The sequence below is a fragment of the Bos indicus x Bos taurus genome, chromosome 8, assembly GCF_003369695.1.
Source record: "Bos indicus x Bos taurus breed Angus x Brahman F1 hybrid chromosome 8, Bos_hybrid_MaternalHap_v2.0, whole genome shotgun sequence".
NCBI classification, from domain to species: Eukaryota; Metazoa; Chordata; class Mammalia; order Artiodactyla; family Bovidae; genus Bos; species Bos indicus x Bos taurus.
The window spans coordinates 74,214,425-74,358,603 of record NC_040083.1 but is presented as its reverse complement, the minus strand read 5'-3'; the positions used below and the strand labels follow the sequence as shown (position 1 = coordinate 74,358,603).

Here is a 144,179-nt window from a genome sequence, read left to right as displayed (position 1 = left end):
TGCTCAGTCGTGTCCGACTCTTTGTGACATAAGGATGACCAGAACGAATTGAAAAGAAAACTAAACCTGCAGTAAAGGAAATCACTGTTTATTTTCTGTAGAAGTGTGGTTAAAAGAATAGACTGTGGAGTCGGACACATGGGCTAGTTATCTACTGCTGTGTGACAAACTCCCCCAAACATAGTGGCCTCAGACAAAAGTGTCTACTATCTCATGGTATCTGTGGGTCAGGAATCTGGCATGACTGGATGGGTGTTTCTGCCTCAGGGTCTCAATGGTGCGGCAGTGTGAACCGGGGCTGCAGTCTCATCGGAAAGCCTGAGGAGGCCAGGATCCCTGCTCAGGCTCACTTGTGTGGTTGGCAGCAGGATTCAGGTCTTCATGGGCTGTTGGTCGGACACCCTTACTTCCTAGCCCCCTGGGCTGCTCTGTTGGTTGGGTCACTTCCATCTAGAGTGAGGGAGCAAAAGAGGGTGAGAAAGGGTCAGTGTAGGCTTTTTGTCACCTCAGCTCATCTCCCGTCACTTTTGCCACATTCTCTTGATTAGAAGCATGTCTTTTGTAGATCCAGCCCTCAGGGAGGGGCTTTCAGCAGTGCAGTACTGGGAAGTGGGGATCCATAGGGCCATTTCCAAGGCTGTTTCCTCCAGTCTGGCCTCAGTGATTGATGTCCCTCCCACCTGCAGAGCATGCTCACTCCCTCCTAGGATCCCCAGTCATCTTGTCCCATTACGACGTTAGCTCAAAGTCCAGAATCTTGTCATCTAAACCAGGCCCAGGTGGGGATGAGGCTTTAGGGACTAAAAACACAGCTTAAATTTACCACTCTGTTAACTATCTACACAGCATTTACATTGTACTTACAACTACTTACACAGACTTTTATACTAGTACTGAAGCATTTTTACATAAGGGACTTGAGCATCCTGGGATTTCAGTATCTGTGGGGATCCTAGAACCAACCCAGGATGACTATGGTTTAGACAAGGTCCTGTGGGAAGAACTGGGTTAACCTCGTAATCAGACCTGTTCTTTCATGACTGTAAACCAGTCCAGTTCACGAAGTTGTGAAGGGGGCCTGTGAGCACATTGTTGACCCCCCAGCTCGGGTTCACTCCTCCGCCTGCACCGGCTTTAGGCTTAGCAGGATGTCCTTCTGTTCTGTCCTGTGACCAGCATGGAAACTAGTCCCTTTACCTCCTCAGCTGTTTCCTATCTGTTTCGGGTATAAACAAAGGTGCTGGGTTAGAGGGTATCGGTGGCCCTTTGTGCTGTACACCATCAGGTGCAGGGTCAGAGCTATGCTTTCCCCACTGTGTCCCTCAGCATGTGGCTGGACTGGGTTCAGTAAATAATGGTCGAGTGGTACCCACAGTGAAGTGCACCTCCAGCTGTGATGTGGCATGCTGCGTCCCTGCCCGGCCTCTGCCCCTAACCCACCTCCTTCTGGTCCCTCTTGGCAGGCCAAGTGCAGGAACATGGAGCATGCGCTGCGGGAGAAAGCCAAGGCCTTCTGGGCAATGCAGCGCTCCTACGAGGCCATCGCCAAGCACAATCAGGTGAGTGAGCACTGGGGCTGAGGGTGCAGATGGGCACACTTGGACTACCGTGGGGCAGAGGTGTGGGTGGGCTGGCCCTGGCCATGGCTGCTGCTACAGGGTCAGCCTTCACCAGCCTTGCTGGCGAGCACAGCCTTGCCCTTGGATGCTGATTGTGACTTCATGGCATCTTTAAACACCTGGGCGTGGCCATGCCAGCAACCACCAAGCAGCTTCTGCAGCCCCGTGTGCCTGTGAACTCAGACTGATAACAGGTGCCATGCTGCACCACCTGCTGGGGTGCTCAAACCAGCAACACCCCCATTCTCACACCTCACATCCACTGTCTCCAGAATGCACCTGTCCATTGATGTTCCCTCTCCACTCCCAGCATCTGTTCCAGGTCCCCATCGCCTCTGCCTGCCCTCCTACCTGGGCCCCATGCTTTTGCTCTTGTATGCAGTCCACACTCCTTGCAGTGGACTGATCTTGTAAATAAAATAGATTGGTTGCGTCACTCCTCTGCTTCAAACTGTCTAGTTCAAGCTCCTCACCATGGCCTCAAGGGCCCTCATCCAACCCCCATGCCCCCCCGCTTCATCTACCCCAAGGCTTGGCCAGTGCCATCTGGCCTGATGTGGGATGCATTGGGGATACCTGGGTTGTGTCCATATGTCCAAGTGACAGCCCTTGTCTGTCCATCCCAGCTGCTGTAGAATTCTCATGTAGTCAGTCAGTTGTGGAGAGTCCAGGATACTGGTTTGACTAATGCTTTTCCTCTCAATTCAGTCCATCCTGGTGAATGAGAGTTGAAAATGTGTCTTCTCCTTTATTGAGAGGCTCCATGGCCAGTGTGAGGCTGGCTGGAGCTGACTTTGCACTGGCTGGCTTTTCCTGTCCACTCTGTTTTTTATCCCCCTGTGTGATAAGAAGCTTCCCAAATTTCACTCTCTTCCACTGTACCTTGTCAGTCTTTTTACCTGATATTTCAACAATGCCGTCTCTCCTCCTACGCTTTTCTTTGGTTATTAAAGTAAGTCAAACAAAGTGTGTGCTTCTTTCATAAGAATAACAGCTATCTGTATTTTTCCTGTGAATGTTCACATTCTTTTTCTTGGGATGTTTGTCTTGTCTTCTTGTAGAGACTTAAGAGCACTTTGTATATGAAGAATAACAATCTCATATATATTGGAAATATTTTTCCTGGTTTGCCCTTTTTCAATAAATTGTGCATGCGTGCTCAGTCATGTCCAACTCTTTGTGACCCCATGACTGTAGCCCTCCAAGCTCCCCTGTCAGTGGGATTTTCCAGGCAAGAATACTGGTGTAGGGTTCCATTTCCTCCTTCAGGGGATATTCCTGACCTAGGGATCAGATTCCTTACCACTGTGTCATCTGGGAAGCCCTTTCAATAAATCATTTCCCTCCCTTTCTGGTCATTTCCTCCTGTTCAGTGAATCATTTTGTCATATTAGCATGTTACTGATTCAGTTTTAAAATAAATACTTTCTACTATTTTTTAAGCATCTATCAAATCTATCAAATTTGAAGTCCTAGTATTGGAAGGTGAGTGATTTTTAAAAATCGTTGCTATTTGCAACAGTTCACTTGTGTGATTCAGAGTTTCCCTCACTATCGTACAACCTATGCAAGTACAAAATATTATTGAGGAATTTATAGAATTACAGTTGTCCTCTATAAGCACTGATTTTGTTTTATTCATTGATCTAAACAATCTCATTATGCTGTTTGACTTTTTAATTTAAAACATGTCTTTTTTACAAAAATTTTTGGCCGCGCTCCGGGGTTTTCCTTTTGGAGGACCACTTAGTTGCCCCGAGCCATATGGGATCTACGTCCCACGCACTGAAAGGGGGATTCTCAACCACTGGACCACCAGGGAAGTCCCTATGCTGTTTGACTTATTTAAACTTACAAATATGTGCTAAGAAAGCTGCATCCATATTTTATCTTTGGAGGTTCTGCACGTGATTTCTTTTTTTTAAAAATGGAGTTCCTTTGCTAAACATCTGGGGGCCACCCGCTGGGTGACGGCTGAGGTTCCGCCCCTCCTCTGCCCCACCCGGCCCCACCCTGTGCTGCAGGTGGAGGCAGCCTGGCTGGAAGCACGGATCCAGCAGGAATTTGACAAGCTCCGCGAGTTCCTGCGCGTGGAGGAGCAGGCCATCCTGGATGCCATGGCCAATGAGGCAAGGCAGAAGCAGCACCTGGCGGAGGAGAAGATGAAGCGGCTGACGGAGGACACGGAGGCCTTGGCCCATGAGATTGAGCGGCTGCAGATGGAGATGAAGGAGGATGACGTTTCCTTTCTCATGGTGAGGAGTGCAGCGTCCAGATCTAGTGACAGGGGCCAGATTTCAGGGGCCAGCGGGGACCCTGAGATCAGCAGCCCTGGCTATATTGTTTTTTAAAATATTTATTTATTTATTATTTTAAAGTATTTATTTTTGAGGTGGTATTGCCATCTTAACAATATTATTAATAATTTAATTATAGCAATATTAACCTTAATATTATTATTAATTTAATAATATTAAATGTCTGATCCATGAACATGGGATGTATGACTCCTTTTGAGGTCAGAGATTTATGTTTTCTCTGTGTCTGTGTTTGTGTATCTGTTTGTTTTTTTTTTTCCAGAAACACAAGAGCCGAAAACGCCGGTAAGTTGCCAAGTCTGGTAGGGGGAGGGGAAGCATAGGCAGAAATACCAGGGGTGCAACCTCAGGTGGCTCCCGGGCCAGGCAGGTGGTGAGGCCAGCTGGTGCAGTATAGAGGCAGCAGTGGGATCGGCCAAGTGGAGAGCCCTCTTTCAATACACGGACTTCCAGTTTGCACTGGTGCGGTGTTGTCTTCCTGAGGGTGGAGCGTGACCATCTACTATGTGGGGAGAGATTGTCATCCTTCATGGGGCTCGTAGTTCTCTGACGGTCAGCCCAACGTTTAACCTTCTCCTTTGGTCAGCCCCCTCCCTCTGAGAGTCTCAGGACATATTAGTTTGTGTTGATGGTTGTTGGGGTCACAGAGATGAATAGGGAATAATTGTGTCCCAGTCAGAGCTGTACAAAGATGGAAGAGAATGCTTTGGGTGGTAGTGAGTTCCCTGTCACTGGAGGTGTTCAAGCAAAGGCCACTGCCACTTTCAAAACGTGGGACTAGAGGGCCCCTAAGGTGCCTTCCAACTCAGACATCCTATGAACTGATGTGTATGTATCATTTCTGCTCACATGAAATTAAACCATGTCTGAGAACCTCCTGTTTATATTTATCCCGGCAAGGGCAGGAAGGGCTCTAGTACTGAGTCCTGAAGAATATGAGCCGCCCAGTTGATTCCTGGCTCATCTCCCATCAGAGCCCAGTGTAGGTTTGTCTTGAATAAGGCAGCCAGGGAATGCAGGCCTGAGGCAAGGGATCCTGTTTCCAGCTGACTCAGTTAGGCCCAGAACGCCTGCCCCTGGCCCTGCCCCGCAAAGCCCACTTCTCCTTTCCTAGCCTCTTCTGCACGATGGAGCCGGAGCCCATCCAGCCCGGCATGCTCATCGACGTCTGCAAATACCTGGACTCCCTAAAGTACCGCGTCTGGAGGAAGATGGTTATGTGTGTTGAATCTGGTGAGTGGGGGCCCCAGGCAGGTGTAAGAGGCTGGGGGAGGTCATGCTGGGCAGAGGGCCAGCTGAACGAACTCCTTCCCGCTTCCCACCCCATAAGACCTGCACCACCTCCCTGCACTAGTCACCTTTCCAGCCTCTTTCACGCAGGTCCCTGTGCCCTGCTCCGCTGCCATGTCCTGCTGCTCAAACCATTTCTGACAGAGCGCTTTCCTATTTTGGGTCCTGACACTTGGCCACCTCTCCGGAAAGAGCAGCTGACTTCCCTTTTTCTTCAGAACCATATTATATATATAATGAAAGAGAAGAGCTCCTCAGTTTAGGGCTGCCTCTCCCAAGGTGATTGTAGCCCATGCAAGTCGCTGTGGACTGAATGTGTCCCTGACCAAATTCATATGTTGAAGGCTGAACCTCCATGTGATGGAATTTGAAAGCAAGGCCTTTGGGAGGTGATCATAGTTAGAAGAGGTCATGTGGATGGGGCCCTCTGATGATCAGATTAGTGCCCTTTTAAGAAGAGACACCAGAGAGCTGGCTTCTTTTCTGTCTCTCCCTCTGCCTTATGAGGACACAGTAAGAAGGCAGCCATCTGTAAACCAAAAAGAGGGCCCTCAGCAGAATGTAAGCATGCTGGATCCCTGGTCTCAGAATTCCAGAAGCTGAACCATGAGAAATATTGTCCTGTTGTTTAAGCCACCCCATCTCTGATACTTTTGAAGTAGCATCCCAAACTGAGACGTGATTTTATGGGGAGAAATGTCAGTGACCAGGGGCATGTCACATGCTTTTCTAAGGTGGTACAGGCATCTTGTGAGGTTCACTGGCTTCCTTTGGCTATCCTCACAAAAGACTGAAGTCTGGATGCTTTAAAATGACAGAATTTTCTTCTCATGGTTCCAGAGGCTAGGAGTTTAAAGCCAAGGTGTCTGCAGGGCCACACTGCCTCTGAAACCTGTAGGGGAGGATCCTTCTTCGCTTCTTCCTAAATTTTGGTATTTTCTGGTGAGCTCTGCGCAGGCAGTTGCAGCACTGCGACCTATGCCTCCATCATCAGAGGGCTTTTCCCCTCAGGTGACTGGTTTTCTCCTTTTTCATAAGGACAGCAGTTATAATGGATCAAGGGCCCCTTCTCTTCCCATCTGATCTCATCTTAAATTGTTAACATCTGCAAGAACTTCATTCTCAAATAAGGTCACCTCCTGAGGTGCTGGGGTTAAGACTTCAACATACCTTTTTATGGGCACGTTTTATGGGGTTTTTTGAACTTTCTTTTGTATTGGGGTGTAGCCGAGTAACAATGTTGTGATAGTTTCAGGTGAACAGTGAAGGGACTCAGCCATACATATGCATGTATCCATTCTCCCCCCAACTCCCCTCCCATCCAGGCTGTGCAGGGCACATTTCAACCCATAGCGAGACCCCCAGCCCAGGGCAGCCCCCTTTGTTCACTGGGCCAGGTGGAACACAGTGGGTCAGTTTAGGGGGACCCGAGGCCACAGGCTGGTCTGATTTCCCCACTGTCTTCTCTCCGCACCCAGTGCCTTTCAGCCTTGATCCCAACACCGCGGCTGGCTGGCTCTCTGTGTCCGACGACCTCACCAGCGTCACCAACCACGGCTACCGGGTGCAGGTGGAGAACCCGGAGCGCTTCTCGTCGGCGCCCTGCCTGCTGGGCTCCTGCATCCTGTCCCAGGGCTCACACGCCTGGGAGGTGGACCTGGGGGCACTGGCCAGCTGGCGCGTAGGGGTGGTGCGGACGCGACAGGATGCGGGCACCGAGGGCCACGCGCACAGCTGCTACCATGACACGCGCTCGGGCTTCTGGTATGTGGGCCGCACGCAGGGCGTGGACGGCGACCACTGCGTGACCTCGGATCCCGCCGCGTCGCCCCTGGTCCCCGCCATCCCGCGCCGCCTGCGCGTGGAGCTGGAGTGCGAGGAGGGCGAGCTGTCCTTCTATGACGCTGAGCGCCGCTGCCACCTGTACACCTTCCACGCCCGCTTCGGGGAGGTGCGGCCTTACTTCTACCTGGGCGGCTCGCGGGGTGACGGGTCCCCAGAACCACTGCGCATTTGCCCGCTGCGCATCACCATCAAGGAGGAGCTGGACAGCTGAGGACCCTTCGGCCCGCTGGACTCCGCTTGCATCCAGCAATCGGTCCCATTTCCTTCCTGTCGCTTCCCAAAGCCACGCTTGCCTTGGTACCTCTCTACCGCCTGCCTTCTTACCAGGATCTTCCCACTGACCTCCCCTGTCATTTTCTGTGGCTCCAGGCCACGGGCCTTTCCCCCCTTTTTTTTGGTCCCTTTTCTCCCCCACTTTGAAAGTCAGCCAGGAGACACCTCCTGGGTCAGGCTTTTTCCAAAGTTGTGGCATCCTCTGGATGTGAATTTCCTGATCCAGATTCTAAGATTTCTGGGGATAATGTTTGTTTCTAGAGTGGGTCTGTTTAAAAAATGTAGGTTTTTGTTTTAAAATCATTTTTCAAGTGTTGTGAGGCCAGCAGATGGGAGGGGACTGCTGTTGAAAAGAGTTTGTTACTTACAGTTCCTAGGAGAAGGGGTGCTGCGCTGGGGGTGGCGTGGGGAGGGGGGCACCAGGGGAAGCACCAGAGTCCTTAGGAGGCAAGGGGCGTGCTTTTCATGGAAAGGAACAGAGGAGGCAGGGTACCGGGTGAGTGGGTTTATGATCGGCAAGTCTGAGTACTTTTCACAGGTTCTGGGGCATAGTGGCTGCCCCTAGTTGTCCTGAAACCTGGATGTGGGTTGATTGTGCATGTGTGCATGCTCAGTCATGTCTTACTCTTTGTGACTCTATGGGCTGTACCCACCAGACTCCTCTGTCCGTGCAATTTTTCATTCAAGAATCCTGGAGTGGGTTACCATTTTCTATTCCATGAAATCTTCCTGATACAGGGATTGAACCCTCATCTCCTGCATTGACAGGCGGCTTCTTTACCGCTGAGCCACCTGGGAAGCCTGTGGATTGATTAGCACAGGGGATTATTGGCTTGGAGTGGATCCCGGTGAGAGCCTGGCACAGGAGGTGGTTGGGGTACTGTTTTGCATGTAAAAGATTGACTGCATTCAAAAGGCACACTCACAGGGGGGTTGTTTGCTGTCTGCAGGAACTTGCTGGCCAGGGAGGCTCCAGGAGCCAGAGTGGCCCCAGGAGCCAGAGTGGCAGGAATTCAGAAAAGAAGAAAATATGGTTATTCTAGCACCATTGCCGTGGCTTTGGGCAGGACCCATGCCCTGGCTTGTCTGTCACTTTATACTGGTATTTAAGGCTGCTCTGTGGGCCTTGGTGGAGCCCTTCAGGGTGGGGGTGGGGACAAGGCTGCCCATCCAATCGGCTCTAACTTATAGATTAAGACTTCTTGCACAATTTCCTCTTGAACAGAGTTTCCAGAGCACTTTAAAAAACACAATTTAAATAGCATGAATTTCACTTTCCTCATCTGCAAATGAGATGGTAGATCTGGAAGGTGATGGATGCGCTGCAGTTGTGTGGAGGACCTTTCTCTGGTTCCTCTCACAGAGGTACAGAAGGAGGAGAAGAGGGCCCCTTTGTGTTAGGAGGGAAGGGAGGCGATTCTGTCCAGGGAGGGGGGTGTTGGTATCAGGAATGAGGAGGGGCTCCGGGGCTCTGGTCTCTGCTGACCTCAGCCTGCTCATTCTTGTTCTGCTGCCTTTTACATCTTCATCCTGATTTCTTCTCCCTCTGCCTTGCCTCCAGACTCCTGCCTTACCTTTTCATCTTCATGTGCCTGTGGAGGATTTTTAATTGTCACCTCCTCACTTGTGTCCTGGGACAGGGAATGTCTCCCTGTAGGAGCAATGTTTTAATGGAGGTGTTTTTACCGAAGACTCACAAACTTTCTCCTGCTTGTGTCTCCTGGTTCACCGAAATGGACATTTTAAACAGAAATGATGATTCAAAACTAAAAATTGGTTATAAGTGTGATGTGTCCATCATTGGTGGCCAGGGGAGGGAGTGGTAGGATATACCACTGAGTCAAGGGGACCAGATGCAAGAGAGGGGTGAGGATGTTGGCAAAGGAGTGGATGTGAGCTGAATGGCCCCTCTAAAGATGCTCAGATTCAGCAAAGCTCAAGGCACTTTGGACCCAACACATCTGAGTCCAGTGTGCACTTTGTACCATAAAGTATTTATCTGGCCTGTTAAATGCAAATCACTACCTAATAAATCTTGACCTGAAACTATTTTGTTAGTTGTTGTAAACTTTTAAAAATGTTTTTTCCTTTCCATCTTAGGTGTTGGAAGGGCTTTGTTTTATTTTTACAGGATATTGTGGATTGCCTAGGCCCCTTTTTACCAAAATAAAGTGTTTGAGCCAAAGTATACCTTTTTTTTTTTTTTGACATTTTCCTTTCAGTGTTCTCATAAGCAAAAAGTTTCATTCACCTTGTAGCATGTATTCAATGTTTTTGTTTTTATCATTGGATAACCTATTATATGGATATATACTGCATTTTACTTACCAACTCTTTAGTTGGTGAAAACATTTTGATTGTTTTCACTTTTTGCCATTATGAATAATGCTGCTGTAAATATTTGTGTGCAAGATTTTGTGTGGACATATGTTTTTTGTTCTTGTGGATAGGTAAGTAGGTGCAGACTTGCTGGATCATGTCCTGACTCTCGTTTAACCTTTTGAGGGACTGCCAGGCCATTTTCCAGTGTGGCCGCACTTTGTATAGTCTTATAATGTAGGGAGGTTCCAGTTGGTCCATATCCTCGTTAACACTTGTTACTGTCCGTCTTTTAACTTGGGCATCCTAGTACATGTGAGGTCGTATCTCATTGTAGTTTTGACTTGGATTTCCCTAATGATTCATGGTATGGAGCCTCTTTTCAGGTGCTTATTGACCATTTGTTTACCTTCTTAGGAGAGCTGACTTCAGATCCTTTGCCCATTTTAAAATCTTTTTTGGTTGTTATTGTTTTTACTATCTAGTTGCGAGAGTTCTTCATACATTCTAGACACAAGTCCCTCATCCAGTACATGATTGCCAAACATTTTCTACCACTCTGTATTTTCACTTTCTGGAAGGTGTCCTTTGAAGCACAGAAGTTTTCATTTTGGGGTCTGGTTTATTTTTCTTTTTGTTGTTTGTGTATCCTGGAACTCTTACCTTTGACATTGCCCTTAAGCCTGTTCTAGGTCTTGGCTCAGGCATGGGCAGCTATCTCAGCATGGGTAGCCATTCTATTGACAAGGAGCCCTAGTTCAGGAGCCCATTCCTTCTTCCCTTGAGCCCTCCTACCCACATAATGTGATGATTGAGTGTGTGCATGGGAGCCCAGGTAAGCTGTACCCGCAAATTTTATAAGCTGGAGGCATCTTTGGTAAAGAGATAGCAGCTGGAACCAGAAATCCAGATTCCTACACCCAAGTCCCAACTGTATGATTTATGAGCTACTGAGCCTTCGAGCCTCTGCTCCCTCATCTAAATGAGGATTTAGGGTACCTACCTCAGGTTGTAGAGATTAAATGAGGGGATTTTGGGGGTACAAATGCTTTGTATTATGTCCTAAACATACTATAGGCTCAATGCATGTTGGCTAATTCTTCAGAAAGTGGAAGATTTTGAATGCTGACATTATGATTCATGTTAATGAAAAACCCCAAAGGAAATCGAGAAATGAACTTACATTGGGAATGCTTAAATTTCTTGAGACTGGAAGGTTATAGACATAAAACTTATGTTTATTAAAACAACATGGGAAAATGGTTATGTTGTAATGACTGAGAAGACTAGAATTTATACATATAGACATGCAACACACAATTTGTCTCTAATTTGTGTATGTTGTTTGATGAGATCACCCACTTATGTGGCTGTAAATCCAAAAGGTACAAAAGAACAGCCTCTCCCACTTCTGCCCAGACACTCAGCCCCTTTCTTTGTGGGCAGTCATATTACCATGAAAAAAATCCAGAGGAATTTCATGAACAGCAGTATTCTGTTGTGAGTATATTCTGGTTCCCCCAATACACTATAATTTAAAAGCAGATACTTTTGGGGGCTCCCCTGGGGGCTCAGGGGTACAGAATCCACCTGCCAGTGCAAGGAGACATGGGTTCAATCCCTGGTCCAGGAAGATCCCACATGCCGTGGGGCAGCTCAGCCTGTGTGCCGCAACAACTGAATATACACCCCTAGAGCCTGTGCTCTGTAATGAGAAGCCACCACAATGAGAAACCTGGGCACCGCAACTGGACAGTAGCCTGCGCTCGCAGCAGCGAAGACCCAGCACAACCAAAAATAATAAAAGCAGATACTCTAGGTCTGTATCTCTAAGCAACCCAACAAAAGGAGACAACTCAAAGGATGTTATTAACATGATTTCCTCCTCTCTAAGAGGAGGTTTGTCATGGGTGTTCTCATATAGTCAGTTCAACTGGTGCATTCAGCTTCTTATTTATTTCACCCTAAGGTTTTAAAACGGAAAAAAAAAAAGTGGAATTTAGCTGCTCATGACATAGAAGACAAACCTTACACTTGAGACCTCAACATACGTTTTTAAAATCTCAGTCCTTACCAAGGTATCTAGTGACCTACATAGCTAGTGTGTTAGTGGGGGATGAATGATCTGGGTTCAAAGTCTGCCTCAGCCACTGTGTGACCTTGGGAGAGTTAGCTAACTTCTCAGTGCCTTAGTTTCATCATGTGAAAAATGGAGATCTTAAGATGAGTGGAGATAATAACCTACCTCATAAGGTGGTCATGAGATTAAGTGAGCAAAAGTGTAAACCAGGACAAGATCTGACATGTACTTGGCAGTTGAGAGTTCACTGTTTTGCTTGGCTGTGCTACTCTGGTACTTCACATAAAGCCATTCAACTTCTCATCTGTAAACAGGGAAATGACATGTGCATGATGTTTTCAAGGTCTTTTCCAGTTCTAATGTCCTTTGATTCGCAATTTGTGTCACTAGCAAAGGCTGGTACCCTGCACACGGTAGGGGCTGCTGATTCCAGGTGCTGCAGCTGACCAGCATTCAAGAACCTGAGTGTGGCTTGGTACCAGGAGCCTTGTTTCCTCATGTGTTGAGTCTGGAGACAAAACTAAATAGTCATCATGTTTGAAGGATGGCAAGGTTGTTCCAGAGAGGAGCAAGTCTTGGGAAATTGTTCCTAAGATTAGTAATCAATCATGCACAATAAAATTGGACAGTCATGTTTCACAGATGGTTCATGTGCTTGTATGTACAAGATTAAAGAATGTCAAATATTGACTTGAGTGCACCGTGAATATGATCTTTGTGGCCTCAGAGCTGCTGGATTGGGCAAAAGATGACTGATCGTTCGTGGTGGGGACTATAGTAGGTCCCTTCAATTTTCAAAAAGAAAATGCATCTTACAAGGTTCTATGCCTCCTATTCCTTCCCCAGCCATGCCTGGAGGACCCAGCAAGACAGATCACTGGCTATTAAAGCCTGATTCCCTAGCACATGGGAAGTGCTCCTGTGGGTGCCATCAGTCCCTGTTTGTGGGTGTTGCTTGGGTGGGTTTCTTTCTCTAGGGAACAGGCTGAGGATGGGAAATTCAGGTTTCTATGGATACTGGGCTAGCTGGGATTTGCATCATGTATTTCAGAGACAGTCTAGGAACAACGTGGGCTCAGGAGGAACATAGAGGCACATGGAAACAGTTGGAGGGCCTGGGTAGCCAAGCTCCATTTCAGCCCTTCTCTGGGGACGCAGATCGGAGATCCCCACCCTTTGGAGAGGCTGCAACTTGGAGCCTGAGGATCCATGGAGGTGGTTCAGAAAGGCGCCCCCTACAGGATGTGGCAGGTACCGAGAGCTCTACAAAAGTTAATAACCTTTTGCTTCCCTTTTTATCTCAGCAATTCCCTCTCTAGGGGGTCTTCTCTACCCAGGGATCGAACCCCAGGTCTCCTGCATTGCAGACAGATTCTTTACCAATGAGCCACCAGGGGAGCCCCATTGACTAAAGGGTCCATCAATAAGAAGGTTTAGCATATGAAGTCTCCCTTGTTTATTTATAAAGCATTCCACCATGCCCCACTTCTCCATTATCTTATTTTAAATTTTTATTGTAAAATACACATAAAAATTACCATCTCATGTACTTTTAAGTGTACAGTTTGATAGTGTTAAGTATATTCACATTGTGGTGTTTCCTTATCTTAACCCCAGTGTTAACCACAGTTATATTTTTCCATGTCCTTTCAGAAAATGATATTGTGCTCTCTTGTTTTAATCCCCACTCTCCCTTGACCACCCTGTGAGATAGATTCACCAGGTCAAGAGACTGGTCTATACTCATGTGACTAACTGGCAGCAGATCTAGACCTCAATCCCAGGTCCCCTGGAGTTAACATCTCCAAATCCAAAAACATCTTCTGGGGTCCCCAACATCAAATTTGGCATCATGGAGGTAGTTCTGTTTGTGAGGCCTGAACTGAAGGATGAGGAGTAGGGATAAAGAGGAGAAATAGGCATTAGATATCCTGGAGGAGGTAAGAGGGTCAGGAAAGGTCCTGGAGGAATGTCCTATATGAGGAAAATCAGGAGTCTGATGGCTGCCAGTTTCCTAGCTTGAGTGATGATCTAGTCTCAGCGGTGAACCATAGGAGAGCAGGTAGGTTCAGTGTTGTGTAGGGGACATCGGGTGGAATTACAGAGAAGCTCTATAGCCCAGAATTTGAACAGCATGTGGAATTACAGAGAAGCTCTATAGCCCAGGATTCAAACAGGATGGGAAATAGGAGTCGTTGGCAGAGTTGTCTTGTTGAGACTACTCGAGTCTGAGCTCTTGTGTAGAGAGTATCTGGAATAAAAAGAGCAGAGACAGGGTCCTGGGGGCACTGACACGATGGAGGTGGGCTGAGGATTCCAGGTTAGAGACATTAGGGAATAGAGAAGCAGAAGCAGGGCAAGGTGTTATGGCCAAAGCAAATTGAACATGTAAAAGGTAGAACAGAGGAAGCCACAGCATCAAAAGACCCAGAAAGTCAGGTAAAGGGAAGATGAAAAAGAATTCATTGACTCCAGTTTACCTGCAGCCCCTGGCACAGCTCCCAATATCAGGGAAAGCAGAGAAAAGATGAAAATGTACAGTATCCACAAGAAGCAATGGGTGACCAGTCTGTTGGCAGAAATTAGGAGGGATGATCCCAAATTATAAAGCAGAGGATCTTGAGTTTTAGCTCCCACCCAGACTTTGCTTCTTGAAATGTCCACTCAGGAGACATCAAAAGCTACTTTATCCTCCCCTATCTATCTGTACAATGTGAACCAGATGTGTCAAAGTTTCTGCCAATGGGCTTTGGGGCTCTAATGGGGTGGAAAGGACAAAGTGGAATTTAAAAGAATATTTCATACTGATAAAAGTATCAAAGTATATAAGCTAAGTTGTTAGACATACATTACAAATTTGCTGCTATAATATTTGCCTGTAAACCCAAGAAAATCAACTGAAAGCAGAACTAATAAGAGATTTGGTAAAGTGAATCCAAGTTGACTGACCAGTCATAAATCAAAATAACTAAGGTTTGGCTTCAAAATTGAAGTGATTTAAATTTAATTTGGAGTAAGTAGAAAGGAAGCTTAACCAAAATATTTGTGGCAAAAAGTCTTTAAGATAATCCTATCACTAAGATTGCATCTGGAAGAAAACTAATGATATTGGGTCCAGAAATCATGTACAAAAGACCCCTCGTTCAACACAGATTTAAAATAGGGAACAGTTGGAAATTACCTAAATATGTAAGAATAGGGGTATAGTTAAATTATTCTGTTTGCTGGAAAACTGTGATGCCACTAAAACAAAACAAAACAAAACCACTGAGAATATTTAAAGACATGAGGAAATGCTTACATGAGAAAAGCCAAAGAGGAGAGAGGACAAAGTATTTATAATCAGTGCAATTCCAAATTTGCAAATCTATCATCTTTCTAAAGTGACTGATACTGTTAACCATGGGTATCTCTGGATGGTGTTCACCCTTTTGTTTTCCTTCTCTGTTTTCTAAAAAGAGAAAGCATTACCTTAAAAATCAGAAAAATTTAACGTTATAAAAAGCAGAGCCTGTTACAGGTGGCTGTAAAATGATGCCGGGTTTTATTTTCAGAACTGTGAGGCTAGGAGGGCAATGCCTGAACTGACGAGGGACAGGACTCATCCGACGCTTAACTCGGTCCCCACAGAGAGGATGAATGACAATATGAGGACAAACGGAAGCAGTCACGTGGACTTGTGAACCTTCTATTGTTTTCAGCCGTCTGTTGAAAAAGCAAGCAGCAGAGGTGTCCGGAAAAAAAGTGGTGAAGCTCTGGATAGAGTGGCTGGGGGAGGAAGCCAGAGCCCTTCAAAGAGCTGCCGCACAAGGGCCAGCACCGCAGACTCAGAGGAGACCCTAGCCTGGCGCATGTCTAAGCCCAGCCTGGGTGCGGGGAGGAGGTGGGGCGAAATCCAGATCCCCAGGTCTGGTCCACAGCATTCAGCCGCCCACGTCTCAGGTGGAAATGTCAGTTCACTAGCTGGTCCAGATGCCTCTTTAAAGCATCCGGGTCTTAAGGACACTTAATAGGCAGGGATGCTACTATTGGTTCCTGCTCCCGGCATGATGTCACCATCAGCCAATCTGAAGTCAGCATTTCCTCCTAAGGAAAGGAATTAATTACGAATTAATTAACTCTTCCTAAGCCATGCTGCTGCTGCTAAGTCGCTTCAGTCATGTCTGACTCTGTGCGACCCCATAGACGGCAGCCCACGAGGCTCCCCCGTCCCTGGGATTCTCCAGGCAAGAACACTGGAGTGGGTTGCCATTTCCTTCTCCAGTGTATGAAAGTGAAAAGTGAAAGTGAAGTCGCTCAGTCGTGTCAGACTCTTAGCGACCCCATGGACTACAGCCCACCCGGCTCCTCCATCCATGGGATTTTCCAGGCAAGAGTACTGGAGTCGGGTGCCATTGCCGTCTCCTAAGCCATAGAGGCAAGCAAAAGCAGTGTCCGTCATCTTTTCTGGTTTCTCTTTGCCAGCAGAGTAAGGAGATGGAGTTGGAAATAAACGGAATAAGAGCAGATGCTAGGTTTTGTAGATACGTGCTGTGCTTAGTCTCTCAGTCGTGTCCGACACTTTGCGACCCCATGGACTGTAGCCCGCCAGGCTCCCCTGTCCATGGGGATTCTCCAGGAGAGAATACTGGAGTGGGTTGCCATATCCTTCTCCAGGGGATCTTCCCAACCCAGGGATCAAACCCAGGTCTCCCGCACTGCAGGCGGATTCTTTATCGTCTGAGCCACCAGGGAAACCTTTTGTAGATGTAAGCATAGATACATTTTTTAAGGTATAAAAGTAATGTATATTCACTGAAAAAATTGTGAAAACAATTACTTAAATTCCACCACCTAGAGCTAATAATAAGCATTTCAATGCAGGTTCTTCTTACATTTTAAAACTCAGAAGTGTGGGATTTTTATGGAAATTAACTCCCACTATAATTTTTGTAGCATTTTAAATTTATTTGCTGTGAATAATTAATGATCTTCAAATGAATAGTACTTAATGGCTGCAAAACTTTTCAACTAAATGGACATTCCATAAGTGTCCCATTAAGTATTGTATGGGCATATCATAATTTATTTTAAAAGTGCCCTGATCACAACTGAAAATAATACTGTCACAAACACTACTGTATATACTTTGTATATTTTGTTATTGTTCAGAAGCTAAGTCGTGTTCAACTCCTTGTGACCCCATGGACTGCAGCACACCTGGCTTCCTTGTCCTTCACTATCTCCCAGAGTTTGTTCAAATTCATGTCCATTGATACACATTGTCCAATTAATTCCTTAAGATAAATTCCTAAGAGTGAAATTCCTGTGTCAAAGATTAAATAAAATGCATGTTCCCAGATTGCTCTCCAGAAATGTCGCCAACAATCTACAAGAGTGTTCAATTTTTCACATCCTAAACAAACCAGTCAAAATGATAGATAGCTCATGAAGCTTTTTCGAAATTAATCTTCTTCATTACTAGTGATATTGACCATGTTTTCATGTATTCAGTGCCCTCCTATATTTCTTTTTTGTGTTCTCTGTCTTCTTTGCCCATTTTTATATCAGGATGTTTGCTTTTTTCTCCTGACCCATGTGCAAGACCTTTAATTCAACTTGACAATATTTTTGTGAGTGTTTTTTTCATAGGTACATTAGTGGGTGTACATAGGTACATGGTTTTCTTGTAATATACCGTGTTTCTCAAGCTTTTGTTTCAGGATTCAGCTCTTTTCGTAGTGCAATTGAACAACTTTCTTGTTTTTTTTCTGTGTTGTGAAATAGTTTATGTAGCGTGTTTCTGGAAAGTTTAAAGAATCAGAGTCATTATTGAAAGAAATTCTTTGAACACTGTAAAAATATCTTACATAATTATTAGTCGACTAGGTGGCACTAGTGGTAAGAACCTGCCTGCTAATGCAGGAGGTGTAAGAGATGCAGGTTCAATCTCTGGGTTGGAAAGATCCCCTGGAAGAGGGCATGGCAGCAAACTCCAGTATTCTTGCCTGGAGAATCCCATGGACAGAAGAGTCTGGCTGGCTACAGTCCATGGGGTCACAAAGAGTCAGGCGTGACTGAAGCAACTTAGCACAGCATGGCACATCTTTGGCCAACGACCTGGGTCTTGAAAGGTGGTCCACATGTAGCCTGGGTCTGTGTATGGCAGAAATGGAGGGTAGGAGGGGAGAATGGTTTCCATGGAAGACTCAGGGACCCAAAGAGAGGTTTGGACTCTTTTCTGTAGGTTCTGTGGAGCCACTGGTGATTGATTGTAAAGGAGGGTCAAGGTATGATCAAGAGCAGGTTTCCCCTCTTTCTCTTTCCCCTGGTCCCCAGCCCAGTGAGATTGTTCTCCCTATGAGGAAAGGATGACAATAATGACCTGACTTCCAAAGCTATGGTGCTCATTACTTAGAGAACTGCAGCTACTCAGGGTCCCTGAAGGACCTGCCCCATGAAGTTGCTGGGGGAACTGAGGGCATCACTGGAGTCTCAGAGGTTCAGCAGTCAGGATGATGTCATGCTCACTGTGACCTGAGGCCTCCTTCCCCCACGGACAGCTCTCACTGGGCTTGTTACTAGCAGGCCTCTCCCCAGGTACAGAGAGCATGCCCATTGGCCGAGGAAGGTCACAGATGGTGAATTGAGAGTCAGGCAGAGATAAATGCCCAGAGATGACTTGGGCAGTAATTAGACAGTAATTTTTCAGATTCTTTTTCCATATAGATCGTTATAGAATATTGAGTAGAGTTCCCTGTGCTATACAATAGATCCTTGTTGATTATCTACTTTAAATATAATAGTGTGTATATGTTAATCTCAAGCTCCTAATTTACCCCTCCCCTCTGTGTTTCCCCTTGGTAACCGTAAGTTTCTTTTCTACATCTGTGACTCTGTTTCTGTTTGGTAAATAAATTCATTTGTATATACTTTTTTAGATTCTCATGTAAGTGATATGGTATTTGTTACCCCATAGCGGTTTTTTGAAAAATCAATTTTATTGACATATAAGTTACCAACAATAAAATAAACTTGTACTAAATTTGATGAGCTTTGACAAACATTTAAACTCATGTAATCACTACCACAGTCAAGATAGGGAAGATTTCCACCACCCAAAGTTCTCCTGGGCCCCTCTCCCAGAGAGTCCTCACACCCCAACCCAGCCCCGCATACCCTCTCATCTGCCTTCTATCCCTTCAGATGAGACTAGTCTTTCCTGGAGTTTCATATAACTGAAGTAACATGTGATAGTTCAAGGAAGAAACCTGTGCAGATAAGAAAAAGCCAGTTTCTTTCTGAAAAATAAAATCATTTAAAAATGTGAATCATTTCCTTCTAAGGAGCAAACCAATATTCATTTTTTCTAGAGGGCAAACATAGAAGTGTAACCTCTTGACTGTGGATTCCAATTAGCTCCACATCTCTGTGCCTCCTCCTGCTATGCCCTTCCTTCAATTTATCTGTTGCCATTTTCCTTTGATGTCTTATTTATTTTACTACAGTATGAAAATGCTATTGGCGTTCCGCTTATGGCTATTTCTAATTTCCTTGGATTTGGGGACATAAATAGATTTTTCATGGGCTAATATGTCTTCAAGACTGCTTGAATTTGGCCTGTTCATCAATCTAAAATGGGTTTGAAGCCTTTGGACAGAATGAGGCAGATGCTAAACTACATGGTGAATGAGAGTCTCCAGGGCTTTTTGTCATTGTGGCAGGACTATGTGTATTTCTTCCTATTCAGCTCTTACCCTATTCCCCGTCCCTATCGTACCTTAAGGGTTTCCCAGGTGGTGTAGTGGTAAAGAATCTGCCTGCCAATGCAGGAGATGCAAGAGATATGTGTTTGATCCCTGCGTAGGGAAGACCCACTCCAGTATTCATGCCTGGAGAATCCCATGGACAAAGGGTCACAGGGTCGCAAAGAGTCCGTCACCACTGAAGCAAATTAGCACACACACCACTGTTCTCTTACCCTCCTGAGTGGAGCAAGGAGGGAACATATCAAGATGACCCCAGAGGTAATACTAGCTTCCTGATTCTATTGTACATGCAGAAACATGCAGTAAGCAGACCTGGGCAGCTGGGCTACCTGTGACCTTGACTGAGGGGGCAGGTGGTTCCCTTATCTCCCGGGCCCCAAACCATCTGACACCCTGTGTTTGAAGCATCACTTCTTTTCAGTTATCCTTTTTAAATATTGATTGATTGATTTGACTGCACTGGGTCTTAGTTGGAGCACATGGGATCTTTGATCTTTGTTGCAGGATCTTTAGCTGTGGCATGTGAGCTCTTTGTTGCAGCATGTGGGACCTCATTCCCTGACCAGGGATAGAACCCAGGCTGGATAAAACCTTCATTGGAAGCTTGGAGTCTTAGCTGCTGGACCACCAGGGAAATCCCTGAAGCCTTCCTTCTTAGCTCCCTGCTCTGATACCAGTCAGAGGAGGAATCTTTCTAGGGATTCTACCCTTGCTTCCCCCAGGAATTCTGCACTGGGGATGGAGCTGGCTCTAGTGCGAGAGGCCAAATGATGCAGAAAGGCAAATTCTCTTCTCATCCTTAGCATTTCTCTTTTACACCTGTCCTGATTCAAGCATTTTGCTACTGGCAGTTAGCTATTGTTCAAGGACATTTTTGCAGTAAACACAATATTGCTCTTTTATTATGAGTCACGAACCCTGGAGGGGTACCCGTATGGGATACCCCTCCACTCTCCACAATGCCCCACTCTGAGAACAGAACCCTTACTCCCTGCAGATTCACAGAATGAAACTCAGCCCCTGGCCCAAATCCTTGACCTCAGACACACACACCTCAGTGAAACTGGGCCAGGTGGATTCTTTTCCCTAGACATTTGAGATGGGGATTGAAAGGCAGCTAGTCCGTCTCTCTGTCATCCCAAGAAACATGAGATGGCCAGGGCTCACAAAGCAGAGGGAATCTGTCATGGAGATGGAAGGAAATAGCCATGTAGATGGGGACAGGAGTGACTACATGATGACAGAGGTGGAAGGGCATCAACATCCAGAAAGAAGGAGAGAGGCTGAGAGACAGAGGGAGAGGGGGAGAGACACTGGCTGCCCAGATTCTGTCGCTTTCCTAGTTCCTAGTTCCAGCCCAGCTGTTCTTTTGTGTTAGTTTCTCTGTAATAGCCTGGTAAACTTGAATGAACTTCCTGTTTTTGCCTAAGGTAATTTGGAGTAATTTCCTGTTAATTTGCAGCCAAAAGACTCTAAATAAGATGCAACCTGGTACCAGGAAATGAAGCTGCACATAACCACAGAAATGGCCCATCTCAGATCTTGGGAATAATAAGGATTCTGGTGTCTTGGGATATAGAGGAATGTTGTTGTTCAATTGCTAAGCCATGTCCAACTCTTTGTGACCCCGTGGACTGCAGCATGCTCAGAGGAATGTTGGTGCAACCAAGACTAAAGCAGCCAGGGAGATTAGTGTCGGTGGTTTTGGGGGACTTGGATAATTTTCCTTCTGAGGCTGAAGCTTTAGGAGGCTCCAGGGCCAACTTGAAGTATGCAGGTGATTCCTTGGGACTCCAGTATGGTGTGTGGGAGACATGCACCTGTATGAGGCTTAAAGTGGATGGGGGAAAGCAGGTCAATTATGCAACTCTGCTCCTGGAAGTCCTTTCTGCCTATATATAGTATGGGAGCTGAGACCACTTCCAGTCCATTTTTGAAATTCATCATAGAATTTACTGAACTGCAGCACTTACACTCTGTGTGGCAACAGACATCAAAAAACTAAATTGATGAACCAATTATGAAACAGTGATGGTAGCAGTTAGAAAGAGGACATCTGGGGAATCTTGATCCTTTAACACTTCTTCCAAGTGTCTGCTCTGCCCTCTTGCTGGAGAGAGGTACTGATACCCTGTGAAACCCACCATTGGACAGATTCAGGGTGCTCTATTCAGCTAATGAGGTGAAGCAGGCTCTCCATTGCCCTCTGAACCCAAAGGTGAAACCCATTAAGCACAGAACTGGGCACAGCCTTCTGAGAAACTGAAGTCCCCCCAGGCATGGCCCACCTCTGGCTGCCTAGTTGTGCAAGATGTCTAAGAAAGGTGTCCAGCAAGTTGAATCTCTAACTTAAGTCAATGGGCTGCCAGTTAAGGTCTTACAGGCATTACACTGCCAAGAAACCTCAAGCATGGAGAGCAGGGTCTTTGGAAGGACACAAATCCATGCCACAGGGCTTTTTGGTCCCTCAGGAAGGCCATGCTCAGAGGTGGCCAGTTCCATTCAGAAGGTGTCTCATGCCCCACAGCCAAGTTCTTCTCAATCTCCTTTCAGGGGTGGCCCTGCGGGATCCAGTACGAAGGCCATGTTCCCTGGGGCAGAATCTGGAACGGTTCTACTGGAGAACCAAGGAGCTCCTCCTACTGGAGTCAACATTCGATGGCCACGTGCTTTGTCAGATATCCAGTGACTGCCACAGGGTTACTGCTTGGAGGTTCCTCCGTCTTCATTTCTAAGTGGTGGCTTTGTGGGTATTGTTTGATTTCTCTGCATTCTATATCAGATAGAATGGAGATGGCAGGCTGTTGTCATCTCTTCTATAGGTTGTCCCAGCTGGGGACTGACTTGGAGACTGGGACTTTGTTTAGGAACAGGGCCCCCCATGGGAGAGGTGAAGGTCCTGATATTGGTAGGCACGTCCATGCTATTGTGACCCCCTGCCATAGGATGAGGCAAGACTCCAGGACCAGACAGTCTCTAGTTGACTTTATTTTCCTAGAAATTTTGAATTGACTCAAAGAGAGCTAATGGATTTCTCTGTGCAGCCCAATTACAAAGGATACTAGCTCAGCCGGAAGGCAATAAGGTCCCTCATGGCTGTGAGGCAGCCATAGGCACAGAGCAGCTGAGATGGTAGAGAAGGAGGCAGGTTTACAAAGAGAAGAGAGAGACAGGGATTGAGATAAGGGAGACAGACTGATCCATGTTTGCTTTCCTGGTTTTTGTTTCTTGGGAGAAGGTGTTATACCATGCTCAGGTGCCATGAAAATCCCTGACCCTCCCTCTGCCTTAAAAACAAAGGTCTAGTTTTGGAATAATTATAGATACAGAGGAAGTTGCAAAGACAGGACAGGGGGATGAGTCCATGGGTCCATGTACCCATTAGTGTTTCCCGCATGGTTACAATTTATCCAACTATAGGACAGAATTAGAGTAAGAAATTGATACATAGTATCATGTGCTGATTTATCACCTGTGCAGATTTGTGTAACCACTTCACTACTGTCAAGGTCTAGACCTATGCAACCCATAAAGATCTTCCTGCTACCTCCTCCCACCATTCCTAACCCCCAGCAACTACCAGTCTGTTTTTCATCTCTATCATTTCGTCATTTTGAGAATATTCCGTAAGTGGAATCACAGTTTGTGACTGAGACTGGCTTCTATTCCTCAGCATCATTCCCTTGAGATCTATCCAAACTGGTGTGTGTCTCACTCATCCACTCACGTTATTGATGACTAGTAACCCATGGCAGGGGGACTTCCCAGGTGGCTCAGTGGTAAAGAATTCACCTGCCAATGCAGGAGATGCCAGTCTGAACCAGGGGTCAGGAAGATCCCCTGGAGAAGGAAATAGCAACCCACTTTCAGTATTCTTGCTTGGAGAATCCCATGGACAGAGGAGCCTGGTGGGCTACAATCCATGGGGTCACAAAAGAGACAGGACTGAACAATTAAAGAATGGATAAATGAAGGAACAACCTGTGGCAAGGATGGACCAGTCAGCGTTTGTTTAACCATTCACCAGGGAGGGACATTATGGTTGTTTCTAGTTTGAGGCTACTACAAATAAAGGCCTATGTGAGCATTTGTATACAGGTTTTGTGTGAACATGTATTTTATTTCTCTGGAATAATGCCAGAAGTACAGTTACAGTGAGGGTATGTTTTTTTTTTTTTTTAAGTAATTGACTGTTTTCTGGAGTGATTGTATTATTTTATGTTCACATCAGCTCTGCATGAGACCTCCAGTTTCTCTGCATCCTTGCCAGCACTTGGTACTGTCATTTTTTGGATATTTATTTTTATTTTTTTATTTGATTGCCCCGGGCCTTAGTTGTGGCACGTGGGATCTTTAGCTGTGGCATTGGAGATCTTATTTGTGGCTTGTGGGATCTAGTTCCCTGATTGGGGGTCGAGCCTGGCCCCCTGCTTTGAGAGCGCAGGGTCTCAGCCATCGGACCACCAGGGAAGTTCCAATACTGCCATTTTTTATTTTATTTAATTTTATGTTCTTCTAGGTATAGAGTGATACCTCCTGGGGGTCTCGAGTTTCATTTTCTTTATTGCTAATAATATTGAGCATTTTTTCACATATATATTTGTCTGTATGTCTTCATTGATGAAAGGTCTCTTTGTATCTTTTGCCCATTTTATAATTGGTGTGTGTATGTGTTTACTATCAAGTTTTGATATAAATTATCTTGTTTCATTAACAAGCTTGAAATGGGCTGTTGGTACTTGCAGACTCATGGGGAGTGTACTTTGTATTTAGTGACAGAGCAGTGTACATTGCTCTCGCCTGGAGAATCCCAGGGACGGGGGACCCTGGTGGGCTGCCGTCTATAGGGTCACACAGAGTCGGACACGACTGACTCGACTTAGCAGCGCAGTGTACGTTGTATTTAGTGACAATCGTAGCAACATCAAATGCTTATTGAGCACACATTTTGTCAGGCACTGACCTATGTGACTCACAGGCTTTAGCTCAGTGTATATATGTTATTTTACAAATACCATGTATTCCTGTCCTAAATTGTAATCACCGCGACAATTTATTTACGAATAGCTGTCAGCATAAACAAACAGCTCTGGTAACACAGCATTGCCCAGATTCGAATTGGCTCAGTCTATTTGTGTTTAGTCAATTGAAAAACTTCTAAGCCACTGATGTACAAGTCAGGAGAGCTGCTCTTCAAGTGAAAAACGATTTCCACAGTCAAGACATATCACACAGGACACACCTTTATTATTTGTTTTAAGTAAATATCTGTCAATGTTCAGTTCAACACATTGTGCAAAAAGAAAAATCCCCCCAAGCTTTCATCTCCTCCTAAAACAAGGCAGAAAATAAATGCCTGTTTACATTACATAGTTTTAAAAAACCACATTGGTGTGAATAAAGCAGATACAATACAGTGATCAGATATTCTGAATTCCTGGATGAGTTTAGGAGCGTATTTCCTGAGGTTTTGAGAGAGGTGGGAGGTTTGGAGAGGGTCCTGAAGGCAGCTGCGAGTTGGCCCTACAGTAGAAACACCGCTGTGACAGGCAAGATCCCTTTGGGAATAGGACACACTCCTCTGTGCCTTAGGGCTATACGTATGTGTTGCCGGTGAGTCACTGAGCAGGATGCCTTGGGGCCCCTGGCTTCTGGACAATCAATCATCTGTGCTGCTGCTTCTTTCTACACTTCCAATCAAAAGGAGGATGCAGGAGTTCCCTGGCAGTCTGGGATTCCAGTGCAGGGGGTGTGAATCTGATCCCTGGCTGGGGAACTAAGATCTCACTTGCTGTGCTGTGCAGCCAAAAAGAGAAAAAGAAAAAATAAAAACCCAGGAGGATGCAAAGCCCAGGGGACTTGGGCATCATGCAGAGTGAAGCCACAGATCTGTGCATTGTTAGCCCAAGTCCCCTGGACCAATGTTCAGCAACTGCATTTTGATGGATTGGTCACAGTCATTTATGCCAACCCCAGCAGACCCAGCAGGTCCTGGGATATCCTCTGCCCGCACATCTTTCTCAGCGAAACTCAGGGAAGTGCTGGTGCTGTGAGAAACCTGTAGCCCACTGCCCTCTTTTCCATCTTTTCCCTGGTCACCACCCAGCCCTCTGAACCTCCCAGGTTTGACCTTGCCCCTGTTTCTCCTCACCCTTTATCCTTTGGAATTGAGGCTTGACCCATTTTCTTACAAAACTCCAGACCGTGTTTTTCTCTTTAGTCTACCACCGTGTTGCCCTATGCCACCTCAAGGAAGCAGCCCTGGTGAGACAGGAAAGGGGCAGGGCACAGCCTTTAAAAGAATGATGTAGCTTGAGGACCCTACGTAAATGGATTAGAACCACCTAAGTCCAAGATGGTGGACAAGTCAACTTCACACATTGTAACACATCAGCAAGCTAAACGACACATCCACAGACACCATGAACATGAAGGTCAAAAGTGAGCATGACCCAATTCCTGGAAATCCCCATCCCTTCCCTAAAATAGCTGTTATACCCTTCCCACTCATTAGACTATGAAATTTCCCACTTCTTTAAAAACTGACAACCCCATTCCCTGGTGACTCTCTGGCCTTGCAAGATGGCCCACACTCTGTCTGCGGACTGTGTTTCCCCCCAAATGAAGCTTTCTCTTTACCATGGCTCGCTCTTGAATTCTTCCCTGTACAAAGCCAAGACCCACACTTGGCAGTGGTCCCAGGGACTGAGATGTGGCCTGGGATGTGACCATCCTCTCATGCCCCACACTTTCCTGCAACACTGGGACTCTCCCTTCCAGGAAGGCTCCGGGGACGGGGGGGGCGGTTCTGCCCACCTCCCTCTTCCCAATATTATTTTCCCTCCCCCTTACCAGCTAGGCTGTCTGCAAGTTACCTTTCCTAGCTGGCTCTGCTTCCTTTATGAATGGGGTCCCTTTTTAGTGGGTCTCTTTCTCACAAGGCTGATGTGAGATTGATGGATTCCGTTATATCAGGGGTTGTGATGGTATAACGAAAGGGAAATTCTTGTTTAAATGGGCACAAATTTTCAATTTCTGGAGATGCATGGCAGCACATCATTGTAATTATACTTATATATCCCATCACGTCTTAGTACTCAAACCGTAGTTAGATAATTCTAGAAATGGGCAGCCCTTCCTTTTCCTGTCCCTGTCTTGATCTCTGCTCTCAGATCCTGATAACCTGTCCTCCACCCTCTGGTCCCAGTCCCACCCTCTTATCAGTCACTCAAGGGGACTCACAGAGCGCCCCTCTTACCCAGCAGTGGAGGACCGCTCCCTGACTGCTATCACCATGGCAACTCACTGTGTCCTCCTTCCTCCCCACCCCCCATTTTCCAGTGCTGCTGGCAGATTTATGGAGTTCCAGACTTCTCGGGGCTGGCAGGGAAGAGGAAAGAGGCTGAGGGAAAAGGGAGGCTCCCTTGACTGCAAAGGCAGCTGGCCACACAGCTCAGGTTGGCTTGGGTCCCTGATCCCAGCCTGGTATTCAGTGTTCCCTCTGTTGTCCCCACACATTGTAGAAACCACTTGGGGATCCCTAGGCACCCCCAATTCCCTCTGAGAAAGGGCCAGCATGGGACCCTAGGGTGGGGGGTTAGTGGCACATGGCTGGCATGGTAAGCATGTGGTTCAAACAGAAGATGGGTCTTCTGCTCTTGCAGCATGGTGGGGCAGGGGCTGGGGGATTACCTGATTGAACCAGGGGCAATGAGTTTTGCAAATGCCAAAGGCTGTCAGGGGCATTGGTTATTCAGCCATTCCCAATGTGGTTGGCCAGAGTGGGGCAGCCTAAGGAATACTCACCCCTGCTGACGTGAAGTAGGGAGTTTGGAGATATATTTCCACATGGGACCCCCTGGAGGACAACACAGGGACAGTGGGCATGAGATGCCAACCAGTTGGGGAGTGCAGCCTGGTGGGGGTCAGCACCAGACCCTGAGAACCTACCTTTTCCCCAGCCCACCTGTAGAATGAACACACCCATGTCTTATACATGCAGGACCTGCAACGTGCAGATAAACTCTCACTGGTGCTCTTGTAGTTAGAAGAAATCATTTCAAGGCATGAGCTGAATTTAAGGTAACTTAAAAATTTTTTTTTAATTTATTCATTTTGGCTGTGCTAGGTCTTTGTTGTTGTATGGGCTTTTCTCTAGTTGCAGAGAGCTTGGACTACTCTACTCACTAGTTGCGGTGTGTGGGCTTCTCATTGCGGTGAATTCTCTTGTTGCGGAGCACAGGCTCTAGAGTGCATGGGCTTCAGTACTTGCAGCATGTGGGCTCAGTCGTTGCGGTTCCCAGGCTCTAGAGCATATACGTTCAGTCATTGTGGCACACGAGCTTAGTAGCTCCACAGCATGTGGGATCTTCCAGGATCAAGGATCGAACCCATGTCTCCAGCATTGGGAGGTGGATGCCTTACCACTGAGCCAACAGGGACGCCCTCAAGGTAACCGTCTGTCAGGATGTGTATTCTTAGTCAGCAGGGCTGTGGTAGTGGCAGGTGAGAGCCCATGAACATGATGGTGGTTGAACAAACCCTCCTCTGAAAGGTTTCCCAAATGTGGTGGAATTGAGACCCAGGCTACAACCTGGATGAACCTTGAGGATGTTCTGCTGAGTGAAGTAAGCCAGACACAGAAGGACAAATACTGTATGATTCCACCTACATGAGGTAATAGATGAGGTAATGAATTTACTAGAATAGGTGAATTCATTGAGACAAAAAATAGATTCGAGGGTATGGGAGGTTGTGGGGGGGAGGGGGAGTTAGTGTCTCATGGAGGCAGCGTTTCAGCTCAGGAAGGTTAAAAGGATCTAAAGATAGGGGGTGATGGTAACACAGCCTTGTGAATGTGCTTAATGCCACTGAACGGTACACGTAAAAATGGTCAAAATGGTAAATTTTAGGTTATGTGTATTTTACCACAATAGCAGAAGTCACCTCCCCCGCCCAAAAGGGGGTGGTGAGGTGAGGCTGAGTGGAGAATTGGCCTGTCCCTGCCATGGGGCATGGGGGTGCAGGGCTCATCTGAGGCTTTGATGGGGAGCAGTGTTCTGTGCCCCTAACTGCCTCACTCTGCCACCTCCAGCCGCCTGTGGTGTTGAGAAGGCTGTGTCCCGGCGCCCTGCCCCTGATTGCTGAAGCCACCGTGGATGCCCCGTCACCTCCCTGTGGGGTTCCACCTCATTTGGGAAACCCCAGGGTGGTGACCACCCTCAGCATCAGTCACGTCTCCCTCCCTCTGGAAGGCACAGGTATGTGAGGTGGGCTGTGAGGACCCACCAGTGCTGGCCAAGTGGCTACAGCAAATGTGTGGCCCACGTGCCAGCCAGCTGGCAAGAAGGTGGCTCTGCTCTCCTAGGACCCCCATGTTGCTCCCACACCAGCTCGAGGGCCTGGGGTGCCGGCAGCCCCTCCTTGCCTTCTGACTCACTGTTCAAACCCACCAGCCCTTCTGAAAGAGCCGGAAACAGGCACGAAGCCCTCCAGGGAGCTATTTTTAGGGTTCATCTGTTCTTTTTGATTTCTCCTCTAGATTCTATATTCTCCCACCCCCAGATCAGAAAAAGCTAAAGATTCTGGAAACCAGTCATCAGTCCCTCTGTCCAGGTGCTCTTCCTTTGCTGGGCAGCTCAGTTTGCAAGCTGGGCCCTCATCCCCACCTTCCCATACCACTCCTTCTCTTTCTTCTTCCCCAACCTCACCCTCTGGTTCCCCAGCTCCAGAGGCAGTGCAGAAGGCAAGCTATTTGTCTGACATCATCTTCTACTCCCTGGTCTGCTAAGAGTTACTCACTCAGGCAATCCCTGTTCAGCCAGAGGAGACTGTCCAATTGCCAAGCAACCCACTGTTGGCCAATCACAGAGCTCAGAGGTGATGTCATGGTGAGAGCTGAGCAGTGGTGCTGATGTGGAGAGAAGCCCAGGGTACCACTAATTGAGGGAGTGAAGAAGGCAGCAGCTCGCTTCTAACTGGACTGCAGGTAAGTAGAAATGGAATGCAAATTATTTGAAGCTTTACATACAAAAGAAAAGAAAAACAGCAGCTGTAGAGAGGAGAAGCGAGGAGTCTGGTATCTATTGTGTTGCCTTTTGGTTTCATTCAATTCAACTTTGCCAAATCCTGGGGGCAATGGGGTGAGGCAAAAAGGATGGTGCCTGGCAAAGGGGCAAGGGTGGGCTCTAGGAGTCTCTTCTATTCTGGACCTCAGGGGACAGAGGATGGGTGGGAATTGCCAGAGCTTCTTACAGATCAGCCATCCACAATGAGTTCTTTCTGCATAAAAATGTTTTGTTGCTGAGGGAGAAGGGTTTTATTCAGAGTCTGGCTTTCCCTGGATCATCTCTGGCCCCCCAGAGCCCTTACGAACTGAAAGCAGACCTGTGGTTTACATTTCCTTTCTCAGCCACAGTTATTCTGTCTCCCTTGCCCATTGGCAGCCTCCTTTGCTTTCTCCTCAGTCTGTACTGGGTTGCTTTTTTCTCTTGGTTCTAATAATACAATGAGCTCACCATTTCTTTCGCCCCGCCCCGCCCCTGAGGTCAACCTGGTCCTACCTAGGCAGGGACAGATGGCTGTGAGGCTGCAATCTGTGGGAACCCACACCTGCCACACCCTGTTCTCTGCCTGTAGCCTCAACCAGGGCGCGACACCTCCCCAGCCCCAGTGCTCAGCCCACTGCCTTCACCAGGAGTTTAGGCATTGTCCCCACCTCATCCTCGGGGACACAGGGTTTTGACAGCCAGCGGCCAGCTGTGTCCCTGCGTGGCATGCTGCCTTTGTTTTATTCCTCTTGGAAGGTATGGTCAGTTGTGGAGGAGTCTCATTGTCCTGAAAAGGTCAGGACCCCCTAGGGCAGCACAGAAATATACCAATAGCACCTGTCCAAATGCCTGGAGAAGGGACCCCAGAGGCTAGAACAGTGGTGGTGGGGGAGAGGCAGCCAGCAGTGACCTGTGGGGTGGGTGGGAGGTTGAGGGTGGATGTGGGGGAATCTAGTCTCCACCAAGGCTGAGGCTCCCTCAAGGGGGCGGAAGCCTCTCCTACAGGCAGGAGTCAGGGTGCCAGCGGGGGATGAGATCATCCTTCAGACTAGGGGATAATCCTAGTGCTGGAGCTAGCAGAGAGGACAGGTCTAATCGACAGTTCCACCGCAGGGAGGTGGAGTCGCCCGGAGACCCTGCCCCACCCTTCAGGGCCAGCCAGACCTGCGGTGCCTCGGCTCTCCCACGCCCCTACCTTGCCGCTGGGAAGACCTGTCATTTTCCCTGAAGCCCACTTCTCATCCATAGTGCTGGAGCACCTGTCAGCAAGTCCCAGCCCATCTGGGATCCCTGGCTCCACCCAGGCTGCTCTGGGAACAGGTTTGAAATGGGCAAGAATCCTTAACTGCTGAAGGTTCTGCCACAGAGCAAAGGAGAGAATGAGTCCCCCATCACTGGAGGCATCCAAGCCAAAGTCGGATGACCACCCAGCAGGGTAGCTATAGAGGAGATTTCTGCATTGTCTTGGAGATTGATCTGGATCAGTGTTTTTCAAACTGCAGACTGAGACCTGTTTGTGGATTTTGAAATCAATTTTGTGGGTTGTGACTTGTTATTTTCTTTTTTCAGATAAAATGGGATAAAATAGAGTAGGAAAAAAGTAAAAATTCATCCCATACAGTAGTGTTTTCCTATACCATTTTTAGTTGCATATTCTCAGTTATGTTAAATATAAATATATTATTATGTTTATAAATAATTTAATAAAATTCATAAGCAGATATGAATATATTTATGTTTATATTTCAGTTATATATATGTGTATGTATATACATATACATAGATATATACATATGTGTGTGTATATATATGTAAATACATATATATGTCAGTATCATGGCATATATATATATTGGATCATGATATAAAATGTGGTTCTTTATTGTGGATTCCAGTAAGAAAAAGGATTGAGAAAAACTGGCCTAAATAACCTCTTACCACTTTTTCTAACTATAAGACTGTAAACCTTTGGATAACTCTTACTATACTACGAAGTTCATTTAAAATTTTAAAAAATTCTTGATTGTGGTAAAATACACATAATGTGAAATTTACCATTTTAGCCATTTTTAAGTGTTCAGCCAGTGATATGAAATACTTTCACATTGTTGTGTAACCATCGCCACCATCTCCAGAACTTTTTTCATTTTCCCAAACTGAAACTGTCCTCACTAAACAGTAACTCCCCATTCTTTCCACCCCACCCCTGGCAGCTCCCCTTGTACTTTCATTATTGTGACTCTGAGTACTTTAGGTCCCCCATCAAAGTGGAATCCTACAGTAGTTATCTTTTTATGACTGGTTCATTTCACTTAGCAGAGTGTCTTCAAGGTTCATCGCTATTGTGGACTGTGAGCTTCCTACAAGAAGAACTGTTTTATTCATTAGTGCTCCAGGTACAAAATAAGTGCCCAAACTCCAAGTGTTGCTTTAAGTGGAAAACTATATCTCTTTAGGGAGAGACGATTCTAAATGACCCATCAAAGACAGAGAAGTCTGGTGTAACATGGTCCCCTCTGAGCAGACTATGGAACAGATACTATGCTGATGGGTAGTGGGAGTGTCTTTTATTTCTGGCTTCATATCTAGATTTCACTGTGGCTCAATCATAGACATTCTAGGGACAAGTGAGGTTAGCTGTCTTCTCTTGTCCAACTAGGTCGTTTTAACCACACTTTCCCTGTGGGACAGACGTGAGCTGACTGGCAAGATTTAAAATAGAGCAATAAAGACATAAGCTGAGATCCAGTGAGCGAGGTCCTAGAACAGAAAAGAGAGACAATGGCAAAGAAGGAGCATAAGAGACAGCTAGAGAGAAAGTGCCTACATGAAACCAACCATATAGAATGGGAAAATTCAGATCTTTGGGGTTCTTGGTTTTAAATCATTGAATATTTTTTAAAAAGTCAAGATCAGAAACAAAGAAAGGCTTCATTTTTCCTGAATTCCTAAGATCCTCTCTCCAGATCCCCTTGCTATTTTTATATTATTTCCCACTTACCTGGAAACTATAGTTTGGAGATACAGAGATACAGAATTCCCAGAGATTTTGAAATCCTGAGTAGGTGGACATTTTGGAGGGTGGGGTGGGAGGAGAAGAGAAATTTGGAGGAAAATTCTAAAACATGCCGTGTGTGATGGCCTGTAGGGAACCAGACTCTCTCCCTTCCCATCTCACCTCCCCTCTTTTTTGGCTTGGGAAATAAACATGCATCATATATAACTTAATTTACTTTTAAAATTAGAATTTGCTGTATTTAGAGATGTGGTAGTCTTGGGAAAAGGTTACTTTTTGTCCTTTTCTTTGAGGGAAGAGTGAGAACCAAAAAAAAAAAAAATGTTCCTTGACATTTTAAAAAGCATTTTTGAGATTTGTACATTTTCAGTCCCACGAGGAAGACAAGGATACACACAAATAAAGGTATTGGGTTGGCTAAAAAGTTTGTGCGGATTTTTCCATCACATCTGGCTAAAAATCCGAATAAACGTTTTGGCCAACACAATACACCATGCCTGCATCCCGATACACAACGATTCTGCTTCCCCAGTAGAACTCACTGGTTTTTTCTATCATTGCAGACTGATCATTGTGTGTCCACTCTTTTAGGGTCCTGCTTTTAGCGGTGGGTGGTGGGCAGAAGCCAGACTGAACAGATCAGAAGGGGTAGGAATCTGGGGGTGGTGGCCTAATTTATGACAGGGCACAGGTGACCTGAGAGCTCAGAGAACAAAGTAGTGAGTGTGAATCCTGAGAAAGGAGCTAAGCGCAGACTCTGTGTTGAAAGACCCAGCGGGGTGGGGGTTGGGCAGAGTGCAGTGTTCCAGTGGGTCATTTGGGTATGGGGGCCCAGAAATCCAGACCGGGTAGAGAGCGTGGTTCAGACTGTGTGTGTGTGAACAGGTGGACCGACTATCTACTGATTGCACAAACCAACTGGGCTGTTGATCCCACAGTAGGACTGTCTGTTTCCTACACCTGCCACCAAACCAGATAGCAAGGACTCAACAAGGATTCCATGAACCCCTCCTGGAAAAGAATTACTCCAGCATAGTCTAGATAATCAGAGTTTTATCACATTAAAGGACTCAAGTACAAAAAAGATGGGGTATTGATAATGACCACCAAGAAAGAAAACACTAGAATTTAGAGTCATTGCCTAGTTATAATCAACATGCTCATAAAGGTGAATGCAAATGTTAAACATCTGGAGGCCAGGGAATATATATATATATATATATATATATATATACACATCATCGTATTTCTCCTTAGTACCTCGCCTTGTGCTTATAGTAAATATTTCTCCAAAAGTATTTGTTGAATGAATAATGTAAGAAAGAAATCAATAATGATACTCTAGAACTGAAAATCCAAGTCACTATGACGAAAGTCAGGTTTGTAGGGAAAGGAAGTAAAAGTGTGCTAAAGCTCTTATCTCCTAAAGAAAATCATTAGATACTATTCTATTCGTCTAATGAAATTACATGCATTCCTCATTTTATTGCGCTTCACAGATATTGCAGTTTTTACAGACTGAAGGTTTGTGGCGATCCTATGTTGTCAGATGATGGATAACCATCATTTTTTAACAATAAAGTATCTTTTAGACAAAATGCTACTGCACATTTAGTAGACTCTAGTATAGATAAACATACCTTTTATACCTACCAGGAAACCAAAAAATTCATCTGACTTGTTTTATTGCAACATTTGCTTTATTGTGGTGGTCTTCAGTTGATCCTGCTATGTCTCCAAGGTCTGCCTGTGGACATAAATGATTTTAACTTCAAGATAAAATCAAGATGTAAAACTTACAAAGCATCGGAGAAGAATGAAAGAACAGAGAAACAGGAGTAATATTGCAAAAGAGAAGAGTCTCCGTCTCATGTAGCTAGACGTGGGGCCAGAAACCAGGCTCTGCCCCTCCTACGTAGTCTTGGGAACAACACTGGACCTCTTGGGTCCTCTGTCTTCTTTTTGAACACAGATGTGAACCGGACACACTGTAAGATCTCCATGGCTCCTCCCATTTATGGGCACAGAACTTGACCCCTGGAAGTGTTCACAAATCTATTGCTTGTTCTCTGCTGACAGTGAAAATGATTTAATTGATTGACTTGGTAGGTCATGTGTGTTCATTTTAACAGGGACTTTCTGAAGCAATGCCTAACGCAAAAGAGGGCTCAGTGCTGAGACTAAGGTACTTGTGGTTGGGAGGGAGAGTTGGGACAGGCAAGCTTTTGTGTGCCCTTCAAACACATGCCCCAGGCAATCATTCATCTTCCTTATGTTAACACTTGGCCTCGAGTCTCAGGAAGTACCATGGAACTGTGATGTTGGGCTGACCAAAAGTTCATTCAGCACTATCCATAACATCTTATGGGAAAATCTGAATGAACCTTTTGGCCAACCCAATATAAGAAGACTTTGATAAATCCCATTTTTATGGGATCCCATAAATCCCATCTTTGTGATTTTCAACTTATATGACTTTAGGCAAATCAAGTCACCTTCTTGAATTGATCATCTGTAAAGTGGGTTTAATAGAATAGAATAGAATTTAATTCTCTCTAAATTCTATTGGATAGAATTTAGAGAATGAAAGGATAAAAGTGATGATAATGATGTAAAAATAATAGACATAAATAGAAAACTAGAAGGAAATACCAACAGCAAAGAGTAGCAAAATGCCAGAGATTTGTTTCCTTTTCTCTGTCACACAGATGATCTGAAATGTATTAATATGTTTGTAATTAAAACATTATCAGTAAAAGGAATATATATATATACACATACACACACATATGAAAGTGCCTGGCAAGCTGTAGAGCACTATGAATCATTCCTGTTGTGACTAGGAGTAAGATCACAGGGATTTGCTCTATGTGCTGATGCTTCCAAAGCTTTGACCCCAGGATGTGACACAGAGCTGGGTCCCAGGTCCTTGTTCTCCATCCAGCAGCCCTTCACCGAAGCCCATGCCCCTGACTTGTGTGTGTGTGTGTTTCTAAGCTTAAAAAAATTTTTTTATTGGATTATAGTTGCTTTACAATGTTTTGTTAGTTTCTGCTGTATAGCAAACTGAGTCAGCTATACGTGTATACATATATCCCCTCTTTTTTGGATTTCCTTCCCATTCAGGTCACCATAGAACATTGGGTAGAGTTCCCTAAGTATACAGCAGGTTCTCATTAGTTATCTATTTTATACATAGTACCGTGAGTGTATATGTGTCAGTTCCTCCATGTGCCTGATTCATACTTCTAGTATGTTGATTCTCCTGTATCTATTGAATGGAAAATAAAACTAGCCCCCAAAGCACCATCACAGTGGATTATTTGGGGCTGTCTGTTTTCCAGACTTCATTTTGCTCCTCTGGCTTGCCAGCAACAAGGAGGGGCCCCTCAGCCTTAGGCCATCAGAGCTCTGCATTTGCCAGCAGGTGATGTCTCCTTGTTTCCTAGAAGCACTGTTTCTAGTAAATGAAGCTGCATTTCTCAGCCTGCTAGGGACAGTCTGGAGGTTATTCTTGGCCAGGGCTCCCACCATTTCTTCCCCTTGGAGCCTCAGAAGCAGACCCAAGCAGGTGCTGATGAGACACTCGTCAGTTCCCCAAATCACTTAAATCACAGGTTGCACATACACGGACAGGCAGGGCCCACTGAACCACACCAAGGACTTGAGCATCCAGGGATTTTGGTATCCACAGGTATCCTGGAACAGATTCCCCCATCGATCCGGAGGAATGACTATATTCTGCTTTGTCTAGTGTCTCTCTGCAAGTCTCAACCCACCGTTCTTGGCCCATACCCTAATACCTATTCTTTCTTCCTTTATAACATGGTCCTTATTATTGCCAGAGATTTGCCCAAGGCTAGCAGAAACTTCTGAGACTCTAAATTCACACCCAGGGGACCCATTCATTTTTTTCCTTATTGAAAACCCTTGTGGTTATTTTGGGACCTGGCTGAGGGCTTGGCATGGAATTAAATATTCAACAAATATTGTGGAAAGAATGAAAACCACAATCATGAAAAAATAATTTATCTCTTCTTTTAAAGAAAACCCAAATGAGACACATGACTGCCAATCAGAGCCTTTGGATCAACATGAAATAACCAGGTTTACTGTACGGACATGATATGATTCCATGACATTTAGGCAGCTTGTGCAGTGTATTTCAGGTTAATGTTATAATTTCAACAGGACTTTAAAAAATACTGGTAATTGGCACAAATCAAAAGAGCCAGCTTCCTCTACTGCTTGTGGGTAAAGGAACTGGGTCAGAACTCAGAGCTTCTACAACATGATTCTATGAGTTCTTTTACTGTCTCTGAACACTCTTTCCAGGGACCACTCTATTCAAACCATTTGGATGCACATTAGCTTTTTTTCCTCTGGAAAATAGTCTACAGGGGATTTGACACATCCTGATGGCATTTTCTGGGCAGAGCTTGCAGTGACAAATAAAATGCTTGTTCACTCGGATCATATGGATGGTCAGAGATGCCTCCGGAGGTCAGGCATGCATCCAGTAAATGGCCATATGGCATCTGAGAGCTGGATGCTCTTCTGTATTGGCTCTTGGCTATTGATTGCTTTATAGAAAGCCTGAGGGCATGAGTCACAATTTCTGGTCTTGTAAAAAATGTCCTTCAGCATCCCTATCACCATCAGTGGCTCTGGTGGAACCCCCACGTCTCCCCCCGCCCACCCCGCCACCTTGTGGGATGTTCCTGTTGTGTGGGAGGAGAGAGGGAAAAGCACTGACTCTGGAATTCAGAGGTTTGGTTCCATCTCTGCCACCAACTCAGTGTGGCGTCTAGAAACCCAGTCCCCAGGGAGGAACACACTGGCGTTATGGAAGGGACAGTCGTTGGTTGTGTAGGATTGTTGTGTGCCATGAAGGACGTTTAGGCTACCTGGTACCACAGGGATGCCTGTAGCACCTCCAGTCAAACAGTCCTCCAAAAGTCACATGTATTTCCCAGGAGTGAGGTTGCCCCTAGTTGAGAATCCCTTAGTTAGTGATGGCCAGTTCTTCCTTCCCTGACATTTTCATGGTCTTGGGGGAACTGGAGGCTCTGATCTCTTCATTTTCATTTTTTCCTCCCACCAAGAGATCCCTCCTCTGTCAATAGCCTTGATTCTAGATCTTCATGGTCAGCTGCCCTACCCCCAACCAAGATTTCCTCCTTCTGTGTCTTCTGATGACCTAGACCTCAGCTCGGTGGGATTACCGCTAACTGATTAATTTTATCAATTGTGCTAATGGTTCAATCCATCAACAAAAATGTGTAAATGCTTGCTTTTCCATACACAGACTCTTAGATGCTGGAGCTGGACTAAGAGTAGGGAGCAGTTTGCAAAGGGGAAAACAGTGTCGCATGGGATGCAAACAGTCCAGGGTTTAGCTCATTTAGGCAGGCCCTCATCCCTTTGGGCCTCACCTCAGCTCCTAGTCTTCTTCTCCCAGCAGTATAATCTAAAGAGAGAGATGGGTTTTAGACTGAAAAGTCCAGCCTTGCCCCTTACTACCGGTAGGACTTAGTGTACTTAACCTGACTCTGTTGAGCTCCAATTTCCTCATTATAAAAGGACCTCAGAAAATAAAACTGAGATAATGCCTATGATTTTTCTGGTACCAAGGAGGTGCCCAAGAAGTGGTAGTTATTATTATTGCAATGATCCTCAGCATCACCATTTTTCCTCTTTTTTGTTTGTATTCAAAAGATGCCAGTGGCTTCCTACTGAATAGAAGATAAAGTACCTTTCCCTGGTCTGGAGGTCTGATCTTCCTATTCCTATTCTAGCAACTGGTCCCAATGCATCCTTCATGCAGCCCAGTGGGTCTTCTCTGTTTCACCGGTAAACCCAGTTCACACACCCAGCACACAGGCAAGTTCTAGAGCCACTGCAAGACTAGAAGCCGGCAGAAGCCACACTGCATCATAACCCCATCACCCTCTCACCTTTGCCACCTGAAGCATGAGTCCTCTCGCCACTGGCTGAGCTTGATTGTACCTGACAGCAGAGGGGTTGAGCTGCCCAGGGAGGCCCTGCCTCTCCAAAAACCAGTCTGCACCCATCAGAAATGTGTGGGAGTGAGCACCAGGGGATGGGACAGGGGAGGCAGGGGCGATTGGGAGGCTGTGGTCCTGAACTCTGGCTCTGGTTCTGTGGTTATCAGCTGAGTGATTGAGACATGTTCCCATTCTGTTGCGGCAGGCCCCTTTGAGCTTCTATTGCTAGATATGGTCAGTTTCCTAGTCTTCCTTAGGGGTAACCAAGGAAGGTTAGGGGCAACCCAAGGCCTGGAATTGGCCTCTGCCTTAATAGAAAACATGCAAGGACACTCTGGGAGGGCCAGAGCTGTGCCTCAGCAAGGGTTTTTGCCAGATGATGTTCTGATATCTGGTGTCTTGGATAGAATCTCCCACTGATGGGCCTGACTTCTTAGCTTTACCCCCTACTCTGGCCTCTATGGTCTTTTAAACTTCACCTGCCTCCCTAAATTCCTAGCATTCTGTCCTCCCTGACCTTGGCAATAACACCCCTTATTGCCCCTCTCTGGTAGTCCCTGGTTAGGCCTGGTGGCCCCACTCCATTGCAGGTATTCTGCTGTGACTTGACAACCCAACCCACACTGTCAAGCCATTTGACAGATTCCACAGCACTGAGACAAGCTTGCAGGGCCCAGGTCTCTAAACTAATGCTGGTCTGTGGGCCTTTGGGTTCATGGGATGCACCCAGGAGAACGGCCTGGGCTGTTGGTGTTCAAGATGGGAGAACAGAGGACTGAGAGCTGCTTCGAAGGGCCTGAAGGTCAGGGGTTAGCATAACTAGATCTTTCTAGCTGTGAGTGTCCAATCTGGGTGTCACCCACAAGAAACTTGGACTACTCAGGCAGCAAGGCTGAGTGCTGAGGAGGGGGTGGGACCGGCCCACCACCCACATTGATGCCACAGGTTAGTTAGGGATGCAGTCAGGCTCCCTGTTGTGGCCACCACTACCCAGGGACTCAGGACCACTTTGCATTGTTGGCCCTTGCAGAAGAATCTTCCCTCCCACCTCTCCCGCCTTCCGCCGCCACCCCCCACCCCCCGGCCCCGTTATATCCTTTCTTAGAACATTCTTTTGAGTCTTAAGTGCCATAGAAGTGACGTGACTATTGGCATGAAGATTTATGAGGTTACTATGTACCTCAGGTACACATACACAGGTCATCTTTTTTTTTTGGTTGAGCTCCAGGACATTTGGGATCTTAGTTCCCCAAGCAGGGATCAAACCCATGATGCCTCCATTGGGAACCCAGAGTCTTAACCACTGGATCACCAGGGAAGTCCCAGAGATTATCCTGAGAACCAAATCAGACCATGTGAAAATACTGGTAGCTGAGATACAATGAACGAGTGAATCATGGATTTGAATGAATCCTGGCCCTGTTGCTTATCAAGTATATTAGATTGCTTGGGCTACTGTAAGAAATGATCACAAACTTAGCGGCTGAACACAACAAAAATTCATCCTCGTGCAGTTCTGGCGTCCAGAAGTTCAGAAATGAAGATGTCAACAGGGTCTTACCCCGCCCAGAGACTTGGAGGAGGGTTCCCCCTGCCTCTTCCAGTTTCCAGTGCTCCAGGCCTTGCTTGGCTTGTGGCAGCATCACTCCAGCCTGTCTCCACCTTTCCAAGGTCTTCTCTCTGTGCATCTCTCCATGCATGTTTCTTATAAGGGCACTTGTACCACCTGGACAGACAGAATGATCTCATCTTGAGATCCAACTTACTTAAACGTGCAAAGAAGTCACATCCCCAAACTGCAAGGGTTAGGATGTGGACAGGTTTAGTTCGAGGACACCACTCAACGCACTACACTGAGTGACCTTGGTAATGCCATTTAGCCTCTCTGAGCTGCAATTCACACCTCTTTAAGACAGGGGTAGTAAGTCCTACATCACAAGGTTATGATGAAAATTAAAGTGAAAGCACTTGTCACATAGTAGATGCTCTATAAATACACATGGTTAATGATGCAGATTTCAACCCTGTGAAACTGAGAGCTCGCAACTGCAAATCTCATGGGCATGAATACCTCTGCTCATCTTTTTAAAAAATTTCTTTTGTTTATTCACACTGCATGGCCTGTGGGGTCTTAGTTCCCTTACCAGGGATCGAATGAACCCTTGCCCCCTGCATTGAAAGCACAGAATCTTAACCACTAGACTACTGGGGAAATTCCCTCTGCCCATCTCTAGGAGGTCTCCTCTTCCCTGCCCTGTCTTCTTTCTCTGCCTATCTGACCTGTACTTGATTCCTCCTGCAATTAAAACTCCTCACATAGTATCTTTCATTGATGTATACAGAGTGCCTAGTACGTAGTCTTCATTAAATCATATCCTGAGGTTAGACTGCCTTTCCCTGAGTCCCCAGGACCATGGAGGAAACAGTAGTTAGCATTCAGTCCTTCCACTGGCTATAAGAGATGAGCTTTTAAGTCAGAAGATTTGAACCAGCGCTACACCAACTAGCTGTGTATCCTTAGCTAAGAATCTTAACATCTCTGAGCCCCAAGTTCTTCACCTAAAAGCGAAGCTGACAATGCCTGTCTTATCAGCCCAGCCAGCCTCCTGCAAAGATCGACTGGGATAATGTAGGCAACCAGGACTGTAATTAGTCACATGCTCCATGAGTGTAGGGTCTTAATTATCATTTTCAGCTCAAGCCAAGGGACATAGTCCCTGACTCTAGGTAGCCATGCTCACAGAAAAAGCCCAGCTTGGTATCCTTCCTCAGGGTGTTGTACTTACTCTGCCTCCTCTTTCCTATTTGGACCCCCACTTTTAAAAACAAGTATCTATTTATTTTTCTATTGAATTTTTTGTTTTGGCCTCACCCTGTGGCATGCAGGATCTTAACCAGAGATGGAACCTGCCTGCCCTGCCCCCTGCAGTGGAAGCTCAGAGTCTTAACCAGTGGACCGCTCTCACTTCTGATCCATTACCCAGGTTGAGGTCTGAGCCTGTGCCCTCTCCTGGAAAGGTCTCCCTCCCTCTGCCAGTCGCCCCATCAAGCAGCCTGGTCATGAGTGGGAGATGGTGTGGAATGGAGCTCATGACCAGGGGGGTCGTTTCCGGGCACTCTGCCCGCATCTCTGCTCGGGGACTCACTGGTGCTGCCAGGATCAACTTGACTCCAAGGACAGAGGCCCATTGTATTGTGTTGGGAGGGGCCCTGGCAGGGACCTCTGGCTCCAAAGCACAAGGAGAACACAGAGGCCCTGAGGGGAACAGAGCCCTTCAAGTCTTTTGACCTGGTTTCAAATCTCTGCACTTTCGCTTTCTAGCTGAGTGACCCTGAGCAAGTCACACAAACCCTCTGAGCCTCCATTTCCTTGTGTGCAGATGGGAATGACAGTCCTTACCTGTAGGTGTGTGATACCTGGTAGTGAGCTTGATGTAAAAGGCTGAGGAAAGGAAACTAATATTTATGAAATTCTCCCTTTTGCTGGATGCTTTTCTCATTTCATTTGGACAACTCTGTGCAGAATTAAGATGGGGAGAACAAGGTTAGATGTGTGACGTGACTAGTGATTGCTACAAGAGAGGTGAAGCCTGTGTCTGACCCCACACTGGTCCAGCCTTAAAGCCTTGGTGGAGCCTCTTGTTCCCATACACTCCCCTGCCCATCTCCAGTCAGTACTGCTTCTGATCACAGAAGGAAAACACCCCAGTAAGCAAGGAAAGGGGTTCTAAGTTGGTTCAGAGTCCCTTTCCTTCCTGGGGTGGCAGACAGTGAGCTCATGTCACCTTCTGCTGGCACAGTGACCACTGAGGATGACTGGGTTTGTCAGGGTTCTCCAGAGAGACAGACCAGTAGGCTACATATAGAAAGAGATGTATCATGAAGGACTGACTCATGAAGTTATGGAGGCTGAAAAGTCTCGCTATCAGCAGTCTGCAAGTTGGAGGCCTGGGAAGGCCAGTGGTATAATCCTGTGTGGGTGAGTGCTTAGTCGCTTCAGTCATTTCTGACTCTTTGTGACTCCACGGACTATAGCCCACCAGGCTACTCTGTCCATGGGATTCTTCAGGCAAGAATACTGGAGTGGACTGGTGTGCCCTCCTCCAGGGATCCCCAACCCAGGGATCAAACCCACATCTCTTATGTCTCCTGCATTGGCAGGTGGGTTCTTTACCACTAGTGCCATAGGGGAAACCCTGAGTAATCCTAGTCCAAGTCTAAAGGCCAAAGAACCAGGAGCTCCCATGCCTGAGGGCAGGAGAAGATGGATGTCCTAACTCAAGCAAAGAAAATCCTCCCTTTCTCCACTGTTGTGTTCTACTCTGGCCCTCAACAAATTGGGTGGTGCCCACTCAAACTGGGGACGGCCACCTTGTTTGCTCAGTCTCTCGACTCAAACGCTCACCTCTTCCACAGACACCCTCACAGACACACCCAAGGAGACACACCCAAGGATGTTGTTTACCAGCCATCTGGCCATCTCTCTTAGCCCAGTCAAGCTGACACAAGGATGAACCATCACAGTAACCAAGAATCGAGTGGTGCCCATGATGGTGGCTCACTGCTGGTTGTTCCTCACTCCATCAGATAGAAGGTTGCCTCCTATCTGTCCTCCAGACACGCTCCAGTCTGTTTCCTTCCTGCCTCTTATTTCACCTCCTTCTTCACACTTTCTGGTCCAGCATCAATCAGCTTGGGACCCTCATAGCTTTCTCACCCTGACTCTCTCTTTTACTAAAAAAAAATATGTATTCATTTGTTTGGCTATGCTGGATACCAGCTGCGGCATGCAGGATCTTCATGTGGGATCTAATTCCCTAACCGAGATAGAACCCAGGCCCTCTGCACTGGGATTGCAGAAATCTTAACCACTGGGCCACCAGGAAGTCTCCCTCACCCTGACTCTGGCATGTGCTGTTCCCCCAGAAGAACATCCTGCTTAATTTTGACTCATCATTTAAGACTCAGTACTGGTACTGCTAACACCAGGGGTCCTTTCTGGCTCCCCAGACCTCATGCAGAGTCTAAAGCCCCATCTCTGTAGTCCTGCAGTAATCCCCAATGCTGATTTCCATCTCTGCATGAATCACATGATGATCACATTAATATTCAATATTTGTCTCTTTTCATAGTCTAGGATTGACTTAAAGGGGGTCAAGCAGTGTTTAGGACAGTGGTTCTGGAGATGAGCAAAAGAGAGAGGGCAACTGAAGAGGTATTTTGTTGGATTTTTCTTTACATTTTCTAAAAGAAATTTATTTCATTTTATTATGACATTGTAGAATAACTATACTCTAACTATTCTTTTTTAAAAACTGGAGTATATTTGCTTTACAATGTTGTGTTGATTTCTGCTGTGCAACAAAGTGGATCAACTATATGTATACGTATATCCCCTACCTCTTGGACCTCCCCACCATGCCCACCCCCATCCCACCCCTCTAAGTCATCACAGAGCACCAGGCTGAGCTCCCTGCATTATACAGTAGGTTCCCACTATCTATCTGTTTTACACGTGGTTAGTGTATATATGTCAATTCTAATCTCCCAGTTCATCCCACCCTACCTCTCCCCACCTGTGTCCAAATGTCCATTCCCTACATACATGTCCGTTCCCTCCATCTGCATCTCTATTTCTGCCCTTCATTAGATTCATCTGTACCAGATGAATCTTTCTGACTTACTTCACTCTGTATGACCGGCTCTAGGTCCATCAGTGTCTTTACAAATGACCCAGTTTCATTCGTTTTTACAGTTGATATTCCATTGTACACACGTACCACACTGAAGAGGTATTTGACATCCTCTGTCCACTGTCATATGGTCTGGACAGGAAGGTCCAGGGTGAGTGGACCTTCACAGAGTTATTTTGTGAATATGTCCCAGGTGATTCTGACTTAGGGTTGGTCTCTCACCTCAACCTTTGCCTTGGACCAGGTGACTGAGCCGCACAAGGAAACAGATGAACATCTACTGATACATTCAGTTTGGGGAAACCCGTGTTTGAGGCTTGAGGGGTCTTGAGATTGGGAAGTCAATGATGAAACTCTTATTGTGCTTGGAAACTGAACTTGACTTGGGTGATGTGGAAGAGGTGGCTTGGTGTTTGGGGAAGGGAAATTCAGCCTGGAGGTGGGGGACAGATGATCCTGAAATTTCCTCCCTGGTTGTATAAAGACCTTCCTCATGCGAATAACCTGTCAACTAAAATGCTCTTAATTTTTGGATTTGTGACAGTGTCCTGAGCTGACATCAGACTTACCTTGACTTTCACTAGGACTCAGCTCTCATATTCCAGAAAACATGACCCTTGCTGGTAAGTACAAAAACCCATTTATGTTATGGGCGCCACAACACAGGGTATTTCTGTACACATGTGTTTGTACTTACATGTGCACAGAGAAGATAAAAGGCTGACAGGAAATGCACCTAAGGGTTAAAGAGATTATCTCTAGGTGGGAGGTGGGATCATAGCTGAGCTTTTCTTCCTTGTACTCATCTGAGTGTGTTTTTTGTTTTCTACAATGGCTATGTAATATTTTTGCAATTAATCCTGCTTTCAATTTGTAAAAGGAAATGAGGGGTGAGTTGCAGCAGTGGGGGTGGGGAAGGGACTGACAGGAGCACACACCAGGGCCTGGAGGAGTTGGGTTGGACTGGACTCAACATATGAGCTCCATGGACTTCCCTGGTGGTCCAGTGGTTAGGACTCCATGCTTCCACTTCTGAGGGCCCGGGTTTGAGCCCTTGTTGGGGAACTAAGATCCTCTAAGCCGAGTGGTGTGGGGAAAAAAAAATCAGCTCTAAACGTGACATCCTGGTTTCCAAACCCTCTCCAGACACAGAGTGACCAGATAGGGGTGGGGGTATGTGTCCAGCCTTCACGGAGGGACACCAGCCCTTTTGGCTTTGACCACTGCATTGGGATGATCAGGGAAGGCTCACAGCCTAACCTTGTCACCCAGGGAAGGACACAATCACAGGAATGGTGGCGGCCTTCTTTGCCCTCACAGAAGTACTGCCAAGTACCTTGAGAATGGAGTGTGTGTTGCCTCTATCCTAGAGTGAAAGGAATGGAATATCCTGGGCACGTGGGGGGAAATAGAGAGAGGTCCAGGGTGCATGCTGGGGTGAGGGCACTGGTGCTTGGGGTCCATGTTGTTGCTGTTTAGTCGCTCAGTCGTGTCTGACTCTTTACGACCCCCAGGGACTGTAGCCCACCAGGGTCCTCTGTCCGTGGGATTTCCCAGGCAAGAATACTGAAGCAGGTTGCCATTTTCTTCTCCAGGGGATTTTCCCTGACCCAGGGGTCAAACCTGCATCTCCTGCAAGTCTCCCGCATTCTTTATCACTGAGACCTGGGAAGCCATTGGGGTCCATACCTGAGGGCATTTTTTGCGTTCAGTATCACAAAGGGAGATGATGCACTGGAGAGAGGATAGGGTCCTCTGGGAGCTCTGGCAGGCTCAGGTTCTCATAGGTGGGCAGAAGTGGGTCCAAATCATACATAGGGGTTCTAAAGAGAGCTGCTCAGGGCAGAAAGGGCTGTGTCACCGTGCAAGGGTCTGGGTGGTTTGGGTGCCTCTGTGGAGCCTGGTGACACCCGGGGTCTGGTTTCTGAGTCTAGGAAGGGGGTCGCCCTCTTCACCTGTCCGTGTTTCCACAGCCTACAAGGAGAAGATGAAGGAGCTCCCGCTGGTGTCCTTGTTCTGCTCCTGCTTCCTGGCCGACCCCCTGAATAAGTCATCCTATAAATATGAAGGTACATGAGGGCCACCGCTGGGGGACTAAGGACCGAGGCTTCCTGTAGCTTGTCTCCAGGAGCCTAGTATACCCACCCTTGTTTCCCGAGATTCTGCCCTATGTCACATTTTATTTCACAGAGCCAGTAAAGTCACTGCAGCTGATTCTGGGGGGTCTACATGCAACACGATGGTGGGAGTGGGGCTGCAACCCGGGGGACCAGACAGCAGCTGAGGGTCTGAGTCAGACCCTCTCAGAGTGCCCTTGATCTCAGCTTTTGTTCACTTGTGTGACAAACAAATGTGGTGGAAGATGCAGAGGCCAAGTAGACAGAGAGTCTGCCCTCAGGGACACCTAGCCTAGAAGAGGGACAGTCATGTGTCAATCACCAGACACCCTGGCCCATTGTCTCTTTAGTGAAGGGTCAAGAATGCTCTGAGCGAGTCCAGAGGTGGGAAGGGACTTCTGTGCTTTGGCCACCCAAGGAGTTTCTGGGATGGCCGTGTTGCCCGAGCCCTGTGACAGGTCCCAGGATACAGACAAGGAACATTGATTGGCCATGTCCTGATTGAGGGGGGTTGGTGGCTGGGGAAGCCAGGTCACCTCTTAATTTCCTGGGGCTTAAAAGGACGGTACGGGTTTGGTCTGGAAATGAGAGATGGGAATGCTCGGGTCACCTGAGATTGTTTTTTCTGTTTAGGCTGGTGTGGGAGACAGTGTAGGAGAAAAGATGAGAGCCAGCGGAGAGACAGTGCTGACTGGAGAGAAAGAAGAGAGCAGGGTAGGAGGGGGCGGGGGGAGAGGTCTGCAGGCCGAGCGTCAGATCTGTAGTGGAGTGAGGAGTGGACGGGCGGTGGGTGGTGAATGTCTCCGTGTGTACCAATTTGAAAGTGAAAGTGTTAGTTGTGTTCAACTCTTTGAGACCCCACAGCTGTAGTCCATCAGGCTCCTCTGTCCATGGAATTTCCCAGGCAAGCCAGTTTGAGCAAGAGCCCAGCTAAAGGGGGACCCTTGTGGCAGAAGCAAAACAAAGGCAGTTGCTACAGCCATGATTAGAAATCCCCTGTCCTGGGGCTCCTGCTCTTAGAGCCAGAGACTCTCCAGTGGCTGCCCACTCCAGATGCAGCAGAACCCAGCAAGCTTGCGTGCTATGTTCAGGACAGACCCAGAACCCTGGCCTTTGGTCAGCCTTGGGGACCCTGGCCCTCCCTCATATGTGTGCATGCTATAGGGGGGCCCATATGGTCTTCAAGGAGGGGTGAGCAGCCCCTTTTCTGTTCTCTGCAGCAGACACAGTGGACCTGAACTGGTGTGTCATTTCCGACATGGAAGTCATTGAGCTGAATAAATGCACTTCTGGTCAGTCCTTTGAAGTCATCCTGAAGCCACCCTCCTTTGATGGGGTGCCTGAGTTCAATGCCTCCCTCCCCAGACGGCGAGACCCATCACTGGAAGAAATCCAGAAGAAACTGGAAGCAGCTGAGGAGCGGAGGAAGGTAAGTGGCTCTCCTTTTCTTCCCCGGTAGGGCGTGATGGGGAGGAAGTTGAAGAAGACAGGTTCTGAGCTGAAGTCGGGTCACCACCAACCTGTAGATATGAAGGCAGCACCTCCAGATACCAGGAAGGGAATGAGACACTATGGAGAGAAACAAAGATATAAAAACCCCAGGTGTTTAGGAGCTTGCTTAGGGGAAGAAGATGCTATATTACATGCCTCCAAGGGGTGACCTTATAGTGACCTGGGCCAACACTAAGGATTGAAGGAAAGGCTGGACAATTAAGGAAAGGGGTCCTTAACTGGGAGAGGGGGAAGAAGGTCATGGCATGGTATATTGGGTTGGTCAAAAAGCTTGTTTGGGTTTTTGGTTAGTGCTTACGACAAGCCCAAAAGAATTTTTTGGCCAACCTGATACTTTCACCCCTTGGTGTGCCTTCCTTACTTTCTATGGATTCTTATGGTTCAACTCCGATGCTGTTTCTGTGTAAGCTTTCCTTCATCTTTGAAGCTGAAAATGATGATCACCCTTGAATTCCTATAGCACTTCATTTCTGCCTCTCAAGGCATACGTCACATGCTAGCCTGGGTTAGAGTTATTTATATATGATTTGTCTCTACTAGACTTTTTTTTTCTTTCCCAAGCTGCTAGAATAGTGTCTGCTACACTGTATCTGATCACTTTTTTGTGAATGAACGAATGGATGGATAGATGGATGAATGATGGCAATGAGAAAAAGAGGACTGAGAGCCCAGTGGGAGAACCCAAGAAGCATCCTTGCTTCCTGCCAACAGGCCAGGGGCCCAGGTTCAGGGAGGTGTGCGCTCTGGGTGTGCAGCTCTTAAGTTATGATGGTAAAATCACACCCTGGCTTGCTCACCTGCAAGGGCCTCCTTTTCACTTCATGCTCCCATAGTACCAGGAAGCAGAGCTCCTGAAGCACCTGGCAGAGAAGCGAGAACACGAGCGGGAGGTGATCCAAAAAGCCATCGAGGAAAACAACAACTTCATCAAGATGGCAAAGGAAAAACTGGCCCAGAAGATGGAATCCAATAAGGAGAACCGGGAGGCCCACCTTGCTGCCATGTTGGAACGGCTGCAAGAGAAGGTAAGAGGTCTCGGATTGGAGAGGAGACTCCTAGGACTTGCTCTTCCTTCCACGGCAAGTACGATGGACATGCCTATCATTTCAGGGAGCAAGTAGCAAGGCAGGAGTGGCCACATTTCTCTTAGGTTAGATCCTTAGAGAGTTCCAAGGGATTACTTGGGAGGTGGCAGGCAAGAACTATAAACTGAGCCAAGAACCATGAACCAATGAACCAAAAACCATGAACTCCTTGGGGGGATGAATTGCCCAGCTACACAATTGAAATTTCTCATTGTCTGAGGGAGATTAGACCACTTATCTTCCAGAGAAGCCTGCTGAATGCTTTTGTACATTCCTGGCTTCATTCTTAAATGCCCTGATTTGATTTAATGAAAGATGCTGACTTGAGCTCTTGGCTTGAGGCCAAGGGCATGACCAGCTGAGCTGCCCACTGAGCAGGAAACACGATCCTCTCCAAACCTCTTGATGTGGGCTGAGTGGGTCACCGGTGTCTCCAATATTCTGCCTTTTGTCAATAAACCTAACGATGTCACCCGAATATGAGAAACGTGAGAGACTGGGGTTGGTCCCGCGTGTCAGCAGAAGCACAGCCCATTCTGCTGAGAACACGCTGGCCTCGTTTCCTGAGTCCCAAGGCTGCCCCAGTTTCTCCTGCGGCTCCTGGGAGAGCTCCAGCTCTGTGTTTTATTTCCAGGCGCCGCCTGCCGCGCGGTGACTCCCGGGACCCGATCGGTGGCCTCATCCCATGGTGAGCAGCGTGGTCTCCGCTCCTTCCTGCCCATCCACCTAGAGTCTCAGGCCCTTGGCACAACTACTAGAAAGATCTGGTTTCTTCACAGGGGATCTGGATGTTGTGTAGGCCCTGCAGCTGGCCAGCATGTGGCAACCCCCATCCACTCTCTTTCTCCATCCTTTGGGGGGCAACGAGCCCTCCATAAGTATCAGATGGGAGGGAAGTGTTCTGGGTCTGATTTCAGGCTTCCTCAGTTATTGAGAAATGGGTAGGAACAAACTCTTGCAGGAAAAAGAAATCAGAGACTGGGACAGGATGTGGCCTGGGCATTCAGGCTAAACCTGAGACAAATACTGAGGATAAAGCCATGATATGCGATTTGAAAGACTGCAAAACACTTTTATTTCATCATACCCCTATCCTCACAATGCGATGAGCAGGATGGGCATTATCCTTATTTTACCAGTAAGAATCCATGTCAGAGGAAGGTCCAGTGACTTGCCCAGCGTCACATAGCCACTAAGCAATGGAGCTGGGAACAGAACTGAGTTCTTTGACTATGAGTCTAGGTGGCTCTTTCTATGCTTGTTTCAGGAAGACCAGACCACAAGCATCCTGCCAGCTTTTTGTCAGACAGGGAGCCACTTGGAGGCCAAGGAAAGGGAGTCCAGAAACTAGGGATCCATCCAGTAAGCAGATATAGGGAATAGAGAGAGGTTCTGAGCTAGAGAGGCTGGGAAAGTCCAAGATCTGGAGGAAGAGCTATGGGGGTGAGATAAGCCTCAAATGAGCACGATGTTAGAGCAGACGTGTGGGTGGGCCTCACTCCTCTGGGTTCCTGACCCCTCTTCACCTTTGCCCCTCGATGAGGACAGGAGGTAGGATGAGATAGGTGTGTGGTGTCTGCTCTGCTAGGCACCTATAACAATGCCTCTGCATCAGTACTTGCATGAGTCACCAAGAGTCAGCACCAGACTTACCTGGTGTAAAGTTGAAAACTATAGGTACTTGGACCCTAACCCCAGACCCACCAATCCTGGCTCTCTAGGGATGGTGCCTGAGGACCTCAGTGGTTTTTTTTCATATTAAATTTTTTTTATTAGAGTATAATTGCTTTACAATGTTGTATTAATTTCTGCTGTATAGCAAAATGAGTCAGCTATACGAACACATACAACCTGTCCCTCTTGAGTCTTCCTCCCACCGCCCGCCCATCTCACTCCTCTGGGTCATCACAGGGCACTGAGCTGAGCTCCCTGTGTCATACAGCAGCTTCTCACTAGCTATTTTACACATGGTGGTGCACATATGTCAGTGCTACTCTCCCAGTTCATCCCGCCCTCCACTCCACCCTCCCCTGTGTCCATGTAGGGCCTCAGTTTAATAAGCTTCTAAGATCATGCTGACATGTGGCAAGGTTGAGAACCACTGCCCTAGATGTACCATTCCCCATGCTTTCTTCAGGGCCATGGAAAGTTTTAGGGTCTCTCCAGGGACAGATCTGTAGTCTAAGGTACCTCCTGGGACCTTGGGCTGCCTCAGTGGGTCTTCCCCAGGCTGATTCATACCTGGATGTGAATGGATAGAAGGCTCTGGCAGAGACACACTTTACTGAGCATCTATTATGTGCATGGTGCTAGATGAGGAACTGGAGATACTAATACAAAGAGGAAAAGGCATGCTCCCTGCCCACAAGGAGGACCCAGATGTCTTCATCATGATCAGGGATGGAAAGTAGACCATGAAAAGCCCTAGAGGTGAACCCCAAAATTACAGAATTCTAGAGGTAAAAGAGCCTCCTTTCCATTTGTTGTTTAGTGGCTAAGTCACATCTGATTCTTTGTGACCCCACAGACAGTAGCCTGCCAGGCTCCTCTGTCCGTAGAATTTTCCAGGCAAGAATATTGGTAGCCGTTTCTTCCTCCAGGGGATCTTCCCAACCCAGGGATTGAAACCAGGTCTCCTGTATTGCAGGTGGATTCTTTACCACTGAGCCACAGTGATGTCTGTGGCCCTCCCTGAGCCTGATCAGTGAAGTGAGTTGGTCAAGGTCACACAGCTGATGGGCCTTTGAAGTCAGAGCCCATTGTTTGGTTTGATGATGCTCAGAAACAAAGGGAGCTTCCCTGGTGGTTCAGACAGTAAAGAACCTGCCTGCAATGCAGGAGACCAGGGTTCAGTCCCTGGGTTGGGAAGGTCCCCTGGAGAAGAGAATGGCAACCTACTCCAGTATTCCTGCCTGAGAATTCATGGACAGAGGAGCCTGGCAGGGAAACAAAGAGTTGGACACCACTGAGTGACCAACAGTCACTTTCAAGAAACAAAAGAAGATTCTTTATCACACTTTGTGGAACTGGACATTTTCCAAAATCCTTTATTTGATTTATGCTTTACAAGCCCTTGTCTTTCATCCAGGGGCTTAAAACAACCTTCACTAAAGAGGTGGACCAGAAACACAAGGGCAGTCCAGTTGCCTGTGTGTAGGGGCCACCTGCGGTGAGTTCTCCTGAGCTACTCCTGGCATCAGGTCAAGCAGTGTAATCAGCCCCAAGATGGCCAGGTGAGGGTGGCAGAGGCTGATGGTCCCTGCCAGGTGGGTCCCCCAGGGAAGTTGTTCCCAGGTAACAAGCATCCTGGGGCCAGAGGCACCAGCAAGCTCCCTCACCTGTCTCCTGCCAGGCTCACCTGCCTCCTCTGGTCCCTTCTCAAGATGCCTTTGCAGACCCTGCGAGTCTCTTCCTGTGGTGGCCAGTGGTGACCACACTGTTTGCTTCGGCCCTCCAGCCCCTCGGTCTCCCTTTATCCCGGGGTAGTCGGTATGACCCGATCTTTTCTCTCCCTTCCCTCCCAGGACAAGCACGCGGAGGAGGTGCGGAAAAACAAGGAGCTGAAGGAAGAGGCCTCGAGGTAAAGCCCAGAGGCAAAGAAGTTTCCAGAACGGCCAGACAGCTCCAGCAGCTCCGCAGTTCCGGAGGCAGCCTGGCCCATCGCTGGCTGCTCTCCCAGCACTGGGGTTTGGGGGGAGGGGGGTGGCCAGGGGCGTTTCCTCTGCTTTTGGTGTTTGTACATGTAAAGAATTGACCAGTGAAGCCATCCTATTTGTTTCAGGGGAACAATGATGGGGTGGGAGAGGGGAGTGAAGGAGAGAGGTGGGGAAAGAGAGATGGAGAAGGACTCGTGGACATTGTAATCCAGCCCAGGTCAAATTCTAGGCTTTTCTTCACAGTGAGCATCCGGGCACCGCCTTGAAGGAAGTTAACAACAGGCGGTAGAATTCCCAGCAAAGGGCAGAGTCCTGGGTGGAAGGGGGGCTGCAGGGCGTGGCCGGAGACGCCAGCAGCGAGTGGGGGGCCCTGTGACGGGGGGATGAGGTGTGAATGTGTGTGTGTGTGTTAACCATTATCTTTTGATCATCATGACCAACAATGAAACATTTCCTCCAAGTCTCCAGTTCTTTATTTCCTGAATTTGTCCTTTGTGTAATTTATAGAATGTTCTTGAATTTGGTTTCCCCCCATCAGGGGCCAGATGCCCCCTTATTTGTTATTTTGACCATCAGGGCATCTGAGGTGCTGGGTAAGGATAGTTGAGACATGCCATTCTTTGGCATTGTTTGATTTTTCTTCATTTTTACCCGCCACTCCCCTCGCCTTTCCTGGGCTGTCCCATGTTGTATTGAGTGCACTGAATTGATAAAATTAATATTCCTTTGAGTGGATTGACATTCCAATGTGGTCTCCAAGAAGAAAGAGGGCTCCCCTGGTGGCTCAAATGATAAAGAATCCTCCTGCAATGCAGGAGACCTGGGTTCGATCCCTGGATCGGGAAGATCCCCTGGAGAAGGGAATGGCTACCCACTTCAGTATTCTTGCCTGGAGAATTCCACAGACAGAGGAGTCTGGTGGGCTACAGTGCATGGGATCGCAAGGGTTGGACACGACTGAGTGAAAGAAGGAAGGAGGAAGTCTGCCTCACGTGAAGGATATGAGATGCTAGGTGGTCACAGATAGTGAGTAACTGAGGAAATAAAGTTTGTTAGTGGAAAGCAGAGAGGATCATTTCATGATCCAGAACATGGAACCACAGCTGGGAAAGGAGCCTCCCTACTTCTCTCCCTGCAAACAGAGGGGGTGGGGATAGCCTGTATGTGAACAGGGTCCCAGGGCACCTTGCCACCTTGTCCTTCCCACTGTCTTATACAGCTCTGTAAATAAAATTTTTTTTCTTCCCATTAGTGGCACTGCAATTTAGATTCATTTAGAGTAGGATAACAGGAGGGATCAGAGATGTCATTTTTTAATTGTGTGGCAGGAATTTTGATTAGTACATGGGGTGGACACAACTCTTCCTTTGAGCGGGTGGAGACAAGGATGATAGATATACACCAAGAGTATGTCCACACCACACTCACCTTCTGAGTGTAAGTGACAAACCTGCTTATGGTTATCTAAGCCCAGAACTCAGTTTTACATATAAGCACAAACTCCCTCCCCCCCACCGTGGTGGCTTTTGCAGGAATGCAGTCCCTCTGCTGTGCTGGTCTTAGGTCTTTAGCCATTGATCTATCTCATTCCTCTGTGCTCTCTCCTTGGCTCTTGAGTCCTATTCTTCTCCATTTACCTGTCCTTGGAATTAATTCTTTTCTCCTGCTCAGCACCTTCTCACAGACAAGAGGTTAACTTGAATCCACTCTGACAAAACCTAAAAGCAATCTTTGAAAAAAATTACACTGCTTTCAAGCAAATTATTGGCATGCCAGAACAAAGTCCAAACTGAGCCCAACAATGTAAAATTAAAAATATCTGGTATCTAGTAAAAATCTACAAGACATACAAAGAAGAAGGAAAATATTGCAGATAATCAGGAGAAAAATCTATGGAGGCAAATATAGAAAGGAAAACTTTGATGGAATTAATAGATAAAGATTTTAAAATAGCCACTAAAATCTGCTTCATATGTATAAGGAAGTAATAGAAAACAAGAAAGAAATGGAAGATATATAGAAAAAGACCCAATGGAAGTTCTAGAATAAAAAAACATAATATTTGAAAAAATTACACATATACACTGGATGAGATTAGTGGCTGGTTAGTCAAAAGAAAGCTTGAAGACAAAACCACAGAGATTATTAAAGCTAATTACAGAGTGAAAAGTACTAAAGAAATGAGGAGGGTAGCAGTGATCTGAGGAATAAGAAAGAAAATATTTCAGCACATGTAAAATTTGAAGAGAGGAGAGTACAAGGGAGATGAGGGAGCAAAAAATTATTTTAAGAAATAATGGCTAGCATATTTGAGATTTCATAAAATGTATAAATTGGAGAAGGAAATGGCAACCCACTCCAGTATTCTTGCCTGAAGAATCCCATGAACAGAAGAGCCTGGTGGGCTACAGTCTGTAGGGTCACAAAGAGTCAGATATGGCTGAAGATACTTAGCAGCAAAATGTATAAATATCAGTTTTAAATCTCAACAAACCTCAAGAAGAATAAACAGAGAAACAACACCAAGATACACCCCAACCAAATCGTTGAAAAACGGTGATAAAGAGAAAATTTTTCTCCGCCTCCCTGCAGTTTTTTGAGGCATATTCAACCTACAGGACTGTATAAATTTAAGATGTTCAGCATCATGACTTGACTTACATATATTGTGAAATGATTATCACAACATGTTTAGTCAACATTTATCATCTCATATAGAAATGCTCACTTTTCACTTTCATGCATTGGAGAAGGAAATGGCAACCCACTCCGGTGTTCTTGCCTGGAGAATCCCAGGGACAGGGGAGCCTGGTGGGCTGCCATCTCTGGGGTTGCACAGAGTCAGACACGACTGAAGCAACTTAGCAGCAGCAGCAGCATTCATAGTGATGAGAGCTCATAAGATTTGCTCTCTAAACAACATTCAAGTATACCATGTTGATAATTACATTACATTACCCTAACCCTAATGGGTTTCCCTAGTAACTCAGTTGGTAAAGAATCTGAGTTCTTTACCTGGTTCAGAAGGAAAAGGCAACCCACTCCAGTACTCTTGCCTGGAGAATTCCATGAAAAGAGAAGCTGGGCAGGCTACAGTCCATGGGATAGCAAAGAATTGGACAGGACAGTGTGACTTTCATTTTTTCTTTTCTTTTCACCATAACCCTGAATTATGTAAACACTCCAATTACAAAGTATAGACTGCTACATCAAATAAAAAAGCAAAGTCCAAGCTATTTGCTACATACAGTGGGTTCATTTTCAATATAAATATGAAGATAGGTTAAAAGTAAAAATAATAAATAAAGATATGTCATGTAAGCACCACTCAAAAGAAAGCTGAGGTGACCACAGTCATATCAGACTAAGTCAGATTTCAGAACAAAGATCATTACTAGGAATAAAAAGGACAATATATAATAAAGGAGGCAATTTATCAAGAGAAAATAATTGTAAATGCTTGTGTATCTAATAACAGAGCTTCAAAATACATTGGGAAAAGCCTGATAAAACTGAAACAGAAATAGTTGACTAGCTTGACCAACTAGAATACTATCTCCAACAACAGTGGAGTATACATTCTTTTTCAAGTACACATGGAATTCACCAAAATGGACTAAATTCTGGGTCATAAAGCAAGTGTCAAAAAGTTCAAGAGAATGGAATCATACAAAATAAATTTTCTGACTCTAGGGAATTAAAGCAGAAATTAGTAACAGGAAGATCTCTGGAAAACCCCCAAATATTTAGGAATTAAACTACACACTGTAAATAACCCATGAGTAGAGCCATAAATCATACAGAAATTTAGCATGGAAAAAAGTGAAAGTCGTTCAGTCATGTCTGACTCTTTGCAACCCCATGGACTATACAGTCCTCCAGGCCAGAATACTGGAGTGGGTAGCCTTTCCCTTCTTCAGAGGATCTTCCCAAACCAGGGATTGAACCCAGGTCTCCTGCTTTGAGGGCAGGTTCTTTACCAGCTGAGCCACAGGGAAGCCCAAGAATACTGGAGTGGGTAGCCTATCCCTTCTCCCGTGGAACTTCCTGACCCAGCGATTGAACCCAGGTCCCCCTCATTGCAGGTGGATTCTTTACCAGCTGAACTACCACGGAAGCTCCAGAAATTAGCATACTTTGAACTAAAAGAAAGTATCACAATACATCATAAATTTTAGGAAACAGCTAAAGAAATGCTTAAAGAGAAATTTATATTTTAAATGCTAATATTAGAAAAGAAGGAAGATTTCAGATCAACAATCTAAGGTTTCACCTTAAGAATTTAGAAAAGCAAGAGCAAATATATCCAAAATAGGCAGAAGGAAAACATAAAGATAAGAGCAGAAACCAATGAAATTAGAAACAGAAAGACATAGAGGGTAAACAGGAACATGAAAAATGCTTAACATTGCTAATTACTAGAGGAATAATTGTGCAAATGAAAGCTACAATGAGGTTTTAATATCACCTCACACCAATCAGAGTGGCCCCATTAAAAAGTCTACAAATAATATTTTGGTTAGCATTCTGTGATTGTGTTATTCCTTCTGGAGGTTGCAGGATTGTATTCTTGCTTCTTCTGTCTGCCCTCTGGTGGATGAGGATAAGAGGCTTTTGCAAGCTTCCTGATGGGAGGGATTGACTGTAGGGAAAACTGGGTCTTGCTCTGGTGGGCAGGGCTGTGCTCAGTAAATCTTTAGTCCAATTGTCTGCTGATGGGTGGGACTCCTTGTTAGTTCTTTGTCCTGAGGCAACCCAGTCCCGGAGACTGCAGGCTCTATGAGACATCCAAGAGGACTTGCCAAGACGTATCTCCCAGCACTGCTGCTTCCAGTGACTATGTCCCCGCCAAGGGCCCCTGCCAACCTATGCATCTGCAGGAGATGCTCCAACACTAGCAGGTAGGTCTGGCTCAGTCTCCTGGGGGGTCTCTGCTTCTTACTCCTGGGTCCTGGTATGCACAAGATTTTGTTTGTGCCCTCCAAGAGTCTCTGTTTCCCCAGTCCTGTGGAAGTTCTGTAAGTCCTGCTGGCCTTTACAGTCAGATTCTCTGAGGAGTCCCTGTCCCTTTGCTGGATACCCAGGCTGGGGAGCCTGATGTGGGGCCTAGAGCCTTCACAATAGTGCAAGAACTTCTTTGGTATTATTGTTCTCCAGTTAGTGAGTTGTCCACCCAGCAGGTATAGAATTTGACTTTATCATGATTGTGCTTAGTCGCTCAGTCATGTCCAGCTCTTTGGGACCCCAGGGACTGCAGCCCGCCAGACTCCTCTGTCCATGGGGATTCTCCAGGAAAGAATACTGGACTGGGTTGCCATATTTCGGCCCTCCTAACATCTCGTTGTGGCTTCTCCATTGTGCTTGGACACGGGGTATCTTTTTCTGGTGGGGTCCAGTATCTTTCTGTCAGTGGTGGTTCAACAGCTAGTTGTGATTTTGGTGCTCTGGAAGGAAAAGATGTGCGCATGTCCTTCTACTCTGCCATCTTGAACCAACCCTCACTTAGGCCTCAAAAAGTCTACGAATAATAAATGTTGGAGAGGGTGTGGAGAAAAGGAACCATTCTACTTTGTCATTGGCAATGTAAATTGGTGTAGCCACTATGGAGAACAGTATGGAGATTCCTTAAAAAGCTAAAAATAGAGTTATCATATGATTCTGCCTTCCTACTCCTGGGCATATATCTGGACAAAACTGTTACAGAAACCACAGAGATGTGAGTTCTATCCCTTGGTCAGGAAGATTCCCTGGAGGAGGGCATGGCAACCCACTCCAGTATTTTTGCCTGGAGAATCCCACAGACAGAGAAGCCTGGCAGGCTACAGTCCATGGGGTCACAAAGAGTATGACAAAACTGAAGTGACTTAACACACGTGCACATTATGTGATGCAGAGTAAGGCTTCTCAAACTGGGCACATGATATCTGGGGATATACAAAGCTACAAGACAAAAATTTCACATCTTCCCAGAAGACCGTCTTTATTGAAAAGCTGAAGGGAGACATTGTTATGATAAATATGAAAAGCAACTACAAAACAAAAATGCACCTCAATGTTTTTATTGTAGTAAAAAAACACAAAATGTAAGACGAACCATCCTAACCATTTTTAAGTGTATAATTCGGTAATATTCATTATATTCACCTTGTTGTGAAACAGATTTACAGAACTTTTCCTCTGACAGAACAAAAAACTCTGTACCTTTTAAACAACAATTTCCCTTTCCCCCCACCCTCCAGCCCCTCCCTGGTAACCACAATCTACTTTATATTTCTATGCATTTGACTACTTCAGATAACATACATAAATGGAATCAGGCAGTATTTGTTTTTTGTAACTGGCTTATTTCCCTTAGCATGATGTCCTTAAGGTTTCTCCATGTTGTAGTTTGTGCCAAGATTTCCTTCCTTTTTTAAGCTGAATAATATTCTATTGTATATATTTTGCTCAGGCTTCCCTGGTGGCTCAGTGGTAAAGAACCCTCCTACCAATACAGGAGACTCGGGTTCGATCCCTGGGTAGGGAAGATCCTTTGAAGGAGGAAATAGCAACCCACTCCAGTATTCTTGCCTGGGAAGTCCCGTTAACAGAGGAGCCTGGTGGGCTACAGTCCATGGGGATCACAAAGTGTCAGATATGACTTAGAGACTGAGCACAAGCATGCTATTTTGTTTATCCATTCATTCATTGATGTATACTTGGGTCTCTTCAACCATTTGGCTAATGAGAATAATGCTGACATGAATATGAGTGTACACATATCTCTTCAAGGCTCTTCCTTCAATTGTTTAGGATGTATATCCAGAAATGGGGTTGTGGCTCATATGGTAATTCTATTTTTAATTTTTGGAGGAACTATCATACTGCATATGCTGAGCTGTGCTTAGTCACTCAGTTGTGTCTGACTTTTGTGACTCCATGAACTGTAGCCCACCAGGCTCCTCTGTCCATGGGGATTCTCCAGGCAAGAATACTGGAGTGGGTTGCCATGCCCTCCTCCAGGGGAATCTTCCCAACCCAGGGATCTAACCCAGGTCTCCCACATTGCAGGCAGATTCTTTACTGACTGAGCCACTAGGGGAGCCCAAGAACACCGGAGTGGGTAACCTATCCTTTCTTCAGAGGATCTTCCCGATCAAGGAATCAAACCGGGGTCTCCTGCATTGCAGGTGGATTATTTACCAGCTGAGCTACCAGGGAATCCCACTGTTTTTCATAGCAGTTGCAAAAGTTTTCATAGATTTTTGAGGAAAAAACAAAAGCTTCTAGGATTTCACTTGCTTCTAAATGGCCAGGTCTGTCTACACTCCACACACCCCAAGGATCAGCTTGCTCACTTCTCTAACATTATGCTCATTTTGGTGGAAAAGTTTGGGAAGTCTTGACGTAGGGGTTGAAAATAACCTCTAGAATCATTGCAATCTGGATTTATGAATATTGGATCTACTGTTACCTCTGTGACTCTTGATAAGTGACTAAACCTTTTGAAGTTTTAGTTATCTATCTCTAAAATAACTAAGACTAGTCACTACTAAAGCTAAAATGCTTAGTACTATGCCTGGCACACACCTAACGCTCAGTGAATAGTAGTTAGTGATATTCTATGGCTGTTCTCCTCTGCAATGAGACTAAGTTTACTTCCTCTTCCTCATGATAATGTTATCATAATCTTCATGATAGATGTTTAAAAATATCTAACATGTTTCGCCCTTATCCTCTGGTAAACTTTCCACATTTATCTCCAATGCTATGCTATGCTAAGTCGCTTCAGTCGTGTCCGACTCTGTGCGACTTCATAGACGGCAGCCCACCAGGCTCTGTCGTCCCTGGGATTCTCCAGGCAAGAACACTGGAGTGGGTTGCCATTTCCTTCTCCAGTGCATGAAAGAGAAAAGTGAAAGTGAAGTCACTCAGTCGTGTCCGACTCTTATCGACCCCATGGACTGCAGCCTACCAGGCTCCTCCGTCCATGGGATTTTCCAGGCAAGAGTACTGGAGTGGGGTGCCATTGCCTTCTCCATTATCTCCAATAGTTACTCGCATATAATCTTTACTTTCTATAGAGACTTTCAAGTTGCCCCGTATCTCTCTTTCTATAGAGACTTTCAAGTTGCCCCATATCTCTCTTAAGTGTGATGTTCAACTTTCCTGAATCCAAATGGGTATGGCCATTTTAGCAAACCATTTGGTGATATATAACATGACCCTAAAAAACGTCTATTGTTGTTGTTCTTGTTTGTTGTTCAGTCGTGTCCAGCTCTTTAGGACCCCATGGGCTGGAGCCCACCATCTCCTTTGTCCATGGGATTTCCCAGGCAAAGAATAGTGGAGTGGGTTGCCAATTCTTTCTCCAGGGGATCTTCCCAGACCAAGGATTGAACCCACATCTCCTAGCGTTGAAGGCAGATTCTTTACCACTGAGCCACAGGGAATCCAAATGTCCATACCCACTGATTTACTTACTTTCTAGAAATCTAAAGAAATCTGAAATACCAAGTTTATGGACAAAATTCTTATGAGAATATTAAATATAATATTAAAATGCTGCTCATGTTACTGTCTGGCAATAGGGAAATAATCTTAAAAGTGTGGGACAATTATACAGGGGATGTTTGTAAAAATTTTTAATGTTATAGGGAGCTTGACTCGGCAGCCCATGTGAAAAAAATGATATAATTTAAGTGGAAAAAGCAGGACATAAAATTATATATAATTTAGTAATTCTTAACCATATAAAATTACACAGGCAGTATATGCTAATTTATGTGTTTAGCTTTTCATTCTGTTGAGATCCTATTGTAATTTAGATAAGGGCAAGGTTCTGAAGATACAAATAGAAACACAATAAAAATTCTTTTTCTGGAATGTCCTGTAATCTAGATGAGTTATATAGATTTTCAAAGTATTGTGATAAGTCATATAATGAAAGTAGATGTTTTATGGGAAAGCCTGACTGTTCAGTGGAGTGGGAGGAGGTGAGGGAGCAGAGATGTTTACACAGGAGAGGGTTATCTGAGCTGACTTTTGGAGAATTACCAGAAGTGGGTCAGGCAGGCAGAGGATGGGAAGAAGAGGGTTTATTGTTGTTCAGTCCCTTCAGTTATATCTGATGATTTGTGACCCCATGGCTGTAACATGCCAGACTTCCCTGTCCATCATCAACTTCCAGAGCTTGCTCAAACTCATGTCCATTGAGTTGGTGATGCCATCCAACCACCTCATCCTCTGTTTCCCCCTTATCCTCCTGCCCTCAGTCTTTCCTAGCATCAGCGTCTTTTCCAATGAGTTGGCTCTCTGCATCAGGTGGCCAGAGTATCGGAGCTTCAGCTTCAGCATCAGTCCTTCTAATGAATATTCAGGACAGATTTCCTTTAGGATTGACTGGTTTGATCTCCTTGCCGTCCAAGGGACTCTCAAGAGTCTTCTCCAACACCATGGTTCGAAAGCATCATTTCTTCAGTGCTCAGCCTTCTTTATGGTCTAGCTCTCACATCCATACATGACTACTGGAAAAACCATAGCTTTGACTACATGGGCCTTTGTTGGCAAAGTGAAGTCTCTGCTTTTTAATACACTGTCTAGGTTTTTCATAGCTTTTCTTCCACGGAGCAAGTGTCTTTTAATTTCAAGGCTGCAGAAGAGAGTAGGGGAAGGAAGCAGAGAGCCTTCCGGACTGAGAGAACAGCCTGTGCAAAGGTAAGAATGCGACATGGCATTCTGGAAGTGACTAGTAGTTCCCTATAGCACGGATTGATAGTAATAAAGGATGTGCCAGGAGTTGGAGGTACAAGAATTGGCTGGACCCAGATTCTTCATGGAGCTAGAGGAGTTTGGGAATGCTGGCTGCATCCTGTGAGATTTCTGGAGGGTTTAAAGCATGAGATCTGTGCTATGCTTAGTCATGTCCATCTCTTTGTTACCCCATGAACTATAGTCTGACCGGCTCCTCTGCTCATGGGGTTCTCCAGGCCAGAATACTGGAGTGGGTTGCCATTTCCTCCTCCAGGGATCTTGCCTGACCAGAGGATCAAATCCATGTCTCTTGTGTCTCCTGCATTGGCAGGCGGATTCTTTATCACTAGCATCACGTGGGAAGCCCAGAGAGGAAAGAACTGTGGCTGAAGCAGGGAGCCTGCAGAGGAATGTTCAGGAGATCAGGCAGGGTGAGAGCCTGAACTAAGTATGTGATGGTGAGGCGTTAGAGGGAAGAGTTGCAACAGGAAGAATCAATGGCATTAGTGACTTAATAAAGAGATTTCCAGGTTTCTAGCTTGAGCAGGTGGGCAGATGGTGTTGCTACCATTAAGACGAGAAAAGAATATGGGAGAACAGGGAAGGTTACAAGGGAAGCATTCAGTTTGGGGGATGGTGAATTTAAGATTTGATTTCTTTAAATAATATAACCAAACTGATTTCTTGATTACAATTAAGTTACATAACTTGCTTATGAGTTGCTTTTCATAAAACAGCATTAGGGAGTAAGTAATGGGGCTCTGTGTTCAACAACCAAGGCTGGGGTCAATAGTCCTGCTAAGTGTAGGAATAGGCAATCTCAGAAGCAGTGACTGCAATAATATCCTAACACCTGATGGAGATAAATTTAAGTTACAGCTATAAATACATACAAAAATTTATGCTTGAATATAGAGTAACTAATTAATGCTAAATGTATTGGACATTAACTTGTCATGAGCATAACTTCAAATTATCATAAGTCATTTCAGTTTCAGGGAATCTGTTTCATGAGTATGTGTTTAGTTTGCATAGTAAAACTTTAAATAAAAAACTCAACCTCTCCTGTTGTTGGTTTATTCATTTTTGACCAGGAAATGGAAACAGTACATACAACTTCTGGGAAGTGTTTTTATTTTATTTAAAAAAATTTTTATTGACATAATTGTTTTACAATGTTGTGTCAGTTTCAGGTATACAGTAAAGTGATTCAGTTATATATATCAGTTCAGTTCAGTTCAGTCACTCAGTCGTGTCCCACTCTTTGTGACCCCATGAATCCCAGCATGCCAGGCCTCCCTGTCCATCACCAACTCCCGGAGTTCACTGAGACTCACGTCCATCGAGTCAGTGGTGCCATCCAGCCATCTCATCCTCTGTCATCCCTTTCTCCTCCTGCCCCCAATCCCTCCCAGCATCAGAGTCTTTTCCAATGAGTCAACTCTTCGCAAGAGGTGGCCAAAGTACTGGACTTTCAGCTTTAGCATCATTCCTTCCAAAGAAATCCCAGGGCTGATCTCTTTTAGAATGGACTGGTTGGATCTTCTTGCAGTCCAAGGGACTCTCAAGAGTCTTCTCCAACACCACAGTTCAAAAGCATCAATTCTTCTGTGAGAGTTCAACTCTCACATCCTTACATGACTACTGGAAAAACCATAGCCTTGAATATATATATGTGTGTATATATTTTCTTTTTTTACATTATCTTCCATTATAAGTTATTGTAAAATATTGAGTATAGTTTCTTGTGCTATACAGTAGGTCCTTGTTGGTTATCTATTTTATATAGAGTAATGTGTATATTTTAAGCCCAAACTCCTAATTTATCCCTCTTCCCTCTCCCCTTTTGTAACCAGAAGTTTGTTTTCTATGTCTGTGAGTACATTTCTCTTTTGTAAATAAGTTCATTTGTACAGGAAATGTTTTCATTTGAAGGAGTGTGTTCTTTTTCCCTTTCCTATCTCTTGCCTTCCCTGTCTCTTGCTGGATTGAATCTGGGTGTGATATCTGGAACTGGAGGAGCCATTTTGGATCCTAAGGTATGCATGGGAACATAACAGGGTCACAGAAGCCTGGATCCCTAACACCAAAACTTACTTCAGATGTATAAAAGAGAAATAGACATCATTTTAAAAAGAGATGCAGACACAGAGAACAGATCTGTGGACACAATAGGGGAAAGTGAAAGTGAAGTCGTTCAGTCATGTCCGACTCTTTGTGACCCCGTGGACTGTAGCCTACCAGGCTCCTCCCTCCATGGGATCCTCCAGGCAAGAGTACTGGAGTGGGTTGCCATTTCCTTCTCCAGAGGATCGTCCCCACCCAGGGATTGAACCCAGGTCTCCCGAAACAATAGGGGAAGGAGAGGGTGAAATGAAATGAGAGAAGAGCATAGACATTTACACACGACCATGTGTGAAATAGATAGCTAGTGGGAACCCGCTGTATAGCACAGGGAGCTGAGCTCGGTGCTGTGATGACCTGGAGTGTGGGATGTAGGGTGGGTGGGAGGGAGGTCCAGAGGGAGGGGATATATGTATACATATAGCTGATTTACTTCATTGCACAGCAGAAACTAACACAACATTGTAAAGCAACTATAATACAATTTAAAAAATAAAAATTTTATTTTTAAATAAAATTTTCAGTTATAATTGGATCTAGTCATATTAGATTTAATTTCTGTATTTATCAGTAAAATTTATATCAATTTTTTGTCCTAGCCACTTCCTGCATTTGTGCTAATACACTGAAAGCACTGAAGTGATAGATATGAATAAAAGGACCCCAGAGCTTGTATTCTATTAAGGAAGAATCATACAGCACCAACCAAAACAACAAGTCATAGGTTCTATTGTTGTTTGCTGGGGGCCCAGAAGAGGAACTCCTTAGCCCAGGCTGAGTAAGCGTGACTTTGAACTGAATCCTCTGCATGAGGAGGCTACCACCAGCTATGGAAGGGGTGTGGAGAGAGGGCATTTCAGGGATTATACAGTATGAGAAAAGGAAACAGCACATACAACTCCTAGGTAGTGTTTTCTGGAAGTATTTTAGGAACAATAAGTTATCCAGGGGCTTCCCAGATGGCTCAGCGGTAAAGAATCTGCTTGTCAAGCAGGAGACATGGGTTCAGTCCCTGGGTCAGGAAGATTCCCTGGGGGAGGAAATAGCAACCCACTCCAGTATTCTTGCCTGGAAAATCCCATGGACAGAGGAGTCTGGCGGGCTGCAGGAGTCCATGGGGCTGCAAAGAGTCGAACATGACTAAGCAACCAAAACAACAAATTATTGTAGTGACCAGAACCCCATATACAGTGGGGTTGCCAGAAGATAACCCTAGCATGATTGTGTCATTGAAAAGGGTTCTGAATTTCAAACAAATCTGGACTTAATCTACAGGCAATTAAGAGCCCTCAAGTGATCTACAATGAAAATAAATCTCTTCACAGACTGCCATGGCAATGATCGTACAGTCCTATATTCAGAACATCAGTTTGTTGTCAACCAAATGGTGAAGGAACTCCCCATGGAAACACAATATAATTATAATTTTCTTCCAAGGGATTCATATAACTGTGGGGGCAAGAGGTGAGAGTTGGAGGAAGGAAAGGAGGAAGTGAGGGAAGGACACATACACACACACACACACACACACACAGAGACAGTGAAAGAGCGAGATAGAGAAAGATAAAATGAGACAAGAGTGTGCGCATGTGTGTGTCTGTACTTTTGCTAGAGGCTACAGATGGTAGACAGGGGAGGGAAAAAAGCCTGAAGACTTGTAACAGAAAAGCCTTCAAAGGAATGGAAAGAAGAATCGAGATGAATTTTGAAAAGTTTAATTAAAACCGTGGAACGTTTCTGCCTCCGGGAAGGAGAAAACAATCTCTAGATTTATTTGTAATGAGATCTTCACACTTTCTTCCTCGGTCTATTTTTGTGGTATCTCTACAGGCTAATGGTAATAGATGTTAAATGTCTTTTTTGATGGAGTTTCCAGAAGTGTTAATATATGTGGTATTTATTTGATTTCAGATTTATTCTTTATAAAACGGAATATTTATATGTAGTCTCATGCTAAGTCATGTCTGAGTCTTTGCAACCCTACGGACTGTAGCCTGCCAGGCTCCTCTGCTCCTGGGATTCTCCTGGCAAGAATACTGAAGTGTGCTGCCATTTCCTCCTCCAGAGGATCTTCCTGACCCAGGGGTTGAACCTGTATTTTTTGTCTCCTGCATTGGCAGGTGGGTTCTTTACCATTAGCACGACCTGGGAAGCCCTATGAAACTGAGGGAAAAGTTAAATCTTTAAAATTATATTTTGTACAGGGGACAAGAGAAAAAAAAAATACATTGCTCCTACAATGTGCCTTTTATCTCGTGGCACTTAGCTTGTGTTATGTCATTTAGTTTAATCATCACTCTAACCCTATCAGAGAGGCATTGCATTCATTTAACAGAAGGAGATGAGCATCTCAGAGACTGAGGATAATGACCAGATTGTTCTTGAAGGAGAGAACCAGGATTTGAATTCTGCTCAGCTTGACAACAGAACCTGTATTCTTTCTAAAACACTGAGAATATTCTGACTTTGCCTTTCCTTGGCTAAGAGAACCTGGGCAAGTGTTACAGCCTCATGAGGCGAACTGAATTCCCAAAGGAGAGGCTTTTGGGAACCTTGAAATGAGGCACACTAGTTACTGTGGGCGAAATTTCTCATGGGAAACAAATACAGCACTTACATATATATATATATATATATATATATATATATATATATATATATATATTTTTTTTTTTTTTTTCCCCTTGTTAGCAGGTTTACTTGAAGCCCTCGAATTTATGCAGAGAAAAGCCTTCTGAAGCCACTTGAAATGCTCTGAACTCAGCAAGGAAGGAGGAGTAACTGAGAAATTCTAGGGAGCTTTAGGTCACCAAATGTCTTTATATATAAATCATATGATTCCTTGCAAGGTCAGGAGGGTCCATATGGGAAGCTTTAAGAACATGGGAATGCCTAATGACTGGGCTATTTCAGTCGTGTTGTGTCAGAAGTCTTGAATATCTCACACAGGATATTAATCTGCTTTCTTTATCTTCTAAAATTCAGTGAAAGTATTTGCACAGTCATGGCAATGTGCATTTAAGTTTTCTTACTTCTTTTTCTCTGTGGTTATTTTATGGAACTGTCATGTATGTAGAGACAAAATGGAGTATTATGAGTATAAGGCTCTGTGGTTGGGTGATGAGACCCTGAAGCAGGAATAGGAAATAGAATTCCAGTGGTTAAGACTGCGCTCCCAGTGCAGGGGGCAAGGATTCGTCCCTGGTCATTGAAACTAAGATCCTGAATGGCATGTGGTGCAGCCCAAAAAAAAAAAGAAAAGAAAAAAAAATGGGGTATCTCATATTGCCCTGTAGTCCAGAATTCAAGAGTTCACAAATTCTGGCATTTATCTCCCACTTCAAACTTCTTATACTCCTTCCAGCAAAGCTCTTTTGTCTACCAGTGTGTTGTCCTTTATGTGCTATATGTTATTCTTTGGGCCTTCTCTTCATCAACTCATCTATGCCCTGCTCTTTTTTCATTGAACAGCTCTAATCTCACCTCTGTCAGGAAGGCTTTGTGGTTCTTAAAGCCTGCCCTGCTCCACTAGGCGGAAATATAGAGGAATCCTTGGGGCTCCCCTGAATAGGGGACAACTGCTCCAGGGGAAAAAAAGGCAAGAACAGCCACTGGGAACCTTGAGGGTGCAGTCAAACCAAAGATTTACTGGAGACAGCTGCTTCTTCAAGCAGCAGCTTCACCAAAACAAGCATAGGAAACTGCACAGGGATCATTTTGCCTCCTGGGTCCCCCACGGATTTTTCTCTTCCATCATCTTAGGCTGCTGAATCACTGAGTAGTAATGTAGACTCTTGTCAAGCTGTGTTTTAGTTTATGATCTGATAAGGACGCTACATAAACTAGTTGTTTAGTTGCTCAGTCATGTTCAACTCTTCGAGATTCCATGGACACGCCAGGCTTCCCTGTCCTTCACCATCTCCCAGAGTTGGCTCAAGTACAAGGCTTTTCTCTGCAATTGATGGCTCAATCATCCATTGAATTGGTGATGCCATCCAACCATCTCATCTTATGTCATCCCCTTGAGCACAAAGAGAATCTACTGACTCTGCCAGATAGAACTGTCCTTGTTCAAGGATATGTAACAGGGAAAAACCAATCAGACTGTGATAAGGGATGAAAGTACAAAATAAACCTTTCACAGCACTCAAGTTATATAGGAATACTTGGTATTTTTTGAGAAATATTTACTATCATGGAACAGAGAAGAATTTTTAAACTTTATATTTTGTATAAGAATATAGCAGAAAAAGCCTTGAATAGCCAAAGCATTCTTGAGAAAGAAGAATGGAACTGGAGGAATCAACCTTCCTGACTTCAGGCTCTACTACAAAGCCACAGTCATCAAGACAGTATGGTACTGGCACAAAGACAGAATTATAGATCAATGGAACAAAATAGAAAGCCCAGAGATAAATCCACACACCTATGGACACCTTATCTTTGACAAAGGAGGCAAAAATATACAATGGATTAAAGACAATCTCTTTAACAAGTGGTGCTGGGAAAACTGGTCAACCACTTGTAAAAGAATGAAACTAGAGCGCTTTCTAACACCATACACAAAAATAAACTCAAAATGGATTAAAGATCTAAATGTAAGACCAGAAACTATAAAACTCCTAGAGGAAAACGTAGGAAAAACACTCTCTGACATATATCACAGCAGGATCCTCTATGACCCACCTTCCAGAACATTGGAAATAAAAGCAAAAATAAACAAATGGGACCTAATTAAATTTAAAAGCTTCTGCACAACAAAGGAAACTCTAAGCAAGGTGAAAAGACAGCCTTCAGAATGGGAGAAAAAAATAGCAAATGAAGCAACTGACAAACAACTAATCTCAAAAATATACAAGCAACTCCTACAGCTCAATTCCAGAAAAATAAATGACCCAATCAAAAAATGGGCCAAAGAACTAAATAGACATTTCTCCAAAGAAGACATACAGATGGCTAACAAACACATGAAAAGATGCTCAACATCACTCATTATCAGAGAAATGCAAATCAAAACCACTATGAGGTACCATTTCATGCCAGTCAGAATGGCTGCGATCCAAAAGTCTACAAGCAATAAATGCTGGAGAGGGTGTGGAGAAAAGGGAACCCTCTTACACTGTTGGTGGGAATGCAAACTAGTACAGCCACTATGGAGAACAGTGTGGAGATTCCTTAAAAAACTGGAAATAGAACTGTCTTATGACCCAGCAATCCCACTGCTGGGCATACACACTGAGGAAACCAGAAGGGAAAGAGACACGTGTACCCCAATGTTCATCGCAGCACTGTTTATAATAGCCAGGACATGGAAGCAACCTAGATGTCCATCAGCAGATGAATGGATAAGAAAGCGGTGGTACATATACACAATGGAGTATTACTCAGCCATTAAAAAGATACATTTGAATCAATTCTAATGAGGTGGATGAAACTGGAGCCTATTATACAGAGTGAAGTAAGCCAGAAAGAAAAACACCAATACAGTATACTAACGCATATATATGGAATTTAGAAAGATGGTAACAATAACCCTGTATACAAGACAGCAAAAGAGACACTGCTGTATAGAACAGTCTTTTGGACTCTGTGGGAGAGGGAGAGAGCGGGATGATTTGGGAGAATGGCATTGAAACATGTATAATATCATATATGAAACGAGTCACCAGTCCAGGTTCGATGCACGATACTGGATGCTTGGGGCTGGTGCACTGGGATGACCCAGAGGGATGGTATGGGGAGGGAGGAGGGAGGAGGGGTCAGGATGGGGAACACATGTATACCTGTGGCGGATTCATTTTGATATATGGCAAAACAAATACAATATTGTAAAGTTAAAAAATATAAAAAAATAAAAAAAAGAGTATAGCAGATTAACTGGAGAGGGAAATGACAACCCACTCCAATGTTCTTGCCTGGAGAACCCCAGGAACGGGGAGCCTCGTGGGCTTCCGTCTATGGGGTCTCACAGAGTCGGACACGACTGAAGCAACTTAGCAGCAGTAGTAGCAGCAGCATAGCAATTAACAATGTTGTAATAGTTTCAGGTGAACAGTGAAGGGATTCAGCCATATATATACATGCATCCATTCTCCCCCAAACTCCCCTCCCATCCAGGCTGCCACATAACATCGAGCAGAGTTCCATGTGCTATACAGTAAGTCCTTGTTGGTTATCCATTCTAAAAATAGCAGAGGATATGGAAAATTTAAATTGCAACTGCTGCGGGGGATGTGGGAGGAATTGGCAGATTAGGATCAATGCATATATACTATATGTAAAATAGATAACTAGTGAGAACATATTCTATAACAGAGGGAACTCTACTTAATGCACTGTAGTGACTTGAATGAGAAGAAAGTTCAAAAGGGAGGGGTTAGGCTTCCTTGCGGAGAAGGCAATGGCACCCCACTCCAGTACTCTTGCCTGGAAAATCCCATGGGTGGAGGAGCCTGGTAGGCTGCAGTCCATGGGGTCGCTAAGAGTCGGACACGGCTGAGCGACTTCACTTTCACTTTTCACTTCCATGCATTGGAGAAGGAAATGGCAACCCACTTCAGTGTTCTTGCCTGGAGAATCCCAGGGACGGGGGAGCCTGTTGGGCTGCCGTCTCTGGGGTCGCACAGAGTCGGACACGACTGAAGTGACTTAGCAGCAGCAGCAGCAGCAGCAGCAGCAGGCTTCCCTGCTAGCTCAGTGGTAAAGAATCTGCCTGCCAATGCAGGAGACGTGGTGGGTTCGAGCCCTGGGTCTGGAAGATCCCTTGGAGAAGGAGGTGGCAACCCACTCCAGTATTCTTGCCTGGGAAATCCCATGGACAGAGAAGCCTGACGAGCTACAGTCCATGGGGTCACAAAAGAGTAGCACGATAGTTAGTGACTAAACAACAGCATATATGTATGGATGGATGATCCATTCTGCTGCACAGTAGAAACTAACACAACACTGTAAAGAAACTGTACTCCAATAAAAATTTATTAAAAAATAAATAGCCCCTGCTATGTGTTAATGAAATTCAAGAAGTTTGGCCCAAATTACAGCTAAAAGATGATAAGAAAACACATTAATATGGAATAGACTGAGAAGAAAGAGGAAGAAATATGGAGATGCATGCAATATTGGGAGCTATTGAAGGAAAATAAAAATGTACGCCAGAATTAAGACACAGAATAGTAAAATAAATTAATAAATCACTCACCATAAACAGATGATTTAAGCCAGGTATAAAATGAGCTTAAAGATTTCTCCTAAAAATGCTGAGGGGAAAAAGAGAGGTAAAAAATTTACAGTGAACAACAAATGAATAGAAAGTACACTGTTAGCATTGGGTTAACCATTCATTTTAAAGGGAATATTTATTTACTTATTTACACATTGTTTATTGACAATGGCGAATGCAGTTACAGTAGATCTCAGGAGAGTCTATGGGGAAACTTATTTTCAAGAAATTAACTTGACTGAACTTGATTCTATTTTCACATTCGAATTCCTACTTTCCTATTATGTTTTGAGAGTGTCCCTGGGTTTGGACCTTCCTTATTCACTGACATAAGAATGGGAGTTTATAAATGTGCAAATTCTGTATAATCACAATTCATTTCTTTCTGGAAATTGGGAGGGTTCACGCAGTGTGCAAATTTTGTCATTCTGATTATCAGGCATGGCACCTCAAAGCGGGCAGGAGTGTGCAGGGAAGAGTGGTAGCCACCAGGTGGTGCTCTTGGTTCTTGCTGATTTCATTCTGGGAGTTTGAGCAGTTGTTCTGCAAAACCACAAGACTCGCCCAAGACAGGTTGCTACACCAGAGCTCACAGAATTGGTAATTAGGAGTAGGGTTGCTATGGAGATGGCAGGGAGCATCTTGGGATGTTTATGGCTTTGTAGGAGCCAGTGCCTATAAGCCATCAGATTGCTTCCTTTGATGATAATGGCTGGTGTAGCAAGGTCATGAAAATCCTTTCAGATTGTGCACATTGCAATGGTCGCTGTTCTTTCAATGATCTTCTTGATTCGTGGGTTATAGCTGGGGTGTTGAGAATGACAGAATGTACTTGTTTTAATATGTTTATCTTCTACTGTATTGTACTTTTGGCATTTTTCCATATTTGGTTTTCCTCATCCCTAGCATTTCTCAATTTTTTTTTCATAAAAATACTCTATGAAGAAAGACTTGATGGTCTAACAGGTTTGAGCAAGACTGCATGTTAATTGCTTTTGAAGATTCAAAATATCCACCGTATATTAAAATCAATGCAAAGTCCTGTTTTATGTTAAAAAGATCGTGTGACAATTGAACCTATTTTAGTGGAATATTCATTAACACTTAGGGATTCTTCCCTCATTTTGTCCCTAAGATGTTAATGAATGTTCCATTAAAATGGGTTCAGTTGTAGTAATTTATTATGTTTACATGGGTCTCCCCAGGCTTATTGTCTAATCGAGGTTCAATAACCTAAGAAATATTTTTTGGTTGAATTATCTCTCTGTGGATACTATCGGTTGCAATTTTTTAAAAAATATTTATTCATTTGACTGTGTCCAGTCTTATTTGCAGCAGACAGGATCTTTGTTGTGGCTCTTGGGATGCACTAGCTGTGCCATTCAGGCTTAGTTGCTCCATGGCATGATGGACCTTAGTTCCCAGACCAGGAATTGAACCTGTGTCCTCTGCACTGCAAGGCAGATTCTTAACTAATAAACCACTGGGAAAGTCCCACAATTAGTGTTTATAAACAATCTTTAGCCATAAGTTTTAGTGGGGTTCCAACAGCAAGATATAGCAACACCATTGGTGATAAGTCATTTGTAACTACGTGGGTTGCCATTTCCTTCTCCAACCAAATTATCACCACGTCCTCATGAAACGACAAAAGAATGAAGCACTTTTGCCTCTACTCAACATTTGTTTTTTGTCTTATTGCATATTCTCAGTGTTTCAAGATCATTATGTTGCTAGCAATTTTTCCGAGAGACACCATTTCCCCTGTGAATAATCTTCTGCGATTGATCATAAAATGTAATCCATAAAAAACTCACAAAAATGCAAAAACACTGAGCATTTGCTCATGCGTCTTTTGTTTCCCCAGGGAGCCATCCTTACTAACATTTTATTGCGTGCATGACCTTATGTCTCTTGCCTTTTTTGGAAGTGTTATGCATGTCTGAACTCCTACTAGCATAAAAAGAACAATAACCGTGGGGGCATAAAGGGGATGCTATTTGTTGAAACCTGTATCAGGACTCCAAGCAGAAGGCTCTCTGACTCCTTTTCTTTGAGTAAGTCTAGGCTGCATCCATTGAGGTGGGTTCTTCTACAAAGAGTATAGCCTCTTCTTGTTTCTGTATTTAAACAGATCAAGGCTCTATAACCTTTTTCTGTTCCTACAAGTTGTGCAAGACTGGGGAGAGGGGTACCTCTGAGTCTTTGTCTTATTATCTCTGAAATGGGTAATAAACCCCAGCAAATGAATTACTTTGAGAATCAAATGTGATAATGTATGTGATGAAACAGCAGAGTCTGTCATATCGGTAGGCACTCTGTTGAGGTCACTTCTCTTGTTACCTTCTTACTTTTTCCCTTTCTTGGCCCTGGAAACAAAAAAAATCATTGAATCTAAGGACATGGGATGGAGCTAGAGTAATGGCAGAGACATAGCTAAACTCTGAATGTTTGTGTCTCACTAAAATTTATGTGTTGAAATCTAATGCCCAAGGTGACAGCATTAGGAGGTGAGAACTTGCAAGGTGGTTAAGTCATAGGGGCAGAGATCTCATAAATGGGATTTGTTGCTATTTAGTTGCTAAGTTGTGTCTGACTCTTTGCAACCCCATGGACTGTATAACTCTACCAGGCTCCTCTGTCCATGGAATTTTCCAGATCAGAATACTGGAGTGGGTTGCCATTTCCTTCTCCAAGGGATCTACCCAACACAGGGATTGAACCCAGGTCTTCCGCATTGGCAGGCAGATTCTTTACCACTGAGCCACCAGGGAAGCCTCTTTATAAGATTACAGTGAACATTAATCATATAACGTATGCAAAGCTCCTAGCACATTTTTGGGAGACAGTATTCCAGGAATGTTAGTTCTCTAACATCCTTCCATTCTTCCTTCCTTCCTTCTTTCTACTTTTTTCCCCTCTCTTCTTCCATCTCTACCTCTCCTTTCCTTCCTTCCTTTTCCTTTCTTCCTTATTTTCCTTCCTCTGAGTATAAATAAGTCTTTTTTGGATATCTCTGAAAACTATACTTTACTTACTCCCTTTCTAATGTCTCAGCAGAAGAGAGAGGGGAGAAGGGAAGAAATCAGAAAAGATTTTCTGTCAGAGAAAGATAAAATGATTGCCCTAAATAGCATTGGAGGAGTACAAGTCTTTCTCTTGTGTTCCATCCTACCTCTTGGTTTGAGAGCCTGGAAAATCGCATGGATGGAGGAGCCTGGTAGGCTGCAGTCCATGGGGTCATGAAGAGTCGGACACGACTGAGTGACTTCACTTTCACTTTTCACTTTCATGCATTGGAGAGGGAAATGGCAACCCACTCCAGTGTTCTTGCCTGAAGAATCCCAGGGACGGGGGAGCCTGGTGGGCTGCCATCTCTGGGGTCGCACAGAGTTGGACACGACTGACGTGACTTAGCAGCAGCAGCAGCAGTGTCCTGGTGGGCAGTATGTGAGTGTGTGTGTGAGACAGGGATACATCTGAGGCTTTGAATTAGGAGTTGATGCTCTCAGAGGGGAAAACCATGACTCTCCCATTTGGTATTGCTCTCTTATTTTTCCTGAGTCCATTCCCCTTTTTGGATTGTTTCTCTTTGTAATTATTCTCTAATTTGACTGATACAAGATGACTTGGTATCTCCTTTCACTTTTAAGAAGGCCATACCCCACGTTCCCCTGCATCTCTCAGAAAACAAGGCAGTAAACAGGGTGGTACCCAGAGGAAATAAGACAGGTCTGTTCAGAATGGAATATTAATTAGGTGAAAATTAATTCTCCCCAGTTTGTGAGGAGTATACTTTCCTGAGCTCATACAGAGCCAGGAATCATTCAAGTTCCCTTGAGATACGGTGGATGGACCCAGCTGAATTCACAGAGCGTTTCAGAGAGACTCCCAGAGGGTTGCAGGTCACATGGGCTTTTTATCTCATCTGAATGTCTCAAGCATACACCACAAGCTTAACCTATTACAAACCAAACACTCGTTTCCCTCCTGATCTTCCAAAAGTCCCAGTTTTTCCCAATCTCCCTCATCTCAGTGAGTAAAAAGAAATATCCTCAATTAGACTCTCAAGTCAGAAAGGTGTGGGTGACCTTCTGAATCCTCTCATGCCCTCAGCACCCACATCAGCAGGTTCTCTAGTTTGTATCTCCCAGATCAGTTCAGTTCAGTTCAGTCAGTCAGTCGTGTCCGACTCTTTGCCACCCCATGAATCGCAGCACGCCAGGCCTCCCTGTCCATCACCAACTCCCAGAGTTCACCCAGACTCACATCCATTGAGTCAGTGGTGCCATCCAGCCATCTCATCCTCTGTCGTCCCCTTCTCCTCCTGCCCCCAATCCCTCCCAGCAGCACAGTCTTTTCCAATGAGTCAACTCTTTGCATGAGGTGGCCAAAGTACTAGAGTTTCAGCTTTAGCATCATTCCTTCCAAAGAAATCCCAGGGCTGATCTCCTTCAGAATGGACTGGTTGGATCTCCTTGCAGTCCAAGGGACTCTCAGAAGTCTTCTCCGACACCACAGTTCAAAAGCATCAATTCTTCGGCGCTCAGCCTTCTTCACAGTCCAACTCTCACATCCACACATGACCACAGGAAAAACCATAGCCTTGACTAGACGGACCTTTGCTGGCAAAGTAATGTCTCTGCTTTTTAGCATGCTATCTAGGTTGGTCATAACTTTCCTTCTAAGGAGTAAGCGGCTTTTAATTTCATGGCTGCAGTCACCATCTGCAGTGATTTGGGAGCCCAAAAAAGTAAAGTCTGACACTGTTTCCACTGTTTCCCCATCTATTTCCCATGAAGTGATGGGACCGGATGCCATGATCTTTATTTTCTGAATGTTGAGCTTTAAGCCAACTTTTTCACTCTCCTCTTTCACTTTCATCAAGAGGCTTTTTAGTTCCTCTTCACTTTCTGCCATAAGGGTGGTGTCATCTGCATATCTGAGGTTATTGATATTTCTCCTGGCAATCTTGATTCCAGCTTGTGCTTCTTCCAGTCCAACGTTTCTCACGATGTACTCTGCATATAAGTTAAATAAGCAGGGTGACAATATACAGCCTTGAGGTACTCCTTTTCCTATTTGGAACCAGTCTGTTGTTCCACATCCAGTTCTAACTGTTGCTTCCTGACCTGCATACAGATTTCTCAAGAGGCAGGTCAGGTGGTCTGGCATTCCCATCTCTTTCAGAATTTTCCACAGTTTATTGTGATCCACACAGTCAAAGGCTTTGGCATAGTCAATAAAGCAGAAATAGATGTTTTTCTGGAACTCTCTTGCTTTTTCCATGATCCAGCGGATGTTGGCAATTTGACCTCTGGTTCCTCTGCCTTTTCTAAAACCAGCTTGAACATCAGGAAGTTCACGGTTCAAGTATTGCTCAAGCCTGGCAGCACATATTGCTGAAGCTCCCAGATGGATATCTTTAATTCCTTCAATTTTCTTTATTTCCACTTTATTTTCTTTATTTCCACTGCCAACCATCTCCTGTCTCACATGTAACCAACTCAGTTATCACTTCCCAGTTAAACCTCTGCAAGCAGTTTTTCTGACCTGCTTCCAATTCATTCTTCATATATTAACTATGTGTGTGTGTTAGTCACTTAGTTGTGTCCGACTCTTTGCAACTCCATGAACTATATAGCCTGCCAGGCTTCTCTGTCCATGGAACTCTCCAGGCAAGGATACTGGAGTGGATTGCAATTCCTTCCTCCAGAGGATCTTCCCGACCCAGGGATTGAACCCTGGTCTTCTGCATCACAGGCAGATTATTTACCACTTGAACTACATGGAAGTCCTATATTAGCTATAGAACCTTTTAAAAACCTTAAATCATATCATGCCATCCTCCTAAGTTTAAACTTTTTAGTAGATTCCTATTGAACATGGAGAGGGCTTCCCAGGTGGCTCAGTGGTAAAGAATCTGCCTGCTAATGCAGGAGATGCAGGGTCCATCCCTGGGCTGGGAAGATCCCCTGGAGAAGGAAATGGCAACCCACTCCAGTATTCTTGCCTGGAGAATCCCATGCACAGAGGAGTCTGGAGGGGCTCCAGTCCATGGGGTCTCAAAAGTCAGTGAGTCAGTTCAATCACTCAGTCATGTCTGACTCTTTGTGACCCCATGGACTGCAGCACGCCAGCCTTCCCTGTCCATCACCAACTCCCGGATTCTACTCAAACTCATGTCCATTCCATCAGTGATGCCATCCAACCATCTCATCCTCTGTCGTCCCCTTCTCCTCCCACCTTCAATCTTTCCAGCATCAGGGTCTTTTCCAATGACTTGCTTTTTTGCATCAGGTGTCCAAAGTATTGGAGTTTCAGCTTCAGCATCAGTCTTTCCAATGAATATTCAGGACTTATTTCCTTTAGGATTGACTAGTTGGATCTCCTTGCAGTCCAAGGGACTCTCAAGAGTCTTCTCCAACACCACAGTTCAAAAGCATCGGTTCTTTGGCTCTCATCTTTCCTTATGGTCTAGCTCTCACATCCATACATGACTACTGGAAAAAGTATAGCTTTGATTAGATGGACCTTTGTCAGCAAAGTAATCTCTCTGCTTTTTAATATGCTGTCTAGGTTGATCATAACTTTTCTTCCAAGGAGTAAGTGTCGTTTAATTTCATGGCTGCAGTCACCATTGGCAGTGGTTTTGGAGCCTCCAAAATAAAGCCTGTCTTTGTTTCCATTGTTTCCCCATCTATTTGCCATGAAGTGATGGGACTGGATGCCATAATCTTAGTTTTCTGAATGTTGAGTTTCAAGCCAGCTTTTTCATTCTCCTCTTTCAACTTCTTCAAGAGCCTTTTTAGTTCCTCTTCACTTTCTGCCATAAGGATGGTGTCATCTGCATATCTGAGGTTATTGATTTTTCTCCTGGCAATCTTGATTCCAGCTTGTGCTTCATCCAGCCTGGCATTTCTCGTGATGTACTCTGTATATAAGTTAAATAAGCAGGGTGACAATATACAGCCTTGAGGTACTCCCTTCCCGATTTGGAACCAGTCTGTTGTTCCATGTCCAGTTCTAACTGTTGCTTCCTGAGCTGCATACAGATTTCTCAAGAGGCAAGTCAGGTGGTCTGGTATTCCCATCTCTTGAAGAATTTTCCACAGTTAGTTGTGATCCAGACAGTCATAGGCTTTGGCGTAGTCAGTAAAGCAGAAGTAGATGTTTCTCTGGAACTCTCTTGCTTTTTTGATGATCCAATGGATATTGGAAATTTGATCTCTGGTTCCTCTGCCTTTTCTAAATCCAGCTTGAACATCCGGAAGTTCAGGTCCCATCGGGTCCCATCACTTCATGGTAAATAGATGGGGAAACAATGGAAACAGATGGGGAAACAATGGAAACAGTGAGAGACTCTATTTTCTTGGGCTTCAAAACCACTGCCGATGGTGACTGCAGCCATGAAATTAAAAGACGCTTACTCCTTGGAAGAAAAGTTATGACCAAGCTAGACAGTATATTAAAAAGCAGATAGATTACTTTGCCAACAAAGGTCCGTCTAGTCAAAGCTATGGTTTTTCCAGTAGTCATGTATGGATGTGAGGTTTGGACCATAACAAAAGCTGAGCGCTGAAGAATTGATGCTTTTAAACTGTGGTGTTGGAGAAGACTCTTGAGAGTCTCTTGGATAACAAGGAGAGCCAATCAGTCCATCCTAAAGGAAATCAGTTCTGAATATTCTTGGAAGGACTGATGCTGACTCTGAAGGTCCATTGCTTTGGCCACCTGATGGGAAGAACTAACTCATTTGAAAAGACCCTGATGCTGGGAAATATTGAAGGCAGGAGGAGAAGGGAATGACAGAAGACAAGATGGTTGGATGGCATCACTGACTCAATGGCCATGAATTTTAGCAAGCTCTGGGAGTAGATGATAGACAGGAAGCCTGGCATACTGCAATCCATGGGGTTTCAAAGAGTCAGACAGGACTGAGCGACTGAACTGAACTGAACTGATCTGAGCTTTTCTTAATTAAGTTACACTTGCTCTTATATTGTGAGACTATTTTATGTTTGAAATCACTATGGAAATACCTTTTCTAATTTGATATGTTTATTTTCATTTTATTGTTTTTATGATGCATGAATATTTTACATTTTTATTTAGTTATATCAGTTATATTTTTCTTCAAGTGCTTTGACTTTGGCTTAAATGTTCAGAAAGTTTTTCCCTACCACAAACTTGTGTTAACATTTATCTGTTTTTTCTTCTGATTTTTTTGGATTTTATTCTGTGCCCTCCATTTAACTACTCCATCTGGAATATATTTGGATATATGAATTGAGGTAAGGTTCTAATTTTAAATCATTTCCAGCCAGTGTTTTAATACTATTTTTGAATAATCCATTCCTTCCATATTGAATGTTCTGAAATGTCTTTAACATATGATGCATTCTTGTTCTTACATATTGCTGTTCTGGGATTTCCTTTTCTGTTCCATCAATCTATATTTTTATCCTTTATTCCAATACTATTTTCATAGGTGTTACTTTTATGCTTTAAAATAAAATAAGCATACTAAAATACTTTTTCTTTTGGTTCAAATTATGGCCAATCCATGAAATTCTTCCTCCAAGGGGAGAAAAAAAAAAACTTTAGAAGCAATTTTCCAGTTCCTAAAAATTATATTGGAGATTTTATTGAAATTTGATAAAATGTATAGTCCCGGAGAAGGCAATGGCACCCCACTCCAGTACTTTTACCTAGAAAATCCCATGGACGGAGGAGCCTGGTAGGCTGCAGTCCATAGGATCGATAGAGTTGGACACGACTGAGCAACAGATTGCCAACATCCGCTGGATCATGGAAAAAGCAAGACAGTTCCAGAAAAACATCTATTTCTGCTTTATTGACTATGCCAAAGCCTTTGACTGTGTGGATCACAATCAACTGTGGAAAATTCTGAAAGAGATGGGAATGCCAGACCACCTGACCTGCCTCTTGAGAAATCTGTATGCAGGTCAGGAAGCAACAGTTAGAACTGGACGTGGAACAACAGACTGGTTCCAAATAGGAAAAGGAGTACCTCAAGGCTGTATATTGTCACCCTGCTTATTTAACTTATATGCAGAGTACATCGTGAGAAACGTTGGACTGGAAGAAGCACAAGCTGGAATCAAGATTGCCAGGGGAAATATCAATAACCTCAGATATGCAGATGACACCACCCTTATGGCAGAAAGTGAAGAGGAACTAAAAAGCCTCTTGATGAAAGTGAAAGAGGAGAGTGAAAAAGTTGGCTTAAAGCTCAACATTCAGAAAATAAAGATCATGGCATCCGGTCCCATCACTTCATGGGAAATAGATGGGGAAACAGTGGAAACAGTGTCAGACTTTACTTTTTTGGGCTCCCAAATCACTGCAGATGGTGACTGCAGCCATGAAATTAAAAGCCGCTTACTCCTTAGAAGGAAAGTTATGACCAACCTAGATAGCATGCTAAAAAGCAGAGACATTACTTTGCCAGCAAAGGTCCGTCTAGTCAAGGCTATGGTTTTTCCTGTGGTCATGTGTGGATGTGAGAGTTGGACTGTGAAGAAGGCTGAGCGCCGAAGAATTGATGCTTTTGAACTGTGGTGTTGGAGAAGACTCTTGAGAGTCCCTTGGACTGCAAGGAGATCCAACCAGTCCATTCTGAAGGAGATCAGCCCTGGGATTTCTTTGGAAGGAATGATGCTAAAGCTGAAAGTCCAGTACTTTGGCCACCTCATGCAAAGAGTTGACTCATTGGAAAAGACTGTGATGCTGGGAGGGATTGGGGGCAGGAGGAGAAGGGGACGACAGAGGATGAGATGGCTGGATGGCACCACTGACTCAATGGATGTGAGTCTGGGTGAACTCTGGGAGTTGGTGATGGACAGGGAGGCCTGGCGTGCTGCGATTCATGGGGTTGCAAAGAGTCGGACACGACTGAGCGACTGAACTGAACTGAACTGAGCGACTTCACTTTCACTTTTCACTTTCATGCATTGGAGAAGGAAATGGCAACCCACTCCAGTGTTCTTGCCTGGAGAATCCCAGGGATGGGGAAGCCTGGTGGGCTGCCATCTATGGGATTGCACAGAGTTGGACACGACTGAAGTGACTTAGCAGCAGCAGCATAGTCCACATTTGGGAGAAGAGAATTGTTTTTCTTTTTAATAATTTATTTATTTATTTACTTCTGGCTCTGCTGGGTCTTCATTGCTGCACTGGCTTTTCTCTAGTTGTGGTGAACAGAGGCTACTGTCTAGATGTGGTACCCCGGCTTCTCATTGCTGTGGTTTCTTACTGTGGAACACAGGGTCTAGGTCACTCGGGCTTCAGTAGTTGCCACATCCAGGCTCTAGAGCACAGGCTCAACAGTTGTGGTACAAGGGCCTAGTTGCTCTGAGGCATGTGAGATCTTCCCATATCAGGGATAGAACCAAGATCTCTTGCACTGACAGGTGGATTCTTTACCACTGAGCCACCAGGGAATCCCGAGAACTGAATTCATTGTTCATTAAATATTTTTGTCTAGGAATAGAATGGCTTTTATTTTCTTCAATTATTCAAGTCACTTTTATATCCCTTGGCAAAGTTTTATAGTGTTCTTCAAATAGGTTTATAAACATACAGTTAATGTAGTGCTTGCATGTATGCATGCTAAGTTGCTTCAGGCGTGTCTGAATCTTTGCAACCCTATAGACTGTAGGCCACCAGGCTTCTCTGTTCATGGGATTCTCCAGGCAAGAATACTGGAGTGGGTTGCCATGCTCTCCTCCAGGGAATCTTCCTGACCCAATGATCGAACCCATGTCTCTTGTGTCTCCTATATTGGCAGGAGGGTTCTTTATCCTACTAGTGCCCCCTGGGAAGCCCAATGTAGTGCTTAGTATTTTATATTTTATGTTAACTATTATTTTCCTAGCTTATTGCTAATGTTTTGGGGGAAAAAATCTTTGTATATTTATTTTGTGATTGAATATATAAACATTCACTAATTCTTAAACATGTTTAGTTAATTTGGTTAGGGAGGTGGATGTTTCCAGTTTACAATCTTTTTATTTGCAAACACAGTGGACCCTTAGTATCCCAGGTTCCATATCTGTGGATTCAACCAACTGTGGATTGAAAGTCCAAACAAATACCAAGTAGAACCCCTAGATATGGAAAACTGGTGACTGTATTCTTCCATTTTATATAAAGGACTTGAGCATCCATGAATTTTATATCCATGTGGGTTCTGGAAGCAACTCCCCACAAGTCACCTAGGGATGATTGTAGTGATTATTTGTTCCCTGCTCTGATGTTTATACATCATATTCTTTTTCCTTGTACATTGCACTAGCTAGAACCTTCAGAAAAATACTTACCAAGAGTAATTATGATGGGCATTCTAGCCTTGATCCAGACTACACTAGGACTTTTTCCAGTTTTTCAACATTAAGTGCAATACTGGTTATATGATTAAGAAATATATAGGTATATTAATCATATTTAAGGAAATACCTACATTCCAGGTCACTGAAAGTTTAACCAAATCAAAACAGATGTTCAGTATTATCAAATGTCTGTAAGAGTTGTATTTCTCAGGCGTGCTGCTTGGAAGCTAAGATGTACAGGTAATTGGCGGATGGATCAGTTGGTATGTTCTGAATCTACTCGTGTTCCACTGAAACCATGCTTCCCACCAGCTGCTCCCAGCCAGTGACTGAGGCAGCTGAGATGCTGAGATGCACGGATCTCCTCTGGTGGGTACCCTTCCTTCCCTTGACATTTTCCCCATCAACCTTGCCCAGAATTTCTTAGAATTCAACTGCAGTTTAAGGCTCATTCTACCCCAACTTCTTTCCTTCCCTCTCTTCCTCAAGGGTCAGCCCTGCCTCCTGGCTTGATGCCTTTCCTTACCTTCTAAAATTTCCTCCCCATTGGCCGCTACAGGTATATTTCCCCGACAAGTCTCTTGTCTCTCCAATCCCATCTGCTATACCATTGGGCCACAGAGAGAATTAAGTGAGATAAGGAAGGAAAATGGCAGTAGAAAGCCTTCAGTAAATGTTAGCATACAAAAACACTAAGTATTACATTTTATCACAGTGCTTAACACTCCTTTATGGATACATCCCCTTTCTTCTTCAGTTATACATTTGTAGATTTTTTTTGTTTGTTTTTTGCTTTTTTCTCTTGAGTGAACTTGCTAGAAATGTGTCCATATTGTTCTCTTTTTCACAGAATCAGCCCTTGGATTTATTTATGTATTTATTGATTCTAACATTAATTTAATAATTTTCATCTTTGTATTTATCAACTTCATCTTGATTGATCCCAAGTTTGTTGTGTATTCCACTTTGTAACTTCCTGAACTGAGTTTTTAGTTCTTTTGTGTTCATTCCTTCTTGTTTAGTAACGACACTGTTGAAAACATTTAGTTTTCCTAAGGAGTATGTCTTCGGTGGGACTGTATTGGTTTTGACGTGTCATCATCTCATTGCTGCATTTTGTAAATAATTGGTAATTGTAGTTTTGATGGACTCTTTGATTACTATCAGTAATCATTTTGTGTGCTAAGTTGCTTCAGTCGTATCCGACTCAGCAACCCCATACACTATAGCCCTCAGGGCTCCTCTATCCATGGGCTTCTCCAGGAAAGCATACTGGAGCAGGTTGCCATTTCCTTCTCCAGGGGAATCTTCTTGACCCAGGGATCGAATCTGGATCTCCTGCATTGCAGGTGGATTCTTTACTATTTGAGTCACCAAGGGAGGCCCCAATTATTTTGAGATGATATTTTTATTTATATGTATTTCTTTTTTATTATATTTCACTAATACCTTCTGTACAAACTTCACTTTTGAATTTATTAAAATTATTTTGTGGCCTAATGTATGACCAGTTAATATAAATATTCATGAATTTTAAACCAATACTAAAGCAGATGACACATGGCAGTGCCTGGTGATAAAAAGCACAGAATTTAGCATGAAACAGAAGTGGGTTTAAGTCCTGGCTGTCCTTTATTAGCTGTGTAATCTTAGATGTGCTATTTAATATTTCTGAGATTTAATTTCCTGTACTGAATATGGAGGTAATTGTAATATTCCCTTCACAAAGATGCTGTGAAGATCAAATGTAATTGAGTGATCATTTTATACTGTTGACAGTTGTACCTTTTGGCTGCAATAGTCCAGTTTTTACAAGATTATCTTTTGTTCTTTGTTGGGCAACATAGTGACAAAGCTTGAGAATGGAAATAGCTTGTAGATGGATTTTTTTTGGCCTAAGGTACAGTATAATTGATGGACTGTGTGTGTGTGTTAAGTCGCTTCAGTTGTATCTGACTCTGTGCCACTCTATGGACTACAGCCCGCCAGGCTCCTCTGCCCATGGGATTCTCCAGGCAAGAATACTGGAGTGGGTTGCCATGCCCCCTCCAGGGGATCTTCCCGACCCAGGGATCAAACCTGTGTCTCCTGCATTGCAGGTGGATTCTTTATAGCTGAGCCACCAGGGAAGCCCTCTCACAGTTGACTCCTTGCTAAAACAGCAGCTTTTAAATGCTCTCACTACACACACACACACACACGCATATAATGGTAATTATGTAAGTTGATGAAGGTGCTCACTAGCTTTTTTTTTCTTTAAAACTATATGTTTATATACGTACACACTGCAGAAATAGTACTTAGTGATCTCAACCTTCATCAATGGAGTGTACCCATTGATTACAGGCTGTCAATTCTCTTAAGCTTTTGCATGGACAAATCTAGACAATATGTAATTTTGAAATAAAAAAATTAAAAAGTTTATACTAATATTTCCTATTTGGATATTAATAAAATTTCACAAAATATGTATGCATCAAATCATCACATTGTGTACAAACTTATACATTGTTATATGTTACTTATATCTCAATAAAGCTAAAGACAAAAAATGACTAGCACATCCAAAATTGGAATACTATGCAAAAGATGACTTCCATACAAGGATATAAAATGACCTCCAGGGTACTATTTCTGCTAAAAAGAAGCAGGAATTCCCTGGTGGCCCAGTGGCTAAGACTCCATGCTCCCATTACAGGGGGCCTGGGTTCAATTCCTGGTGAGGGAACTAGATCCCACATGCTGCAACCAAGACCAGGCACAACCAAATAAATAAATAATAAGTAGAATAAATATATAAAAAAATAAGAAAAAAAGAAACAGGGATTCTGAAATAATAGTTATAGCCAGATACAGAGAAGGAAAGACATTCTTGAGCCTGGAATGTTTCATTATGTTCGAAAGTATGGTAGATGGTTCATTACGCTGGCTAGTAAGAGTGTTTAAATATAAAAGACTACTAAAAATACATGTTCAAAACATACAAGGGCCAAAAAAAAAAAAAGAAGAGGTTCTCGTTGATCAAAGATGGACATCTTGAAATATTAAAAATGATATTGAATGTTATTGGTTGAAAACATTGACTATATAAAAACCTTGGAGTTCATAATTTTTAAAATGTCATTGGATACCACTGGAGTAACTGGAGCAAAACCAACTTACAGCAAAAACTGGAAATTAAAAGGAAAGAATCAGACATTTAGTCTGTCTTTCTTCATAAGCTGTATTTCAAGGTTATCAGAAAGCCTTGACACTCTAAAAAGTTTTTTTATTTAAAGGAAGTATTCTAGTTAAAACTGTGGAAGAAATGATGGAATTGTAATATCTATCTTGCAACTGTTAATGATCCCCAGTAGACTAAATATTAGCCTAGGTGAAAATTTGATGGGGAGATTCATAATGGGGAAAAGGGAAGAATCAGATTGCAGTCTTCTGAATTCATTCATCAGATGCCCACTAACTATGGGGCATCTAGATCCTAACTCATAGTAACAGTGAAGAAGTATTCTTGCCAAAAAAAAAAAAAAAAAAGTTGAAACTAATTCTAATCAAGCTTATAGATTTAACTCTCATTTGCAGGGAAATATACAGAAACAGTGGAGAAGGCAATGGCAAGCCACTCCAGTAATCTTGCCTAGAAAATCCCATGGGTGGAGGAACCTGGTAGGCTTCAGTCCATGGGGTCGCTACCAGTCGGACGCAACTGAGTGACTTCACTTTCACTTTTCACTTTCTCTAAATGGAGAAGGAAATGGCAACCCACTCCAGTGTTCTTGCCTGGAGAATCCCAGGGATGGCAGAGCCTGATGGGCTGCTGTCTATGGGGTCGCACAGAGTCGGAGACGACTGAAGCGACTTAGCAGCAGCAGATACAGAAACAGGCTAAGACCCCAAGGAGGCAAATTCAGAATGTAAGATATTTTTATAGCTGGGTGACTTGGTTTCTGCAACATGTAAATGACTGGCAAGGAAAAAAGCAGGGGAGGAAAATTCCCACTTAACAGAGAATTAAGGCATAACTACCAAATATAATGAGTGGATTATATTTGGATTCTGGTTTGACCCAATCAAATGTAAAATCAACTTTTTGGAGGCAGTTGGAATATTTTTTATGAAAGGGCATTATGTGAAACCCTGAGAGTGAAAAAGCTGGTTTCAAACTGAACATTCAAAAAACAAAGATCATGGCAACTGGTTCCATCATTTCATGGCAAATAGTAGGGGAAACATTGCTAACAATGAAAAACTTTATTTTCTTGGGTTCCAAAATCACCGTGGATAGTGACTACAGCCATGAAATTAAAAGACACTTGCTCCTTGGAAGAAAATCTATGACAAACCTAGACAGTGTTTTAAAAAGCAGAGATGTTACTTTGACGATAAAGTTCTGTCTAATCAAAGCTACGGTTTTTCCAATAGTCATGTATGGATATGAGAGTTGGACCATGAAGAAGGCTGAGTGCCAAAGAACTGATGCTTTTGAACTGTGGTATTGGAGAAGACTCTTGAGTCCCTTGGACAAAAAAGAGATCAAATCAGTCAATCCTAAAGGAAATCAACCCTGAATATTCACTGGAAGGATTGATGCTGATGCTGAAGCTCCAGTCCTTTGGCCACCTGATGGGAAGAACTCATTGGAAGACTCATTGGAAAAGACCCTGATGCTGGAAGAGATTGAACGCAGGAGGAGAAGGGGATGACAGAGTACAAGATGGTTGCATGGCATCACCAACTCAATGGACATGAGTTTGAGCAAGCTCCGGAAGATGATGAAGGACAGGGAAGCCTGATATGCAGCAGTCCATGGGGCCACAAAGAGTTGACATGACTGAGTGATTGAACAACAAATTATGTGAAACAAAAGAATGATTGTTAATTTTTATTAGGTGGGATAATAGCACCATGGTTTCATAATTATATTGTTAGAGATACCTTTTGAATCATGTATGATAAGACCCTGATGCTGGGAAAGATGGACGGCATAGCGATGGAACAACAACAGAACACATGGTAAAATAACATGGTGTGAGGACTTTACCTTAAAAGACTTCAGCAAATGGAAAAAAAGAAAAAGTAATAGATGAACCAAGTGTGGCAAAATCTGAATAATTGTTGAGCCCAGTAAATGATATTTGGAATTTCCTGGTATTGTTTTCTAAACTTCTAAGTATGTTTTAAAAATACATAATATAATTCTAAATCTAAAATTACTTGGAAAATAAAATATTAACATGACTTTTGGGGAAAGCATTGAAGAGACATTTGAAAACTATCTTGAGATATTGGTCTTCAGACAAAGGAAAAACATTGAAAACAGATTCATTTATATGCAGTTTTTCTGAAACTCTGATTACTCATTGAATGGTAAAGGTAGTACCACATTGGTTGACCTTGGACCTTGGTCTTTATATTAATAAGAAATACAGTGAATATAATTTGCATGCTATAGTTCCTGGGGAGGGGGCTCAAGGTTTCTCTCTAGTTCATTCCATTCCCAGGACGGTTTTTGGTTGTGCCAGTCAAGAGTCTGGGGCTGCCATAGCCCTGGGTGTGTTTTCCGCAAGAGAAGTCAAGAGGTTAAAGGTTCTTATTTCATATGGTTAAGTAATAGGATAGTCTGGGACATTTTTCTTCATGGGGGGAAGTATTTCACCTTCTCCACTTAAACCACTTGGGAAACAAAACGGGACAAAAGTGAGGAGAGTCATGGGGAAGGCCTCAGATCTCCTTCAACATGTCAATGATTTTCAAAATGTGCTCCATAGAATTCTGGCCAGCCCCAAATCATTTCAATGGAGTCTGTAAAATCAAAACTATTTTCATTTTAACACCAAGATATATTTTTTTATCTTTTCCAATGTGTTGACATTTGCACAGGTGATGCAAAAATAGAAGGTAAAATTCTGGTGTGTGTGCATGCTCAGTCACTCAGTTGTGTTTGACTCTTTGCGACCCCATGAACTGTAGCCCACCAGGCTCCTCTCTCCATGCAATTTTCCAGGCAAGAATACTGGAGTGGGTTGCCATTTCCTTTTGAAAGGAATCTTCCTGACCCAGGGATTGAACCCAGACCTCCTGCATTGGCAGGTGAATTCTTTAACACTGAGCCATAAGGAAGCCCCAAATTCTGGTGCTTTAGTGCAAATCAAAACAGTGACACAGATATGGAGTCTCTATAACATATACTCTAGGAAAAAGAAGACAGTTTTAATTAAGAATGTCCTTGATGAAGCAGTAAAAATTACTGATTTTATTAAAAATTTACTTTTGATATGTACCTTTTAAATACTCTGTGTGGTAAAATGGCAAATATACATAAAGCACTTCTTCTAAATACTGAGTATGATGATTGTGTTGAGAAAAGATACTTGTGCAAAGCTTTGCATCATGAACTGACTGCTGTATTTCATGGGACATCATTTGTACTTGAACGACTGATTGACAGACAAACTCTAATTACCCAGAGTTGGGTATTTACAGGCATTTTCTTGAAAATGAGTCACCTTGGTCACTTCAAGGAAAAGGACTGAGTGGATTTTGGCCAATGACAAGCCAATAATATTTTTCAAATGCTCAAAAAATATTAGACATTAGGAAATTGGAATTTTGGAAATGTTGCCTTCAATTTGTTAGCTGGACAGTTTTCAAACTGAAAGGTATTTCTCATGAGATAAGCAGTGATTTTTTGATACTATAATATTCATATGTCACCGTTTGAAAGATGTGCATACAATAGTGACCACTTGATGACATTACAAAATCATACATGAGTAAAAGTTCCATGGGAAATGTAAGAGAGATCCATGGGTTTTAAATTGTATCAATGAACAAAAAGTTTATTAACAAACTTTCAAGATCCTACTTTGCTTTAAGAAACTACAACATGTTGAGTTTTTATGTAGTATCAGTAATATTAATAACTATCTGTAAAGATCATTAAAATATTCCTTCTGTTTCCAATTAACATCTGTCTGAGGTAAGATGTGAGTTTTTTTTCATATGATTTAACTAAAACAACATATTGCAACAGATTGAATGCAGAAGTACATATGGGAATTCAGCTGTTTCTAAAGAGATATTAAAGAGATTTCTAAGAATGTGAAACAATGCCACTAGTTGTCCTTGTTTAGAAACTATAAGTGAAAGTGAAGTCGCTCAGTCGTGTCCGACTCTTCACGACCCCATGGACTGCAGCCCACCAGACTCCTCCGTCCATGGGATTTTCCAGGCAAGAGTACTGGAGTGGGGTGCCATTGCCTTCTCCGTTAGAAACTATAGCCGTATTTAATAAAACTGCATTATATATGACAGGTTTATTGTTTTTCTTTTTTAAATGAATTAAGTACTTCAGAATTTTCTCAGTTTCAGTTTCTGGTTTGATTAATATCCATGAATGGAGCTCACACAAACCTAAGCTTTTTGGTGTCATGAGTCATTTTTAAAAATACAAAGTTCTGGAGACCAAAAAGTTAGAGAAACATTGGTCTCTAGGCTACATAAATTGTGTGGGTCCAGTTCGGATCCAAAACTCTAACCAGTAATAAAATATTTCTTCATTTGTAATGTCCCCTGTATGTGTAATAAATAAGGGTGCCAATAAATGCCAATTTGGAGGCACCAAAATATTCAGTTGTCCAAAAAGTTCATTCCTATTTTTCTGTAAGATGTTGAGGGAAAACATGAGGGACCTTTTTGGCCAACCCAGTGTATTGTGACCTTTCAAGACCTCTGTTTAAGAGACATGGGTCTTAAATTCAGAAGCATCTGTTGGCCACAGGCAAATCAGAATCGGCAATGATTATGTGGGAATTTAGCTGGTGCTCGATCACTTGCTCTTTTTATAATTAGAGTTCTTGACAATTCCCTTGTGGGTGCCTGAACCAAAGTACCTGAAATAAGATGTATTTGCAGCCTAAAGATGGTTCCTTCTGATGAAGAGCTGGAATTAGGGCTAAATTCAATATGTAAAATTGGATTGAAACATTTAATTCCTGTATCTAATTGTTTTAACAGAAGGAAAACTTTTGTTACTATAAAAGTGCCTTTAAAAAGTCAGATGGCAAGTTCTGCATTTAAACTTGACCCTCTGTCTTGGCTTGATGATCTGTCAAATGTTCATGAAATCCACTCTAAATCCAGAGAACGCTTCAGAAACTTCCAAAGCACAACATCCCCAGGCACTGACTAACATGCCTTTCTGTAGACTCTCACTTATGGGGTGAAGTTTACAGAGAAGTATTTTCAGATTGTCCTGTCACTTGATAGTCCCCAAAGGAAAGTATAATGTACCTTCAGGGGGCTGGGAAAAGGCAATCGTGCTTTCACTGCTTTGCAGTGGGAACCAAGACAACAGATAGAACTATTTCTCTGGGAAACAGCCAGTAGAGGGGTCTTGACTGTGGAGCTCTTGGAGCTCACTGAGGGCAGTACTGCCTTTTTTTTAGTTTGGCTGCGCTGGGTCTTAGAAGGCAATGGCACCCCACTCCAGTACTCTTGCCTGGAAAATCCCATGGGTGGAGGAGCCTAGTAGGCTGCAGTCCATGGGGTCGCGAAGAGTCGGACACGACTGAGCGACTTCACTTTCACTTTTCACTTTCATGCATTGGAGAAGGAAACGGCAACCCACTCCAGTGTTCTTGCCTGAAGAATCCCAGGGACGGGGGAGCCTGGTGGGCTGCCGTCTATCAGGTCGCACAGAATCGGACACGACTGAAGTGACTTAGCATAGCTGGGTCTTCATGGCTGTGCGAGGGCATTTTCTACTTGCTGTGAGCAGAGGCTTCTCATCGCAATGGTTCCTCTTGTTGTAGAGCATGGGCTCTAGGTACACGGGCTTCAGTAGTTGCAGTGCCTGAGCTCAGAATTTGCAGCTTCCGGGTCCTAGAGCAAGGACTCAGAAGTTGTGGCGTATGGGCCTGGAGGCCCCGAGGCATTTGGGATCTTCCAGGGATCAAACACGTTGCTGGCATTGGCAGGTGGATTCTCAGTCACTAAACCACTAGGGAAGTCCCTGGGCAGCGCTGCTTTGAGTTTACATCTCTTCTTTGCTCAGTAGTTTCCCTTTCTTACTTGGATTAGTGCTTACTTGGAGTTGCTGGAGTTTCCTAAAAACATGGGTGATGGGGTTCATTGGGCTTACCCCATCATCTGGAGATGCACTTGTGTCCCCAGACACCCTGTGTGGAAGCAGGCTATGGAGTCCTCTGGCATCCTTCAGGTACCCAGTGACAGATGGATGAGCCATTCCTGGAGATCTTGAGCTGATGAATGGGGATCCCGCAGGTGAACTGACCAGGCTGTAGAATGATCCTGTATTCCCTTAGATTGCACATCCTGCCCCCGCCCCCTCTTTGTAGCACAAGGCCTCTGTGTTGAAGGCTGAATCATCCAGATCTAGGCTAGATGGTGATGATAGAGTACTAAAGTAATAGGAACATTCTACCCCCATTTCTGCCCTAATAGCTGTGTGTTTTTGGCCAACTCATAGAACCTCTCTGAGTATACTGTCCTCAGCTGCAAATGAGTGACTTGGGCTCATATCACTGACATCCCTTCTGGCTTGGGCATCCATGTGACTGTCTCCCAACTACAACTAGGAATGGTCCTCAGTTGAGTTCAGTTCAGTTGCTCAGTCGTCTCCGACTCTTTGCAACCCCATGATAATCACTCATAAGCAATCACTCTCACGCCTTCCACCAATGACCCTTGTCTTGGTGTATTTTCCTATTAAGAAGGACAAGAGGTCATTCTCTCGGTCCCTGACATGGGTATCTATGTGAACAAAGTGTTGAAGCACACTAGATCAGCCAGCCTCAGGTTGCTGGGTGGAATAATAGTAGTTTGTTGCTGGTGTCTTGTGTGCCCAGAACTCTTCTAAGTACTCCAGGGGAGTAATTCGTTTAAGTTTCACATCAAGCCTTTGAGGTATAACTATGTATCATCCTTATTTTGCAGATGGGAAAAATGTGGCACAGAGAGGTTAAGTAACTTGTCCAAGATTACACAGCAAACAGGAGATGGAGCTAGGAAGCAAAGGAAAACAATCTACTTTACCATCTAGGCTTCAGCCACTACCACCCTAATCTTTTGTTTCCTTCTATCTTCCCAAGTCACCCTAGCTTTGGCTTCACGTTCAGAATCTCCTTCTCTGCCAGCTCTTGTACATGTGTCTTGTTTGAATGTTTTTCGAGATGCTCTCTCTGCCCTCCCCATATCACAGCCGACGAGTGGTGAATATCTTTCTGTCCTCACATGTAATGCACACATCATGAGTTGCACAGGGCTCTTGTCACCTGGGATGGAGAAGCAGCCACTGGCCTCCTTGTACAGAGAGCTCTGACTCTATGTCCCTCCCTGATCACTGCAGCATTCAATTTTAAATGGAGGGGAGCTATCTCTTTACAATATAGAGTTTTTGTCTTTTGTGTGTGATAAAAAAATTTTATAATTTCAAAGACTAACAAAGACGTTGACTGTCATTCTAAGAGGCCAATAAATGGATACATTTACATTTGGTAGCTTCTGACTTTCATTATTTCATCAAATAATTTGTTGCCTTAACTTTTCTTTCTTTTAAAAATTTTTTTAAAATTAATTAATTTCTTTGGCGAGCTGCTGTGCAGCATGTGGGATCTTAGCTCACCAACCAGGGATTGATCCCGAGCCCCCAGCAGTGGAAATATGAAATCTTAACCACTCGACCACCATGGAAGTCCCTTTTGCTTTTCTTAAAAAATTTTTATTTTATACTGGAGCGTAGCTGATTAACAATTTGTGTTAGTTTCAAGTGTACAGCAGAGTGATACAGTTATATGTATACATGTATGTATTCTTTTTCAAATCCTTTTCCCATTTAGGTTATTACATGTTTTAACTTTCCTTATTTAACAACTGTTTTTTTCCTCTTATTATTATTACATAAGCATTGATGTGTTTGTTGCTGTGTTTAGTCACTAAGTCGTGTCCAACTCTTGGCAACCCCATAGACTGTAGCCCACCAGGCTCCTCTGTCCATGGCATTTCCAAGGCAAGAATACTGGAGTGGGTTGCCATTTCCTTTTCCAGGGGATCTTCCTAATCCAGGGATCAAAGCAGCATCCCCTACATCTCCTGCACTGGCAGGTGGATTCTTAACTGTTGAACCATCAGGGAAGCCCACTACCTATTGTCAAGAGTATTGCCAATCTCCAGGGCTCAGTCATGTCTGACTCTATGCTATCCCATGGACTGTAGCCTGCCAGGCTCTTCTTTCTGTCCATGGGATTCTCCAGGCAAGAATACTGGGGTGGGTTGCCATTCCTTTGCAACCCACCAGAGATCGAATCAGCGTCTCTTGTGTCACCTGCATTGGCAGGCAGATTCTTTACCACTAGCGCCACCTGGGAAGCCAGTCTCCAGTGTGGTTGCTCAGTTGTGTCCTCCCGCATTACTCTTTTCCAGTGGTTCTCAATAGGTGGGGCATTATGTTTCCCCTCACCACGGGGCATTTAGACATTTCTGTGGGGATTTTGTGGTTTGTCATTACAACAGAAAATGTGCTAGCAGCATTTGGAGATGAGGTGGTTGATTGTGGAGCCAGTTCTGTAATGCCCAGGAAGTCTTTTATATTTTTTAAAAATTTATTTATACATAATCCACACACTCGACATCAGCAGTCCCCAACCTTTTTGGCACCAGGAACTGGTTTTGTGGAGGCAGTTTTTTCACTGTCTGGAGTGGGGGATGGTTTGGGGATGACTCCAGGACATTGCATTTATTGTGCACTTTATTTCTATTATGATTACATCAGCTCCACTTCAGGTCATCCATCAGGCATTAGATCCCAGAGGTTGGGGACCCCTGACTACATCGTCTATTTAAAGTATATAAATTCACAGACTTGTATGACTCCCGCCACAAGTTTAGAACATTTTTATCACCACAAAAAGATTCCCTGTGCTCATCATCAGTCACTTCCCAACCACCCCATCCTCCAGCTCTGGGCAAACACAAAGCTATTTTCTGTGTCTATCAATTTGCCTTTCGTGTACATTTCATATAAACAGAGTCATATACCATGTGGTCCTTTGTGACTGGGTTATTTCCCTTGGCATAATGTTTTCACAGTTCATCCATGTCAAAGCATGTTCATTTCTCTTTATTGCAGAATAATATTTTATTGTATGTATATATATCACATTTTTCCACTGGAGAAGGGGATGGCAACCCACCCCAGAATTCTTGCCTGGAGAATCCCCATAGACAGAGGACCCTGGTGAGATACAGTCCATGGGGTTGCAAAGAGTTGGACGCTACTGAGCAACTAAGCACAGCACAGCACATATCACATTTTTAATCCATTCTTAGACTAGGGAACTTTTGGGTAGTTTCTACCTTTTGGCTATCGTAAAGATCATGTCTGCTATGAACATTTGTGTACAAGTTTTTGTGTGGATACATGGTTTTACTTCTATTGGGCATATACTTAGGAGTAGAATTGCTGGGTTTTTAAAAAAAATTCTATGTTTTATCTTTTGAGGAACTATTAGGATACTTTTTAAAGTGGGTCCATCATTTTACATGCCCTCCAGCAGTGCACGAGGACTCTAGTTTCCCCACATTCTAGCCAACACTTGTTATTTTCTGCCTTTTTGACTATTGCTATGACTGAGTGACACACATACAAGGTTGGGGGGGCATCCCTGGTGGCTCAGATGATGAAGAATCCATCTGCAATGCAGGAGACCCGGGTTTGTTCCCTGGGTTCGAAAGATCCCCTGGAGAAGGGAACAACAACCCACTCCAGTATTCTTGCCTGGAGAATGCCATGGACAGAGGAGCCTAGTGGGTTACAATCCATGGGGGTACAAAGAGTCGGACAAGACTGAGCAACGAATACTTCCTCTCATATCAGTGGGTGTAAATTAACACCTCATTGTGGGCTCTGGTTTGCATTTACCTGATGACTAGTGTTGTTAAACTTCTTTTTATGTACTTATTGGCCATTTATATGGTACTCGTTGGAGAAATGTCTATTGTGGTCTTTTGGTCATTTAAAAAATTGACTTCTTTGTCTTTTTGTTGTTGAATTATAAGGCACCTTTATATATTCTAGACACAAGTCCCTTTTTGAATCTATGACTTACCAAATAGTTTCTCCCATCCTGTGGGTTGTTTTTTTCACTTTCCAGACAATGTCCTTTAAAGCACAAACGTTTTTAATTTTGATGATGTGAAGGCAGTCTTTGCACAACAAATTCTCCCACCAGCATGCCAATGGTATGAGCACGGCCAAAGGTCAGACTGCAAGGCAGTTGGTTTATATTGGTCTCAAACCAGCAGTCTTAATGCTGACTAAAGTCTTTAAATCCACAGAAGGCTCTTCTGTCCTTTCCTCTCCCAAATCTCACTAATTTCCTACGTAAGACTTTGCCTCTATTCCTTGGCAGTGAATAGCTCAAGTTTAAATGAACTTCTTTTCTCCTCTTCATATTTTATTTCTTACTAAACCTTAGATTTTGGATTGATTGAATTCATGTTTACTTGGTAAGTGTCCCAGTATGATCATATTTTAGCTTTTTCAGGACATGTAGTGTATTTGATCACATCTGCGCAAAAAGCCCATAGACATGCCAAAACGTGGTGTTTTGTGGGAATAATTAATGCAGCCTTGTTCAGCCTCATCTACGTCAGTAGGGGGAGCAGGTAGTAAAACTGAGGTCTGAGCCCGGCAGGAGAGGAAAGCTGATGAGAAGAGACAAAGGAAAATTAAAGAGGTAGATGAAGATGGAGGAGATAAGGAAGAAGTGGGAGGCAGGAATGGTTGACTTGAGAGAAACAGAGAAAGAAAAAAGAGAGAAAATGCTTTCAGGCAAGGTTGGTTCTTCTTTAGTCTCCTCTCTTCTTCAGTCCCCCCTCCCTTCCCACAGCTGGGGAAGGACCAGGACACTGTGCCCATCTGAGTCTGCAATTACCTCCAGCACAGCCCAAAGAGGAGACCTGGGTTTTCCCTTGGATGGGTGTCAGAAGACACACAGAATGTGGCTTTCATTCTTATCATCAGTCCTAATCTAGTGCACAAATAACTTAGACCTGAGACATTCTCCTTATAAGAGTTACCACAGTGTGTGGCGTGTAGCATGACTGTCATCCTACTGAGGTGGGAATAGAGGAGCTTGGCAGGCTACAGTCCATGGGTTTGTAAAGAATCGGACATGACTTAGTGACCGAGCATGTAGGCATGCACACACGAGGTGGAGTTGGCCTGTGAGTGAGCTGAATTGACTTATATCTGAACATGAAGGTTTCTTCCCCTGTTATGTCTGTGCTTCAAGTGGGCAGTGTTAGAGTGAACTTTTGTAAATTGGAATTTAATCAGAAAAAATGATACAGATGAACCTATTGGCAAAGCAGAAATAGAGACACAGACGTAGAGAACAAATATATGGACATCAAGAGTGTAAGGAGAGTAGGAGGAATTGGGAGATTGGGATTGACATATATACACTGCTATGTATGAAATAGATACCTAATGAGGACCTACTGTACAGCATAGGGAACTCTACTCAATGCTCTGTGGTGACAAAGAGGGGATAAAAGTATAGTTGATTCACTTTGCTGTACAGCAGAAACACAATATTGTAAAACAAGTGAAAGTGAAAGTCGCTCACTTGTGTCCAATTCTTTGTGAATTTCTCCAGGCCAGAATACTGGAGCGGGTAGCCTTTCCCTTCTCCAGGGGATCTTCCCAACCTGGGGATTGAACCCAGGTCTCCCACATTGCAGGTGGATTCTTTACCAGCTGAGCCACAAGCAACTAAGTTCCAATTAAACAAAAGTCTATTATATGTGCTTAAATGGAAGGTAGGCGATAAGAAGGTGGGTGGAGTAGAATACCATAGTTCACAGTTTTGTGTGTGTATAAAGCAATCATGACATGATCAAATGCAATCATGCCATAAATTAGCAATCTTCAGTCAACAGAATAAATAAATGAAAAAATTTAAGAGGAGGTAATGAGAGAAGTGTGTTTCTCCTTAACACCTTCACCTCTGTCATGTGCTTTAAGTTCATTAATATAATGATTATTTGACAATATGAAGTGCTCCTGACACAAGCCATCCAACACTCCTGGTGGGTTTGTCGTTACTCTTCTGAGTCTTTCTTTAGACACTTGTTCTTGTGAAATGATGATATGGAAACAGATTCAGCAACCATAATCCCCTAGGAAAAGATTCCTGGCAAAGATGCTGGCATCTCTGTTTGAAAGAAAGTAAGAATGTGGGAAGTCCATCCATGGAAATGTTCCCACAAGAGATTAGTCACTGGATATACATTTTTATATTTGGTTATGTGTAATAATATTTCCCATCAATAAAAATATATATAACTGCTTTTGCTTCTTGTCGCTGCTTTCAAGTTGCATTTCCTGCAATGGAGTCTAATTTAGATGAAGATGTAAACACATCTGTTCAGATCTGTTCAGATAGGCCAGGGTGGAAGGCTGGCGAAGTGACAGTCCGGATGCCTTCCAATGAAGTGCCGTTACTTCCATCTAAGCACTCACTGTATAAACAGCACAGTCACCTTCAGAGATGAACTTGGCAATAATTACATGTCTAAATTCTCCTCCCTGGAGGCAGTGTGAAGCAGTTTTCATCCCTTGAAGGCTGGTCTCTTCCTGGTGGCTCACGTCCTTGCATCATAGCTCTGTTGACTCTACAACCGTTGATTAGTGTTCAGAACCATAGCTCCATTTAACAGAGCCGCTTAGAAATCAATCAAGAGCATATTTCCCATTGAATGACACCTGCCTTTCCCTGGAACGCAATAAAGGTGATGGCTTAGCCTCTCATTTTCTTAAATAGACAACTTTTCATAAAATGTTGTCTGGATCATGGTTTTATAGATAAATACATCTTCACAGCCAGCAAGTAATGCTTCCATTATTATTGCATAGTCCATTGATTAATTTTCTTCTTTAAGTCCAAGTGGAGGGCAGAACTCAATGGAGAGCTCAATAATTAGGATCCCTAAATTGAATACACCAAACAGCTTTTCAGCACATGGGAGATATGGACTTTGGAGCTCAGCAGTCTTAGGGTAAGAGAGTAGGTCCACAAAAAAAAGCAGGACTCCCTCTGAAATCTTCTATTTTCTCATTAGTAAAATCCTTTTAATTGTTAAAAAATACAAGTGTGATTGTGTACTTATGATATGTCATACTAACAGAGGCACAAAATATGTTACTTCACTTTCATCTCTTCATAACATTATTCTGTGACTCTAAGGTTTTCCCCTGGCTCTTGAGCAAATAGTACTGTAGTTAGTAACTCCTGTGCCCTGGAGAACCTAATGTGTGGACCACTATTAGCCCTTATGCGTGCACGCATGCGCTCAGTCATGTCCAACTCTTTGCCACCCCATGGCCAGGCTTCTCTGTCCATGAAATTTTCCAGGCAAGAATACTGGAGTTGATTGCCATTTCCTACTCCAGGGGATCTCCCTGATCCAGGGATCGAGCCCACGTTTCTTGTGTCTCCTGCACTGGCAGCAGATTCTTTACCACTGGCGCCACTTGTATCCCTTACCTTGACCTCAAATACTTATCCTACCTTCTCCCATAACCTGTTGTAGTAAAATCACAGTGGAGAGGGGAGTGCTGCTGGTGATCCGCACATTTATGCCCCTTTATGAGCCGATGTCCATTTACCCCAAAAACGTATGCTGGGAGATGTAATCTAATCTTTCCTAGCAGATCTTGGTTCCCACTTGCTTACTGAAGCATCTATGTGATTTTAGTGTTTAAAGAAACATTAAAAAATATGATATGATCTCTAAATAGAAACCAAATACTTTGGTGGTCAACTGAAGAAATACTTTTAGCGTGGAAGGGAAAACTGACTTTTTTTGGATCTATGGAGGGAGAGTTGGAATGTCAGTCTTCCGTGTGACTTGAGATATGAATATGTTTACTCTGTGGGCTACTTAAGCATTTTTCAAGGTTTTTTTTGTTTTTGTTTTTTTTTAATAACCTACCAATCTACAAGTCACTTTTTGCCTTAGACTTCAGAATCTAATCCTCTATAGTGGGTACATTTGGGTCAACTTCCTCTCATTCTCTACTTTCATTTATGCTCTTAACTGCTGATGCAGTTACTCCGTCATATCCAACTCTTTGTGACCCCGTGGACTGTAGCCCACCAGGCTCCTCTGTCCATGCAATTTTCCAGGCAAGAAGATTGGAGTGGGCTGCTATTTCTCCAAGGGATCTTCCCGACCCAGGGACTGAACACACGTCACCTGCGTCTCCTGTACAGGCAGGCGGATTCTTTACCACTGTACCACCTGGGATGCTGCTCAGATAACAAATATTTAAAGAATTATTTTAAATTTTTAGGAAAAATATTAATCCTTTTGCTAATGTTAACCTTTTTATGCTCTGTCCAATCTTAACTTATCCCACAAAAAAACTGTCCTTTGGTGTGTATTATTAGGATAAGGGAGCTATAAAATGCCTGAGTTAGAGGAAACCTAACCCTTTTTTCAATCCCTTAGTATAGTGATTTACTCAGAATCCCACAGCAAAATAGAAGCAGAAGCGTAGGTCTTTTTTTTTGTTGGAGGATCAAAGATTTCTAGTAAAATAAAGATACGTTAAAAGTAAACTGCATTCAGCTGTTGCTATATTAGTTTTTAAAATCAAACTAACTTCACTATCCCATAAAGAGCATCTCACGAAGGACGGGCTGGAACAAATAGCCCTGACTAGGGCATTAAAGTCTAGAAGTAAGGGCAACGTGGAAACAGATCAGCCCTCTCCAAAACTGAAAATGACCCAAGCAGAAGGCCAGCTCTCCAGTGTGTCTGGATTAATGCAGTTTCTCAGAGGGTGTTTGCCTACAGGGGAGGAGCTTCCAGTGGGCAAGCACATGTCTGGCAGGTGCTGTTATCTTTTGCCCTGGGTGTGTTGGCTCCGACAGCGATGGAATGTTGCTATTTTCTTCTTGCCTTCAGGTGACCCATACAATGGGGATATTCACCTTCACAAAGGCTTAACAAAATCTCCTTCCAGAAGCTCTAAAGGTGTGTGTTGTGTGTGTCGGGGGTGGTGGTGGTGGGGGAAGTCCAGAATAACCTTTAGCCTTCTCAGAGCTCCCTTGTTGGGTGGTTGGAGCAGGGAGAAGAGGATGGATGGCCAAGGAGGAAGGAAAGAACAGTAGAGGGGAGCATTCAGACAGGGCAGGACTGGCTGAAAAGATACCATCAAATACCATCAAAGCCCAACTAGCTCTGATTTCTCTATTCTCTCCTTTCTCTGCCATAGATTCATCATTGCTTTGTTTTCTGAGCTGACAATTTGGCCACAAGGTCAAATCCATAGTCTGACAGTGAAAGGGAATATTTTTGTTTGGGCATCTTTTGGAAATAGGGGGTATATTATTGCCATGTTTCTGCCTCTCCTGTTCATGCTGTTTCTGCTCTCTTTTTATGCAAGATGAAGTGTGTGTAGATTATTTATGTTTTCACTACAGATGTGGACTTGGCATCAGCTAAAATGTTCCCACTAAAGAGGTCATTATAGATAGAGGTTTTTCTGGGACTTCTCTGGTGGTCCAGTGGTTAAGATTCTGGCCTCCAATGCAGGGGGTGTAGGTTCAATCCCTGGTTGGGGAACTAATCCCACATGCTTGTGGCATGGCCCCCCAAAAAAATTTAAATAGGCTGAAATAAGCATCACATTTTTGCATCACAGACCCATCCAGTCACTCTGTATTATAACTTGAAGTATTTCCCTGACAAGAATGCATGCCTGTTAGATTCAAGTGCAGCTCAGTTCAGTCACTTGGTTGTGTCCAACTCTTTGCAACCCCATGGACTGCAGCACCATAGGCTTCCCTGTCCATCACCAACTCCCATAGCTTGCTCAAACTCATGTCCATTGAATCGGTGATGCCATCCAACCATTTCATCCTCTGTCCCCTTCTCCTCCTGCTGTTAAGCTTTCCCAGCATTAAGATATTTCCCAATGAGTCAATTCTTCACACCAGGTGGCCAGAGTATTGGAGCTTCAGCTTCAGCAACAGTCCTTTTAATGAATATTCAGGACTAATTTCCTTTAGGATTGACTGGCTGGATCTCCTTGCTGTCCAAGAGACTCTCAAGAGTCTTCTCCATTTCAAAAGCATCACTTCTTTGGTGCTCAGCTTTCTTTATAGTTCAACTCTCACATTCATACATGACTACTGGAAAAACCATAGCTTTGACTAGATGGACCTTTATTAGTAAAGTAATGTCTCTGCTTTTTAATATGCTGTCTGGGTTGGTCATAGCTTTTCCTTCAAGGAGCAAATGTCTTTTAATTTCACGGCTGCAATCACCATCAGCAGTGGTTTTGGAGCCCAAGAAAATAAAGTCTCTCACTGTTTCCATTGTTTCCCCATCTATTTGCCATGAAGTGATGGGACTGGATGCCATGATCTTCACTTTTTGAATGTTGAGTTTTAAGCCAGCTTTTCCACTCTCCTCTTTCACTTTCATCAAGAGGATTTTTAGTTCCTCTTCGCTTTCTGCCATAAGGATGGTGTCATCTGCATATCTGAGGTTATTGATTTTTCTCCCGGCAATCTTGATTCCAGCTTGTGCTTTATCCTGTCTGGCATTTTGCATGATGTACTCTGCATAGAAGCTAAATAACAGGGTGACAATATACAGCCTTTAGGCTGGAGGTACTCCTTCCCCAAATTGAAACCAGTCTGTTGTTCCATGTCCAGTTCTAACTATTGCTTCTTGACCTGCATACAGATTTCTCAGGAGGCAGGTAAGGTGGTCTGGTATTCCCAACTCTTGAAAAATTTTCCACAGTTTGTTGTGATCCACACAGGCAAGGGCTTCGGCTTAGTCAATGATGTTTTTCTGGATTCTCCCGATTTTTTTGTTGATGTTGTCAATTTGATGTCTGGTTCCTCTGCCTTTTCTAAATCCAGCTTGACATCTGGAAGTTCATGGTTCAAGTATTGCTGAAGCCTGGCTTGGAGAATTTTGAGCATCACTTCGCTAGCGTGTGAGATGAGTGCAACTGTGCAGTAGTTTGAGAATTCTTTGGCATTGTCTTTCTTTGGGATTGGAATGAAAATGGACATTTTCCAGTCCTGTGGCCACTGTTGAGTTTTCCAAATTTGCTGTCATATTGAGTGCAGCACTTTCACAACATCATCTTTTAGGATTTGAAATAGCCCAGCTGTAATTCCATCATCTCCACTAGCTTTGTTCGAGTGGTGCTTCCTGAGGCCCACTTGACTTCGCATTCCAGGATGCAGAGATTAGATTCTAAGTCCCATCTTAAATGATTTAAAGTTATTTAAAAGTTTTTTTAAAGTTATTAAGAACCTTAAAGTTATATTCCAAGTCCCATCTTAAATGATTTTAGGCAACATTCAGCCAATAATTCCTTTTTATTCTATTGGTATTATTTTCTTTTTAAGGAAAGAACAAAAAGCCCTCAAAGAATCATTTTACTCTACAAAAACAATGTGAGGGCACATTGATTTTTACCCTCTGCCATCAAGATAAATTTATCCATATCCGGACTATAAGCCATTTAAAAAGTGTGGTGCAGTCAGCCTGAAGATTAGAAATGCCTGATGTAAGCAAATTGCTTTTTTTTTTTTTTAATACATAGATTTATATTTACCAAAGTGATATTGTAGCCTGCCAGCTTCTCTGTCCATGGAATTCTCCAGGCAAGAATACTGGAGTGGGTTGCCATTCCCTTCTCCAGGGTATCTTCCCAACCTAGGGATCAAACCCAGGTTTTCTGCACTGCAGGCAGATTCTTTACAATCTGAGCCAGCAGGTAAGTCCAATATATGTACATGATGCTGCTGCTAAGTCGCTTCAGTCATGTCTGACTCTGTGTGACACCATAGACAGCCTCCTACCAGGCTCCTCTGTCCCTGGGATTCTCCAGGCAAGAACACTGGAGTGGGTTGCCATTTCCTTCTCCAATGCATGAAAGTGAAAATTGAAAGTGAAGTAGTTCAGTCGTGTCTGACTCTTAGTGACCCCATGGACTTCAGCCTACCAGGCTCCTTCGTCCATGGGATTTTCCAGGCAAGAGTACTGGAGTGGGGTGCCATTGCCTTCTCCATATATGTACATACTCTCAGTCAAATAGTGGTATAATGTTTCTAATGACAAATAGCTTTTTATCACAGATTTTTAATTCCTAGAGGCAACCACTGTACATTCTTTTCTTCTCTTGCTATTTACTTTGATTATTCTACATAGATACTTATACTACTATTTCTTGACTTTTTGGTTTTGTATCTTATCCATAATACTTGGTGACTTCTTACTATGAAATCCAAGGTTTTAACATTCTTATTTGGTCTTACATATGTATCCTAACAGAATTTTCTCTCTTTTTTTGGTTATATTCCTACCACATACATGCAATCTTGGAACTATGCAAACAAATATTGTTCCCTGATGAGCCAAGTAGTTTTTTATGTTTGCATTTCTGTGTCAACATTTTATTTTCCGAAATAAATTTCATCGATGTTTCTTTTCTGGGGCTTCATTAGAATATCTTGTTGTTTGCACATCAAAATAGCCATCAATCCAGTTTGCCATACAATCAAACTAATCCCCCACCATCCCTCCTGGAAGCCCCTATGCTTGTTTCTAATCTGGACCAGGTTGGCACTCTCAGCCAATGCCCAGCTCTCATCTGGGGAACACCATTTACAATTCCCCTGGAGATTCCCTGTGCCCCTCCCCTGCATTGGATCACTTATTTTCTCTATCTCTTGTCTTATTATATAAGGCAATGTTTGCTACTATAACAAATGTACCTCAAAAATTATCGGTTTAAAGTAATAGAATTTATTTTGTCTAAAGCCAAATGTAAGTGTTTCGTGAATCTTTCATTAAAGAGAACTCTTTGTTCTGCAATTCTGTTATCCTTTAAGGTCTTGATAGATTTTGCTTCCAACCTGTAGGCAGAGAAAAGAGGATTGCCTGTAAGAGGTTTTGTTTCTTTGGCTCAAACCCTGTCATGTACCTGCATCTAATGGCAAGCAAGGCTGAGAAATATAGTCTGTGTCCAGGAGAAAGAAGTGGTGGTGAAGAAGCAGTATATGAATAGATATCAGTTGACATATTTGCCAGAATTGAAGAAAGATGTGAATCTTGAAATTGAAAATGTTTGGAATTCTCAATCCTACACAAGATGAAAATAAACCCACACTGAGACTCATTATAGTGAAAATAAAGGTCATTTTTATTAATTTTATGACTCACAGCTTCCTTTTTCTTTTTTCCACGCTGGTATTTAATTTTGGCTCATGACTCAGTTGCCTATAATACATCCTTATGTGATTTTTCTTTTCTTTTAAGAGTGGTATCCTTTATATAACTTGAAGTCTGAAAATGACAGCTGCCATTATATATAAGTGGCCACTTGATTGAGGAAATCTTTTCTGTTCTCAAATCTATAGACCAGTGGTTCTCTACAGGGGGCGAGTACCCTTCCCCTAACCCTGAGGATACCTGATAACGTTTGGAGACGGTTTGGGTTGTTGTAACTAGGGGGCAATGTTACTGACATTACAGCTGATAGAGGCCAGGTGTGATGCTAAACATACCAAGGTGCCCAGGACACCTGTCCCCATTGACTCTAAAAGCCCATAGTGTTGAAGTCAAGAAACCTTTCTCTAAACATTGGCCTCAGTGCTGCCACTGTTTCATGACAATTAACAATGAGATGTCTGAGGCCCATCTGGCTTTAAAAAAGTTGTAGGGGTGTCGATAGAACTTGTGAGACTTTAAAAAGTTCAAATGTAACAGAATTTAATGAGGCTAAGTGTGGGCTTCATGGCAGCTCAGCAGTAAAGAATCTCCCGGCCAATGCAGAAGACATTGGTTTGATTCCTGGGTTGGGAAGATCTCCTGGAGGAGGAAATAGCAACCCACTTGGATATTCTTGCCTGAAAAATTCTATGGACAGAGGAGCCTGAGGGGACTACAGTTCATGTGGTTGCAAAGAGTTGCACACATCTGAGCGGCTAAGCACAGCACAGCACATAGCTGATTCACATTGTTGTACAGCAGGAACTAACACAACGTAGTATAGCAGTTACACTCCAATTAAAAAATATTTTTGCATCTATAAATATAAGCAACATTTGTGTATAATTTACTTTTCTATAATTGTCCATTTTGGGTTTAGAACTACCTTATCAATTATCTCATAAGATTAGTTGAATAGATATTTATCTTTTTCTTGTATCTGAAGCAGTTTAATAGGAGATAGATTATTTATATGTTCTTTGAAGGTTTGGATAAAATAGTTTATGAACCCATCTGAGCCTGATGTCTGGTGGGTGGCTGGGTATGGAGGAGGCTTGAGCAATGATTGAATTCTTTAAATGGTTCTTGATTTACTCATGTTTCCAATCTATCACTGAGTTAATTTAAATTTTTTATATTTCAAAGAAGATCCATTCCATCTAAACTTTAATACTTCATGGTTTCCCTTTATTCTCAGTATTTCTAGCTATGATCTCTTTTTCTTTCCTGGTATATTTTTGTGTCTTTTCTGTGTTTTTCTTGACTAGTCTTGTCTATTTTATTAGTTTGCTTTTTAAAGTATTGATTTATGATTTTGGTGAATGTCCTACAAGGTGAATCCCCTGTAGATTTCATGCTGTCAGACCAGGTGGGTCACTATCTGGGTTTCCACCTGTCATCACCAGGGTGTGGGATGAATTCCACAGCATTGCTAGAAGGCACAGATTCAGGAACAGGATTCACTAGGAAAACTTACAGAGCTTAAGGGGAATCAACAGGAGAAAAGGCAGGGGTTCCCCTCCATCGACCAGAGACACCTGTGGATGAGCAGCTGCTGGCTTGCAGTGAGGGTCTTCCTCTTCAGTGCACAGACCTCCTCCAGCCACTTGGCTTCCCCTGCCATCATCAGCTGAAAGAATGGAAGCAGCATGTTGGTGGGGAAACAAACAGGATAATGGATGTCAGGCTGTCTGGATTTGGGGCCACTCTGTCAGCAGTTCTAGCTGCCTGGCACCTGGAAACCTTGTTATTTACCCCCTCATGGAGGGCCATGAGAAAGCCATTAGTTCCCAAGGAAACTGAGTTCACATGCAGACTCCATCTGGCTATAGCTAGCTCATTTCCAGACAGTTCAGCGTGAGCGCTCAGGTCACTCCATCTGCCTGCTCTCTCTCTCTCTGCTTGAGATGCATTGTAATCACCCCCTTGCGTTTGGATCATGTCAATATCTCCTTGCAATTGGGTGGGATGTTGCTATGTGTATTTCAAGATTATGTGCATGATCACAAAAATGTATATTATCTTTTTGATGGTGTGCTCCTCTTTTGTTACCTAATGTCCTTCTTTATCGCTTTAAATATTTTTCAGGCAATTTTAAAAAGCAAACTTTTTGGAATACCTGCTATTTAGTAGCCGTCAGACTGCAGCCATTCCCTACAATAACCTCTGAGGAAATTTAGGACAAGGAAACACAGGATACTGGCTCCAGGTAGGTGAGATGCATATGAAAGGAAGGATTTCAGTGAGCCCAATCTCTTGTGTCTTCCCATACACAGAGAAGCACTATATTCCTTAACTTGAGATGTCTGGTTTTCCGTCGCAGTGACAGTGTCAGTTTCTCAGTCGTTGTCTGACTCTTTGCGACCCAATGGATGGTAGCTTGACAGGCTCCTCTGTCCATGGGGTTTTCCAGACAAGAATACTGCAGTGGGTAGCCATTCCCTTCTCCAGGGGATCTTCCCAATCCAGGGATTGAACCTGGGTCTCCTGAATTGCAGGCAGATTCTTTACCATCTGAGCCACTGGATTATAATATAACTCTATGTTGCTCAAAATTTTCAACCTTTGGTGATTGGAGCCCTTTCAGCTGGCCCTGTGTCCCTTTGACAAACCACGATCAATGTAGGCTTTTGTTTGTTTTAACACTTATCATTTTCTGCCATTACAAGATGCTCTGGACTTATCATAGATATTTTCTGCTATCGCCACAAAATTAGTCTTTTCGAAGAATCCTGGCTCCTTTTATTGGAGAATCTTAGAAACCAAAATCTGGACGCTATACCAAGTGTCATTCCTTCCAGGTCCTTCTAGACCAAGAAAATATATGTGTGCATTAGCCATAAATGTGTACACTATAATACACACATAAATAAATATTTCTATATGCAGCCATCTGTATATTAAGCTAAATGTGAGTTAAGCTAAACATGAGTTCTTACTGATGTCACCAACTTTGATCCATTATCACATAGGTCATTCTAGCCTTTTTTTAAAATAACAGTTTTTCTTTAACTAGGTTTTTTTTTTTTAGTATTTACTTATTTGGCTGTGCTGGGTCTTAGCTACAGCATGCGAACTCTTAGTTGTGGCATGTGAATTCTTAGTTGTTGCATTTTTGATCTAGTTCCCTGATCAGGGATCAAACCCAGGCCCCTTGCATTGGGAACATGTAGTGGTAGCCACTGGACCACCAGGGAAGTCCCTTTTCTAGCCTTTTATTCTAGCCTGTCTCTAACCTTCTCGTCCAACAGTGAGAAAGCCATCTTTGACCAACTGTCGTTCATTTATTCAATTGTTCGATTCTGGCATACATGCATAACAGTGGTAGAGGTATTAACCCCTACCCCTGTGCGAAATTACTTGGCCAACTAGGCTGCAGTGCTCCTGTGCAGTTTCTTTTACCTCTAGTCTTATGAAATACACTCATTTTCAGTTGCTTAAATCAGTACTTCTTCCCCTGCCCCTTTCAGAGAGGTTGTTTTGTATATTTGTAATGTAGTTAGATTGTTTTGTCATATTCTGTACTCTTTCCTTCCTATGAATGTTTCGGAAATCAACTTCATCGAGCTATGATCTCTGTACAATAAACTATATCAGTTTAAAATGCAATTCAATGAACTCTGACAGACACACACACTCAGGACACCACTGCCACAATTAAGACAGGATATACCTATTACCCTCAAAAGCCACCCTTGACTTTGCCATATGCCCTTTCTTCACATCTGGTCCCAGACATCTGTATATGCTTTTTTGTCTCTATATGTCAGATTACATTTTTTAAAAATCATTTTGAGATTCCTTCATGGTTTTGTGTAATTAATATTTATTTATCCTTTTTTGCCTGTTGAGGAATATTTGGTTAGGTTCAAGTTTTTAGCTATTGTGAATGAACACACCCGTTATGAATATTTATACATAAGCACTTCTATGAAAATATTTGCTTTCTCTTGGGTAAGTAACTTGAAGTAGAATGTCTGGGTCATATGGTAGGTGTGGGTTTAACTTTAAGAAAAGTCCAAACTCTTTTCCAAATTGGCCAGACCATTTTTATTCCCACTGGTGGTGTATGAAGGTTGTCACATTTTCTTCTCTCACGCTGACTTGCATACCTCTTATAAGGACTCCTGTGATTACATTGGACCTACTGGGATAATCCTGAATATTCTCCCCATCTTGAGATCTCAATTATGTTTGAAAAATCCCTTTTGCTGTTGAAGATAACATTCATATATGGACTAGGATGTGAACATCTTTCAGGGGCCATTTCAGAACAGTCTCAAAGAATTTGTGGCCATATTTTATCACTCACGTCATAATTTCTAAGAGCAATTTCTAATTTCACAGGGACTGGTACTGCTAGAACTCAGCATGGAAGTGTGAAGCATAGTCAGAGATGAGTTTTGAAAGGTTAATTGGGTGATTCAATCATGTAGAGAATTCTCTGCCAATGTGATATTCTGGGCTTTTACTTAAAGTAAGTCAGGAGGAAATTGGAGGATTTTTGAGAAGGCTAAAAACATCATCTGACAGAATGTAACAAACTCACTCTGGCTATTGTGTCAAGAGTAGACTATAGACGGACAAAGTTGGATGTAGCAGATGAGTTAGGAATTTTTTTTTTTTTTTCCCAGTCCAAGCAAGTATGAAGGGGGCTTAGGTCAGGGTAGAAGCTGTAGTGATGGTAAGAGGTAGCTAATGTTGGGATATGATTTGAACGTAAGCTCAAAGATCTGTTCCTGAACTGGATATGGTATGTGAGGAAAAGAAAGGAAGTAAGGAAAACTCCAACTTTGTTTTTTAAAAATTAATTAATTAATTTATTTTTGGCTGTGCTGGGTCTTCACTGCTGAGAGTAGGCTTTCTCTACTTGTGGTTAGTGGGCTACTCTTTGCTGCTGTGCACAGGCTCTTGGCATTCAGGCTTTGGTAATTGTGGCACTCGAGCTCAGTAGTTGTGGCTCATGGGCTTAGGTGCCTCATGGGCATGTGGAATCTTTCCAGAGCAGGGATCAAATCTGTGTTCCCTGCATTGGCAGGCAGATTCTTAACCATTGGACCACCAGGGAAGTCCTCCAAGTTGTTTTTGGCTAGGGCCATTAGGAGGATGCAGTTATAATCTATGAGATGGGGGAAGCTACTGGTAGTTTAGAGGGGAAAGATTAGACTTCAGTTTTGTCCATGTTAAGTTCAGATGCCTATTCTATAATTTTATAGTAAGTTTGGGGAAGTAGTTGGGTATAGTGAAGAGTTTGGGGAAGAAGTCTGGACTGAGGATAGAAATTTTGAAGTCGGCAGCATATAGGTCATGCCCACCTCTGCTCAGTCACTCAGTTATGTCCTACTCTTTGCAGCCCCATGGACTGTAGCCCAACAGGCTCCTCTGTCCATGGGATTTTCCCAGAAGGAATACTTGAGTGAGTTGTCATTTCCTCCTCCAGGGATCTTCCTGATCCAGGGATCAAACTCAGGTATCCTGCATCTCCTGCATTGGCAGATGGATTCTTTTACCACTGAGTCACCTGGGAGGCCCCATATAGGTCATGAGAGTAGATGAAATCATCAAAACAATGAGTATACAGAGATGATGACCAAGACTGGTTTCTAGAATTCTGCAACATGGAAAGTTCAGGGAGACTAGAAGGACTCAGAAAAAAAAAAAAAAAAAGGCTCAGAATTCATGACTATTGAAGTAGAAGGAAATCAGGAGAGTGTATTGCCTTGGAAACCAAGAGAAGAAAGTGAAAGGGCTGGAAGTGATGAACTCTGTCAAATAAGGTGCAGATTGAGAATTGATTACTGAATGTAGAAATGTGAAGGTCATCCATGAACTTGATAACAGCATTTTTGATAGAGTTGCATGGAGTGCAATAATATGATGAGAATAGTTACAAGAGAGAAAGGAAAAAGAAGCATTGGAGATAGCAGTCACTTTTAAGGTGTTAAGCTCTAAAAGAAGGTGATAAATAGAATGGTACCCAAAGGGTGAAGGAAAGAGAAAGTAGAGCGATTTTTAAGATAGGAGACCAAATAGAAGTTTGGAGTAGATCCAGAGAAGGATTCATATAGAAGGGAATATCATGGCAAAGAAAGAAGGAATGACTGCTGGAAAGTTCCTTGAGAGGGCCAAAGGGATGGTCCTAGGTTGGTCTTAGCTAGGAGCTAGGGCTCCAAAATCACTGCAGATGGTGACTGCAGCCATGAAATTAAAAGACGCTTACTCCTTGGGAGGAAAGTTATGACCAACCCAGACAGCATATTAAAAAGAAGAGACATTACTTTGCCAACAAAGGTCTGTCTAGTCAAGGCTATGGTTTTTCCAATGGTCATGAATGGATGTGAGAGTTGGACTATAAAGAAAGCTGAGTGCTGAAGAATTGATGCTTTTGAACTGTGGTGTTGGAGAAGACTCTTGAGAGTCCCTTGGACTGCAAGGATATCCAACCAGTCCATCCTAAAGGGAATCAGTCTTGGGTGTTCATTGGAAGGACTGATGTTGAAGCTGAAACTCCCATACTTTGGCCACCTGATATGAAGAGCTGACTCATTTTAAAAGACCCTGAAGCTGGGAAAGATTGAGGGCAGGAGGAGAAGGGGATGACGGAGGATGAGATGGTTGGATGGCATCACCGACTCAACGAACGTGGGTTTGGGTGGACTCCAGGAATTGGTGATGGACAGGGAGGCCTGGCGTGCTGCGGTTCATGGGGTCACAAAGAGTTGGACATGACTGAGTGACTGAACTGAACTGTGGTCCCACCTAATTCCACAGGATTGGTTCCAGAGAGGAGCAGATAGAACTTCCACCATCGATCTATCCATTTTGATCTTGTCAGCTCAGAAAAGCCAGTTATGGATTAAGAAAAGCCATAACATTAAGGCAGCAATCCTTTGCTTGTAGGAAATCCAGCCTCTTATTTTAGAAAATCTCTCTAGAACCTAAAGAAATGAAGTGACTTGTTTATATTTAACCCATGATTTTATGGCTTCATCGTTTCCATTTTATTCTTAAATTTTGAATGAGTTCTGTAAAACATTTTATAAAAGAGCTGATTTGAGAAACAATAATTAGCATAATTAAAAAGGCTAGTTTCTTAAGTAGGAACTTTATTAGGGAAATAAAGCTCCATTTTGTGCTCAGTCTGTCACTGAGAGAATTAAATTCTATCCCCTTCCTCAAACCTGTGAATTGCATTTCACTAAGAACAATCAAAAAAGCTCTTTTTAGTAAAGATATCTAGATACTCGGTCACTCAGGTGTGTCTGACTCTTTGAGACCCTTTGGACTGTAGCCCACTCGGCTCCTCTGTCCATGGAATTCTCCCCATAAGATACTGGAGTGCATTGCCATTTCCTTCTCCAGGGGCTCTTCCTGACTCAGGGGTCAAACCCGCATGTCCCATTGACAGGCAGATTGTTTACCACTGAGCACCTGGAAAGCCCAAAACTATCTAGAAAAAACTCAAATAAATACTAGAAAGCTGTAAAGATGGTTTTACTCTAAAAGCCCAAATTCCTCCAATTTTCTGTTAATAACAAACAATTCTCAGAGACTGCTTGGGTTCAGCTAGGAACAACATACAGTTTCAGCACTTTTTATCTCCCTTAGGATAATCTCTGGAATTAAATGCAGTGGCAGGACAAACATTTCTTGTAGTTACTTAAGCAAGAACTTTGAGGGCTGGCTAGTCCCTCCATAGACATGAAGGTCCATAGCAGAACTATGCACAATAACCAGTAGGTGGAAACAACCAAATGTCATCAAGGGTGAATGGATAAACCAAACACGTTACATACACACAATGGAATCTTATTCATCCATAAAAAGGAATTACTAGATTTTAAAGGATTTACACTATAACTGAGATTAAGTCTGAAAACTTTATGATAAGTAAAAGAAGCCAGACATCAAAGACTTTTATTGATTGCTTCCATTTATATGAAATATCCAGAATAGGTAAATCCATAGAGACAGGAATCAGGCTGGTGGTTGCTCAAGGGCTGGCGTGAGAAGAGAATTCAAAGTGATTGCTAATAGGTACAGAGTTTTTTGTGGGGTGATGAAAATGTTTTAAAATTAGCAAGAGGTGGTGGTTGCATTGTGAAAGTATTAAATGCTACTGAATTGTGGACTTTAAAATGATGAATTTTGTTATGTGACTTTCACCTCAATTAAAAAACTTAATATGGGAAAAAAACTTTCAGTGGCTCCTCATTGTATTTATTTTTTTTTTAAACTTCTTAAAATTTTTACTTGTTTATGACAAGCTGAGACAGCACATTAAAAAGCAGAGGTATTACTTTACCAACAAAAGTCCATATAATCAAAGCTATGATTTTTCCAGTATCATGTATGGATATGAGAGTTGGACCATAAAGAAGGCTGAATGCTAAAGAATTGATGCTTTTGAATAATGGTGTTAGAGAAGACTCTTAAGATTCCCTTGAACTGCAAGGAGATCAAACCAGTCAATTCTAAAGGAAAGCAGTCCTGAATATTCATTGGAAGGAATGATGCTGAAGCTGAAGCTTCAATACTTTGGCCACCTGATGAGAGGAGCCAACTCATTGGAAAAGACCCTGATGCTGGGAAAGATTGAAGGCAGGAGGAGAAGGGGGTGACAGAGGATTAGATGGTTGGGTGGCATCATCGACACAATGTCACATGAGTTTGAGCAAACTCTGGGAAATAGTGAAGGACAGGGAAGCCTGGTATGTTGCAGTCCATGGGGTTGCAAAGAGCCGGGCTTAGCAACTAAGAAACAAAACATTTTTATATATGGCTATGCTGGATCTTTGTTGCTGCGCAGGCTACTCTCTAGTTGTGGTGAGCCGGCTTCTCATTGCAGTGGCTCCTCTTGTTGTGGAACACGGGCTCTAGGAACTAGGGCATGTGGGCTTCAGTAGTTGCAACTCCCGGACTCTAGAGCACAAGTTCAACAGTTGTGGCACACAGGCTTAGTTGTTCCGAGGCATGTGGGATCTTCCTGGATCAGAGATGGAACCTGTGTCTCCGGTATTGGAAGGCTAACTTAACCACTGAACCACCAGGGAAGTCTCTAAATAGGCACTTTAAAATGAGAATGAGGGAGTGGGGAGAAGTGATGGGGGGAGGAGGCTTAGGCAGTCAAGCAACTGAAGTTACACAAAGTGGTTAAGAGGGTTGGCCAGCATGAATTTGATTAGGGAGTGTCAGGCTGCTACTTTCCCTTAGAGACTGGAAAGCAGAGCCCCACTCCTTTTTGAGAACTCCGTTTCAAAGGAAGGGCTTTCAGGTCCTTGAGACTGTCCTGGGTTATAGGAGATGTATGTACATCTCAAAGGGACAGTGGAAGGATATACAGTTGTAAGCCTTTAAAATAAATCCTTTAAGAAAGGCAGGAAGTCAGTACATTGTTTTGGCAGCCTTGAGCTTTTCTGACCTGACGCTAGATCAGCATGGGGGATCTTGGTTCCCTGACCAGGGATTGAACCCACTCTCCCTGCATTGGCAGCACAGAGTTTTAACCACTGGACCACCAGGGAGGTCTACCCTACATAGTTCTTTTTGATCCATATAATATTATATTCTTATCTTGGTTAACATATCTCTTTCCCCTATTGGAGCTTCTAGAGGGTAGAAATGTTGCTTCATTTTTTATTTTGATTCTCGATCTTCATTCAGTTTCTGGCATATATTAGGTAAATAGCTAATGTGAGATGAGGGTTTCCCAGGTGGCTCAGTGTAAAGAATCTGTTTGCAATGCAGGAGATGCAGGTGACTTGGGTTCTGTCCATGGTTTGGGATAGGAAATGATAACCCACTCCAGTATTCTTGCCTGGAAAATCCCACGGACAGAGGAGCCTGGTAGGCTACAGTCCATAGGGTCGCAATGAGTTGGAGTAAATGAGCACGCATGCACACAGTGTTAGATGAATGAATTAAAAAATGAAAAGTAGATAGATAGATAAAGTCATACTGTTCATTTGTGGGGCTAGAAGCCAGATTTCTTATGCAAAGCCCAGATTCCTTGACATAAACAAGCCTAACTGATGGCTCCTCACAAGGCAAGACCCAGGAAAATTTGTAACATACAAGGAAGGTATGTTGGAGTTTAAAAAAAAAAAAACAAGTAAAAGATAACACGTAGACTACCTAGTTAAAAACATCTTTGCCATAGTAAGTATTAGTTTTTCTTAGACAACTCCAATGTAAATGTTTGTGCACCTATATACTAATACATGTTTTTGAATTTTAATTTTTGTGTATATTTAACATACAACTTTCTATTTACCTCTTTCAACTGGAAATTAAAACTTTAATTAAAAAAGCTAGCCACATGTTGTATTTTCTGTACTTAGAAATACAGTCAACACATATCAAACTGAAAAGCTTCTGAACAGCAAAGGAAACCATTAACAAAATGAAAAAGTAAATTATAGAAAGGGAGAAAATATTTGCAAATCATATATATGAGAAAGGATTAATATCCAAAATATATCAAAAACTTATACAACTCAAAAATTATAATGGATAGTATCATTAAAGCCAGGTCAAAAATATATTCTCAAAAAATAATAAGCAAAGATTCTTTATTATTAATAAGATGTCTTTAGTTGAGCTTTTGTTCAGGTGAAACTGTAAATAGCTAAATAAGTTTGATGAAACGGAAACACTTGGTTCTGTGATGGTGTGTGGTGTGAGAGTTTCTACTTGTCAAATGTGTATTAAAAGTAATAAAATTTCAGAAAAAAGAAAATATCCCCAAACAATCCGATTAAAAAATGGTCAGAGGGACAGAATTAAATATTTCGCCAAAGAGAAATACAAATGTCTAACATGTACATGAAAATGTATTCAACACCACTAATCACCAGGGAAATGCAAATCAAAGCCATCCTGAGATAGCGCCTCTGCAGTCTCTTCTTCTTCCCCTCACTGTGCATGCCTGGCTTTCTCTTCTCTGGTTTGATTGACAGGATTACTGTGTGCCCATGCTTAGTTGCTCAGTTGTGTCTGGCTCTTTGCAACCCCAAGGACTGTAGCCCAAAAGGCTCCTCTGTCCATGGGATTCTCCAGGCAAGAATCCTGGAGTGGGTAGCCATTCCCTTCTTCAAGATATCTTCCCGACCCAGAACTGAACTTGGGTCTCCTGCATTGCAAGCAGATTCTTTACCACCTGAACCACCAGGGAAGCTCATTTCCAAGCAAAGACATGAATAAAATAAGAAATGAGCAGTTCAAAGATCTGGGGCAAGGCCTTATGGATAGAGGAAACAAAGAACCCAAAGGAGGGAGTAAGATGGAGCTCACAGTGGCAACACCAAGGCCAAAATGCAGAAGATAGAGAGGCAGGATGGTGGGAAAGGAAGGTGAGGAGGCTGCAGGGGCCAGGTAATTTATAGCTTTGTGGTTTTAACTAAGCTGTAAGGTAACTGACTGACTCACAGGGAGAATCTAGGATTTTTGTCATAAGTGTGAAAACCATTGGAAAGTAATTAGAGAGTCTTGAATAGGGAAGAGGTGTCTGATTAAGGTTTTGAAAAAAAAAGAAGCATCCTGGATAGACCAAAGTAGGACAAGAGTGGACAAAGAAAGATAAATCAGAAGATGATTGGAGAATTCTGGATCAGAGATGATAGTGGTTGGAGTGAGAATCTTGCCAGTTGGGTATGAGAAAGGGTTGTCAAATATGGAATGTATTTTGAAGGAACAGTCTTAAAGATTTGCTGACCTCCATCTGAACAGGGGACAAATACTACAAATCTGCAATAATTAAGCTGGTGTGTTCCTAGCGTACAGTAATTAGTCAGATCGGGGAAGGAGTATACAGTCCCCAAAGAGAGCCACTTGTGAGAGAGTTTTGCAAATCATAACGAGGAACTAATCAGTGAGAAAGGGTAGATTATTTAAAAATGGTGCTGAGAAAACTGACTTAGAGTTTTCAAAACAATATGATACCTCCCATTGTCTTGTGGATGCCAGCACATATACTAGATAGATTAAATAATTCAGTCAACATAAAAACATGAAGTCATAAGGAATTAATGTCAGAACCACATTTGGGTTCTTGATTAGGAAGGAGGAACTTATTCAGCATAAAAGCAAAGGCAGAAACCACCGGGAAGAATTGATAGAAATGGGAAGCTCTTGTGTGTCACAAAAAACTAAGAGCCAAGTGACAGACAAAACCTAGTCACTGCATGTGATGAAGGGTTACCATCAATGATACACAGAAGAATGGTTTTCATTGTAAGGAAGAGACAAACATTCAGTGTAAAAAATGGGCAAGAGACTTTCTGCTGTAAAAATGTAAAATTTGCTGAAGTTCAAACTGGCTTAAACTCTAAGGTAACTGACTGACTCACACAACTGAAAGTCTAGAGGGAGGGTGAACTTTAGGGTTGGTTGATCTAAGACCCAAAACAGAGAATTTAGATTTTGTCCCCCCCTTATTTTCTATTCTGGCAACATGTCAGTTCCCATGTAAGTCTGGTTTCCAGGGGTTCAGAAGGGCTGCTGATTATGATCATAGATACATGTCTCATTCCTAGTCATGTGGCTCTTCCTTCTCTCTCAATGCACTTTTAAATTATGTAACATTTTGAATATATGTTAATAAATAACATGTATAATGTATATGCAGGTCATGCAGGGTTATTAAATAGAAAAACCCAAGGTAAGAACTGCAAATTTACCAATATCTTGAAATCTTACATTATCAGTATGTCCTTCACAAAGCCCTTGTCTTCTTCTTTTTTTTTTTTATTCTGTATTTTTAAAATTTATATTGGTCTTAGTTATGGCAGACAGGATCTTTAGTTGAGGCATGTGGGCTCTAGTTCCCTGACCAGAGATCAAACCTGGGCCCCCTGCATTGAGAAGGCAGCAACTCAGCCACTGGACCACCAAGGAAGTCTCCATGTCTTCTTTTTTCTGAGGAATATACTGCCTTGATATTTAGTTTATCATTTCCTGGCTGTTTACTTATTTTAACTGCTGCTGCTGCTGCTGCTAAGTCGCTTCAGTCGTGTCCGACTCTGTGCGACCCCATAGACGGCAGCTACATACTTATTTTAACTACTACATGAATTCATATATTCATATGCTAAATAAGATATAACTCAGATGTGTTTGTTCTTGAGTGTTATGAAAATTATATTGTACACAGCTGTATCTTTTTCACTTGCCCTCACTTATAAATTCTTTGCTATGATTATGAGAACTTATTTATCTCGTCTCTATTGATGGACATTGGGTTGTTTCTCTTTGTTTTATTGCAACTAAGAACAATGCCATGATCATTCTTGCACATGTCTCCCTTTGGATGTGTGCACGAGTGTCTCAGTATTTAAACAGGATGGAGGTTTGGGTAATACGTTATGCAAATTAAACTTTACAAGACAACGCCCAGTTGTTCTACAAAGTGATGATACCTACTTACAGCCTCATACAAGAGCATAAGTAACTATTGCTCAGTGATACATGTTATCATCAGACTTACCTTTTTGTATTCCTAATGAGCTGTTCTCTATGGTTATCTTAGGCTTATGGTTGCATCTTCTAAACACTTATTCTCTGCTCCATGTGTTGGTGCAATTTCTTATTGGCTTTATCATTGAACCCATGTAGCCCTTTTACTTGCATTTCACACAAAATCACTCAAACAATCCCTTATGCATCAGACTTCGGGAGACTTGAAAGAGCTGCATCACAAAACACAAATGAGTTACAACTGAAAATCAAACATTCCTGCCCTTAAAAGTCTTTGGCTACCGATAGCTTATGGTGAATGACGTCAGATTCGTGATCTCCGAAGAAGACTTAGCTTTGGGACCAGCGACCAGGCTTGATCACTCAAGAGCTTTTATGTAGCAGAGTTTCATTAAAGAAAGAAAAGGGACAGAGAAAACTTCTGACATAGACAACAGCAGGGGGACAAAGAGTGCCCCCCTCACTAGTCTTAGAAAAGGGAATTATATACTTTTTAAATTATTTGTTACAATAAATCAAAAGAATGTCTCAAGGTTGTAAAAATTTTACCAGACCCACTCCCACAATTTACATTTTAAGATAATAGGATTAGAATTTAACAATAGAAAGATTTTACCAAACCCACTCCCATAATATACATCCTAAAATATAAGGATTAATCAGAAGGTCTGAAGGTTTTCAGAAGGAGAATCTGTCCTCAAGCAGGATACATTGTTGTTATATAATCAGATCAGATCAGATCAGTCGCTCAGTCCTGTCCGACTCTTTGCAACGCCATGAATCACAGCACGCCAGGCCTCCCTGTCCATCACCAACTCCTGGAGTTCACTCAGACTCACATCTATCGAGTCAGTGATGCCATCCAGCCATCTCATCCTCTGTCGTCCCCTTCTCCTCCTGCCCCAATCCCTCCCAGCATCAGAGTCTTTTCCAATGAGTCAACTTTTCACATGAGGTAGCCAAAGTACTGGAGTTTCAGCTTTAGCATCATTCCTTCCAAAGAAATCCCAGGGCTGATCTCCTTCAGAATGGACTGGGTGGTCTCCTACAGAGTTTAAACTCAGTTGTTTGTTGTGTAATCACCAGTTCCCGACTTAAAGAAAAAACATTTTATGTGATTAAGACTAAGGAATGTAAAGAAAAAAAAAGACCTTTGTCCTTTCCTCCTCCAGAATTCCAAACCCCTATCTTCTCCTTGAAAACACCATACCCATCTCTCCTCCTCAGGGATCCTGCACTTCTTATCAACCTGCCTAGGAACTGATTCTCTCACTACTTCACCAAGTGGTTTGTTCCTCTTTCGTCTCTTTTTCAGGAAGTCATGGACTTCACTGGTGGCTCAGACAGTAAAATGTCCGCCTACAATGCAGAAGACCCAGGTTCAATCCCTGAATCAGGAAGATCTCCTGGAGAAGGAAATGGCAACCCACTCTAGTATTCTTGCCTGGAAAATCCCATGGACAGAGGAGCTTGGTAGGCTACAGTCCACGGGGTCACAGAGTCAGATGCGACTTCACTTTCTTTTTCTCCTTTTGCTCAGGTAGAAAAAAAAAAAAGCCAAATTTCTCTCTTTTTCTCATACAGAAGAACTCAACTCCCTCCTGTCTTTTCCCGTAAGGTTATTTCCAAACTTCCCTTTGCAAATCCCAAAACTTGGCTAAAGTTTAGAAATTACCACTTGAAAGGTCCTGATTAGTCTCTGAGACAAGGCACTGTTCTTTTTCTACAGTCTCTTGTCTAGAAGCAGATTGTGACTCCATTCTTTTAGTTCTGTCACATGAGTGTATGTTCCTCGGTTCTTTGTCTTGTCACAACAAAGATTTGGAGCGATGGACATTAAAGCCCTCGGTGCGTCACAGCTCTCGGGTCTTGGACAAACCGTGCTACAGCTCTTGGGCAAATCAGTGTTATAAGCTCTATTTGATTTAGAAGGTAGCAGGAGAATCCAAGACTCAAAGAGAAGAGAGTGGAGGAGCGCACGGGGGAGGGAGAGAGAGAGAATGAGAGAGAGAGAGAGTGAGAGAGAGAGAGCGCACGCACGCGGAAGAGAGAGAGTCCATGAGAAAGCGCTTTGGCTCCTCCTTTTATATATTTTTCCTCCACCTAGGCCTGCCCTATGTAAATTGGGCTTAGCCAGGAGTGCTGTTTGTTCTGCCTGAAGTCTTCACTCTGATCTTCGGACCTTCCTTTGATCTTCCTTGTCTTTTAGCCACCGCCATTTTGGACTCCTTTTCCCTAGTCTACCTACCTAACAGTTCAATAGACATTAAAATAGAAAACTGGAAGAATATTAACGAAATGTTAGTAGCTTCTATTCTTAGCTTTCCTAGTGGCTCAGATAATAAAGAATCTGCCTGCAATGCAGGAGACCCAGGTTCAATCCCTGGGTCAGAAAGATCCCCTGGAGAAGGAAATGGCAACCCACTCCACTATTCTTGCCTGGAGAATTCCATGGACAGAGGAGCCTGGCAGGCTACAGTCCATGGAGTCACAGAGTTGAACACAGCTGAGTGACTAACACTTTAAACTTTTCTGAATGATGTTTAATCTAGACTTTTTTCAACTTTTTAAAATTTTATCTTATATACTTTCCAAGTTTTGTAAGAAAACATAACATGTCACATCCTCTTAGAGATCAGCTACTTTCAGGAAACTCATTCCTTCTTTGGGAACAAACTTATCAGTGTAATACATGTACCATAGGAGGTTAAAACCTTAGGAATCAGAAGAGGGTTCAAATTCTGCTTCCATTCCTTACACATTGGGACTCCTTGGGCACATTTCCTTATTTAAATGAAAGATATTGTAAGCATTAAATCAGATATGCATATTAAATGCTTTACATACTGACTGCTGTACATTGAGATAAATCTTAGGACTGGAAAAGGGCAATTTCTATGACTTTGAAGTTGGTGATATGCTGGCAAGTGGTGTTCAACAGGGCGGTGTATGAAAAATAATTTATTACAAATTATAATCAGTGTTAAAGCTTACATGTATACTGACTTCAGTATACATGTAATTTAATTAATTAACTTAAATGTATGTAAAGTAACTTTATGATAACTCCTATAGTCACATCACTTTTCCACATTTGATTTCAGAATATCTTCTTAAGTGGAAGACAAAAACATGGAATGATGCTAAAAATTCCAGGTAAATACATTATCCATGCTGCATTTCATGTAGCCCTTACTTGTGTAGTATTATTCATTAAATGATTATAATTGATTACATTGCTATGACTTGTGATTGTATAATTATTTCATTTTTTCTTGTATTTTTTTGTTTTACTCCCATGAGTAAATTTTAGTAAGAAAGAAAGCAAATATTAAATAAGAAGCTGCAAATGGGATAAGAATGTGATCAATATCTTTGTTAGGAACACAGAAAAACTAGACTGATCAAAAAAGAAATTGAAAATAATGATCAGATGGTATGGATTAACATTTTTACATTAACAATATATTTAAATTGATTTCACTGTGTCCATGAAAGGCAAAGTAGGTGAACCTTATTTACTTTATTTCTGCACAAATTGTCTCGTTTTCTTCAAAGACCAGAAACTGCCATTAGAGTGTCTAAAATATATTTTGAGAAAATATTGTCAAAAAATACTTTAAATTTTTTTATTTTTCAGTTAAAGTATAGTTTATCTACAGTATTATTTTAGTTTCAGGTATACAACACAGTAACTCACTATTTTTATACATTATACTCCATTTAAGTTATTATAAAATATTGGCTACATTTTGTGTGCTGTGCAGTATATTCTTGTGATTTATTTTATACACAACAGTTTATACCTCTTAATCCCATACCCTATTCTTGCCCCTCTCCACATTGCTCTCCCCACTGGCAACCACTAGCTTGTTCTATGTATCTGTGAGTCTCTTTCTGTTCTGTTATACTCATTTGTTTGATATCTGTTAAGCCAAACTGTTATAATGTGTCATTTATGGCCACTGTTTCTTTATGGATATTTTTGTCTGGATGATCTGTCCATTGATGTAAGTGAGGTGTTAGTATTATTGTCAATTTCTCTCTTTATATCTATTAATTTTGCTTTATATATTAATACTGCTACTGCTAAGTCACTTCAGTCATGTCCAGCTCTGTGCAACCGCATAGATGGCAGCCCATCAGGCTCCCCCATCCCTGGGATTCTCCAGTCAAGAACACGGGAGTGGGTTGCCATTTCCTTCTCCAATGCATGAAAGTGAAAAGTGAAAGTGAAGTCGCTCAGTCGTGTGCGACCCTTAGCATGGACTGCAGCCTACCAGGCTCCTCCGTCCATGGGATTTTCCAGGCAGGAGTACTGGAGTGGGGTGCCATTGCCTTCTCCGTTACATATATTAATAGGTGCTCCTACATTATAGTGTGTATATGGTACTGAGTGTTATATCGTCTTCTTTTATGAATTCCTTTATCATTTTGTAATGCCCTTCTTTGGTTTTTGTTATACTTTAAAGTTTACTTTGTCTGATATGAGTATTGCTACCCTCATTTCTTTTTGTTTCCATTTGCATGAAATATCTTTTACCATCCCCTCACTTTCAGTCTGTGTTATCTTTACCTCTGAAGTGAGTGTCTTGTAGATGGGCCTTAGTATTATTATTTTTAATCCAATCAGCCACCTTCTGTCTTTGGATTGGGGCATTTAGTCCACTGATGTTTAAAATGATTATTGATAGGTATGTACTTACTGCCATTTGGTACTTGTTTTCTGGTTGTTTTTGTAATTCCCCTCTGTTCTTTCTTCTTATTTTAGTTCCTTCTTTGGATGTGCACACTTTCCTTGGCAATGGGCACCCAATGTGGGCTGGGTGCGTGCTGGGGCTGTCACAAGAAATTGGCCAGAGCCCCACACAGTTTTCAACTGGTTTCCTTAGCCTCGTTCCTGGGAGTAAACAAGTGTGTGTGTGTGTGTGTGTGTGTGTGTGTGCATGCATGTGTGTCTGTGTGTTCTTCACAAGCAGAGTCTTGGTTTCTTGCAGCTCTCCTCTAAGTCCCACTGGATTTCAAACCAGCTATGAAGACTCGTCTTCCGGGTGCTGGACCCCAGGGCTAAGATGCCCAATATGGGTAATGAGTCCCTCCCTTGCCAGGGAGAATTCCTGAGTCAGTGACAGCCCCACCTCTTCTGTGTCCCCTGCTAGGACCATGGGTCCTGAGCCTGTTGCTTCTCCTCCCTTTCTACTGTAATTCCAGTGTGTCTTTCCTCACAGGCTTGGTTATACAAGAGCCTTTCTGCCAGTCTTCAGTTCGTTTTCAGCAAGAATTGCTCCACATGAGATGTATTTTCTGATGTGTTTCTAGGGGGAGGTGAGCTCAGCATCTTCCCACTCCATTATCTTGATCTTCTTCCTATGAGAAGTGCTCCTTTGAACTGGGTTTTCCCCAACCTGTTCTAGTTGAGATATGGATTTGCATAATCCACAGGGCTCTCTTTTGTAATGTTCAGATCTTTATCCAACCTCTCTTCCATTTAATTTCTGCTCACAAATTTTTCTTTCTTATTTCTTTCCCTAGACTTTGTTCTTTCATAAAGCAAGACTTGTTTTATTATGGAACTCAATTATGAGTATTCAGTTATAGAGAAAGCAAGCTATTTTGCTGTTTGAAAAAAAAAGGAGAAAGAAAAAAATCCACAAACCTTTTTTTTTTTTTTTGCAGAAGGAAATTAAAGATGGGAAAAGAGATAGTCTTACAGGAACTCTGCAGGAGTTCTGAAACAGGCTACCATTACAGAAAATACCATTTTTTGGTGGATCTGCCAAATAATTACTAATTGATATGTTAGGCACTTAATTTTGGTTGCTTTTATGGGAAAGATTGCAAAAACTAAAATAGTGCACATTAAGAACTGTACATTTCATACTTTTATAGCAAATATAATTTAATAGTTTAAGATAGCTGTTGTCTATTAGCAGAAACTTATTATTAGAATAGTTCTGAAGCCTCCAGCAAATTTGCATTCTGTGTTTCCAGCAGGGAGCCCAACCATCTCCACATTAATTAGTAATCAGAGATGGAAACAAGGAACTGATGAACAACAGGAAATTATCAGCACCTCATATTATTGGCAGAAGATTCCACTGCATCAGTCACTGGATTTTCATCATCTCATTTGAACTGGATGCCATTGATGTAACATTTGTCATGGATGAATCAAATTATATCTATATCTATATCTATATCTATCTATCTATCTATCTATATATGTATATATATACTGACTAAAAATGATGTACAACTTGAGAGTTGCGAGTTAATTTTATTCAGAACAAAATGAGGACTGCAGCCTGGGAGGCAGCACCTCAGATAGCTTTGAAAGACTACTCCAAAGCGGCAATGGGAGAAAGTCAATATATAAGGTTTTGGTGAAGGGGGAATTCAGTACCATGAAGCACTCATTTTACAAAAGGTTTTTGTTAGTCATGAGGATCTGATGTCACCATGAAGGGATTTAGTGCTTCTCTAGATATGAGGAGTTCATGATCTGAGCCACAGTCAGCTCCCTGTCTTGTTTTTGCTGACTGTATAGAGCTTCTCATTCTTTGGCTAAAACAATATTTCAATCAGATTTCGGTGTTGACCACGTGGTGATGTCCATGTGTAGAGTCTTCTCTTGTGTTGTTGGAAGAGGGTGTTTGCTATGACCAGTGCATTCTCTTGGCAGAACTCTGTTAGCCTTTGCCCTGCTTCATTCTGTACTCCAAGGCCAAATCTGCCTGATACTCCAGGTGTTTCTTGACTTCCTACTTTTGCATTCCAGTCCCCTATAATGAAAAGGACATCTTTTTTGGTTGTTAGTTCTAGAAGGTCTTATAGGTCTTCATAGAACCATTCAACTTCAGCTTCTTCAGTGTTACTGGTTGGGACATAGACTTGGATTACCGTGATACTGAATGGTTTGCCTTGGAAATGAACAGAGATGATTCCGTCATTTTTGAGGCTGCATCCAAGTACTGCATTTCGGACTCTTTTGTTGACCATGATGGCTACTCCATTTCTTCTAAGGGATTCTTGCCCACAGTGGTAGACATAATGATCATCTGAGTTAAATTCACCCATTCGAGTCCATTTTAGTTCACTGATTCCTAAAATGTCGATGTTCACTCTTGCCATCTCCTGTTTGATCACTTCCAATTTGCCTTGATTCATGGAACTAACATTCCAGGTTCCTATGCAGTATTGCTTTTTACAGCATCGGACCTTGCTTCCATCACCAGTCACATCCACAACTGGGTGTCAGGAGCTGACTGTGGCTCAGATCATGAACTCCTTATTGCCAAATTCAGACTTAAGTTGAAGAAAGTAGGGAAAACCACTAGACCATTCAGGTATGACCTAAATCAAAACACTTATGATTATACAGTGAAAGTGAGAAATAGATTTAAGGGGCTAGATCTGATAGAGTGCCTGATGAACTATGGACAGAGGTTCATGACATTGTACAGGAGACAGGGAGCAAGACGATCCCCAAGAAAAAGAAATGCAGAAAGGCAAAATGGCTGTCTGAGGAGGCCTTACAAACAGCTGTGAAAAGAAGAGAAATGAAAAGCAAAGGAGAAAAGGAAAGATAATACCCATTTGAATACAGAGTTCCAAAGAATGGCAAGGAGAGATAAGAAAGCCTTCCTCAGTGATGAATACAAAGAAATAGAGGAAAACAACAGAATGGGAAAGACTAGAGATCTCTTTAAGAAAATTAGAGACCAAGGGAACATTTCATACAAAGATGGGCTCGATAAACGACAGAAATGGTATGGACCTAACAGAGGCAGAAGATATTAAGAAGAGGTGGGCAAGAATACACAGAAGAACTATACACAAAAGATCTTCATGACCCAGATAATCATGATGGTGTGATCACTGACCTAGAGCCAGACATCCTGGAATGTGAAGTCAAGTGGGCCTTAGGAAACATCACTATGAACAAAGCTATTGGAGGTGATGGAATTCCAGTTGAGCTATTTCAAATCCTAAAAGATGATGCTGTTAAAGTGCCTCACTCAATATGCCAGCAAATTTGGAAAATGCAGCAGTGGCCACAGGACTGGAAAAGGTCAGTTTTCATTCCAATCCCTAAGAAAGACAATGCAAAGAATGCTCAAACTACCGCACAATTGCACTCATCTCACACGCTAGTAATGCTCAAAATTCTCCAAGCCAGGCTTCAACAACATGTGAACCATGAACTTCCTGATGTTCAAGCTGGTTTTATAAGAGGCAGAGGAACAAAAGATCAAATTGCCAAAGACACTGATGTATAGAACAGTCTTTTGGACTCTGGGAGAGGAAGAGGGTGGGATGATTTGGGAGAATGGCATTGAAACATGTATAATATCAAATATTAAACAAGTTGCCAGTCCAGGTTCAATGCACGATACTGGATGCTTGGGGCTGATGCACTGGGATGACCCAGAGGGATGGTACAGGGAGGGAGGAGGGAGGAGGGTTCAGGATGGGGAACACGTGTATACCTGTGGCGGATTCATGTTGATATATGGCAAAACCAATACAATATTGTAAAGTTAAAAAATAAAATTAAATTAAAAAAGAAAACAAATTGCCAATATCCACTGTATCATTGAAAAAGCAAGAGAGTTCCAGAAAAACATCTATTTCTGCTTTATTGACTATGCCAAAGCCTTTGACTGTGTGGATCACAATAAGCTGTGGAAAATTCTGAAAGAGATGGGAATACCAGACCACCTGACCTGCCTCTTGAGAAACCTGTATGCAAGTCAAGAAGCAACAGTTAGAATTGGACATGGAACAACAGACTGGTTCTAAATAGGAAAAGGAGTACGTCAAGGCTGTATATTGTCACTCTGCTTATTTTAACTTATGTGCAGTGTGCATCATGAGAAATGCTGGGCTGGATGAAACACAAGCTGGAATTAAAATTGCCAGGAGAAATAGCAAAACCTCAGATATGCAGATGACACCACCCTTATGGCAGAAAGTTAAGAAGAACTAAAGAGCCTCGTGATGAAAGTGAAAAAGGAGAGTGAAAAAGTTGACTTAAAGCTCAACATTCAGAAAACAAAGATCATGGCATCTGGTCCCATCCCTTCATGGCAAATAGATGGAGAAACAGTGGTAACAGTGTCAGCCTTTATTATTTTGGGCTCCAAAATCACTGCAGATGGTGATTGCACCCATGAAATAAAAAGATGCTTACTCCTTGGAAGAAGAGTTATGACCAGCCTAGACAGCAGAGACTTAATTCGCCAATAAAGGTCTGTGTCATCAAGGCTCTGGTTTTTCCAGTGGTCATGTATGAATGTGAGAGTTGGACTATAAAGAAAGCTGAGTGCTGAAGAATTGATGCTTTTGAACTGTGGTGTTGGAGAAGACTCTTGAGAGTCCCTTGAACTGTGAGGAGTTCCAACCAGTCCATCCTATAGGAAATAAGTCCTGAATGTTCATTGGAAGGACTGATGTTGAAGCTGAAACTCTAATATTTTGATGTGAAGAACTGACTCATTTGAAAAGATGGTGATGCTGGGAAAGATTGAAGGCGAGAGGAGAACGGGACCACAGAGGATGAGATAGTCGGATGGCATCACCAACTCAATGGAAATCAGTTTGAGTAAACTCCAGGAGTTGGTGATGGACATGGAGGCCTAGCGTGCTGCAGTCCATGGGGTCACAAAGAGTTGGTCAGGAATGAGCAACTGAATTGAACTGAACCAGACTGAACTGAGATATGAGGAGATGCAAGGATTGAGATCATAAAATCTGTTCCTAAAAACATTCAACTATCTAAAGACCTGTCCCACCAGATTCCCTGGAGCACAGAGTGCCTCACTCCACCCTGAACTCCCTCAGGGGTTGTTGAAGGTCAACAGCTAAAGCAGCATGGGGTTCAATCTCTGTAGAGGCAGATGGCAAATGCTCTTGCCAGTGTTGTTGGCAATGCTCTTGGTAAGTGCCAATTTGCAGTTGACAAGACATACACATACGGAACAAGTAAAATGATGTTTCTCTCATGGAGGTCATGTTCTCCTGGCATTTTTTGGTCCATTGGTCCTCAGCATGACAGATGCTGATGGCTGATATCCAGGGTATGAAGGACAAGTGATTAACATAAGAGGAGAGACTCTTTTTAGTCCTGCTATTAACTGTCTGGTATGGACTGAATGTTCATGTTCCCCCCAGATTCATATGTTGAAGTCTAATCCTTAGTGTCATAGTAGTTGGAGGAGGGTTACATTATGAGAGTGGAGCCCTGATAAATGGAATTAGTGCTTTTATAAAAGAGACCCGGGAGAGCTTCCTTCTACCTTCCACAATGAGAGGATAGAATAAGATGGCTGTCCTAACCTGGGAAAAGGGCCCTCACTAGATACAAAATGTTCCAGTTTTTTCTTCTTCTTTTCCATTAAAAAATTTTTTTAATTTGAAAGTATGATAACACATTTACAGTAGACTTGTAAAATACAGAACAAAATTACATATCATTCCACTATGTGTATGTATGTGTTAGTTGCTCAGTCATGTCCAACTCTTTGAGACCCCATGGACTATAGCCCACCAGGTTCCTCTGTCCATGGAATTTCCCAGGCAAGAATACTGGCGTAGGTTGCCATGCCCTCCTCCAGGGGATCTACCTGATCCAGTGATTAAACCTGGGTCTCCTGCATTCCAGGCAGATTCTTTACTGACTGAGCCACCAGGGAAGCCCACTTCTATGTTCAGTTCAGTTCAGTTCAGTCAGTCGCTCAGTCGTGTCCGACTCCTTGCATGAACTGCAGCACACCAGGCCTCCCTGTCCAGCACCAACTCCCAGAGTTCACTCAGACTCATGCCCATCGAGTAAGTGATGCCATCCAGCCATCTCATCCTCTGTTTTCCCCTTCTCCTCCTGACCCCAATCCCTCCCAGCATCAGAGTCTTTTCCAATGAGTCAACTCTTCATGTTCTATGTTCTGTTCAGTTCAGTTCAGTCGCTCAGTCGTGTCCGACTCTTTGCGACCCCATGAATTACAGCACGCCAGGCCTCCCTGTCCATCACCAACTCCCGGAGTTCACTCAGACTCATCCATCGAGTCAGTGATGCCATCCAGCCATCTCATCCTCTGTCATCCCCTTCTCCTCCTGCCCCCAATCCCTCCCAGCATCACAGTCTTTTCCAATGAGTCAACTCTTCACATGAGGTGGCCAAAGTACTGGAGTTTCAGCTTTAGCATCATTCCCTCCAAAGAAATCCCAGGGCTGATCTCCTTCAGAATGGACTGGTTGGATCTCCTTGCAGTCCAAGGGACTCTCAAGAGTCTTCTCCTACACCACAGTTCAAAAGCGTCAGTTCTTTGGCATCAGTTTTTCCTGTGGTCATGTATGGATGTGAGAGTTGGACTGCGAAGAAGGCTGAGCGTTCTATGTTTGGCTGAACTAAATTAAACCTAACTTTCTTCTTTCCCTCAGCTAGAGTTTTCCTTATAAAATAATCCACTGTGCTTTGTTGGAGATAGAAGACCTGGTTTTGAGACTTCCTTTGCCTCCTGACAGTTGTATGGTTGTTAGTGGGTCAACATTTAGAAATTCCTTCTTTAAATCTTCTAATGATGAGTCTGATCTGTTCATTCTCTCATTCAACAAACATGAATTGAATCTTAACTATATGCCAGATACGCTCTACATTAGTTTTTGAACTGTTTGGTAAATAATATTCCTTCCTATAATATATTCTTCTTTTAATCCTATTATTTTGAAAGTTTTGATCTGTGAAATGGGCTTTGTCTTGTATATTAAGTATTTTTTTCTATTTAAAAGTCTGTTTCATTTATACAAAATACTTAAGACATTTAAAACAGAGAATCATACCTGCTAATGAGCTGGAGACAGGATTCCAGCCTCCAAAACAAAACCTTTACTGTTGGAGTTAACTTTTAGAGTCATATTGCCAATAGATGTGTTGTTTCCATTAAGCTTTAAAAATTCAAATAATTATGGTTTTCCCTGGGTATATGCTCAGGAGTGGGATTGCTGGGTCATATGGTAGTTATATTTTTAATTTTTAAAGAAACCTCTATACTGTTCTCCATAGTGGCTGTATCAATTTACATTTCCACTAACAGTGTAAGAGGATTCCCTTTTTTCCACACCCTCTGACATTTGTTATTTGTAGACTTTTTGACGATGGCCATTCTGACCAACAATATGTGAGGTGGTACCTCATTGTAGTTTTGATTTGCATTTGTCAAATTATTAATGGCATTAATATTTCTAGAATGTTCATTTTTATGGGTCTCACCCATTATGTTCTTATGAAACATTAAAAATGTTTCCAAGATATCTATTATTACCTTTGAAAGTTGCTTAGGAATCCAGGAATGCCAAGGTAGGTTGGGGGAACTAGTCCCTCTTATAAATTGCTATGGCCTGATCATTCCAAAGACAGATAAACAAAATCATGTTTATCTGTGCTTTTGGCTTTGAGTTTGTTAGCAGATGCTTAGCAAAGCAGGAGATTGTTTCATAACCACTTTGCTAGATGCTTGTGGGAAATGATTTATCCAACCAGGAAATAAATAACCCTTGAAATATTCTCTTCTCAATGAACTGTGCCCTCATTTGATCATGGGCCAAAGAATTTGAGGGACCACTAGTTAAATCTCTGGGCTGAGATGGGAAAACTTGCAATTGCAAACAATATAGAAGGTCAGGGAAAACAATGTTCTTGAACTTGCTTGAGCTTTTAGATTCAACTCAATTGAGAGTTCACTCTCCCCCACTCAGCCCACTCTACCACTGAGCCCCCAGAGTTGATGGTTTTTATTCCTGTCTCATCAGTGACCCTCTGGGATCAAGTAACCTTTGGCTGATGATTTTAAAATATTCATAATAGGCATACAGTGAATGAGGAACACCTCAGGGCACCAAAAAGACAAACTCTGGATATTTCTCCCTTTAGCATTCAATTAAATGTAACAACATTTTTGGAATATCTTTTATGGGCCAGGAGTTATGCAATACAATAACTTATCTGTTGTTTCTTTATTGCCCTTAAGAAGCTTCCAGTGAAATGGGGAAGTTATGCACATACAAAATTAACAGTCATGAAGTTACTGTAAATACAACAATATAGGATCATAATGTTTTCTACTGGAGATAATCACTGCTCAGCCTCTGACATAGATGCTCAATGCCAGTCACTTTTAGAAGAGGAAGAGTTGACATCAATGGGGTTATTTTGGAGACTAAAGACTGATGTTTAAATTTGGCCTGGAAACAGGATGGGATTAGAGGAGAAAAGTTTAAGAGCATTTTAGCAAGGGAAGTTATCAAGAGAGAGGACAAAATATCCTTTGCAGAATTATTTTTCCTGGTTGGGATAATCAAATCTGTTTCTTGAATACCTTGACCTTCATTGTTGAAATCTCATCCTGATTTCTCAAAAAAAAAAAAAAAAATTAAAGATAGAAGGACTATATTAGGAATTCTGCTCCTGAGTATATATCCAAAGAAAAGGAAAGCAATAATTTGAAAAGATATATGCACCCTAATGTTCACAGAGGCTTGTCAGGTGGCAGAGTGGTAAAGAATCCGCTTGCCAATGCAGGAGTCATGAGTTCAATCCCAAGATCAGAAAGATGCCCTGGAGCACGAAATGGCAACCCACTCCAGTATGCTTGCCTGGAAAATTTTATGGACAGAGGAGCCTGGCAGGCTATAGTGCATGGGGTCATGAAGAGTTGGACACAATTGAGCATACACATACACAATGTTCATAGAAGTGCTGTTTATGATAGTCAAGATATGGGAGCAACTTGAGCAACATCAACAGATGAATGGATAAAGAAGATGTGGTTACACACAGTAGAATTTTAGTTAGCCATAAAAGGAATGAAAATATGACATTTGCAGCAACATGGACGGACTAGGAGGGTATTATGCTTAGTGAAATAAATCAGAAAAATACTATATGTTAGTATTTATATGTAGAACCTAAAAAATAAAACAAATTTAACAAGACAGAAACAGACTTGCAGATACAGAGAAGGAACTAGTGGTTACCAGTGGGTAGAGGACTTGGGGGGAAGGGGCAAGGTGGAAAAGGGGATTAAGAGGCACAAACTACTAGATGGTAAGATAAGATACAAGATACAGCACAGGGAATATAGCCAATATTTTATAATAACTTTATATAGGGTGCAATCTAGAAAAATATCAAATCACTGTATTGTACACCTGAAATAACAACATATTGTACGTCAACTACACTTAACAAATGGATAAAGTCCACTGCATCTTCTCTATTGTGCAATTTAATTGTACATTCAAAGAGAATGAATCCTCAAGGCTTTATTTTTAGCCACAGAGCAATTTCAGAAGCTTTAAGACTCTATTATTGTTGGAAATGCCTGTCACATTTAATTTTATTAGAATTGCTAGGATAGCACTGTTTGAAAATCACGGTGAACTTGGGTAGAGTACGGTTGATAATAATAGAAACTAATGTTTATTAATCCAATGTTTTGCAGGCATTACACTAACAATTTTACACAGATAATATCATTAATCTCATAAAATCTATGAAGTAAGTAATAGTTTCATGATTTCACACAAGATGAATTAATGGTAAAAAAGAATGAGTTGTAAAGGCCATACAATTACTTTGTGGCAAAACCAGAGCTAGCATTTATCAATACTTTTAGACACACTTCTCTACCTACATATTTTCCCAGTATTTAGTTAATATCAAGCTGAAGAGTGACAGCCATATATTAATATATAAGAATTGTGATGCTGGAGAAGAAGACTCTTGAGAGTCCCTTGGAGAGATAGAAGATCAAACTAGTCAATCCTAAAGGAAATCAACCCTGAATATTCATTGGAAGGACTGATGCTGAAGTTGAAGCTCCAGTACTTTGGCCACTTGATGTGAAGAGCTGTCTTATTGAAAAGACCCTGATCCTTGGAAGGATTGAAGGCAAGAGGAGAAGAGGGCGACAGAGGATGACATGATTAGATAGCATCACTGACTCAATGGACATGAGTTTGAGCAAACTCCAGGAGATAGTAAGGGACAGGGTAGCCTGTTGTGCTGCAGTCCATGGGGTCACAAAGAGTTGGACACGACTGAGCAACTAAACAACAAAGGCAGTCTTCTAAATGCTAACTGTGTCATCTGGGGAAGTTTTTTCCTCCTCCTGTAATAAAGCCCTACTTGCTTAGTGAATGCACTTGGAAAAAGGGCAAATTGAATTTTGTAATTAACAAAAAAGATCTTCATGACCCAGATAATCATGATGGTGTGATTACTGACCTAGAGCCAGACATCCTAGAATATGAAGTCAAGTGGGCCTTAAAAAGCATCACTACGAACAAAGCTAGTGGAGGTGATAGAATTCCAGTTGAGCTATTTCAAATCCTCAAAGATGATGCTGTGAAAGTGCTGCACTCACTATGCCAGAAAATTTGGAAAACTCAGCAGTGGCCACAGGACTGGAAAAGGTCAGTTTTCATTCCAATCCCAAAGAAAGGCAATGCCAAAGAATGCTCAAACTACTGCACAATTGCACTCATCTCACACGCTGGTAAAGTAATGCTCAAAACTCTCCAAGCCAGGCTTCAGCAATATGTGAACCATGAACTTCCTGATGTTCAAGCTGGTTTTAGAAAAGGCAGAGGAACCAGAGATCAAATTGCCAACATCCGCTGGATCATGGAAAAAGCAAGAGAGTTCCAGAAAAACATCTATTTCTGCTTTACTGACTATGCCAAAGCTTTTGACAGTGTGGATCACAGTACACTGTGGAAAATTCTTCAAGAGATGGGAGTACCAGACCACCTGACCTGCCTCTTGAGAAATTTGTATGCAGGTCAGGAAGCAACAGTTAGAACTGGACATGGAACAACAGACTGGTTCCAAATAGGAAAAGGAGTACGTCAAGGCTGTATATTGTCACCCTGCTTATTTAACTTCTGTGCAGAGTACATCATGAGAAACGCTGGACTGGAAGAAGCACAAGCTGGAATCAAGATTGCCGGGAGAAATATCAATAACCTCAGATATGCAGATGACACCACCCTTATGGCAGAAAGTGAAGAGGAACTAACAAGCCTCTTGATGAAAGTGAAAGTGGAGAGGGAAAAGTTGGCTTAAAGCTCAACATTCAGAAAACAAACATCATGGCATCCAGTCCCATCACTTCATGGGAAATAGATGGGGAAACAGTGTCAGACTTTATTTTTCTGGGCTCCAAAATCACTACAGATGGTGACTGCAGCCATGAAATTAAAAGACGCTTACTCCTTGGAAGGAAAGTTATGACCAACCTACTAGATAGCATATTCAAAAGCAGAGACATTACTTAGCCAACAAAGGTTCGTCTAGTCAAGGCTATGGTTTTTCCTGTGGTCATGTATGGATGTGAGAGTTGGACTGTGAAGAAGGCTGAGTGCTGAAGAATTGATGCTTTTGAACTGTGGTGTTGGAGAAGACTCTTGAGAGTCCCTTGGACTGCAAGGAGATCCAACCAGTCCATTCTGAAGGAGATCAGCCCTGGGATTTCTTTGGAAGGAATGATGCTAAAGCTGAAACTCCAGTACTTTGGCCACCTCATGCAAAGAGTTGACTCATTGGAAAAGACTGTGATGCTGGGAGGGATTGGGGGCAAGAGGAGAAGGGGGCTACAGAGGATGAGATGGCTGGATGACATCACTGACTCAATGGATGTGAGTCTGAGTGAACTCCGGGAGTTGGTGATAGACAGGGAGGCCTGGTGTGCTGCGATTCATGGGGTCGCAAAGAGTCGGACACGACTGAGAGACTGAACTGAACTGAACTGAACTGAAGGATTATAAAGGAAACTTTTCCTTGAAAGCTCACAGTGATTGATTGAGACTGAATCAAGTCTTTGATCACTGAGAAGCTGGCAGTTTCTCCATTTAGTATAACAAATATTGGTTGAGGACCAATTGATACACCAAGCTGCTTCAGTCATTCTGAATATTGGGATTCACTGTACTTCTCACAATGTGACAAGTGTAGGCTTGAGATCTCCAACAAGCTAATCAAGAAATCTGAATTTTGATGAGACCAGATGCCAGAATGGCCCTTTCTGTCATTTTTGAAACTGGATCCAACTTCTCAGGAATTTCATTTTCTCCTTCTACACCATCTCTTCTCTTCTTAAGAAGTCACAGAAGTTAAAACAAGGTCTTCCTAACAAAATATTGAAGGCTGATTTTTAAAAATTAATTAACTTATTTTAATTGGAGGCCAGTGTCTTTACAGTATTGTAGTGGTTTTTGCCATACAGTGACATTAATCAGCCATGGATGTACATGTGTTTCCCATCCTGAACCCCCCTCCCACCTCCCTCCCCATCCCATCCCTCAGGGTTGTCCCAGTGCACTGCCTTTGATTGCCCTGTTTCATGCATCAAACTTGGACTGGTGATCTATTTCACATATGGTAATATACATGTTTCAGCGCTATTCTCTCAAATCATCCCACCCTTGCCGTGAAGGCTGATTTTCAAAATCTAAGAATAGCTGAAAACACAGGTGTCTTATCTTTACTTTCCTTAAAGATTTTTAATGGTTCTTTATTCTCCAGACCAGAGAATTAAAGCTCAGATCCTCAGTATGATAGTCAAGGCTATTAACCTGAATAAATCCACCAGGCAATAATCAAGCAGAAAACATTTATCTGGCATAAAAGAAATGCAATTAAGGGGACACAGATTTGGGTAGCAACCCAAACAATGTCTTACTAGGGAGTAAAAGTCAGGGACTTTTAAAAACATAGGGAGGTTCAAGTTACAAAGAATTTTAATTGGAGTTGGAGGCAGAAGTTAGTCTGGGCTAAATATGATTGATTGTGGAAGCTATCAGGAGGGAGAGTTGTACAAAAAAAAAAAAAAAAAGTCTGTTGCTTTGACAAATTGCAGATGCTCTTGCAGAGCCCTTGGGATATTTGTGGTTTGGCCCAGTTCAAAGGACGCATGTTAAGTCCACTTTTTAGTATCCTCCCAGCTCCATTTTAAAACTACTTGACATAAGTGACTCCATTTTATTTCACATTTCACAAGGCCCTTCAGATATGGTCTCAATCTATATTTTTAGTTTTATAATTCTGCAACATCATCCCACCCACCAGAGGTAAAACTGTATGAAGGGTTTAAGCACTAGAATTGAATTTTGCTTTCTTCACTTACAGGTGTAATCTTGAACATGTAATCTTAGGCAAGTTTCTAAGGTTAAGTTCTCCCATCTCTAAAATAAGTATGATAATAGCTAAGTCTCCCCTGTACTTTTTCTTCTATTATCCTTCCTTACTATACTGGGCTTTCTGCCTTTGATACTATACGATAGTAAGAAATATGTATATATATATACTTTATTATACTACATATAATATATTTATATCTTATAATATATATTTTCCTGGAGAACCCCATGGATGGAGGAGCCTGATGGGCTACATTCCACAGGGTCTCACAGAGTCAGACGTGACTGAAGTGAAGCGCTTCTTCAGGCACTCTGTCCATCAGATCCAATTCCTTGAATCTATTTCTCACTTTCACTGTATAATCATAAGGGATTTGATTTAGGTCATACCTGAATGGTCTAGTGGTTTTCCCTACTTTCTTCAATCTAAGTCTGAATTTGACAATAAGGGGTTCATGATCTGAGCCACAGTCAGCTCCCTGTCTTGTTTTTGCTGACTGCATAGAGTTTCTCCATCTTTGGCTGCAAAGAATATAATCAACCTGATTTCAGTGTTGACCATCTGGTGACGTCCATGTGTAGTCTTCTCTTGTGCTATTGGAAGAGGGTGTTTGCTATGACCAGTACATTCTCTTGGCAAAACTCTGTTAGCCTTTGCCCTGCTTCATTCTGTACTCCAAGGCCAAACTTGCCTGTTACTCCAGGTGTCTCTTGACTTCCTACTTTTGCATTCTAGTCCCCTATAATGAAAAGGACATCTTTTTTGGGTGTTGGTTCTAGAATATCTTGTAGGTTTTCATAGAACCGTTCAGCTTCTTCAGCATTACTGGTTGGGGCATAGACTTGGATTACTGTGCTATTGAATGGTTTGCCTTAGAAACAAACAGAGATCATTCTGTAGTTTGTGAAACTGCTCCCAAGAACTGAATTTTGGACTCTTTTGCTGACTATGAGGGCTACTCCATTTTTCCTAAGGGATTCTTGCCCACAGTAGTAGATATAATGGTGATCTGAGTTAAATTCACACATTTTGGTCCATTTTAGTTCACTGATTCCTAAAATGTCGATGTTCACTCTTGCCATCTCCTGTTTGACCATTTCCAATTTACCTCAATTCATGGACCTAACATTCCAGGTTCCTAGGCAATATTGTTCTTTACAGCATCAGACTTTATTTCCATCCATCAGAACATGTGATTAGAGGATTGGCACTTTCAGCTCTGGAGAGTGGAAAGGGGCAGGAGATGTTGAGTTTCATCACCAGTGATTCAATTAATCATTCATCTGTAAGGAAGCCTCTATAAAAAATTCCTGAAGCAGGAGGTTCAGAGACACTCCAGGTTAGTGAGAATGGGGAGGTGCTGGGAGGGTGGTTTATTTGAGGAAGTCATGGAAACTCTGCCCCTCTCCCCACTTCTTATAGCTCTTCCATCTGGTTGTTCCTGAGTTGTATCCTTTTATAATAAACCAGAAATGTCATGAGTAAATTGTTTTCCTGAACCGTGTATGCCAGTGGTCTCCAACATTTTTGGCACCAGGGACTGGTTTCATGGAAGACAATTTTTTCACTGACCAGGGAGTGGGGAGATGGTTTCAGGATGATTAAAGTGTGTTACTTTTATTGTGCACTTTATTTCTATTATTATTACATCAGCCCCACTACCAATCATGAGACATTAGATCCCAGAGATTGGGGACCCCTGCTGTAAGTCATTCTAGCAAATTATTGACCCTGAGGAGAGGGTTGTAGAAACCTCTGGTTTATAGCTGGTGACAACTTGGAACAAAGATTGACATTTGAAGTGGGGTGTGGGGCAGTCTTGTGGGATTGAGCCCTCAACCTGTGGAATCTGATGTATATAGTGTAAGAATTGAGTTGAACTGGAACACACCCAGATTGATTATATTCTTTAAAGCCAAAAATGGAGAAGCTCTATACAGTCAGCAAAAACAAGACTGGGAGCTGACTGTGGCTCAGATCATGAACCCCTTATTGTCAAATTCAGACTTAGATTGAAGAAAGTAGGGAAAACCACTAGACCATTCAGGTATGACCTAAATCAAATCCCTTATGATTATACAGTGAAAGTGAGAAATAGATTCAAGGGATTGCATCTGATGGACAGAGTGCCTGAAGAACCCCTATAGATGGAAGTTCTTGACATTGTCAGGAGGCAGTGATCAAGACCATCCCCCAAAAAAAGAAATACAGAAAGGCAAAATGGCTGTCTGAGGAGGCATTACAAATAGCTGAGAAAAGAAGAGAAGCCAAAGGCAAGGAAAGAGAGGAAGGATAAAAGCATCTGAATGCAGAGTTCCAAAGAATAGCAAGGAGAGATAAGGAAGCCTCTCTCAGTCATCAGTGCAAAGAAATAGAGGAAAACAATAGAGTGAGAAAGACTAGAGATCTCTTCAAGAAAATTAGAGATACCAAGGGAACATTTCATGCAAAGATGGGCTCAATAAAGGACAGAAATAGTATGGACCTAACAGAAGCAGAAGATATTAAGAAGAGGTGGCAAGAATACACAGAAGAACTATACAAAAAAGATCTTCCTGACCCTGATAACCATGATGGTGTGATCCCTCACCTAGAGACAGACATCCTAGAATGTGAAGTGGACCTTAGGAAGCATCACTAAGAACAAAGCTAGTGGAGGTGATAGAATTCCAGTTGAGCTATTTCAAATCCTCAAAGATGATGCTGTGAAAGTGTTGCACTCACTATGCCAGAAAATTTGGAAAACTCAGCAGTGCCCGCAGGACTGGAAAAGTTCAGTTTTCATTCCAATCCCAAAGAAAGGCAATGCCAAAGAATGCTCAAACTACCTCACAATTGCACTCATCTCACATGCTGGTAAAGTAATGCTCAAAATTCTCCAAGCCAGGCTTCAGCAATACGTGAACCATGAACTTCCAGATGTTCAAGCTGGTTTTAGAAAAGGCAGAGGAACCAGAGATCAAATTTTCAACATCCATTGGATCATCAAGAAAGCATGTGAGTTCCAGAAAAATATCTATTTCTGCTTTATTGACTATGCCAAAGCTTTTGACTATATGATCACAGTACACTGTGGAAAATTCTTCAGGACATGGGAATACCAGACCACCTGACCTGCCTCCTGAGAAATCTGTATGCAGGTCAGGAAGCAACAGTTAGAACTGGACATGGAACAACAGACTGGTTCCAAATAGGGAAAGGAGTATGTCAAGGCTGTATACTGTCACCCTGCTTATTTAACTTATATGCAGAGTACATCATATGAAATGCCAGACTGGATGAAGCACAAGCTGGAATCAAGATTGCCAGGAGAAGTATCAAAACCTCGGATATGCAGATGACACCACCCTTATGGCAGAAAGCGAAGAAGAACTAAAGAGCCTCTTGATGAAAGTGAAAAAGGAGAGTGAAAAAGCTGGCTTAAAACTCAACATTCAGAAAACGAAGATCATGGCATCAGTCCCACTACTTCATGGCAAACAGATGGGGAAACAATGTAAACAGTGAGAGACTTTATTTTTTGGGACTCCAAAATCACTGCAGATGATGACTGCAGCCATGAAATTAAAAGACACTTGCTCCTTGGAAGAAAACCTAGACAGCATATTAAAAAGCAGAGACATTACTTTGCCAATAAAGGTCCATCTAGTCAAAGCTATGGTTTTTCCAGTAGTCATGTATAGATGTGAGAGTTGGACCATAAAGAAAGCTGAGTGCCGAAGAATTGATGCTTTTGAATTGTGGTGTTGGAGAAGACTCTTAAGAGTCCCTTGGACTGCAAGGAGCTAAACCAGTCAATGCTAAAGGAAATCAACCCTGAATATTCATGGAAGAACTGATTCTGAAGCTGAAACTCCAATACTCTGGCCACCTGATGGGAAGAACTGACTCACTGGGAAAGACCATGATGCTGGGAAAAATTGAAGGCTGGAGGAAAAGGGGACAGCAGAGGATAAGATGATTTGGTGGTCACCGATTTGATGGGCCTCAGTTTGAGAAAGCTCCAGGAGTTGGTGATGGATAGGAAACCCTGGCACACTTCAGTCTATGGAGTTGCAAAGAGTTGGACATGACTGAGCAACTGAACTGAGCTGAACTGAACTGACAACACATCCAAATGGTATCACTGAATGGCTTAGTATAGAAAAAAACCATTCCTCTGGTGTCAGAAATATAGTGAGTATGCTAGGGATAGTAGAGTACAGAGGAGAAATAGTTTTTCCTTTAAAAACTAATAATGACTAAAATCCCCTGGTAGTGTTTCATGCACTTTGTCATGGGAACCTTGACCCCAGTGACCATGGAGCCCTGACATTTGGAGAGAGAGGGACCCATAGAAAATTTTCTTGGGTGGGTCTGACTCTTAATTATTATGTGAAGTGGTTGGCTGCTTTTCCCTAAGGGTTGGATTATATAGAAAGAAGAGAAATCATCTCATTCTTGAACAAAAGGAAGGCAAAGGGGCATCAGGGAAGGGAAGCAGGGTCCAATGCTGTAAAGAGCAATACTGAATAGGAACCTGGAATGTTAGATCCACGAATCAAGGCAAATTGGAAGTGATCAAACAGGAAATGGCAAGAGTGAATGTTGACATTTTAGGATTCAGTGAACTAAAATGGACTCGAATGGGTGAATTTAACTCAGATGACCATTATATCTACTATTGTGAGCAAGAATCCCTTAGAAGAAATGGAGTAGCCATCATAGTCAACAAAAGAGTCTGAAATGCAGCACTTGGATGCAATCTCAAAAACAACAGAATGATCTCTGTTCGTTTTCAAGGCAAACCATTCAATATCACAGTAATCCAAGTCTATGTCCCAACCAGTAATGATGAAGAAGCTGAAGTTGAATGGTTCTATGAAGACCTACAGACCTTCTAGAACTAACAACCAAAAAAGATGTTCTTTTCATTATAGGGGGCTGGAATGCAAAAGTAGGAAGTCAAGAAACACCTGGAGTAACAGGTAGATTTGACCTTGGAGTACAGAATGAAGCAGAGCAAAAGCTAACAGAGTTCTGTGAAGAGAATGCACTGGTCATAGCAGACACCCTCTTTCAACAACACAAGAGAAGACTCTACACATGGACATCACCAGATGGTCAACACCAAAATCACATTGATTATATTCTTTTAGCCAAAGAATGAGAAGCTCTATACAGTCAGCAAAAACAAGACAGGGAGCTGACTGTGGCTCAGATCATGAACTCCTTATTGCCAAATTCAGACTTAAGTTGAAGAAAGTAGGGAAAACCACTAGACCATTCAGGTATGACCTAAATCAAATCCCTTATGATTATACAGTGAAAGTGAGAAATAGATTTAAGAGACTAGATCTGATAGAGTGCCTGGTGAACTATGGATGGAGGTTCATGACATTGTACAGGAGAGAGGGAGCAAGATGAAGAAATGCAAGAAAAAGAAATGCAAAAAAGCAAAATGGCTGTCTGAGGAGGCCTTTAAAATAGCTGTGAAAAGAAGAGAAGTGAAAAGCAAAGGAAAAAAGGAAAGATATACCCATTTGAATACAGAGTTCCAAAGAATAGCAAGGAGAGATAAGACAGCCTTCCTCAGTGATCAGTTCAAAGAAATAGAGGAAAATAATAGAATATGTTAGATTAGAGATCTCTTTAAGAAAATTAGATATACCAAGGGAACATTTCATGCAAAGATGGGCTCGATAAAGGACAGAAATGGTATGGACCTAACAGAAGCAGAAGATATTAAGAAGAGGTGGCAAGAATACACAGAAAAACTGTACAAAAAAGATCTTCATGACCCAGATAATCACGATGGTGTGATCACTGACCTAGAGCCAGACATCCTGGAATGTGAAGTCAAGTGGGCCGTAGGAAGCATCATTAAGAACAAAGCTAGTGGAGGTGATGGAATTCCAGTTGAGCTATTTCAAATCCTGAAAGATGATGCTGTGAAAGTGCTGCATTCAATATGCCAGCAAATTTGGAAAATTCAGCAGTGACCACAGGACTGGAAAAGGTCCATTTTCATTCCAATCCCTAAAAAAGGCAATGCCAAAGAATGCTCAATCTACCACACAATTGCACTCATTTCACATGCTAGTAAAGTAATGCTCAAAATTCTCCAAGCCAGGCTTCAACAATACATGAACCATGAAATTTCACATGTTCCAGCTGGTTTTAGAAAAGGCAGAAGAACCAGAGATCAAATTGCCAATATCCTCTGGATCATTGAAAAAACAAGAGAGTTCCAGAAAAACATCTATTTCTGCTTTATTGACTATGCCAAAGCCTTTGACTGTGTGGATCACAGTACACTGTGGAAAATTCTTCAAGAGATGGGAATACCAGACCACCTGACCTGCCTCTTGAGAAATCTATATGCAGGTCAGGAAGCAACAGTTAGAACTGGACATGGAAAAACAGAGTGGTTCCAAATAGGAAAATGAGTACATCAAGGCTGTATATTGTCACCATGCTTATTTAACTTATATGCAGAATACATCATGAGAAATGCCAGGCTGGATGAAGCACAAGCTGGAATCAAGATTGATGGGAGAAATATCAATAAACTTAGATATACAGATGACCCCAACCTTATGGCATAAAGTGAAGGTCTAAAGAGCCTCTTGATGAAAGTCAAAGAGGAGAGTGAAAGTTGGCTTTAAGCTCAACATTCAGAAAACAAAGATCATGATATCCAGTCCCATCACTTCATAGCAAATAGATGGGGAAACAGTGGAAACAGTGGCAGACTTTATTTTTTGGGTCTCCAAAATCACTGCAGCTTGTGACTGCAGCCATGAAATAAAAAGAGCTTACTCCTTGGAAGAAAAGTTATAATCAACCTAGACAGCATATTAAAAAGCAGAGACTTTACTTTGCCAACAAAGGTCCGTTTAGTCAAATATCATTTTTCCAGTAGTCAGGTATGGATGTGACAGTTGGACTATAAAGAAAGCTGAGTGCTGAAGAATTGATGCTATTGAACTGTGGTGTTAGACAAGACTCTTGGGATTTCCTTGGACTGCAAGGAGATCCAACCAGTCCATCATAAAGGAGATCAGTCCTGGGTGTTCATTGGAAGGACTGATGCTGAAGCTGAAACTCCAATACTTTGGCCACCTCATGTGAAGAGTTGACTC

General features: G+C 42.9%; 2 protein-coding genes and 1 long non-coding RNA gene across 6 annotated transcripts in view; all 3 read left to right on the top strand.

The window, feature by feature from the left end:
• The window catches only part of TRIM35 (tripartite motif containing 35), an 18,199-nt gene extending 8,666 nt beyond the window's left edge, over positions 1–9,533 (top strand). Inside the window, exons 2-6 of the mRNA XM_027549972.1 lie at positions 1,464–1,559; positions 3,644–3,874; positions 4,200–4,222; positions 5,052–5,170; positions 6,706–9,533. Of these exons, the coding sequence (XP_027405773.1) occupies positions 1,464–1,559; positions 3,644–3,874; positions 4,200–4,222; positions 5,052–5,170; positions 6,706–7,283 (1,047 nt within the window). The 3' untranslated portion in view covers positions 7,284–9,533. The remainder of the gene's footprint in view (positions 1–1,463; positions 1,560–3,643; positions 3,875–4,199; positions 4,223–5,051; positions 5,171–6,705) is intronic.
• Positions 9,534–29,371: 19,838 nt separating this feature from the next.
• STMN4 (stathmin 4) lies at positions 29,372–53,098 on the top strand. Of its 4 annotated transcripts, none has more exons than XM_027549968.1 (7): positions 29,372–29,480; positions 44,803–44,881; positions 46,232–46,327; positions 47,009–47,089; positions 47,596–47,804; positions 48,721–48,912; positions 52,497–53,098. In XM_027549968.1, exons 2-7 carry the CDS (start codon positions 44,869–44,871, stop codon positions 52,554–52,556), a joined length of 651 nt encoding a protein of 216 aa, XP_027405769.1. In that variant the 5' UTR covers positions 29,372–29,480; positions 44,803–44,868; the 3' UTR covers positions 52,557–53,098. The 4 variants fall into 4 exon arrangements, with proteins under 4 accessions (XP_027405769.1, XP_027405770.1, XP_027405771.1 ...); XM_027549969.1 differs by lacking the exon at positions 52,497–53,098 and adding an exon at positions 49,607–49,704; XM_027549970.1 differs by lacking the exon at positions 47,009–47,089 and having other exon boundaries at positions 52,497–53,091.
• A 4,180-nt stretch (positions 53,099–57,278) lies between these two features.
• On the top strand, positions 57,279–122,053 carry LOC113897331. Its single transcript, XR_003512327.1, has 3 exons — positions 57,279–57,529; positions 107,475–107,595; positions 121,964–122,053. It is a non-coding gene; the product is annotated as an uncharacterized LOC113897331 (long non-coding RNA).
• The last annotated feature ends 22,126 nt before the right edge of the window (positions 122,054–144,179 follow it).

Bases quoted from the DNA above. Each gene is read 5' to 3' on its own strand.
- STMN4 (XM_027549968.1), top strand. The intron at 46,328-47,008 runs GTACATGAGGGC...TTTTCTGTTTAG, and splicing joins GTCATCCTATAAATATGAAG to GCTGGTGTGGGAGACAGTGT. The intron at 47,805-48,720 runs GTAAGTGGCTCT...ATGCTCCCATAG, and splicing joins CAGCTGAGGAGCGGAGGAAG to TACCAGGAAGCAGAGCTCCT.